Here is a 144,179-nt window from a genome sequence, read left to right on the forward strand (position 1 = left end):
GACCTACATCACATTTCCCTGTCGCACCATTTTGGGGGCCAGTGGACGTTCCAATGAGACAAAAAGCTCAATAGGCTTTGAAGTTTCAGGACTTATGAAAGGCAAGAGACCACAGTCTCAAAAGATGTGGCGGCCCGGAGGCCCCGGTTTAAAAGAAAAACAATTACTTTGAGCGCGAGGGGAACGCAATGCTCCTGTCTTGGCTTCCTGCGGCCTAAGTGGCGGCCGGGTGTTTGGGGGGGTCGATTTGAGGAGGTGGCGGATTTGATGGATGGGCTAGAGGGAAAGGCTATTCACATGGAGATGTTACATCATAAATATTTACACAGGGCTGCCGTTTCCATGTAGCCTCTTCTTGTTTTGACACACTGGAAAAAAATTCAAAGGCCAAAAAAATTGATAGGAAAATGAGAAAAAGTAAATAGGGGACGGCATACAAAAGAGGTGATGGCTTTTTTGTTATCACAGTTTGGACTGATATACCAAAGGAACAAAAGTAAGTGTGACAATTTAACCTGCTAACTCAGCAGATACATGCTCTCTTTTAGACATATAAAAGAGGGTTTAATATATCAAAGTCTGTAATTACTTAAATGAGAGAATGCTGTCTGCAATCCGTCTTTGCGCTACATTTGACCCAAGTGATCTCTGAAAACAGCCCAGTTCGGCGTCGAGAGGGAGCCTGCTTTTTGTTGTCTTAAAAACAGCTCATCCAATTCTTCACAGCAAGCGCAATTAAAAGCCTTCCAACTCCCTGCAGAAGGCCTGAACCAACAAAAACAAATTTGGCAGTTTAATTTTCTACCCACTGTTTGAGAGGGAATCCATTCTGGGAGGCTTCTGCGCTGCAGCCGCCTGGTCTCTGGGAGCTTTTCGGGAAGGGAAAAGGCATGCAAGGCCCCATGTTGGAGCCAGTTTGGCTGATTAGCCGAATTAAATATATCAAAACCCAATTAAGCTAACTATACTCCAGCCATTCAGTTTGCAATGAGGAGAGAATTGGGTCATGATGCTGGGGCTGCCTGGCTTGGCACACTGTCCTAGGTCTGAATGTGAAGAGGGACTCCTAAAGCATCTGGCTTATTAGGCCGAGACGCAGAAAAAACATTGCTTTAACTTGATAGCAGGCCTGGGTGTGACAGTGTATGCCATGCAAAGGAAGTAATGCGTCAATCGATAGAGATTTTAATTGACCTTTTAAATCTATGGCGCAAAATGCAGCAGGAGTTTCCAGTGTAGGCAGCTTGTTGATTATAACGAGAGTGAATTAATGTTGACTTACTAGTATAACTAGTATATCGCTTCAAACATGGATCTTCCAGTCATTTCTGCAATGTATTACTGTTTAAAGTGTTACGTATATGAACCTCTTTTTTAACTGAAGACTTAAAAATATATACATAGGCTATTTGTATAACTAATATAACTAAAAATAATTGCTAACTTGCTTTGCGTCCATCAACAACTTAAAAAAATATATAATTATATGAAGACATGTGGTTTAATTTCAATTTATTTTCATTCAAATCAAATTTCAAAAACGTTTCAATAAAAATATATCAATTGTTCAATAATAGAAATAAAAATTGCGATCTTTACTGCGTTTCTTACCGCCCACCCCTACCTGACAGCAAAGCCAAAACACTGTTACACATCTAAGGAGAAAAATGAGATTGAAAAAGGCTCTGAAGAACAAAGATGTCTAAATCGGAGAACATCTCATCCACATATCGCCTGACACAAAGAGCATGATCTGTGTTGTTCTCTCTCCATTCCCTGCCCAGCCATGCATGACTGCCGGTGGCTGCAGAGACATTGTTTAGACATAGTTTGCCCGTGATTTATGCTGCAAGTGTGTATTTCGCCCCTGCACTGAAAGACACTGGCAGGACAAAGGAGTGTTGGTTTCTCTGAGCCGCGTATCATGGTCAGGCCAGAACCCCCTGGACATGACGATGACCCTGAGACTGACACAAGACAACGCACAACATCACTCCTCTCCGCTGAGATTGCTGCTGACTCAGGAGCCACGGGCAAAGCCATAGAAAACATTGTCATTCATCCAGGGGAGCAAATTCTTACGCTCTTAACTTTGTCCGTAAACTTCCATGAGCTGTATTAATCATGCGTGGCATCTTATGCTTATTGAGATGGCAGCTGTCAAGCAGTAAATATGATGATAATGGAAAATCGCATGCTAAGCTGCATTCACATTTAACAAACACTGCAAATTCGGAGTAAGTTAGTTAGATAAATTACAGCATCGCCTTGAAACCCAAAGAAGAAAAATAAACGTTTTGCGATAATTTAATCACTAACATTGTGACTTTATTCTGTGTAATACTAAAGGAATGCACTGGCTGTCGATGTGAATGGGGAGCTTTCAAGTTTCCAAAGGATGCAAAGCACAATATAAGTATAGTTGACTTAGTATATTAGTCAATATTATTCATACACTACATTTCATATTCTTACTGATAATCTTTCTTTCCAGTGATCTTATAAACTAAACATCACTGAAACATCAGTCAGAAAACAGAAAATGAGTACCAAAAAAAACATATAATATACACTATATTCCAAAATCTATATTTATATCAGTGTTGTCAAAGATATTTATTTTTCATTACGTATCGACACTGTAATAGTATCTGAAATGGTTCTAATACTCCTTTTCAGCAGTAACATAAAATTATTCTTATTTTTTTTTAAATTACAAAATATTTTAATATTGGGGTAAAATATCCCTATTAACCTGTAAGGGATAAACTGCTCCTATAAATCATAGAATAAATAAAAACGTGGCAATCATCTGTGTATGTTTTGAAGGGGGGGGTTTGTTAACATGATTAAACATGAAGCTTCATGCATGCTTCCCTTACCTCTCTCTCTCTCTCTCTCTCTCTCTCTCTCTGATGGAAAAAGTCACTCCCCTCACAGGCTTACTTCATCTGCGAGACAGAGAGAAAAACACTTTAGAATAAATAGAATCCAAACATCTATTTATCAGGCATTACATAAAACACTCCATTAATACCCCCATATCAACACTGAGTGTTTATTGGCTGAGTTGTCTAAATGTGAAGATATGTCGTTCCCCTTAGCATTCTGGGTGCAGAAACTGAACAAAAGGCTCTCAAATGGCCCCCGTCGTGACCCATTGCGTACACACAGAATGCTACTGTATGGTGTCGCAGTTGGTGGGGACTGACAGGTGACAGAAACCCACTAGAAACCCCCATTACATTACTCATCCCAGCCCAGGAGAGCAGGTGTGCCATCAGTTAGCCAGTTTTTCCACAAATATTCTAACGCGGCTTGCCGATGATAATTTACTTTGAATCAGTAATCCTAAAATCTGATTGAGGGAGGATTTTATTAGCCACTATGACCTTGGCCAGCGTGCATTAACCAAGGCCAGCACAACACTCATATTACAGTGGGCAGTAAAGCCAAGCCAACTGTGACCACTTTCTTCTGATTCCTCTGTAAGCAAACATCCATGATGAGATGTGTGCTGATATATGTGGTTTGAACAGCAGAGCCTAACTGAGAACGCATGAGAAAGAGATAGGTATTGTTTAACGCCATGAGATGAGCACACAGCAGAGTAATTCTTAGTCATTCCAACGTCAGAAGTGTAATGAATTTGAACTGTGTAGCATAACTGTATCACTTCAGTTGATGTGTCATTTTTGTGCCACTAGTGACACCAATTGGAAGTGTTAAATTAGCTTTAATTAAATAATAATAGTTACACGTTCCCCGTCTGTCATTGGTCAAACATACCGATAGCTCTGCCTCAAACTCATGTGATTGGTTGAACCAGTGTTGCCATGTTGGGATGCTCAAACAAACAAAGGAATGTTTTTATCGCTTGTGTAAACTTGCTGTTGGTCCGATGAAGTATTATCTAAAAATACTTTTTAATAAGAAAACTCAACTAATCAACCAACTTTATTGTTGAGTGACGTAACTAAAGCCTATTGGAAAGACATTGATAAGGCCCGCCCAAACTTCCTGTTTCAATATGGATATGTTATATGCCATGGGGTCTTTAAGCCCAGCAAACACTTCAGCTATCACAGGACGAAAAAGTTAATACACACACACAAAAACAAACACCCAAATTAGAGACTGTGGCAACTGGTAAAGTTTTCTAACCTTGAGAGCCTGAGCAACCGAAAAAGTAATAATAATTCTAACCTGATCTTCCTACTTATTTTATATCTCCCCTCAGCAACCTAACTTCGACTCGGCAACAGTGCAGTTATTAATTCATGAAGCACTAATTAGTTCTTTGTTTAATTTTGTGTTAAACAGACTGACCGGAATGATAACGACTTGCGCTGTAGCGCTCTGGTCCCACGCCGCCCCTGTTTGCTACAACAAGGGAGCGTCGTGCGACTAGCATGATGAACCCAATTCCCTTCTAAGTTGCACTTCATTAAGTCAAAATGTGACAAGGAGCTTAGAGGAGGAACTGGCAGATCTGATCGTACATAACAATGCAGGCCCATAAGTTTGGGATGAGGGGGAGCCGTGCATTCCGGCATCCATGTTGCTAATTTTCTATTTTTAACCCGTAGGGGCTGTCTTTCATTTTCCTTTAATTGTTTTTGTTGGGAGCTGCAGTGTCCTCTCTTTAAATTGCCGCTCCTATCAACTCCCCAGATCAAACCCCTGTGCAACATCTCGGCAGCAGAGTAAACAACAGGCTTGCCCTTTTGCATGAAGTGGCGCAGGCGGAATGTGCCGGTAAATAGGTGACTTTAATAACACGTTTAGAGAGGCACATACGTACGACGATGACAGGGTGCACGTTACAACCAAACGCACAGAAAAGAAAACTTTGCATTTTGTGCCGTTGGATCTCAAGAAACCTGCTGAGAAGGAAACAGGACAAAAGCCGCCCTGAAAAGGCAAGGAATGTGACTGTTTTTCAACCTCCCCATATTTCACATTTTTCACCAATGCGATGAGAACACAAACATAATAGAAAGGCTAATCAAGTGCATGTTTGAGATTTATGATGATCCGTTGATATGTTTGCCAAGTTTTTTCTTTCTTTCTCACACACGAAAAGTGTGGTATTCCTCATTCTTGCAAATATAAGAGACACACCTATACCGCATTCGGTGCGGTTATGCAATATTTCACATAGGCTAATACATGTTCGATCCTATCATTCTGTCCAATTCCGCACACACAAACATTGGACACTTTTCACTATTTAACCGAATAAGTTCTCTCACCTTGTCCGCAATTTCAAATGTGTTTTTCCATCGCAGTGCATTCTGAGATTTGATACACGATGCTGCCTTAATATTTGGCTAAAACAAGGCACCATAATTAAGTTACCTACCCTTTGCAACCTCTCACAATGCCGCCTCCGTGGGCAGCTCGCTAGGTTTTGAAACAGAGCATAGATGAGATATTTACCCTCTCAAGGGTCTCCCCATTGGTTAAAGATACGATAAAAAACCAGACTTGTAATTACACTGTATAATAGGCAAGATTGGCATTTTCAAAATCATTTTCATGTGGATGGAAATGACATTGCTCTGACTATTCTGTATTCACTGGTGCAGATAAATAAACAAGGCATGAAGAAAGAGAGAGAGCGAGCGAGGGAGAGAGAGGGGGGGAAAAAACATGAAGAAAGAACGCAGAGTACAATGGCAAGCAGGTCAGTAATTAGAAAGTCTGTTTGCACAGTAATAATTTTAATATATTCATCAGGAAACAGGGCATGCTTCGCATGATAAAACGCCATCAAGGAAGATATCCCAGCACCCCCTTAACCTTTACTGAAGACTGACAGCAGATTGCAGAGGATCTCAAAGACAAACTAGCTCGACACATTCGACGACGGGGAAATTACGCAGCGGACAGTTGACACGAAAACATGACATTTAGATGCTACCGTTCACGGTTATCCGTGGTGGGTTAGTCTTATTAGTTAAGTAACTCAATCAAGAGAGCAGTGTACTTTTTAACAAACCCGCACTAGAGGCGCGACACCTGTTAAACCAACAGAAAGAGATGAGCGCGGCACTTCTCTCACCGCTAGAAACACTAAAACGCTCATGTACATGACACGGAGAGCTGAAGGGAAGCAGTAACCTTGTTTGTTATTTGCCTGGTGATGATTCTATGGAAATTATTGCAAATTGTTTAAAGTAGCCCTGACATGAACACACTTGAAAAAAACTTGACCTTATTAAGTCACAAACAGAAAAGCTTTGAAAGGTGAAAGCAGTCTCGGAAAAAAGGCATGAAATATACTTCTAGGCACAAACCAGGAGAGCAAGTTCTATTAATGTGCTTCTCACACCTTAAAGAAAACATTCATTAAAGATTTTTTTTTGTCTTCCATAGAACTTGATTTTCTTAAAACCCCCAGAGCCTGTGTGCATGACAAAACTCTTACATGACAGCTTCCTATCCTGAAAGCGAAGTTAGCTGCTCCCAGCAAATCCACAGAGGACCTGTAGGTTTAATAATTAAAAACAGGAACAGACACATTCAAAGTAGCATACAAAACAGCTTGAGATAACAATCCCGTGTCCTCTTAGTTAGGATTTACGGCCGATCCATTGTTTCCATTTCCCGGCTGTGTTTGTAACGTATAAAATTAGAAACTCGGTAACCCTTTCTGGTGGACGCAGGCTCGGCCCAAATAAAAGCTAATCGCTAATTACATGATTCAGATGACATACTTTGGGAGCCATTAAAGCGAGCAGCCTTTCCTCCCTGGCTCAGACCTTTTCATTCTTTACGCACTCCCCTCTGAGTCTCCATTCAACGGCTGTGGCACAATGAAAAATCGAACATTTACTTAATAGCGCTGCTTATGCGGAGCTGACAGAGGCGAGAAGGCCCCCCTTTTTGCTGTCACTCCACGGTGCTATTCTACGCTGCCTGCTGGAGAGGAGGACACTGGGCCGAGGGGCAGCTACCTCTGCACCCCACCCTGCCCTCCTGCCCTAATTTTTGTCGTCCATCTCTTTGAAATCCGGCGCTCACGTGGGAGCGAAGAATGGTGAGCGATGTGCAACAAGTGCCGGCACCATGGAAACCACTATTTTCCCCGCAAAATATTCCTTTCTGGACCTTTTGAGGAGCTGTCACCGAGCAAAGCGAGCATCACACGACCCCGGGCCCGGCCGTGACAAAGCCTATTTTCTGCCTCGTACTTGATTGATTAAAGAACTTTTTAGCAAAACCATGTAACGAGACAAAAAAGTGACACATGGAAGAAAGGGCCGGGGGTGAGCTTCTATCACGCTGTTTCCCCGGTAATACGAAAAAAAGAGAAGGGGGTCGGGAGGGGGAGTCGAGGTCAGCGAGAGCATGAAAACCGACCACAATTGCGATTAAGACGATCAGGAGATCCCAAAGACGTTTGGGAAGTGAGCTCATCTCGTAGCTGACATGAAATCGTAACTGACCTCATTCATTTTCTAAAAACACGCTCCTGGACTTAATTGTTCATTGTATACTACATTACATTATTTTCAGAAAAAGAATCTGGGAGTTTGGTTAAAATATATATATATTAGGGGTGTAACGATACACGTATTCGTATTGAACCGTTCGGTACGAGGATTTCGGTTCGGTTTTCGGTACACATTTTTGAACCGAATGGTTCGTTGGACCAGTTTTCCTGCCGACCAAAATTTTGTTATTTCAAAAGTAGGTGTGTCACGTGTGGCAAGCGCGCTCATAATGTAAGAGATGCTGGCGTGACAACATTTCCCAATAATAAATGGCAAATGTAATGTAAGCAGAACGAAACTGAGCTACTCGTTATTGTGTGGTTGACGGACCGTTTATCAGTTTGGACCAATGCAGCGCTAGCCGATCTTAAGCAGCACTGTTACTACACAGCCAAATCCAGTAAAGAAAACATTTGAATTCGCCACTGAAGTAATAACATCCCTGCAAGATCTAGAAAAATTCACATTTCTCTGTTGTGAGCGCTGACGTGGAAACCAGGAAGAAACATTGTGCCATGAATGAACTATTCAGTGTCCACAGATCAGCAACATTCACCATGGATTTACTGTAGTTACACTAACTGTAACCATGGAAGTTTGGCAGTATGGCTATAATGCTGTCAAGTAACATTTCGTCGGTTTTATTTTGACATTATGAATACAATTGCTGGCCTCAAATGTTAATCTGAACTAAAATAAATCTTTGTTTATAACTACTACAAAATTATATTTCATTTTGTCCAAGGAGCTGTTTTGTTTTATATGCTTCTAAGAAAGTATAGCTCCATCATTGCTCAAAGTTAAAAAAAAATTTCATACTTTATAATGTTAGTTTTAATAAAAATATAATAGAAAAAAATAAATCAAGGAAATTTCTCTGCCATTTCTTTCTTTTTGCTGTATCGGAAACGTACCGAACCGAACCATAACACAAGTGTATCGTATCGAACCGAACTGTGAATTTTGAAACTGTTACACCCCTAATATATACATATTTATATTTATTTTAAAATATTTTAATATTTTTAAAAATAAATGGTATATTTACATTATATGTAAAGATATATTTGTAAATATATAAATATATAAAATATATATTTATTATTTTATTTATATTTTATTTTATATTTGTTTTATTTTAAATATATCAATATTTAATATAATGCATTTGTAAAATAAATAAATAATGTAAATTATTTAATTAAATAATTTAAGCAGAAATTACAGCCCAGTCAACTAACGTCAAATAGTGCCGAGAAATATGCATTTCATGCATTTACCAGCAGGGGCTGACGAACTCAAATCCTTCACCCTCCAACCACACGCAATAAATAGATAAAATAGATAGATAAAATATCCTGTTTCACTAAGAAATACGCAAGTGGGAAAAAGGGGTTACAACCTGCATTTCATGTTGACTTTAATACGCTTCATAATATCACCAAGAGCAATTTGTTATACTTACGCCCTGAGAGTTCATGCATCATCCCGTTACTGAAGTTTTTTCATTTCCATCGAGAACCTCGCTGGCACATTTGATTAGCCATGTTACCATAACTACCCACCTTCACTCCGATTCATAATCACCATCAATGCCAGCACATAATCCCCACTAATTCCCAGTCTTGGTCAGAGAAATGCTTTTTGCATTAACTTTCATCTACACATCTGTATAACCTGCTTGTTTGAGGCGAGAAAAGCGAGAGATCAATATGCTACAAGAAGAACATTTCATGCATCTTGTTGGCCTAAGTGACAGGCCATTTAATATGAAGTGAGGCGGATCCAGCAGCCCAGGTCTGAGTCGGGCTGCAACATTTATTCATCTCCAGAAACAAGTCAATACAACCTGTTCATCAGCAGCACCCAATGGCTTTCATCCACTCACACATTTATTTTGTGGATCATTACAGTATGAAAAACAACAAAAGGTGGGGGGAAAAAACACAAATGTTTACCTTGAAAACATCCTGGATTGTAAATGGTCTTTATTAGCTGGTATGGAACAGATATGCACATGTAATGTTTCATCCAAGCCGCCTTTATTCGCATGAAAAAGGGGATATTTACCAAGCGTGTGGGAGGGGGTATGCTTTGGCATCATGAGTCTTGGCAGGAGAAAATTAGTATTCCAGATCTGGCCAATCTGGGCTCAAAAAAGAGCCTTAGCAAATCCCCACGGTGGAGGTGTCAGGCGCAAAATGACAAAAATCTGCTCCTTGACAGGGAGTCATTTATATTTTAGCTCCGTTCCATTATCTTAACGAATCCATCATCAGCCAATGCAATATTAACAGCAGAAAATCAACTCATTAGATCCAGGGGGATTTAATCAAGATTGCAATCATGTATGCGGTTCCTGGAGAGTTTGATTTTTCTTTTTTCTTTTTGGTCCTTTCCACATAATTGGCGCATCTCAGATCTTAATAAATTATTCTCTGTCTCAGACTGATGCCATTTTTTTTCACTCCCCCTCACGCCAGGCTCACTCCGGCTCTGACTATAATATTTACAATAAACATTATTATGTCATGGGCACACTGTTTAAATGGCCTTTAGCGAACTCTGAGAGGTAATTGGCTTTTCCATTTCTCTCTCGTTTTCTTCTTAATTGCCAGATGATATTGCTAACTGTCTCCCAAGGAAAGACGATAAGCGTTTTGGTGGGGCTGGGCTCTTTTGCCTTTGAAAGTCTTTAGCTTAAGATACTGAGCAACTCTTTGAATTCTTAATAAATACACTCTACAAATTGCTGGGTTGTTTTAACCCAACTTCAAATATGGACAAACCCAGCCATTGGGTTACATTTTTTAAATGACATTTGCAACCCAACGTTTGAGTTTGTCCATATTTGACCCAAAGTTGAGTTAAAATAACCCAGCATTTTTAGAGTGTACAAACATCAGAATGTCGGGTCACGGTTTAAAACGCCAGCACAGCGTTTTTCAGTGGTTTAAAGGTGGACTGAGCATTTAGTATTTGTATCTGTTTTGATGGCTGATTCAACAGGACTCTTGGACTTGATACTGGCAACAATCGGATCCATTTTAAAAATACATGTATTTGTCACCCATAAAATAATTTATCCAACAAATATGCCAGATAATAGAAAGGTTATCGAGATAAAGTGACAAGTATCAAAGTCTCACTCTGCGAATATCTTGGCAACGTCCCTGGGAAGCTGTTTTCTAGTCATGACAGTACAGAACCTATTTACAATAACATATCAAATCAACGATGACATCCATTTCTCTGCTTGAGCTTAAATCCTATTAAAAAGTGTATTTTTTATAAGCTAATGTGGTTGCCCAGTCATGAGTAAATGTTATTAGCTGATAGCTCAATCCCAAAGGCAATTGTTTCTTTTAACTACCGTTCAAGCCATTGCAATGTCTCTCATATAAATTAAAAACATGCAACTGTTACATTGCGTGATAAAAAGCCACAACTGTGAGATATAAAGTTATGTCTCAATTATGACAGTTACAGAAAATAGTCACAATTACAATATATGAAGCTAAAAGCTGTGTGTTTGTGTGTGAGTATAAAGTACTATTCACCTCTATGATTATATGAGACAGGACACCATACAATAATATAAGATTTGAACTACCGTCCATTCCAGATAATAAATGATCAAAACAAACAGTATAGTCAAACTCAAGTTAAAAAGGAGTCCTGTAACGTGCCTGGGCCTGGCCTGTTGCCACGGCTACACAAAGCCAACAAACACAAATATGGAAGCGTTCACATAAAAACAGTCAGAGGAAGGAAAGGAAATAACATGGATCACTCAACAAGAATATCAAACAAAGTTCATCCAGAACATCTATTCTACACGTATTCAAAAAAGTTGATTCATAATCAATTTATACTGTCAAAAATCGTCTATTCCCCACAGACCTCTCTACACTCCCCGCCAGCAGCGCTCTCCTGTCTGGATTAACACATTACATGTCCTACAAGATCCAAAAGTATAAAAACTGGGGAAGAGCCTTTTAATCTGCCTATGGAACAAAGCCTTTTTATACAAGCCTTACCCTGACCTTGTCACTAGCAGTTAAACTCACTGTCTATTCTGCAATATAAAGCCCTGGTCATCTCGCTGTGTCTCTCTCCACGCCCCCCGCCTGTAGAGAGCAGCACAGAAAGCCCGGCTAATCCCTGTGTCACTCCGAGATGGCCAGCGCTAAATCCTTCTCCTCAGTAAACCAATCTCTGTGTTTTTTTATCTAGATTTATTAGATTATAAGCCCTTCCTGGCTCTGCCTGAGTCAGTGCGACACATACTAATCCTAATCGGAATAGACAAGTATTAGCCCAGTTCAAGGGGAGCTAACCTGAGACGGATCTCAGATCGCTGTGACAGGAGCCAATAACACCTCAAGAGCTCCTTGCATCATTTTTGCACTATCTATTATATGCTGCATCAGCTCACACATTTTTAACTGATAAATAATAAAATAATTCTGCAACTTAATGTGTTTTAAGGATGTTAAATCTCTCTATCCGGCTCCATAATCACATCAGATGTGCGTCTTGTTAATCAATTAGATATTGCATCAATGGCTGTTATTTGTTTATAAGGCCTTATGCGTTTAAATAAATTTGCAAAATCCCAGCATCCAATAAAGTAGAGTTGCCCTATAAAGTAATCAGGGTTAAATGCCTCCCTGCTGGCCAGAGTTAAAAATAAAGTCTAATTCCAAGATACTTTTTCAGGCTGTTCAGTTGTTTGCATGTCTGCACATACAGCAAGATGCAGAAAATACTCGAAACAGTGGGAAATGCCAGTTTAACTCATCTAACTTTAGCCTTTTAGGGTGCATATAATCTCATTTTGCCAAATATTGTGAGAAACGAAGCAAATATTTTCGGAGCCTGCATTAGTTAATGTGAGCTGGCAGTGAGTACGCTGGCACCATATGACTTATGAGGACAGGACTGACTGGATCCAGAGGTGTCTCTCTCCCGCAGATGTTGCTGCCAGTGATATCAGGGCCAAAAGTGTGGGTTCCACTGCAGGATATCCTGAAATACTACTGAAATCAATTAAAATTTCCACACTCGTGTAAAGTTACACTACCGTTTGGCACTACTGAAGTCAATTAAAGTCTCTTTCTTTTAAATAAATATTTTTAAAAGCTGAGAATATGTATGAATATGTACAATAAGGTATGTATAAATATATTTATAAAAGACTAAAAGATAATACCAAAAGTTAAAAGTCACATGATTTGGAAGTCCAGTCAAGAAACTTCTATAAAAAATGTACTGAGGGAAAAACAAATAGTATACTTGCATATTGACTTACTATGCTAAACCTCGACCCTTTCCTACAGTACATACTGCATAAACACTAAGAGTAATACGATTTTCTAAAAATATAGTTCCCAGTGTGGGTGAACAACATAAGAGAAAGAAAAGATGCATATGAATTTTGCACTTCAGCACATGGAAACAAATGTGTGTGCCCATGTCTGTTTGTGTGTGAGAACAATAGCATCCAACACACACGGCAGGCTGACCGCGTGTAGCCGCTGGCTGACAGGAAGAGGTGAGGGAGATCTGACAGCAGTGTCTGCTCTCTGTACATGTTAGCTTGGCCCTGAAAGTGAGATCCTACTCTTGGGTCTTCCCCTCCAGGCAGGAAAGGGACCCTACATATCACTTCCTATTCCCCATCACTGCTTCAACCAGTTCAGATCATCCTTGCTAGAAAAACTAAACAAAACAGTGTAGCAACAGAATTCAACGTGCCACAACATAAACATAAATAACAACGCAAAAGTAAAGCAGCAGCTCCTCATGGACGACTGCCGCATAAACTAAAACAAAACAACAACAGAAATGGGACATCAGCTAGACCAGCTCAGCCTCAGGTCAGCAAACCCACCTTAGATGCACACCTACAAACCCCATGTTCATTTCCCATGTCCACAGTCAGTGTTTGGGATTGACAACTGTATTTACTAACAGGTGTGACCCAAAATTGGTCCAGTTCATACAACAGAAAGAATAACAAAGTCAAACTCCTTTTCTAAGTAAACTAAACTTTAACCAAAGTAAATATCAAAGATATTTTAATAACACTGTAAAGTGACACAACCTTATTTAATGACCTACCCAGAATGAGAGACAAGTTCATCCATCAAAACTGATGAATCGCTGAAAGACGGTGACTATTGACAGAATTTTAATGAGCTTTGTCATTTTTAGAATTGTTTCAATATAGTTATGGCCAGGATTGCATTTATGTCACCTCGAAAATTATTGTGAAAACTCAAGTCATTTAAAAGTCTGGATGAACACAATTATGAATTGTTGAAATACTCCAATCATTTGTATCAAATATTTTTTCCTTGAAACTAGTACTTAATGAATTGTCAATTGAACTGTTAAGAAACTGGAATTTTTGGAAAATTCTTTATAATTCCAACCGTGAGTTCTAATTTCAGGAAGTTTCAGGAAGTTTGAGAATGAAGTGAGTGTGAACAGACGCATACATTAGAACTCCAAACAGTGTATGTGTGAACAGCCATAAAGAACCAGGACCCCCTTTTGTTTACAATGATTCCTGCTTCACAAACACACACAGGCATCGGGATGGGTGACACCCACTGAATGTGCCTGGCATTGACTATTTATTTCCAAAGCACAACCTCGTCAGCTTTGTGAGAAAATCCATGTCTGTCCCGTCTGCACTTTTGTCTCTTATATGTAAGTGGGAGATATTTCAACCGGCTATCGGTTTACCTAATACGTGCTGGTATATGCAGGAAAGGTGCCCATGTAGGGTCAGTGGCTCTTCTCCGAACGTCCCTCTGAATCAACACTGCCTGTCTATGGCCATTTGTTTCCCTCCGTACCCTCTCATTCTCTCTCTCTCTGGATGGAAAATATGGCATGCTCTTCAGAGAGGAATGTAGTGCTGAGTTGCATGTCTGAGGAGGCTTGATAAAATGCCCACGAGTAACACAACCCTCGGTGGCACTTTGAGAATCAGCAGCGGTTGCCGTTAGTGAGAGATTTGGCTGAGCTTACGCATATTTTCAGAGCACAGCCATATCTACTGACAACAAAAATCAATCCGGTAGTAGACAGCCATCAGTTTAGTTGACCGTGAAAAGGTGCACCAAAACATCAACAAAACAGCTTTAAACACTTATTGCCTAGCCTTGTCTTGCCAGAGACAATAAGGGAGGGAAATTCCTTCATTTATTGCCTACACAGTAAAAAGCTGCATAGGGGATTTCAAATAGGTGAGTTGGATGACATTCCAGGATTTTTCTCCATATAATGGACTTCAATGGGAACCAAACGGTTCAAGGTCCAAAAGACAGTTTCAGTGCAAACTGTTCAAAGCGCTTTAACGATTTCAGATGATGAATAAGGGTCTTAGCAAGAAAAACGATTGCTCATTCAAAAAAATAATAACAAAGTTTACGTTTTATAAGCTCAAATGTTCGCCTTGCTCTTCACTGTGATGCGACTCTCAAACTTGTTCATCAAAATGAACGAATCTTTTTCAGAGTCAACTCGTTCATTTCGTTCATTGAATGAACCAAATGACACGAAAAAATTCGAATTATCATTTTGATAAACGAGTTTGAACAGGAGAGTCACGAACGCGCATCACAGAGCAGAGAGCAAGGCGACCATTTGAGCTTATAAAACTTAAACTTTGTTATTTTTTTTTTTAATTAAGTGATCGTTTCACTTGATAAGACCCTTATTCATCGTCTGGAATCGTTTAAAGCCCTTTGAACAGTTTGCACTGAAATTATCTTTGGACCTTGAACCGTTTGGTTCCCATTGAAGTCCATTATATGGAGAAAAATCCTGGAATGTTTTCATCAAAAAACTTAATTTCTTTTCGACTGAAGAAAGAATGACATGGATATCTTGGATGACATGGGGGTGAGTAAATTATCAGCAAAAGTTTTTTTTAAAGTGAACTACTCCTTTAATGCTAACGATTAATTGACCGTTAATTTAAACAATGATCGACAACGGGAATTTGTGAAAATTGACATCCCTAGATATTATTTTTTTACATTGGGGTGTGGTACGTCTGAAAGGGACTATCCCACAATAGTAGAATGGCATGGGTAAAAAAAAAAAAAACTAAGAATTTATTTCAAAAATATTTAGTAAAACTTTCCTGACCCCATTCATTTAAACATTACTGTATCTCATTCATAGTTAACGTTTTAGTGCCTCAAAATAAAACTTTATTTTACAAAGTTTTTCAAAGTGCTCACTGTGTCAGTCCGGTACACCTGGAAGTCAGATAAAGACAACCAAACAGATCGGAACAAGCTATTTTCAGAGTGCTTGACAGTTTTGTGTGCAATATGCATCAGAGAGTCCGTGAAGGGATTGTGGGTGTATGGTTTTTCCACTGAAGTGTTCCTCACATAAACAACGACTGAAATCAACACAGTACGCCCGAATGAAACATCGAGAGGCGACTTCTGAGGAAAACCGGAGCATTATCATCTCCAGCGAGGCGGGTGGGGAGGCAAACAGCTGTTTAAATGTGAGGGAGACAGAAGGAGGTTAAAAGGAGTCAATAGAGGCTAAAAAGACAGCAGGTCTAGCGATGACAAAAAACTGTGGCCAGGGACTGCAGATCAGGACTTCTGGAAACCACATCAAACAGGCCATGGAGAACAGCCAAGATGTACACACACCAACTGTTGCGGAGCGAGAGAGAATCAGGGAGGGAAAAAAAAATGACGGTAGAAGGAGGAAACGGAGAGGTGGCAGGCAGTAGTTAAGGGGAACACAAACGACTGATGCTTTACTGGCCCAATCAATCTGGCACACCGATCAATCGTTCAGCAGCCATTCACTCCAGCCCATCAGAAGCCGGCCACTCGCTCAGATGAGCACCTGACTAATACCCGCGACAATGTCACTTCTATATTTGTATGCCACTAATCTGCTCTCCGGGCTCCAATCTTTTCCACTTTCTTGCAAATTTATCACTAGACTGAAAGCCCGGTGCCAGATCCTAAGTGCCTCACCCCTTTAAATTAAACTGTGGCATTTCAGATAAAGCTCCTAAATTCCTTATCTCAGCGCTCTGAAGAGTCTGTAAAGGCAGAGTGTCACTTTTCCTAAAACAGAAGCTGTGACGCACCCAGCACTCCTGCCTCCCTTTCCACCATTTAGGAGAGCAAATCTTGACAAAAATAGAACAAAATTCAAGCAAGTTGCATTACGAAACAGACAGCTATATCCCCCCACAAGTGCGGCAATGAGAACTCCTGTAGGCTATGTGTGCCAGCAAAATACCAAACACACTCAACAAATGACTTTGGGCTCTAAGTTTGCTTTTCTTTTTTTTCAGCCACCGAAAATACAATATATTAAATTACAACCTGCCCGTTCTTTCCCAAAGGAAAAGTGCGGTGCTCAAAGATTGCTCTTTCTCGAGCAACATTGTTGAGATGTTATCTGAAAGTCTAGAGGAGTTACAACAGCAGGATACAAATCTGTGAAATCTAGAAACCATTGAGATATTAAATGCTTTTCACATTGGTTTAAATTTCTCTCTTAAACTCTCACAAAAACAGCTTCTGTTTTCAGTCCATTTCATGTCCAGGCTTTAGCACACTGTAATAGCCATAAGCAGACTCTGTTCTTGCTACAGGTCCACACAGTAACACCACCGTGTCAATATATTTCTCATTAACTTGCTTTCTGCTGGAGATGCATTACCTAATATGGGACCCAAAGCATTTTGAGATCTTTTCACTATGTGTGATAATGTGCACTCTTTCCCCTCTTTCTTTCTGCCTCCCACAGATCCCGGAATATTTTCCTGCAAAAAAGCAGCACACAGTGTTAAAATGCTGATATTGAACCCAGTAATGGAGTCTAAATATTTTACATCGCAAACTATGGGTTTGGCTTGCAAATTTGTTTTACAGTACAAAGAATATACATACAATTTTGCTTAATTTTTGCTTTTTTTGGCAGTGTAACATGTCTCTCGCAAAGGACACATTCTTTAATGCTTTTTTAAATCAATTTATTTCAATGTCAAAAGGTTTTCTAGGGTTTTATTTATCAAGGGTGGATTTTTAATAGTCGTTCTTTAGTTTCTAATCTCATTTTGATATGATGTGACTTCCTTCACCCACCCAGTCCATTGTTTTTTCCCCCTTTTTCATGAATGAGGTCAAAACTGACTGTTCCTTTTTAGAAGGTCAAAAAACATAATAGGCGAAAAGCACTCTGGACCAAAGGTAGTCCCGTGCAGCACTAACCAGAGAAACAAATTAACCCCTTAGACAGACCCGAGCACTTGACGCTACTACAAATCCCCCACGCTTTGAAGACCTGCATGGCCGCGCGTTCTTCTAGCGCGGTCTGTGTTTAGCTTCAGCCTCTGGTGTTTATTTATCAGTACTGTTATCTATGCTAGAGGACTGCCTGATTATTTAGACAAGTCACTAGAGTATTTTCAGGGCCAGAGGAGTGAGATCTCTAGTGCACAGCTCTAAGCAGGCAGTTTGCTTAATGCTTGACCTTTCACCTCTCGGGGGTAATAATACTTCTATATCTTCTCTCTCACACACACATAGACACATGGCTGCAAAGCATGAACAACTATCCAGGTGACTTCTAACAAGGATTACTTGTTATTATATACACACATACTCGCATGTGGTGACTGACTATGGAGAGAGATCTCAGCTAGGGCAGCAGGGTTTCCCATACATCAATTAATTTGTGGCGGCCCGCCATAATATCAACGCTGACCGCCATGGATTGATTTTCAGATTTTTTAACTATTTAATATGGTTAAACATTTTATTTTATTGTAGAACGATCAAAACATGAGCATCGTTGGAGGACGGATTGTTGCCGATGCACTACAACAATATAACTCCCAGAAGTTAGTCTATATTAAACGCTGTTGCGTTTCCATTACAAATTTTGCACTATTTTTTTTCTAAATACTGATTAAAAAACTATTGCGAAATGACGCGTTTCCATTAAACGATGTTATGCGACGACTAAAACGTCATTTTTTTCCTCTCGCAATTAGTCATTCCAAAAATCATGACAACGGACGTTGGTAGGTTTATATCACAGCCACCACACTAAACATTATTATTATTATTATTCATGTAATGAATAACGTAGGCCTAAGTGTGCAAGCATTAATGGCAAGGAAAGACCTTAATACTGTGAGCGACACATGTGAGGTGATTTCACACTTATTTCTGCTCCGAGGTCTTGATTGTGGCATTTCTTTGAGGTTTACAGTAGAAGCCAGTATTCCTGTATTTGGTCTTTTATGAATTTAATAAAGAACTCGAGTCTCATATTCTGTCCAAACACACATTTTGGCTATCTATACTTTAATCGAGTAATTATTTTTCAGCCGATTTTTTAATTGTACTCTTTACATTTTCATGCAATTATCTGTAGGCTACTTTCTACTCCTTGCATTTTAAAAATAGCCTCAGTACTGCCATTTAATTTTGGCTTGTCATTGTAAAAAAAAAAAAAAAAAAAAAAAAAAAAAACCTATCCAGATAAATCGTGCCATGCGGATAGAGTGCATTTGTTGCCATTAGCTATATCAGAGCTTTAAGTGTCACGCACTGACCGTCACGGTCACTCATTTCGGTCTTTTGTACAGTATTTCTCTCGCGGAAAAACTGATAATAGATTTAATATGCCGCAGCGCCTAAAATGTCTCTGGTCGCACTGCTCTCATGGAACCGGCAGGAATCAAGCGTGTCTCTCCTGGAGTTCTGCAGTCGAGCCTGCCACTTATCAGCTAATCAACAAAAAAAAAAAGAAAGAAAGAAAGGGGCTACACATTAGCCAATCAGAAAATAGCGCTACTGTATCTGGGTAAGATTTAACGCAACAACCAAAGAAAAAAAAAAAGCATATCCTGGAATTGTTCACGTTATTCTGTCACTCCTGCTGCCTGTCTTCAAAACTTGAGAGCCCTGCTTTATAATTGAGCATAGTACATACCAGGAAGGTATAAACCGGGATGAGTTATTTTAATTTTCTTAAATCACTTGGATTAATCATTCATTTTGACAGCACTAATGTTTAGTGTATATAGACAAGCCAACCATACAAGGGTATTTGTTACTAAGCCTGTAAAACTTACTTTTTGCACCATTACAATACATACTGTATAGGCCCTTGAGCCACCCCCTGTAAATGTAGTCATTTCTGGTTAAACTACTTCAATGCAGCAATTAAATTTGGTCTTTAAAGTTGAAAAGTTTGACATACTTACAGTGCATTGAGAACTGTCTAAACTGTCTAGCAGGCCTAAATAAAACATACAGCAACCATTACCAACCTCTCTATCAGTTATTTTCTTCCTCCAAAGGTTAGTTCCGTTCTTTTCCAATCAGAAGAAATGTTCTCTAACCCTTATTGAGAAATTTTGTTTTCCTTTCCATTTTTCCTTGAGATTTTGAAAAGGAAGCCGATAAATGTAGCCCTGTCTCCTGGTTACAATTTCCTGCTTTTTCCATTTTTTTCCCAGTTTTTAACAAAACAGCAAGTCCCCTCAGATTTCGCCCCTCCTATTTAAATCTCACACCCAGCGCACATTAATAACCCAAACGGCATACAGCAACTGCAAAATGAGCTCTCTTAGCAGAAAAATAGAATGAAAATAGAATAAAAATGCTGTTGTCCTCTTTAAATCACTCACGGCCACTTTGACCTCTTCAGCAGAGACCTCGCTTTTCTCAAGCACAACAACTGAGATATCCATAAGCAGAATGTGCTTTTTAAACTCTTTTCAGTATGCTCCCCCCTTCCTGCCGGAGCAATGACTTGTGCCGTACATTCCACAGCCGGTGCAAGGCCACCGACAGTATAGAGAGACCCTAAACCCAGATAAAAAAAAAAAAAAAAAAAAACTCAGAGAGAGTGTAAAACAGTCCCAGAATTCACGCGGCAGTGAGTGGGGCATACTCACGTACACATACAAGACACTCGTGAAAGACAGGGACAGACGGTGCGCTTGGCAACACAGAGAACATCGAGCTTAAGAGTTCTCGGGTTTTCTACTTTATGTAAAGTTAGACGCGTTTGAAGGTTTCAAATATAGCGTCTGCCAAAGCGATTACTTTTAACATTGGCAGGCCACAGCATAGTTTCTACGAAGCATTCTTTAACACTTCCCTTCTTAACAGCCATGTGCTTTAAAGCAAAGTGCAGCCCCGGCCACAGCACAGAGGGGAGCATAAATTATCACTGATATTTAACGTGCTGCCTGGGAGGAGCTGCGCTTGAAACCAGCTGCCAAAATTAGTGGCATTTAGCTGTTTGTGGGGCTGTGACAATAAAATATATGAGTGAATCTCACAAGAACCTTTCAGGAACAAGACCAGGCCACATCTTATCACATAAAAATAAGAAATTCGATTTTGTTGAAGAAAATGAAACGCACACACATACACAGTAGTCAAGTTCATCAAAAAGTTCATTAAAGTTGTCATAAGACAAGAGCAGGTATTGTTCAAAATTCATGTATAACTGATACTGATGAAAGGTTTATCCATTTCAAATGTTGATATACTTATATATAAAAAGTAATTTGGGGGGGGGCATGTGCTTAAAGGTACAATACGCAGGATTTTTGCAGTAAAATATCCCAAAATCACTAGGACAGTGTTATATATTTTGTTTAGTTGATTACTTACAATATTCAAAATGTTTAACTACTTGTAAATTGTGAGAAAATTGCGATTTTAACCAAGGAAACGGGGCGTGTGAGTCGGGGTGAGGAGTCGCCAGTCGATGGCGTCATATCCGCGTAACCCCCGGTTTCCGCCATGTTTGACCTCGAAAACTGGGTCGGTTATGCCCGTTATGCCTAGAAAGACGCTCACGCTGTTGTTGTTTTGTTCAAACATTTTGGACCATGGCAAGCAGACTTTGAGACAAACAGAGGATTAAAACGAAGATCAACATCTTTCGAGATGCCGAGAGCTCCACGTCCACGGCAAACTTCGACTTGACCAAGACGCGAGTGTTGCATGTTACTTTATTAGACAGGTGAGCAAATGTACATTAAACTAATCAATGTTATATAGTTCAACATGATGAAATGTTAGAATATGATCTGTATGTTATTCTGTAATGTTAATCTAGCTCAGTCTCATACAGCCAACAAACAACATTCAACACACTCAAATGCCGTTTAGTGTGATAGTGTAACTGTTGGAGCAAGTGAAGCAGCGCTGCGTTACCTCAAGTTTAATTCGTCTAATAAACTGACCTGTGTGAGTATTAATTCAGCACTCGCGTGTAGTTCGGTCGAATGAAATGTCCTCATTCCTTTATATCCGCGGTGAATGACTCGCGGTGCATGTGGTGCTGGTATACGTCTAGCAATCGCGCACTGCTTCCTACCACAGTCATGGTAAAAACTTCAATGTATTCACTCATCCATAAAAGATCCATCAGCTTGACGTCAAGATCCATAATTCCGCTTAATGCGCAATATACGTCATCAATATACGCCTTTGTTATTGTAAGAGGTCAGCGACCCCTGGTGGTGAAAAAAATCTTGCATATTGTACCTTTAATTAACATGAAAATATTTTACAACAATGTAATACGGGTCCCATTTTTTTTTATGCAAATATGTTTTTATTTGTCCCCTTTTGATTTTGGAACCAGAACACGTTCCTGTAAGATTCAACCTTGTATGAAAAATGTTTTCTGATCATCATAAACCAGACATATCAAATGCCTCGGCCTCTCAGGAATCAAATACATCAAATCCTAAGAAGGATATGGAGAAATTATTTAAAAAAAAAATGCTTTCTGCGTACGTGGCTTTAAAACACCTGCAAAATTTATAACATGTGTTGAATATTTTTTACATTCCTCATTCAAAAGAGCATCATTGTATGTATAATATAAATTAAGTCACAAACCAGTCTTGACACCGCATTTTTTTTTTCACCTCTCAAGATAAACATGGCCGGTTGCTGTGCATAGTAACTCCTCTAGCAACAATATAAACAGTCTAACACAAGAGCAAAAAATGTGCATTTCAGTTCAAGAAAGTTTCTTAATAAGGAAGAAAAGTGGATGAAGATGCATCCCAGGCGCTCACAATGTGCCTGAAGTAAATTTCTCTGTTCACAGTCATTCCTCTCCCAGAATCATCAACACGTATTCTCTTTAATCCTTAACTGGCCAAAATGTTCTTCCTGACAGTCATTCAGCAGACCAAGCAGCACACAGCCACAGGCACAACAGGAGACGGGGTAAGACTTACTCTGCAATAAATCCACTGGCAGGCAGGAGAGCAGGGCTGCTTTCTGAAAGGCCCACAATCAGGCACCAGATAAATTGCATTTTGTGCAAGCTGCATTGTCTCTGCTTCTGTGTTTTGCTAATCTAATGTGTTCAACATGGTCTTGGTCACCTTGACTTTGGTTGCCATAGTGCTCCATACAAACACATCCCCACCCAGAAATGCACCAAATAAGGCCAAGGGAAAAATCTCATAATCAAAGAGGTGAAACAAGAAAGAGAGTGGAAAATGCTTCTGAACATACAGTACACGCATTGCATTCAAGAGTATTAAAGCTGCAAATGCGCTAAGATGATGATGAAGACTAATTATTCTAGGACAATAAACGCATTAAAGCGGCATCTTTGCGGGGGAATGTTTACGCATTCGTAATCATCATTCATTTTTAATCGACAAAAGATAAATTTGAGTCGTTTAAGACGGAGGCCCTTTAAGCTGTATCAGGGCCAGCGTTGTTTGTTCTCAATATGACCTTTAAACACTTCGCTGAAACACAGAGGAATCAGCCAACGCGAAGGCGGCCGTCCTGTCTGGCAGGCGACCCCGGCAGATGCGACTTCTGAGGAGTTCAAAAGAATTCGGCATGGGGGCAAGGCTATTTACATAATCCTTCAGATATATTCCCCTGCAACCTAATCAAATTATTCACAAGTCTAGCCCCTAACCATGTAGACCCCGCGATACACAGCCCTTCCATTACCGTCCTCTCTCTTTTCCGTAATCATATCGAACCAAAACCAGTGTCGATTTTCCCTTTAGAATGGAAGGCAGTGGCAGAAAACAAAAGCTTTGCAATGTCTGACACACACAACACGCAAGATCCCTCCAGGTCCATTTCGCTTGCCATCTCAAATTAGTCCTCCATTATATTTGCTTTTCATCTGACGCATTCAAAGGGAGAGAATATCGGCTTGCCGAGCACTAGGGTTAAACAAACTACTCTGGCCAATACAAAGAAACAGATAATTTGCCATTCCATTGTGAGCCGAAGTTCATAAGTGTTATTTTTTTTTTCTTTCTGCACCGAATTAACTCATCTAATCGACTTACGTTGCGATGCCCTGTGCTTGATTGGCTTGATCTATTTTCATTCACCTCTCCTGACGTTAAAAACATGGACTAAAAACAACAGCATTTAAACCCGCACGCGATATGAAACTCGTCTCATTTGGTCCTCTACAATGCCTAATTCTGCACGTTGCAATTACATCTTTGTCTCAATAACAATAGGCCATCACCACGGTTACGTCTGGCACCTAAGGGGTTAAGCTGTCAGGCTCCATCAACAAAGTTTACATCATATGTGCGGTCAATTTTCAATGACTTCTTTTCCCACGTCGAAATAAACTATTTTATGTCTCCAAATATGCAGATCATTTTGCTTAATGAAAGATGCTTGACGTCTCCGATCCAATTAATATGCAAATGCAAGCGAGGATTTATTTGTGACATTCTGTATGGGTGAGAGAAAACAAAAAGGGCTCTTAACAGTTACACTAATTGCTGTGACTGATTGTCACATATCATCATTCACTCTGAATCTCCTAAATACCACATTTCAGATAAAATTCGCGCTTGCACTTTGTGAAGATTTATTTACAAAGGGGTCGAATAGATCAGAGCGGCCAGCACTGAGCGGAAAAGAGCTTCGGGATAAACAGTCCTCTCCCAGTTCTGCAACGCTCTCTGTTTCGAGCTGAATAGTACACCTTGCTGCAAATTAATGCTGTTTACTACAAGAAAGCTAATTCAAAATGGCTTGTTTCTTATAGCCGGCACAATATACATTGTATGTATTTGTGTTTCTTGTATCTTAATGGTCAATGCACTAATGCAGTTTGGCCTCTACTGGGAAAAAGCTTCAATAAGTGATGTATTTATTACTGTAAAAAAAAAAAAAAACATCTCTAATGCAGCATCCCTATTAAAAACATTTAATGGACAGTGCAAATCGAATCTGCTGTTTACATCACCCTATAGCTTTAATGTATGAAGCAATGCACAATATACAGTGATTGACTTAAGACATAAGATGTGGCCTCCCTACAAAGCCAGCTAAATAAAATAACTCGTCCGCTTTTAAAGCAACAGGACCCTATTTTCCATTTGCATTTGAGCACCACAGTCAAGGAAGGGGTTAATATGGTAATCCAACTGATAATATGTGTGTGCATTCAATGCAAACACCCTCGAGGTTTTTAAAGGACGTTGAGAGGAAAAAGTAACAAATTAGTTCAGAATGATCAATTTGCAGCTGTTTTAGCCTTGTTTTTTAAGCTAGCCTCAGTCTATAAAACTAACTAGCATGTAATTGGAAGATTGGAAATAATGGTCTTGAAAAAGACACTTTATCAATGGAGCAGCAGTGGCAGAGCTGTCAAGCTTCAGACATCGAATTGCCACTGACAAATGACTTAACGGCACAAGATTGAGTATATAACAACAACAAAAAAAATGAAGGAATCAGATAAGAATGACATAAGATTTTCTTATGAATGAAAACCTCAATTATATTAACTAAATACAGCAAGATAAACCCTAAAACAGGACTAAAACCACTTATTGTGCATGACGGGTGTGCTATAAAGATACCATCTTTCAGCTCACTATGTTCTTTCTCCTCTAAAGAGGTTAGAACAGACAGGGCAGCTATTTGAGGATGTAATCACTCGCTCTTCTCCTTGAAGCGGCCCATAATGCTCCGCTGCACACTGCTTAGCAGTTAGCGGCCAGAGCAGATTGTAAACAGATCTCTCATGAATTGCAGGTTTAGCAGTTTTGCGCATCTACAAACAAGGTGCTTCCGATAACGCCATTCTCTCTCCGACAAGGGCTAACAAAAATCAGTCACTTTGCTCCAAACATGTGATTTGAGAGCCGTCAGTCAACGTGATTGACAGATTTAATCCCCCCCAGGAGCAAATAGAAGGAGAAGACAAACCCAGCCCTGATATACAATGTTTGTTTGTAAATCCTATTAAATACACCTTTGCCTTTCTAAGTGCTCTATATAGAACAAGGTACGAATACAGAAAACTGCATGCTACTCATCTTTTAAAGCTCACATTCAGGCGATAAAACCAAAGATCCAGTGATAAATTACTGTATTTGACAATGTCTCAATAGTTATACAAATAAAAAGATTTTTAAAAATCTGAATTTTGACCCCTGGCTATTATTTAGCTCTGATATATGGAAGCCCATTTTCACTTCATATAAAAAATATTTTAATTTAATATATATATATATATATATATATATATATATATATATATATATTATTTCTGTTTTATATTATTATTATTATTATTATTATTATTAATTCCACAAAAATATTAAGAAAAACAACTTTTTTTAAATAATAATAATAATAATAGGAAATGCTTTTTGAGCACTAAATCAGCATATTAGAATGAAATATCATAAAGTAATGTCTGGAAATTCAGCCTTGCCATTAAAGGAATAAATTACATTTTAAAATATATTCAAACAGACATAGTTCATAATTCAAATTATTTCTAGGGATGCACGATATTGGATTTTGGCCGATATTCTATATTCTCAAACTAATTTTGCCCGACGCCAAAGTGCAAAAAGCTTATTAAAGCTTCGATTAAAGTTCTCAGTCAATAGCAATGAATGATTTCCTCTTTGTGTTTTGTTGTTTTATTAACATTGAAGGGATAGTTCTCCCAAAAATTTAAATTGTCATCATTTACTCTCTCAAGTTGTTTTAAACCCTAAATTTCTTTCTTCTGTTGAAAATAAAAGTTATTTGGAAGAATGTGGCTAACCAAACAGTTGCTGTACTCCAGTGACTTCCATAATACATTTAAGCACAATAAATAAATTAATAAAGGTTTGGAACAACATTAGAGTGAGTAAATAAAGACTGGGTACATTATCGCTTTAAGGACATGTGGCAGCATATTTCAGATACTGTCTCTTTAAGAGCTGCATCTAATTTACGCATCCAATATACATGCATTTGACAAGCAGATTGTTTGCTTTCACTTTAGACAAAACCAACTCTTCCTATCAAATAACTCTCATGACTTTATATCTCACTTCTTATATTAAACCTTTTTATTAAATTTTTCTGTCTTATTCCGAGGCGGAAACGTGTTTTCCCTAGATAATCAATCTAAGCAAACAGAAATTCTTGGAAGCACAACACATCACTGTGGAACATTCCAGAAGTTTCTGCAGCATCTATCTCACTTCCCGCTAATTCGTGGCCACTGGCTGTAATGAAGTTCTCATGCATTTTTACAGCAGTGTCAGGCTAAGCACTGTCATGTATAAATTAACCAGTGAGCTAAAAGCTTTGTTGTCCTGCAGGAAAATGCAAGTCATCAAGCACATATTAATTTTCAATGGACCAGCAATAATGGGACTGTTTTATGAACAGGAAATCACTGTGGTCTTACCCATCAACGACCCGCATCAAACAAGGTGCTATTGCGTGACGTCACCCCACACGCCCTGCAAGCGAATGCAAGCACGATGCAACTTTTGGACATGTCACAGAGCTACCTTGTGAAATATTCCCATGAAATGGTCTTCATTGGGATATTTGAATGGTGTTTGGGACTGTCTATGTAAGATTGAGGCAGCGGTTTGTGAGAAAGGCAGATTGCGATGGCTTTTATGGCTAACTGCAGTATTCTTACACCAGGTAGCAGGTTTTCATTCTCCAGGCTTTTATTATGCCACATATATAAAAAAGGTATTAGATGTGATGATGGGCACAGGCCTGAGCATTCTGCCAGGCCCTTAAAAGCTTTTTCAAAACAAATGCGGTAGGACGAGGTATTTTAATAACAAGTAGATCGGCCCAATTCCATTCTTTGCTAACTAATAGACTTGTGTGCATCATGAAAAAGCGGAAAATCCTACAGTAAATTTTAAGCACAAGTAATCCGGTGCATCGGAGGATACTCACCCTCCCTCTCTGACATCTCGGCCAGAGTTTATTTCACCTCAGACGGAGGTGAAAATGGCTTTTTTTTAATATAAAGCAGACTCAAAGGACAAGCAAAAGATTCTGGGGCCTAAAGCTGATGCCCCAGTGGCTCGGCCAGCCACTTTTCCAAGGCCTGCTACTTGATTAAATGCATAATCCACTACTCCCCATCCCAGATGATTTAGTGTGCCTTTAAATCAGCTTGCGCACACATAAAAACCTCAAATAAAAATCACCAAGAAAAACCATTGCACTCTAACTGTTCTATTAAAATGATACCCGGCCAGGCCTTTCTTCTGCGCAATACCGTTTATTCCACATGAATGCGTATCTTCATTTTTTTTTTTCTTCCTAGGTGTGCATATAAAATATTTAAAGTTTAAAATGTCAGCGTTGAAACATCAAATGCAGGAGTCTCTTATTAATAACCTGGGATGTAGGCTCCCTTTTAAGGTTATAACCCTTTGAAAGAGCAAAAATTACATTTCTGACCTTGAAGATGAGACAAACTCATAAAGGTAAAATAATTCATGCTTTAAAAGGAAGCAGTTATCTGCGCGCTCAAGTTGCTGCGCTGTGAGTTTCGGGGGAGACACCAAACAACCTTCATTTTCGTATTTACATCGAAGCTGTTCAGAGTAATTTGCAATCAAAATGAGAAAAAAGAAACAAAACTGTAGAAAACATCAAACAAAGCAACAGTGTAACTTTCAAATCCACAGGGCTCAGCTATCTGCACTGCATTGAATGTTGCTTTTTTTCATGGACTTTTATTAAATGGTGCATGACATTTCCATTACTCAAGGAAATTAAATTCGCTAATTTTCTTACAAGCCTGGTACGTCTGCTATTTTAGGGAGGTGCGCCGAACAGAACAATTGTTCCAACACCTACACACAGAAAAGGGATTGTGAATCTACCTTTTGAAAAGAAAAAGTGAATTAAAGCCATAAAGGCAATTTGCTCTTTAATAAAACAAGTCTTGATTTTGATCTTCAGTTAAACTGGCATTTGGCAAAGGTATTAAGCCTGAAGCCACTTGCATTTATAAACCCAGGTGCCATGTTCCCATTATGCAATTTACTTTCAAACTGCTTCTAATAACAATAAAAATAAACAAATGTGATCAGTTTCAGGGGTTTTCCCATAAAAGCAAGCAAAACATTTTCTAATCCATCTGCAAAACTGAAAAAAAATCTAGTTTTCAATTTCCAGACCTGTTTTCTCCTTAAAGGGGTCATATAATGGCACATGCACTTTTCAACTTGATTGTACTGAAATGTGCCTGTACACAACCATCCTATTATGATAAAAAAAAAATATTTTTTTTTTAAGCTCCTTATATGTTTTCCCGTCTCAAATCGAGCCGTTCGATTTTGTGACGTCACTAAATCGGACGCCCTTCCCACAATTGTTGATTGACAGCAGCGTTTCAACACTGAGCAGCGAGATGTCATCATAATCCGTCATTGTTGATACGCTGGAGAAAAATGGCGTCTAATCGATTGTGGTGTTCTGTTCTAGGGTGTAATAACGAAAACAGCAGTCATTTTGATGTTCCTAAATCCGAACTGCTGAAGAAACAGTGGCTGAATTTTGTTTTCGAAGGTAATATTCCCCACGAGCAACGTCAATGCTTTCGTGTTTGTCATCAGACTTCTTTATAAACGAAGGTCAGTATAAAGCTGGTTTTGCTAAGAAGAATCGGTACCAAGTATTCATGTTCCTGCTGCGCTTCCAAAAAAAGTGGGAGTAAAGTTTAATTAACCTTTATATTAATCTTTGCAAATCGCAAAAAAAAAAAAAAACGTTTTTCATGACCATTAACTGTAACATCAATCTGTCAACGAACTAACGTACACATCAGTAAACACTTAGCGTTCGTATCTCACTACTGTACCCTGCCAGTACATACAAAAATAGATCAAAGTGAGATTACGTTAATCAACCATTCAGAAACGTCCTGTTCGAGCCCTTCTTCAAGGCGTCATCTTGTTCCGAGTCCGACTCCGGATCAAACTGATACGGTTGAACAGATGTGTCCTCAGTGGCTCCCACTGCCGTTCTTACTCCAAAATATACCCTCAACTGTCGTCAAGGCAACATTACACGTGAGTTGTGTCAAAACGCACCAAAGAACAGAGGGGCGGAGTAAGCAAAGCTCATTATCATTTAAAGGCATATGCACTGAAACGGCGTGCAGAAAACAGAGCTGTTTTTGACCAGGTAAAATGAGTGTTTTCTTACAATACTAATGAGAATTTTTAATAAAAGTACATTACAAAGTTTTCATTTATACCCTATAGATTCATATTAACTTGTATAAAAATGGCATTATATGACCCCTTTAAAAATCTATGAAGCTACAAAAAGTGTGGTATATTCAGTCTATAACCCTCATGATTCAGAACCTAAAAACAAACAGATCCCTTAATGTGCTGCAGATCTGCAATATGCTGCTTTTAAATCGTTCCACATGTCAAAGTGGATCAGCCCATAAAACAAACATCACACCAAGACTTGGTGTTGTTTTAAATGTTAGTTTCTGGAGCCGGCAGTTTTTCTAAGGAGGACAGAGGAGCGTATGCGCAGACGAGTGAGTCTTGGCTGGGCCAGTGGAAGTGACAGCATCACACTGAACCTGGCTCTTCTCCTCTAGAGATGAAAAGGCTGATTACTCTGCCTCTCTCCTGGGGAACCAGCAACATGTCTGACAACATCATTGAAAAATAGACTGCTGAGCTCCTCTGGGTCTTATAAGGGCTCACATTTAATGTAGAAGAGATTCACACTAAAAAGGAGGTGACACTACAGTCTCCATGACTGCATCAGTGAATACATTAAAGAATGAAAGGAGAGCAGCTTCCACTAAAATGTTCAGTTTTAAAACTAATTCAGATAAGAATGAGCTGTACTGACCTTAAAGGTGTCAAAAGCCTCAACAAATGGTAGATTGGAGAGTGTTCAGGATACCTGTCTGAAAACAGTCTTTTTTTTTTTTGCAGTTTTAATAAAAAAATACAATAGTTAATGAGATAAAAACAGTTTTTATTGCAGTTCTGCTTTTTGTGTAACAGTAAAGTCACACTCCACCTAAAAGCGTAACATGTCTAACATGTCTCAATACGCTGTAACATTTGTGGCCCTGTAACTGTTTCTACAAGATCACGTTGTAGCAAATTTTTCCTAAAAAATCTAATTATATGGTTTTGTCACCATATAATTCAGGTTTTGCATCTGTAAATTTAAATAAATGTGATGTTCATTTCAACAATGACCAACAAATGTCTGTATTAGCAGATAAAATGAATGACTATTAAATATTACTTAATAATATTTCATTTATACATTGTATTGAATATTATTGATAATTTAGCGCTAGATTGATATTCGCATTATCAATTTATTCGCTAATAAAAAAATACATCATTTTAAATTGTATATATTAAATGTATAATATTACATTTAAATATTAAATGTGTAAAAAAAATTGTTTTTGAATGCTTTTTTCTCATATCCAAAAGGCTGGATAATATAAATATAAATCCAAAAAGAGGGTTGCTGTATTCAATTAGTTTAAGCATCATGAAAAATTAGCAAAGAAAGGTTGACAACATCACGGAGAAGAATCCACATAAAATGTATCTGCTGAGAAAAGAGAATAATTGGTGCTGTATGAATCTTTATCCAGAGGGGCGTCATTATTAAACTTAGACACGCATTTCAATTCAGCAGTCATATCAGGGAGAACAAGGAACAAGACAAGATCAAGAAATCCTAATTATAATTACAAAATTACATAGGGTGCAACAAGGGTGCCTAGTTTAATGGTAATAATTAGAGACATAAAATTTTAATAGGAAATATGGCATTGTGTGGGTTTTGAGGCTTAAGCCACTTTAAGGCCTAGTTGCATACATGTGTGTGTGTGTGATTGAATGTTCAATGATGAGCACCGTGATTAAGGCAGTTCACTTTGCACTACTGGCCCTTTAAAGGAGCTCAGCCAGTATCACTGCCCTGAAAGGAGAAGAAGAAAAAAAAAAAATCCCCATCCTGCACCCAAACCGCCACACGTGCCCTTTTCCTGTCTCTATTTATTACCCTGCCACGATCCTCTTAAGCAGACCTCTTCCCCAGTGCAATACCATATGTTTTCAGTTAAGCCTCATTTCTTTTTCTCTTCATTTAAGACATGGACTGGCTTAGCCAGAAGCATTACACGGCCCACTCTTCCACTCATTCATTCTCTTCTCGGTTTTTATCTTCTTTTCTAGACCTGTCTCTTTAAGGACTCTCCAAAGCTCCCTGTTGAAATGAATTTATGGCCACAACAAAAACAGCACAGGATTTTAAGATCATTGTAAGCAATTTTAAGTTAATTCGCTCCAGATTTCAACATTAGCCTTTCCAGCAGAGTTCAGTGTGTAACTGAGAAAGATGTACAAACAGGTCATTCACGGGGGAATTTCAGATCTTGTTTTACAGTCAGCAGGAAAACTCTAGAAACTGCTCACGTATATATTTAGCCATGCACTGGAAAAGAGTTTGATCATTAATTGAAATATTAATTTTATGAAAGATTGCATTTTTCAATGACAAATGCACAATAAGAGCAGAAACATGTTAAAAAATAAATAGGGTAAATTGACAAAGGCTACACCCAAAATTAATCCGGATTCATTGAAAAACGGCGTCTTCGTTTAAAAACGCTCTCAGTCCACACTAGCTTTTCCGACGTTTCAGCGTGGATGAGAAACTCCTAAATTCACCTCACTGCGCATGTGTGAAACCACACAAAAGCTCACTGAGATGATACAGATGGAAAAATAAATAAAATATCGCGCAGTTCTTCTAACAGGATCATTTTATTTAGCTAAATGTCTCACCATCACTATGGTTGGTCTAAAACGCAACTGCTCTCCTGTATTCCTGCGGGACAGCAAATGTGAATACACGTGAGTCATCTTTATATGACTCCAATAACGGAAAGCATGAATATCTATTGGTACAACATGGATCACATAACTAAACTTAAACCATCGTTTTCAAATACCTTTGGCTTCACAGTCCACTCTACAACCCAAAAACGGCGTTTTCAAATTTATCCGCTTTGGAGAGCGTATTCCAAAAGCTACGTTCATTGACTTTACACGCCGTCTCAGTGTGGACGGAAGGCCAAACCGGAGAGAAACATACACGTTTTCAAACGAAAACGAAAACGTATTAGTGTGGACATGGCCTAAATGCTTATTTTTGGCAGGCTTAATAAGTGATGATTTCAATAGTATGGTGATGGAATTGTTCTGAAACGTCCCTGTTAGGCGTCACACCTGGGTCTGAGGTCCCCGGAGAAACTCCTATGCTGACAAACATCTTCCTATGACAGTTTTCAGTCCTTGTTTAAGATATGCCACTCTCTGCATTTCCATGTCGCACAGCCCCTCCTGTGCTGAGACCGATGCTAATTGCATGTTTTTCTGCACTTCCCTGAGGTGCCACAGAAAAACATCAACATCACAAATCACACTGTAGTGTATGAGACTTGCCACTAATGTACTAATTGTTATACCGTATTCCTTTCTTATGGAACAGTGCATTATAAAGCACTAAATGTTCAACAAAATCACCAAGACAGGACAAATAGACTTGTATTTTCCTTACAAAAGGTTTCTTTTTTTTCAACATTTTAGTAAATCAGCTTTTTTTACTAATAAAAACCAGCTTGTGATCTAAATCTAATTTAATATTTATTTAGGTACATTAGGTCTGTAACTGACCTTATAAAAAAAGGTCTTGTGCATATTTTTGATCTACCTTTAACCTTTTGATCTACCTTTTGAACAAACAAATAAAAAAAAACTTACTTATTTAAAATAAATAGCTTATATTATATGCTGTAACTTACATTATAAATTCTGAGGCAGAATTCCAAATTCAAATTCCAAAAACAAAAAAGACTTTTTTTTTTCAATAATCAAACTAAATAAATAACTGCACGGCTCTATGGGACTGTAAATATTACCAAATTTAATAATGGCATATTTTGAATGAATGAATGCTAAAAATGACAAGATTTTTTAAAAATATGTAATACATTTCATTTTAATTTTTCAGATCATGAAAAAAATATATACAGTACTTTATGTAAAGTACTACAGAACACTACAATAACACTGCAGTTTAGTCTGTGCTTAACTCCTCTTTCACCAGCTCAACTGCTGTAAGTTAACAAGTTTCTCTGTGAAGACTGGAGCCTGTAAAATCTTCTTTGGTCCTAATCTATGAAAACAGGAGATAAGCCCACAACACAGTTCATATAATGAAGCTCACATCAAACACAAACAGACTGATGAACATCTGAACATCCCCACCCAAAACAGGCTCTGCTAAAATCATCTGTACATTACTGGGTTCAGACAGACCACATAAGACAGGTGGCTTTTTTCAACACGGAAGACCCTCATTTCCATGGTTTTTCTCTTAAAAAAAAAAAAAGCGCTTTATTGTGGTTTTTGGCGGATTGGACTCTCTGTGGACTCTCTCGTGGACTATTAATGTAGTCGCATTAATTTAAAAAAAAAGGCAAGTCTTGTAATGAATAAGTCACTTGAGAGACAGATTGGATGCTAGTGTGTAAATGGCTGCAACAGCAAGAATGCCATTAGATTCATAGTTTAAACACAAATGATCCAAAGACGGAATCGATCGAGGCCCGCTAAACCCTTACGAAATCATTACCGGCTTTAGGGTAGGAAGGAAAGCTGAGGTCTACAAATGAAGCTGTAAATTGTTAAATATCAGTAAAGGTGAGCTCTTCTTTCCAGCATAATTACTGCTGCCAATCCAGTGTGATTCTATAATTTCAAAATCCTGACACATCACAAAGACACTATAATTGCCTTGTGCTGGCCTTTCGCTCACTGCAAAGGTCCATTAATTAATTTTTCTCGGGATCTGTCCTGAAACGTATTTCTGCTTATGAAACGCAGCTCGTAGGGAGATGTGGAATTTTCCATGAAAATACAAAAAAAACCTGCCAGTCTTAGCAGTGGTCCGCTGCTAGCGCTTTCTGCTGGCTTTCAGAGGGGCCCAAGAATAGCCCCGTGATTTGGTGCTAAATACACATTGGACACGCAAGAATTCAAAACATGAGGCAGTAGATCTAACTTAGTCATCTAAAACAGAAACATTTCCCCACTCAGATTCATCAGTTTGATCAAAAGTGACTAAAGACTCTTAGATTGCTAATATAAAATAAATGCTGCTCTTTCGAACTTTCTATTTATCAAAGAATCCAGTTTTTTTATTACATTTTCTTGTTTCTTGAGCAAATCAGCATATTACAATGATTTTATGAAGGATCATGTGACACTGAAGACTGGGGTAATTTAGTTTTTTTTTTTTTTTTTTACTTAGCCATCACTGAAATAAATATATAGATTTTAAAGGAGTAGATCACTTTTTTAAAAAAACTTTTTGATAAAAACGTTCCAGGATTTTTCTCCAAATAATGGACTTCAATGGGAACCAAATGGTTCAAGGTCCAAAAGACCATTTCAGTGCAAACTGCAAACTGTTCAAAGGGCTTTAAACAATTTCAGACGATGAATAAGGGTCTTATCAAGCGAAACAATCACTTATTTAAAACAAAAAAATAACAAAGTTTAAGTTTTATAAGCTCAAATGGTCGCCTTTCTCTATTAGGTTTAGGGTTAGGGTATGATGCGCGTTCGTGACTCTCCTATTCGAAATTGTTCATCAAAATGAATGAATCTTTTCCTGAGTCAACTCGTTCATCTCGTTCGTTGAATGAACCAAATGACACGAAAAAAGATTCGTTCATTTTGATAAACGAGTTTGAACAGGAGAGTCACGAATGCGCATCACAGAACAGAGCAAGGCGACCATTTGAGCTTATAAAACTTAAACTTTGTTTTTTTTTTTTAATGAGCGATCGTTTTGTTGATAAGACCCTTATTCATCGTCTGAAATTGTTTAAAGCCCTTTGAAGCTGCACTGAAACTGTCTTTTGGACCTTGAACCGTTTGGTTCCCATTGAAGTGCATTATATGGAGAAAAATCCTGGAATGTTTATCAAAAACCTTAATTTCTTTTCGACTGAAGAACATCTTGGATGACATGGGGGTGAGTAAAATATCAGCAAAAGTTTTTTTGTTTTTTTTTAAAGTAAACTACTCCTTTAAAATGCATTAAATAGAAAGTGTTGTTTAATATATCTCAATATTACTGTTTTTACTGTATGCTTGATCAAATAAATGCAGCCTGGGGTAACATAAGAGACTTCTTTCAAAAACATTAGAAAAAAAAACTTTTTGTTTCTTGAAAATGTGATGTATCTGACGATCATTGTATATTTTATGGGGAAAAACACAGCTTGGAGATTTTGATGATGACCGGTCCCTTTAAATACAAAGAATAAATACAAAAATAAGTTTGGCATGTTGAGTGAAGAATATATTTCTGCATATTACGCACAAAGTTTAGGACTGCCTAATGGTAACGAGAGAAGGGGACGGAGCAGAGAGGGACACTTCACACATGAGAGCTGTATATTCACATCATGTGCCGTGAAAAACTTCAACTGTCCCGCTTCTGAGGACAGAGCGGCCCAAGAAAAAAAAACCTTGGCTGTGAGGAGACTTTCATCAAACAACACTGCCAATTACTGCGAAGATAGTCACATAAAATACAATTCAAGAAGATCCAAAAGTCCCTGTTAGAACACCCAAATCTCAGGGCTTAAAAACTCACTCGTGACTTCTTATCTTTATTCACTGCTGAGTGGGAAAATGAAGAAAATATATTCTAGCGACTGCCTGCAAATTCTGATCGAGCTCCAATTACGACCCGAAACAATTGGATTTTCGAGGATGCATGCACGCAGAGTTTTCAGAGCATTAGATGGATTTTACAAAGCATCCCTAGAAAAGCATTTCAATAAGTCCATCTTTCTTCCTTCCGCTTTTTGTTTTTTTGTCGTTGTTTTTATGCGTTTATATAAAGCAGTGCTATGTATAAATATCAGAGAATTAACGCAAATGCAGAGGCAGGAAGAGCAATGAGATGAAGGAAGGGTTGAAATGGCATCCTCTCTAAACTTAATGAAACAGCATTCTTTAATTTTTTTTTTAAGTAATTATAATAAAGATGGAAAAACATAATAAAGGCCTCCCAGCCCCCACCTGCTAACAGTAATTATAATAGACTCAACAATAAATGGTAAAGCAGCACAGAGCTGCATCTTGGGAATTCTCTGGGGTCTGTGGATTAGCTTGAAAAGCCTGAATGATTAAAATACACTAATTAAAATTTTGTGTTCCTTGGTAACTCGTCTTCCTGGGCCCCTTGCGCTGGTAAAATGGGAATAAATGTGACAAAAGCAAATACTGCTTCAGACTCCAGTAAGTAAACAAGTATAATCCAGTTTTCATAGGTGTGTTTCCATTACATATTTCACAAAAACTAACGTTCTTCAAACGCACATTATTTCTCAAAGCAATAGTTCAGACAAAAAAGAAAATTTAATCACCTTAATCACCCTACTCATGTCCATCGACTTCTGTTGAACGTACAAAGATATTAGGTAGAATGTCAAAACTGCTCTTTTCTATACATTGTACGATTTTTAAGTAAATAACTTAATTATTTCAGTCTAATCAGTGTGAATGGAATATAGCAAAAAGTCACATGGAACACTTTGTATGGTATTTTTTGGAGCTTGAACGCTCCCATTCACATTCACTTTCACTGTATGGAAAGGAGCAGCTTGGACAATGTGCTAAACTTCGTTGGTGTTTCACAGATTAAAGAGCCCCTATCATGGATTTTTGAAAATGACTGTTCATGTGGTGTGTATATATATGAGTTTCTAACATTTTCTAATGGATTTTTGAAAATGACTTCATGTGATGTATATATATGGGTTTCTAACATTTCTAAACTTCAAGAGTCCTTTGAAACAGTTCATAATCAGTGTTGTGCAAGTTACTTCCAAACTGTAATACATTAGGTATGACTTGTTACTGTTATTTAAAAGTAATTCATTACCTTACAATATTACTGTCCCAGAATTGTAATGCGTTACATTACTCATCTATTACTTTTGAGTTACTTTCACCAAAATAACTAAGTAGAACTTAACTTTTGGGCTGTAACGATATGCAATATGAAACCAAAATCGCGATTCGCCACATCCACGAACCTACAGAATCGCGACACACCTCTTCCAACTCCAGCGTTGTTCTCCTTACCGTCCAGATCCAATGCTGCCTTATCTTTAAATTAGGCTATTAGTATTATTTGAAGTTAACATTATAAAATACGTAGACCTACACCACAAAACTAGTTGAGGATAAATTATTTAAAATTGGGGAAGTCCAGCATTATGGACATGACATTTGCAGTCAAAACTTGAAATAAAAATTCTCAGAAAATTCATGTATTGAAACGTATATAGGCTACTTCCTTAAAGGACTCCAGACATTAGACAAATATCAGTCTATGTTTTATTTTTAATATTAGGGAAAAGACACACATTCATGCGTGACAAAAAAATAGGAGGCAAAATATATTTTTTGTAATTCTGTTAATTACACTGCGCAAATAGGATTAGAAAGGGTTGGCTCTCCAGTCTCCATAGAACTTAAAATATTCATTTTATTTTAGTTTTCGTGTTCGCATTTATGAGTAAAAAACAATGTTACAGACGCGACCGCTCTGAACTGGCACTAAAAGACTGCTTTAAAACTTTCACATAGTCTGTTGCCTTTAAGAAGTAAAAGCAGACAATACACTGTAATACAACTGTAATACAAGCCTCACTGAACATGTAACGAGTAAAATATTACTGAAAATTGATTAGTAATGCCTTACACTACTGCGTTACAGCAAAAAGTAATATGTTACTGTAATGTATTACTTTTGTAATGCGTTACTCCCAACACTGTTCATAATGAAATGAAAACTCTCATGAGTAATGTGCAGAAAGAGGCTTTTGCATGCCTTGACACATACGGAGAGAACATCAGGCATAAAGAACAACAGCATTTGATCAAAGAGCAAAACGTAGCAGTAGTAATTATGCTGTAGCCACTTCATTCAAACAAGAACAGATCTCCCCCATTCGCTTGTCTCTCTGTACTGGGCTTCAATGGTAAAGATACGGCATGAGATCGGTCACGGTTGAAATCTAACGTGTCACCGGTGTGGAGGGGAACACGCTTTTAAAGGGGCCGCGGTTTTTCAACGGAGGTCCTGGGAGGCCATAGCCTCTTTTCCTTTCGCAATTCACTGTCTCTGTGAATGATGCTAATCGCTTGTTTGCTGTCAGCAGGAACAATGGAGCAGGGGAAGATTTCTTTAACCCGCCCCCCCCCCCCTTCCCAATCCCCACTCACTTTGAGACATGGATACGGCAAGTCAATCCCTTGGTAAAATCACACGGAATCAAAAAGAACAGAAATATCAAGGGTGTTAAGCACATGCCTGGGTTACTCTTGACAGCTGCGTCCGAAGCTTCGGGAGTTTCAGTCAAAGGAAAATAAAGATCTTGTAAAGAAAATATGTTCTTGTGATCAGGTTAAAACCCAGCTAGAGGATGTGTGCTGTACACACAGGTTTAATGGGAAAATATGCTAACACCAATACAGTATTTATCCTTTATTAAAAAAACGTTAACTTTGGTTTAGCTGGATAAACAACGCTGACGGAGCTCGCTGGGAATGTGGAGAAGCAAGAGGAAAACCAAGGCTAATTATGAGGTTAAGAAAAGTGGAGTTGGTCTGGCTGTTGGTTCTCGGCCAGCATGGCTTCGGAGTCAAACTACAGTTGTCTGAGGAACAGAATACACTGCTAAAAATCAATATTTAAACAACAATAATACACCCTCAGAAGGTATATTATGATGGAACCCTTTCAAAAGGTACACCTTTGTGCTTAAATTATACATATTAGTTTCTACAATTAGAAATCTTTCAAAGGGTACCCCCTTAGGGACAGTACTTTTTTTTTTCCTGAGGGAGTAATTATTTAGTAATTCATTAATATGGAAAGACAAATTTGCTCTTGCTTATTTTTCTTTATATAAGAGAATTATTTTAATGCAAGAAAATTAGCCAGTGGTCTCTGAAAACATGTTGATCACATTTGTCAAGTAAATCCATCTAGATTTAAAGATAATTTTGGTAGAGAAAAAGATTTTTTTGCAGAGCGATATCTGCTTGTGTAACAATTGATGCTAAAAAGTGCTAACAAATTGAATTACCTTTTCAGTTAAGCAGAGTTTAAGAGCCAATGCCCTGGTATTTCCTCTCTACCGAGCGCCGGGGGAGGGGGGTTAGAGGCTGCAGGCATGAGTGGGCATAGGAGACGGGCCCGCCTGGCACGAGACTCGTGCCCATTTACTCCTCACCACTGGGCATGCTTCGCGTGAGGCGCGCTGGTGGCCTCAGTCTTGAGAGCAAATTAGATCCACTTCATTAAAATATTCCAGCCAGGAACAAAAGGATGAGGGGTGGAGAAGATGTGCTAGAGATATGTGCCTGATATACATGCAGGCCAGCGAGATCTATGCACATCTGACAAACAGATTGCCTCACTTGGAGAAAAAGAGACACAGCCCAAGGGGGAAAACTTAATCAGATATAGATGTAAAGTCAACGCATTGGATTATACGCTGCGTGTGAGTGAGCGACAGAGAGAAAGAGCAGGGAGAAAAATGGCAGAGGGCATATTTGTTGCACCACATCCCTTTTGTAGAGGTGCTATAATGTGTATGTGCCCTTTGTTGGATAAAAACCTCAACATGACTCTTGGTTATAAAAACTTCTGCCTCATTGCAATTATACAAAAGAAAATGAAGACTTTTGGGTTGCACTGGTAACCTAATTGCATCAGTACATTGCACACAGGAGCCAAAGTAACTGAATTTTGATGAAAAGGCGGTGATAATTTACGGCATTGAGAAATTAGTTGCCGTGGCGACGCGTTAATTACATCTCAAATTAACAATGCAAGTGTAGTGAAATTAAATATAAATCATATTTTTTTGCATAAATTACAGGGGTTGATTAGTGCGAGGTGCCAGGAGAGAGAGGTTGGGATTCCACAGGCCTGTCACATCAACCCTCCCAACACCCCCATCTCATTGAGCTCCTCTTAAAAGAGAAATGCCGTAAGCTCCTTTACATGCCAGCGCTGCGCCTGTGTTTGTGTGCCCGTGTGCGTGTCTTCTAATTAGCATTTTGATCTTTTTCAGGTTGATGAACCTCTACTTCTGTCACTCCTGGAAAAGCATAAAGATGTCTTTTTTTCCTCTCTTCTAAATGATCGCTAATGGATGTTAACATACGGTATAAAAACATATCAGTCGTGTACAGTGGGCTCTAAAACATCTGACACCACTAGTAAACTTATTTTTTGCATTTGTCTAATAATTATGCATTTTATAAATAATACATATATATAATGCGATCTGGGAAAACCCACCACATGGTGAAATTTGACATATTACAGGTTTTGAGGCCATATTAAAGCTGGGTTCAAGCCCTTTCCAAATCTGTTTTTATTTCTTTTATCGTTTGTCTGTATCAAAAGTTATGGTAAGCTTAAGTCGGCTGATCGCTGTGATTTTCAGAAATGGAATTTTGAGAAAAACAGGTTTAATTAACGGTCGGGACGACTGGCGCTCCCTTTTTTATTGCCTTTTTTCATATCACATATTTTAGTAATCATCATAGATAAGGTATCATTCGAAAGCTTACAAACTCAAAATTCAACCGTTTTGAAATTGGACGATCGAGAGGCGAGCAAGGTCTTTTAAACGAGCAGCTTCAAACTCTGTTGATCTCTTGTGCTCCGCATCACACCACACGATAACGCTGGATAAATATAAATAAATAAAAACTTGCGTGTTAAAGAGAAACACAGTCTTTTCAGATGGACATTATAAATTGCTATTTTTCTGCACTAAACAAGTGAATTTTCCCAAGATATATTCATGATGATAAACAAGATAATAAAAACCTAATTTTGACAAAAAAACAAAAAAAAAAGACATTCAATCTATATTTAGACTTTACTGAAAAAGTACCAGCACGACATCCGTGTTTACGGATACAAGTACCAGCGCGTTTTCCCAGATCACATCACATATAAATAATAATAAAAAGTATTTAGTGTAATGATGATAATTATTATTACTTAGAACCATTATATATTTAGTTTTAATACAGTTATAATAAATGTATTACATTTAAAATAAATTCCCTACATTTCTTTTACATTTTACATTGTAATGTTTCTTTGTTTTAATTTTTTTTGGAGCTTTTGAATTTTTAATGTGGTCATTTCCACCACAGCTTTTCAGGAAGAAAGAAAACACAACATGTGATCTCAAACAAATCGGGTAAGACGAGGCAAATCAAAATGTTAAGAATTGGGCCTGACACTCCTGAGAGAAAAAATTCCATGTGGCCGATTTTTTGTATGAAGGCTTGTGTTGTTTAGTCTCTCAATCCAAGACGTACAGTGGCATGTGTAACCTCAGAGCATCAAGAACAAGCCTCCGGAGTCATGTCGGCTGGGGGGGTGTCTGTAGAGGAGGAGGAGGAGGAGAGAAAGAGAGAGAGCACAAACACAACAGCAACAGGAACCAACTTGAGCCATCTAAATTATTCATCATCCAGATGGATTCCTTTCTCCTTGAATTTTCAACTCAAATAGACCTATTCACCTACAATTTTCATTGCCGCCTGTTGTGTCCGATGTCGCTCAAACCACAAAAACAACACACACAGCCGGGAGAAAAAAACAACAACAGTGAACACACACTCTTTCTTTCTTTCTTATTTACTTTCTTTCTTTCACGAGGAGTGACATTGGGGGAAGGATATAAAAAAGCCTGCAGCCCCCAGAGACAGTAACTATCTGCCATTTAGCCGCTAAAATGTCAGCAAAATTTAATGAACTCCACGTGTCTCTCTCTCTCTCTGTCAGTCCTTGAAAAGTATTTTATGTCTTCCGAAGCATCCCAAACAACATTAAAATTAAAAGTCTATACAGGATTTGCATTTAATGGATTGCATCTGAAAATCCCTAAGAAAAAAAAAATGTCATCAAATTATTAAAATAAAGTTAAGATAGTTTGAAGATTTTGTAGGGTAAAGCACAAGAAATGATGTGTGAAAGATGTCATGAACTCAAAGGAAGATAACCAAACCAAATACATAATTGGAGCCAGCCATGTGGATGAAAAATGTCAAAAATTAAACTTCAAACCATCTGAGAGACTGCAGTCATTTACATTAGATTAGATAGTTAAAAATGGATTAGATCTTATTTTGATTTTTTTTAAAAGAAATATATAACTATTATTAAAGAAAATTGAAAACTGTTGATTTTATCTGATTTTAACAGTATTTGCATGCATTTTAGTCCCTCTTTCTTAGTCACTTTCTGAGGAAACATTTGCAAAAGCCACAGAAGACATGCCATAATAAAGCGCTTTTGAAAATGACCAAAGCAGGATTATGATTCTGTGGGACACTCCCATGAAAATTATTTTGCCAGACTGCATTATGAAACATTTCCATCAAAATACGCTTGCACAACACTGCACACGGCTCTCCATCTCTATTGTGTTAGCCTGACGCTCTCTTCTTTATCTCACCTCAGTCATTACAGCTCATGTGCCAGGATACAGATGGACAGCCTACATTACCAATATGACCAACCTCCGCTGGCAGAGGTCCATTCACGCAAACTTACTTCCTGGCCTTGGACAAGGAGGTAGAGATGACCTCAGCCTCCAGGGGCAACTCTTCCCTTGTACATATCCACTTATAAATGTGCCTGATGACTTTTAAAAGGACAAAGAATCATTAGGAGAATAAGTAGCCTTTCACATATTCCTTCTGCAACGCCCCCTGAAAGTAATTCCAATGCATTTACACAAAAGAGAATTGCTTTACTGGGAGAGGCAGTGGTTTAATGGTCCAATACGCTTTTGGCCCAAGTACAATTATCTTCATAGGATGGTGCAAAAAAAGGGAGAAAAAAAAAAAACTAAGGCTTTGAAGGAAAAGTGGGTTCAGTGAAATGTCAGTGTCTGTGCACACAAACATTTGGCCTTTTATGAGTAAATAAATCATACAAATGAAAAAAAAAACCCCAACAGTTATTACTCTTTGCACAAACAAACTGGAGTTGATCAAGGCATAAAGAAAACATCTTTAGTGCGAAACAAAAAGCAAGCACAGTAAATCATACAGAGAGAATCCAAATGCAGCTCTTCGTACTGATACAGCATTACTTGGTTTATTTTGGATCGATTATATAATAATGGACTTGACAAGAAAGGCAAGTAATGGTCAGAAGGTAGAGAAGCCCATCCTAAGACACTCTATCTAGTGCATATTTGATCTACAAACCTCTGTGCGGTCGACTGAGTACTGCAATATGTAATAAGTCAGTTGAGTAAGTACAAAACCTGTTAAAAGAGTCAAAGTCTCAACACGCCTCTGTGTACAGGGGCTAAAACTGGCATGACCTGCCATACAGATTATATTAAGCAGATGTTTGAAGTTTAAATAAATATACCCTTTCATTTTGCCTGCAATATGCCTCACTCCATAAAAAAAAAAAAAAAAAATCCAGACCCTCCCAACAAGATTAAATAAAAAAACCAAAATAATACAGACTCCCACAGGGCAACCAAAGGGAAATAGCTTTATTAGCAGGAGTTGGTTTGGAGGACGGCCTGCATCTCCTGAGCTTGTTTTATTGAAAGAACATTTCTATACTCATGTTTTTCCTACTTATGGTGCTTTTCCACTGTATAGTACGGCTCGGTACAGCTCACTTTTTTCACTGCATGGTCGGGCTGTCGCGATAACTGCAATATTGTAGTACCGCGCTACTGACAAGTCAACCCCAGGGAATTTCAAGTAACTGCAGCAACCGCGATATTCATGTTTTTTATAAGGCTATATCTGGTTTTGAACTTCATGCATGTGTATTGAATGTTAAACAAGTTCATAATGATAACAAGACTGTTTATCGTGGTGATGTGTAGCCTACAGAGGCTTAACAGACAGTGAATGAGAGAGATCGGCAGAGGGTGTGCGATTACCTGTGTCTGTCTTTAAAATCATATATATTCGCGAAAAGGTTGCCGTATCAAAGGAAAGCGAAATATTTGTCATATCATCCTTTTAACGACTCATCCCTTTAATGACTCAAAGTCCATGTGTGCGCTGAGTGAAAGCCTTTCAATGCGGATATAGACGCTGTTTAGTTTCGGTTACATTGGTTATTAAAAATGTCCTCGTTTTTGTCCATGCTGCCCACATCGTAAACTTTATTTATATAGCAACAAATACATACAAATTAAAAAGATAAATAAATGGCGGTAATACCGCATATCGCATTATGGGCTATATGCACGCATAAGTTCCGCATTTGACGCAAGGATGCTCGTCCATTTCCGGTTGTGGAGATTAAAGCGGAGGAAAACCGAGGAAAACGGGATTATGGCAGAGTCTTCAAAATTTACTGTCCTCCCGTCTTTGAAACGAAATGTACATACGTTTAGATGTAATTTTATATATAGTTATGTTTATTTCATATAATTTTAAAAAGAAGCATAAACAGAACAAGGGGTGTCTGTTTTATCTGTTTTTGTAACTAACATTTATTTAGTATAACCATGGAGTATAAAATTCAATATAAATTCTCGGTATTGCATTGGACTCTGTGATCGGCGGAAGTTATCGAGCGTCCTTAAACCTTCACCGGAAATACCGCCGTGCATAGAGCCCATTGAGCCACTCAACATTACCGCAAGGGAAATTCCTTAACCGCGACAGCTCTACTGCATAGTACAGCTCCTTTAAATAATGCCACCTCGGTTAGGTTCCAAGCGAGCCCAACAAATACTAAGACGTGACCTGTAAACACTGCAGATTACTGATTGGTCAAAAAATCGTCACTAACACCGTCATTGGATTTGCGACACTAGACACCAAACTTAAACAAACAAACTTCTTCGTCTTGCAGTGAAAAACATCCACATGCCAAGAGTAAAGAACACCATTCCATCGAAATCGATACTTTTGTGTTTGTGTCGCATGTTTGTTTGTGTCGCGTTAACGATTATGTCACAGCCGTAGAGACGGCGAGTAATTTTAGCCCCATGAAAGTCACAAGAAACTTTAACTGTGTGGTAACTGATTTTTGTGTGTGAAGAGTCGAGATTTTTAAACAAGTCTAAGTATCTGAAGGAAATTATTTCTAGTCATCAGCACAGTACACTGTACACGTATAAATTACACACACAAGACAAGAAGCGAATCCAGCAGACAGTCTGTCTTAGCAAAAATACTCCCTTTCCAGAATGAATTGATATGGGCGTTTAAACATCCCATTTTGTGCTTGAAGTGCTTTCACTCAGTGCTAAAGTTCTTGCGGTGGGAAAGAAATCAGTTAAAATTGAGACCTGCTCTTTGGCTGTTGACAGGTAGAAATTTGAAACAACCATATAGCTGGTAATGGGAGGGAAAGAGGAAGGAGAGCCCACTAGAACCTGACACTCCCATTAGGACCCTCCTGAAAAGTGAAATATTTGATCACGGGAGGGAAATTGAGCAAAAATGAACTGAAACTAGATATAGTCGACTTACTTTCCCGTTCAAGCCCGATATAGATGTCACTCAGAACTTAATAAGCTTTTGAATTTCCATTTTATCACAGAAAATAGAGTGTGAGAAATAAAATCAGCCAGTTTCACCCTAATGGACAAAGTAATGGAGAGGTGGAACTGACAACACATTTTGTCTGTGGTAATGCCATCAAAATGAAAGCAAATTCACTGCTGGAGTTTTCAGGGAATCAATTCAAACCAAATAGTGGCCCTTTTTCCTCTAGGTTTTTATTTCATAATGGCTCCAACAAATACAGCACTTTGCCTTTCGGGCAATGGGGTGTCACTCAGGGCGATAGCAACAGAGTCACTTATCCAATAGAGTCGAGTCCTGAAGCCAGTGAGCAGATCATGTATTTTCGATTCACTCTCTCTCCCTCTATTTCAGCACATACGCTACATTGGTCCCACAGGAAAGGATTAGCTCACTTTTAGACCAAAGTGTTACATATGAGGTCAGGTCATATCAGATGACCTCTGTGGCTCGCTGCTTGGACTGAAACTGGTTAGCTAAAACGTGACCGGCCGATCCGACTCGCAGCTCGCTTCAAAAGAGACCAGCCTCAGGCCGTCACTGCAAACAGCACTGAGAGAGCTGGACTCAAAGCCAGATGGACCTCAGCCAATCCTGTTCAAACACCAAGGACCGTGTTCAGAGAGAACGGGTGTGGTAGCAGCCTCAACAAACCGCATTACTTAAAACAGTTAAAGCCATCATTGGTTTATTTGAATCCTTCTGTTCTACAGGGACTGATGCCCAGTTTTTTTTAACACAGCGTTTTAAAATGAAAACGATCCTTGTCCAATGGCGTTTCCATTGCGTTTTTGTGTAGTGTGGACAAAACTTTGTCCAAACTTTATCACATGGGCATGCGCGTTTAACTTTCTCACCTGAAAAATCCAATAACATCAGCAATTGTCATTCAAGCAGCTGATTTCTGTAAATGAATGCAAAACTAAATGTATATTGCAGCATAGGGCGAAGTCAGGATACATTAGCAACGATTCGAGACAAAAATAATTGAAATTTTATATAAAACTTTGTAAATGGCGCTCTGTGGCGCAGCAGGATTTTGAACACCGTCCTGAGCTGTTGCTGGGCGCCGCGGACAGACTGCGAATGGCACCGCCAGTGTGTGTACACTCATAGACAATAATGTGTTCGAATTTTAAAGATGTGGCTCTGCGCGACGCGGCGCTGAGCTTTTCGTCCGGTGTGTGACCCCCTTTAGGTCTGTTATTGTCGTGTTCTGGTAGCGTAATGTGGGCAGCCACACCTTCGTTTTTAAAAGTCTCTGTTTTTGTCCGTTTACACTGAAATGCAACCCTGGAGTTTTAAAACTAAATCGGGGTCTGCAACTCATCCAAAAATCTTTGTTTTCGAGGGTTGAAAACTCTGGAGTGGTGTAGACACCAGGCGTAACCATAGGAAAAGTTATGCCTCTTAAAAACGAAAACACACTAGCGTAAACAGGGCCTGACTGTACTCTTTTATGTTTGGGATCTCAGAAAAACAACCCTTATTTACTCAATTTTATATTGTAGGTCACAAAGATATGTGCTAAATATAAGTAATATATTTAAAAATTGTAATTAATATTATAACAATATTACGGATATTACAATCTCTCTCTCCATATACAGTATATATTATCCCACTTATACCATGTCAGCGCAATAATAAATAGATGGTCGTGGTATAAGTGGAATAATGCATAGAATAAATACATATAATAATAATGTTTCAATAATAATAAAGGTAAAAAATTAATTTCATTTTGTACTTCTAATGCACACCTAGCCATGAATATACAATGTCTACATGTATTAACTGACATGGAATAAGTGGGGTAATTCATATGATGGATGGACAGATGGGTGGTCCATAAAATATTGATTTATATCAAAAATAAGTAATAAGTAAAAATTCTTTAATTGTTATTTTCAAGTTATTAAATTAACCTCAAACTCAACTTGAGGGTTAAAATAGAATAAAACAGTTGGTTGAAACAAAAGTTCCACATCGAGTACAACTGTAAATCGCTTCTTTCGAAGTTGTTTTGTTAGCCAAGAGAACAGAGAGTTGACTGCAAGATGCAAATCTAGGCTTGCTTTGTTTTTGACAATAATTACAGAAAGTGAACAAGAAGAAGAGTCCTCAGTCCCCAGTGTTCTGCTGCTCTATTAATTATTCTGAGGAAGACAGATGTTAAATTGCGTATGCCCATCAGCACGAAGACTTTCACAAGATTTATCATTCATGTAAATCATGAATAAAATATTTCCATGCCAAGAGAAAATGTTACATCTGTTTGGTGCATCACAGTCACCATGATGCAAGAACAATCCGAAACTGGAAGACTTCGGTGACCACCTATACGAACACAAACCGGACAGAGTTTATGGAACTAAGATGGTACTTTTTTTTCTACACAGCATGAAATTAGATTAAACAGATGTTGAATTCATTAATATGAATAAAGCTGTTTTAATTTAGTTTTTACTGCACATTTGCATAAGCCTTTAGTTATGTACCAAATAATTGAGACGTTTGCCTCTTGACTTTGGAGTACAATTTTGCTGTCCAGCTTTATGTTGATACTTCATTATCCTCATGAATATTCACAAGCCAAAGCCACTTTAATACAGTGTTGTGAAAACACGAACAATATTTGTATCTCTTTTCACTTCGCATCCGCCCACAAGCTCCAGAGGAATAACAGTTGTTGTTGTTTTTTTTTTTTCATCTCTTTCGTCTCATACCACCATGCATATAAAAACTTAGTGGCCAGAGGCCATAAATAATATTTAATGGAATCTGTAATTTGCGTTAGTTTTATTAAAACGATTTTTTGTTACAATGGCATCATCACATATGAGGTAAAATTGTCCCCGTCTCTCAGTGAAAAGCCACCATCAAAACTTTTAGGTGCTCAAATTAAAATACATTACACATATATGGAGCAAAATGCCCAGGTTTAATAAAATACATGCAAGATGCTTTGCCTTCCTCCAGACGCATAAATAAGTAAGCAGTGACAGACAGAGTGTCATCTATGAGAAAGGAGAGAGGGAGGGAGAGAGAGAAAGGGAGCATCAATGTTCCAGGAGGAGGAGGACGAGGTCGGGACACGAGTCTCGGGGACGCGGGCCTTTCGCATCGCCCCCGGCCACCATCACGTCGGCCTGCCCCCGGAACAGACAGCCAGGCTCTCACAACAGATGGAACTAATGATGCGCAACAAAAGAGATCATTTCACTGTGGTCCTGGGGAAGCCACAAAGAGCGCTGGGACGTTTGAATGATAGGGCCAGCAAGTCACTAGGGGTTAGATATGGGAAGCTTTTATGGAGGTGGAAAAGTGAATAGAGGCTCCCCAGCCCTCCTTCAGCCCCTTTGATGTCTCTTACAGAACCAGTGCGCCACTTTTTAAAAGGGAAATATGAAAAGTGGAAGACTAGGGCCTCTGCCAATCTCTTTTTCATCCTTCTTTATGGGGCTTGTCAGCAGGAAATCCCCTGTTTTTTGAAGACGCATGAGTTCATGGCGAATGTACAGTTTGATGTTCATGTAGGAGCACTGAGGAGTAAAAGACTGGAAGACAGTAAAGCGCTCATTGAAAATTTCAAAAAGCTTTCAAATAAACTCAATACAATCGAGGCACTGGCTCAATAATAAGGATTCTTTCTGCTCGTCCTTCCAACACAGCTCCCATCACAAAGAAGTTTATTTGAATAAAATTAAATAATTATATATATATATATATATATATATATATAACAGAAACAATATTTACTATTTATAAACGAGTTCAGCTTTTCTTTTTAATAGTATATATATATATATATATATATATATATATATATATATATATATATATATATATATATATATATTCATTTATTTATTTATTTATTTGGCCTGTTCAAAGATTAATTGTGATTAATCGCATCCAAAATAAAAGTTTGTGTTTACATATTATATTTGCTGTGTACAATTATTTTGTATATATAAATGCACACACATGCATACAAATATTTAAGAAAATGTTCTATTCATATAGAAAATATGTATATTTATATATAATATAGATTATGTATTAATACATATCCAGTATTTACGTGCAAATAATTCTTAAATATATACATGCATGCATATATATTTACATATACAAAATAATTATACACAGCACACACACACATATATTATGTAAACAAAAACTTTTATTTTGGATGCGATTAATCACAATTAATCTTTGCACAGCCCTAATACATATATATAATTTATTAATAAATAATAATACTATTATATTTATTGTTTTTTTTGTTAATTAATTAATTAATTATTTTATTTATTTAAATAAACTTCTTTGTTAAAATGGGACCTGTGTTGGAAGGACAAGCAGAAAACATCTGTATATTTGAACTATTAAAGTTTATTTAAAGGTTTACAAATAATATATATTGTTAAAATTATTACTGCCTTTAGTAATTATTTTGGAATAAATACAAAGACATGCCCCAAAACACTAACTTGATCAAACTGAGATATTTGTATATATTATAAGTTCTGTACTCTACATTAAAACTCACAGTTACCTTGTGCCTTTGTAATTGTTGAATCCTACTCTATAAAAATTCCAATCCAACCTGATCTGACCCTTAAAAATTACATTCATTGGTATATGCTTTAGTCAAGTTGATTCAATAATATTATACAAGATATTAGACTGTTTTTTATTATTATTTATATAGTACTGCATGAAGCATGTTTTGTTACGGAAAAAGTAGATGAAACATTGTTAACGAAACATTTCTTCAGTGTAGATCAATTAAATAAAATGACTGCACTGAAAAGAACATATGTAAATGTACATTGCTGAATAAAAACATATCTGCATAAGATCAAAGGCTTGTACTTCAAGAGCATATGAGTTAAGTGCACAAAGAGCATTCTGATATCTATACAGCCTAGATTTCAATAACAAAAGAAATCCCATATATCATTCACCTAGGGGTCCATTCAGACCATGATACCACACTGTGGGACACCATCATTTAACTTCAGTTAGAACATTGCGGAGGGGGAAAAGGGCAAAGGTACCCTCACTTTCGAGAGAAGGCTATTATTTAATGGCTTATTCTACATGGTTCAGACACATTCTGAACAAAAATGTTCTAAAAAAAAAAAACACACACCCTCATGCTGTTTCCAACCCTGTAACGTAAAGTAAAGGAGTAGATTTTTCATTTCAAGATGAACTACTCCAATAAGTGCACATCAAGCAGACTAGGCACGTTCCTTCTGCTGCTTAGAAATAAACAGAGGGAGGAAAACAGCGAACCTTCAAACACCTAGGGAGGGGATTTAAGTAAGATGTGAAGCGTTCAGTAGCTCAATCCGCTTCCCTACTTCCAGACTGTAGATATCAGTGAAAGTTCAGACCGACGCAGACAAGAACAGAGGAGCGTGTCGTTATTAGCGGCAGGTTAGTTCTGATAACACTATCAGCCTCCTCCCCCCAGGCCAGCGGTGCTGGGCCTAACTCTCAAATAAAGCCGAAGTGTCTCGACTCCCTGGCACATTAGCTCTGATTACAATGACCTTCATTATATCAGCTACCCTTATTATACACATAGAGCACAGCGCTCCCTTGGGCTGCACACTGCAGTATAATGGAGAGGAGGTGGGGTGACCCGCTACAGAAGGATGCGTGCGTGGCATGTGACTGACCACGACCACGGTGGTCCTACACAATAACGTTGGCCGAAAAACAGGATATCGGCCCATTGTGCAGAAGTAAGGGAATTGTTCACAAAAGAACAATGCTTGGAAGAAGTGTGTTTAATGAATTTCAATTGGTCCATATTAAAAGATATCTTTTACACTACCTATTATTCATTGTCACTGTCAAAATACACTAAAAAAGTGTTTGGAAACCAACAGGATTTTTTTTTAATCTTTTTTTTTCAATTGGATTCAATTGTGATTTCAATTATTATGGGTATATTTTAGCAATAATATCCATTTTCCATACATTTGGAAGAAATGCTACTTTATTCTGCTACCGTTTTTTAACTATTCATCAAAAAACTCTAGCTTATAAGAATCATTATATTTTGATTCACTCACTGATTTATAAGAGTCATTTGTTTGTGAATCAGACAACACTGGTTGCGCCAGATTGATTCACTAAAAATAATGTGCAGTCAGATCGGTGTATGATGTCAAAGTACAGCGAGAGCGATGCAAAAGCATACGTCAGTCTCTAATTGCTCTCACAGTACTTTGATGTTGTACCGATCGGTCTGCGCAGTGCCGCTTCAATCCGAACACACCTAATGGTTTGTGAGAGTCATTTGTTCCTGAATCGGCCAAGCTAATTGTTTTGATTCAGTAAAAACAATTGATTCATTCAAACTTTGGTCATCAATCGAACTACACTGGCCACGCTGTATGTTTTGATTCGCTAAAATGAACTGGTTCCTAAGAGTTCATTTGGTCCTGAATCGGTCTACACTGGTCACACTGATTATTTTGATTCACTAAAAACAACCGATTTTTAAGAGACATTTGGTCATCAATGGAACTACACTGGCCATGCTGTATGTTTTGATTCACCAAAAACAGTAATTTGCTTGTGAATCAGACTACATTGTCTGTACCATATGTTTTTAAATCACTAAAAACTAAAAACAGTTATTTGTTTGTCAATCAGCCAACATTGGTCATACTGAAGGTTTTTAATTCTCTAAAAAGGGTTCATTCATTCATGAATCGGACTACAAATGGTCTTTTTTGAGTAATGCAACTAACTACAAGCACTTACTACAGAGTTACAGGGTAAGTTACATGTAATTATGCATAACTTAATGTCCTTACTCTAGTAAGTACATGTAGTAACTACGCCACAATTTGCTGTGGCGCTAAAGAATCAAAGGCAGCAGCAACAAAGACATAAGCTAATGCTAAAACTAATACACAACAACACAAATCCACCTTTATATTCATATGAATCCCAGGAGTCTTGTAGCTTGGAGATCATGATGTCTTAATTTGCCTACAGACGCATAATACTGGTCACCTCCAGCCTGCAGTCAGAGCCAATGGATGCTGGCAGCAGCTCTAAGAGGAGAATGGAAGCTGGACCGGGGCCCTAACGGAAAGCTTGGGGACTCTCGTCACCACTTAGCATACGGCATGCTTGTTAACTTCAATTTTCTGCTCATTCTCGCTCACAGGGCCGCAGGGCTAACATTCTTCAGTTCTTGGCAGACGCACCCTCTGGCGGGGGTGACCACCCCTTTCACGGCAGGGGAGCGGGATAAAGACGGCAGAACGCGGCCCCTAAATCTCCCCGCTCATCTGTGCGCGCCTGCTGGCTCTCGCAGCATCCTTCTCGCTCTCCTGCCAGGTGCCTCCATGGTAGCCGTTACCCATGGAGACCTGCCTCTCCCTATTCACTTAGCCTGGCTAACCGAGCATCGGTAGGGGTGCGAAGGGAGGGAGGAGGGCATCGGTGCAGTCTGCAGGGGGCCGGTGTGTTTGTTTTGTGAAAAGCGGTCTAGAGAGCTGGCTAAATCTGCTTGTTTTGGATTAGAGGGAATTGGGAGGCTGTAAGCACTGGTTTAGGTGATGACTCCTCAATGGCTAGTTAAGGAGTACAACACCTGCCGGACCAGTGAGATGCCCGGAAGGACATAAAAACTGTCAAATAAAGTCCTTGTATGCTTTCTTTTTTCCTGGCATGCTAATCTCATTAACAAAAGGACTGGCTAAAATGGATTCATACATTGCTCAGCTTCAGCTCATGTATCTGAATCCCAGATATCGACTATTATTGAATTATTTGAAACAATCACATTCTTTCTAGATTCGTCTTCATAAAAAAAAAAAAAAAAAACTTTAGCATCATGATAAAAAAGATATTAACAATGATGACAGCGGCTAGAATATGATCGTTTCAAATAATCCAGTCATTTTCAATAATGGTTTAATGAAATGCTTCGCAAGTGGGCTAATTAAGGCCACGTCCACATGAAGCCGGTGCGTTCCCTATGTTTTTTTTTCCTCGTTCTAAAAAAAAAATCCGTAAACACACGGCGTTGTCTCTATAAATATCTGTATACACACGAAACCACTGAAAACGGTGTAGTATATATGCCAGACCAGTATGGGGCGCTGTAATTCTGCCACAGAGATGCACTATACACGCAGAAGAAGACTTTGAGCATGTGCATAACCTTGCGCGCTGCATACGAACCAAGAAGAAGAAGACGAAGATGGCGTGTGACGCAGCCGACACGTGATGTGATGACATCATCGTTTCACAAAATATATGGATTGGCTATAAACACAAAACTGCAAGGGTGTCGTTTTCAGATTTATCCACTTTGGGACCCGGTTTCAAAAAATAGCGGTTTCACTCTCCCAAAACGCCGGATCCGTGTGGACGAAACGGCAATACGATAAAAAATGTATACGTATACAGCGAAACGCGTCTTCGTGTGGACGGGCCCTAAGTCAACAACAAAATCACAAAAGTGAACTTGGAGCAAGCAAAATGCTAGTCAGAATGTGCCAATCAAGCTATAAATAAAATGCACAAACAATGAATAAATAAACTAAAATAAATATTACAACAATGTACTCATTATAATGTTATTTCAGGATCGCAGAACAATTTCTGTTTTGACTAAATTGAAATAATATTTTCACCAAAACACAAAAACTATCACTAAAGCAACTTAATTGAATACAAATGAATTCAAAAACAATCTCTGATGATTCACGCCAGTTCCTACATGTGTTCTTACCATGTGAAGTTGCATTTATGTCTCAGAATTGTATTATTTTGGAGTGAGAAGCGGAACTAGTGGCAGATGAACAGGCACCTGGTGAACATTGAACGCTCCTGAGCTTTTAGGGCTTAATTAATCAAGGCCTCTGGGTATTATGACATGGCTGGTCTTCTCCGTGTGTGTGACTCAATTAAGTTGTTTCGTGAACCAGAGGTGTGACTTCAATATTGCTTAGAGTCTCTGCTATCACACAAGCTGTGGTTAGCATTAACGCTTTGAGGCCAACCGAGCCAATTGCAAACAGTCTCGTCTTCATCTGCTTCACTGACAAAACACAGTAAGGCGAATGAAGGTACGCTACTTAACATGATGTACTTCGGTTCCAAAACCTGCTTCCTATTGACTGATCACATGCAATCCAGCTTAGCTAGCCACTATCTGTGCTGGTATAAGGAAATGAAGCCATAAATTTATAAATCAAGACATTGTTTATCAGCAGAAGTTGCATGAAAAACAAAACACCAGTACACTAGTACAAAACAAACTACGGATACAAGTACACTCAAAAAAATGTCAAATGGAGTGGAAAACTCATTTTATGCTTACTGATATGACTATTTGTCAAGTAATTGGTCACTTAAGCAGTCATGAAAAATGTATTATGGTACATCGTGACACTGACCTTCAACATCTATTGAGTGCTCCAGTTCGACTCGGTCACTGTCAATTTGTCAAAACTCAGCTTGCACGTTCACACCAGACTCTTACATAGCTGTGTGTTGAAGCCTGTGAGGACACAGAAAACAGTAATGGGTACATATTTTACTACCAAACCATAAACCAAATGCAAACAAAGATTTCGATGAACTTTTAAAAAAACGCCTCCCCTTTGCCACTTACACAAATCAACATTCAGTTTGTGTGACTGTTTTTAATGCAGCTTTTTATACCAGTACCGTCAGTGGCTTGTATCGCTCACAGAATTTTATAAACACCACTGTTTCCGCAGCACAATAACTACTTTCATTTCATTGTAAAACCCGTCAAAACTCCAATTAGAAAAAAATACGACGTTCAATTTGCCCAAACAAACCACTCCGTAAGTTAATAAAAAGGCATCATCATCCATCTTGGGCTCTTATTAGATTGTGTATTTACGCATGCTATCCTTTCAAGAGAAACAAGGGTTTGTGGGTAAAACACAAGGGGAGTGTGTGCAGTCACTGAAAAAGAGAGTGAGTGATAAAATGGAAATAAATAGATTTATTTTGACATCTCACATGTTAAATACCTCTTTCTTTTCAGGTTCTTACTGTCTTCATACACGTATCAATGTAACCCTGATATCACATACCGAGTTATTTTTATAATGCTGATGCACTATAATATGCTTTTTGTGTTAGACAAGGGTTAAAAACAACAAAGGCTTTAAATTCCAAATTAAAGAACAGACTTATAACTGGATTTCTTTTTTAGACCAGATAAATACCCTAAAAACATAATAAATAAAAGTAATTATTGCAGCTGGTAATTACAATGCTAATTATATTGCTAATTAGCTTATTGTGATGTATACTGTGGATGGGGCCTTCACTACGCCTCGGATCACACAGGAACAAAGTCAAAACGGACTTCAGCCTAAATGATAAGAGCACTACTGACGACATTATGTTTGTTTTAATATTATCAACTGATTGCGTATTAACATTCAAATGTCCTATCGGCAACAATTTACAAGGTCCGTGTGACCGTTGGAGAATGACATCATTATAAAGACTTTTGCTCTTACAGACTGAAGAGGTTGATTAGTTGGGTCCTCAAACCATTCCTTTCTAAAACCATCTTGGAAGAGAGCCCGAATAGAGAATAATCTTGATTTAGAGTGCCAGGAAAGGGTGGATAGATTATAGTCTCTATATAATCTCCTGATCCTGGCGTCTGAGGTAAATGTACAGTAGTCTTCGAAACATTTAACACACAAATACATACTTGTACGAATTTAACAGGGGGACCTCAAACACAGACAGAAATTATATATACTGTATGCATACTAAACCTACTGTACTCATATACTGTCGAAATCAATAGTATTACGTCAAACGTCCTACTAACACATATAAATATTACATGATATAACATTATTGATGCATTTCTCCCTCTCAAATTTCTGTCTGGAAAAATATATATATATTGAGCATAATGCAATGACGTACATTACAGTTCAAAACTTTTTTTTTTTTTAATTTAGCAAAGATGCGTTAAATTGATCAAAAGCAACAGTAAAGACATTTATAATATTTCCAAAAAAATCTTTTAAACTTTTTATGTATCATCTTAAAACAAACTGTACATATCACAGTTTTAAGTATCACAACTGTTTTCATTATGTATAATAATAAGAAATATTTCTTGAGCACCAAATCAAAAATCAGCATATTAGAATGATTTTTTTATGGATCATGTGACACTGAAGACTGCAGCAATAATGCTGAAAAGTCAGCTTTGCCATCAAGGGAATAAATTATATTTTCAAATATATTCAAATGCAAAAAAAAAAAAAAATGTTTTAAATTATAATAATGTTTCACAATATTAAAGTTATTAATGTATTTTTAGTAGTGTACACTGCAGCCTTGGTGAGCATGAGAAACTTTGAATATTGTTGTGTTGAATATTGATTTTTAACATCCTTTAAAAAAGGAAAACACAATTAATTAAAAATATAGCACGTTTTGTCAAAGAAAACGTTTAATTCTTGTTCCTGTAAATCCAGAAAGCAGAAACAAGGACAAAAACTAACAATGACACAACAGGAAAGCATATTGCATGTTTTGAGAGTGCAATGTTTGACATAAAATATTCACTTCATAATGCTTGAAGACGGGATGACCTGTCGTGACACGAAATGTTTTTCACTACATTTTTCAAGCATGATCTCACAAACAAAACAAAAAAAAAAAGAAAAGAAAAGAAAAAAGCACACACCCAAAAAAGGCACAAGAGAAACCAATCGTTCTTACTGATGCCTCGATATTAAATAATGAACTATGATTCATTTACGCATATGCTTGTTACTGTAAGTATGATTCACAGAGATTTACACTGAATAAATTCTGTCATTGCACAGATCTGGATATTTATCTACGGATGGGGGGGGTCAAGTACATAATATTGTGATATGAACTTCAGGGTAAATGAAGGCCCAGGTATATGAAAGGAATAAAGTGTGTATGTTTGCATTGCCAGGTAACCGTCGTGTGTAGATCCGTGGTCACCTGTTAGACAGGAAAACCTTATCTGGGTTTTTCACTGTTCAATAAAACAATGAAACAATGTTTATTCTTTATAGAGGTTAACGAAAAGGAGTGGCAAAAAACAACCAAAAAACAGGGATTTTAGTTCAATAAGGAAAGAGTTAGAAGCACACCCACTGATAAGACCGATAAGATACCGCGTCAGGAATAACAAAAGTTAATGACGGAGTCTGTTCATCTCTCAAAATGAAAGAATGAATTTTTGGGGATATCTGCTGATCTGTGCACGCAAATAACAACCTGTGACTACAGCTGCATGGCTTAATCACAGCAATACAGGGAGGGAATATGTAACATGCCAACTTCTCATTATCAAATCCAAATTAATAATTTTCCTAACAATACACCACCTGTCTCCACCTGTGCAATTTTCGGCACATTGCGGAAAGGTTTAAACACACTGATACATAAAAAGATCTGAACTGTTGCGTAAAATCTCCCTCCATTTCCTTGTCTTTCTATAAAACCACACAGCAACAAACATTTCCAAAATTCAGGGTTAGGTCACAAGCATTCAAATCGTAGTATGAACTAGAAGAGCGGGATTTTTCCCCAAACCACACTTTTAATACCTGGTACCTCCCTGACGTAAAATCATTTTTTGACGTCAGACATTTTATGAACATTCTCCAATGTTGATTGAGTTATTCGCCCCCATCGAACATCACAACGCAACAAACAAGTTGGTTTCAAATAAATCTTTTCTGAACAGTGGATCTGAGGGGAGAAGGGATCCAGCTTTTATTCTTGCTCCAGATGTAACGTGATCATTCATTCTTTTTATCTATTAATGATTTCAAAGGCTTCCAACCATTATTGCTTTTATTCTCTGGAATAAAACCCAGCTGCTCTCTTTGTAGTGAGTTTGTGTGGGTGTATGTGCTTTTGGTGCTACATGGAGGGGGTTGGGAGGGAGAAGAAGAGAAAGAGGGAACAAAAAAAAACGACGAATATCTCAATATTTTGTTTTTTCAACAAAAATATTCACATTTTACACTCTACAGCAAATTACCAACAAGTGTTTTACAAGCTACCCAAGTGGTAAAACTAATTAGCGTGTAATCCTGACCAAGAGCCTTACAAACAAACTACATAAACAAGATACGACAGTTTCCACAGAAGGCTTACAATTTGGTATTTGGATTTTAAAGCATTTTAAAGCATTAGAAGCACAAATCCCATGTTTCATAAACTATTATCCAACATAAAATTTGCCTAGCCTGAAAATTAAGATCAAACAACATTGGCATAAACCACTGAACAGCTGTTTTATGTAATTATTGACTCATTTCAATCACCAAAAATGCCATATAATGCTATTTTTTTTCCTTTTTAACTTTCCTTAAAATGAAAATAACAAGTAACATCACTTGGACCTTCTCTAGAGCATGAAAAGTACAAAAAAAGTAGTAATTTGTCCACAAAATGTAGTGTTGACTGCATTTGAAGAACTCAAACATGCAACTCTGTGATTTTTATTATTATATTTTTATTTATATTAAATTATTGTTTTTTAATTACTTTTTTATTGATTGTATTTTTTTTAATTGTTTTTATTATAGTTTTATTTATATTTAATTATTGTTTAATGACTTTTTATTGATTGTATTTTTAATTGTTTTTATTATAGTTTTATTTATATTTAATTATTGTTTTTTAATTACTTTTTTATTGATTGTATTTTTAAATTGTTTTTATTTTAGTTTTATTTATATTTAAATATTGTTTTTTTAAATTACATTTTCTTATTCATTGTATTTTTTTAATTGTTTTTATTTTAAAACATATTAAAACAAATTTATTTGGACACAGGTCATTTTTATTAATTGTATTTTTTTAATTGTTTTTACTTTAAAACATATTAAAAAAAATTATTTGGACACAGGTAATGTTTATCAACACAAATAAAGTTTTTAGATTGCATTCAATTATGTCCCAAACTTTGGTAAAAGTGTTGCAAAAAAAAAAAGCCAAAATCATCTATAAATGAATAGACAAATACACTGGTAATATTAGTAACAATATGACCCACTGGAGATGACAATCATCCTTATAGGGGATTTTTTTGTGTGTGTGTGTACATGCGTGTATTTTGTACCCTATTTGCAGAAAGTGCATTTTAAAGTTTTGTAGATTTTTCAAACATTCTACCCGAAAAGACAAATGTGTCCAGAATGGGTGTGAATGTGCTTATGGACTTGTTGATTACGCATGCGAGGAGTGCCGCTGTATTGTATTGGGAAATTTACACCCTTGGTGTGATTTATAGAAAACAGTAGTGCCCACAAAGCAGTAAAACTCTAATTGTTTCCTCCATTTTTAAAGTCTATCCTCCATTAAGGAATCGGTGAGTAATAAAGAGCTTTTTTAATCAACCCTCTCTAGCTGATGGGTTGACGTTTGAACAGTCTCGCCTACCTTACAATGCAAGCTTTTACTGCTGAGAACAATGAGGCTAAAATATTAGGACATCTCATAAGTGACTGGGGGCTTGCAACACTTAGCTCTATTTCTCCACTCTTCAACTATGACTTTCTAACCGTGTGAATCTACTATAAAGCTCATAATGTATCTTTTTTTTTGGGTCATGCTGTATTGTGTAAAATAAAGATGTTCGTCAGCTAATCCTGGTATCATTGGGAAACTCGTGACTCATTGTATACTTCAAATCCATCTCTACCTATTTCTTAAAGGAAACTAAAGTCAAAATATCATGGGAAGAAGTTACACCCAAAGCACCAGCAAATATCTAAACAGAATTCAGTCTAGAAAAAAAAAACATGAAATATATACATGGGCAAGAAATGGTAACCCAGTTCAAATGACTGAATAATTCAAATGAATAATTGAGTCAAACTTAATTCTTAAATAGTTTTATAATTATGGAAAATACGGTTTCGACCTCAAATGGTTTCAAAAAGAAATGGTTTCAGAAAGTATAAGTCAAAAATGTATATATATATATACTGTATATATAAATATATATATATATAGAGAGAGAGAGAGAGAGAGAGAGAGAGAGAGAGAGAGAGAGAGAGGAGAATGGGCCGACTGATTCAAGCTGATAGAAGAGCAACTTTGACTGAAATAACCACTCGTTACAACCGAGGTATGCAGCAAAGCATTTGTGAAGCCACAACACGCGCAACCTTGAGGCGGATGGGCTACAACAGCAGAAGACCCCACAGGGTACCACTCATCTCCACTACAAATAGGAAAAAGAGGCTACAATTTCCAGGAGCTCTCCAACATTTGAAGACTGGAAAAATGTTTTCTGGTCTGATAAGTCTCGATTTCTGTTGAGACATTCAGATGGTAGAGTCAGAATTTGGCGTAAACTGAATGAGAACACGGATCCATCATGCCTTGTTACCACTGTGCAGGCTGGTGGTGGTGGTGTAATGGTGTGGGGGGTGTTTTCTTGGCACACTTTAGGCTCCTTAGTGCCAATTGGGCATCGTTTAAATGCCACGGACTACCTGAGCATTGTTTCTGACCCTGTCCATCGCTTTATAGTACCCATCCTCTGATGGCTACTTCCAGCAGGATAATGCACCATGACACAAAGCTCGAATCATTTCAAATTTGTTTCTTGAACATGACAATGAGTTGACTGTACTAAAATGGCGCCCACAGTCACCAGATCTCAACCCAATAGAGCATGTTCGGGATGTGGTGGAACGGGATCTTCGTGCCCTGGATGTGCATCCCACAAATCTCCATCAACTTTAAGATGCAATCCTATCAATATGGGACAACATTTCTAAAGAATGATTTCAGCACCTTGTTGAATCAATGCCACATAGAATTAAGGCAGTTCTAAAGGCGAAAGGGGGTTAAACACAGTATTAGTATGGTGTTCCTAATAATCCTTTAGGTGAGTGTATATATATACATGTAAAACTTTACTTTCATATACATGCACAGACTCATCTCTTACTTGCTCTTATTATCAAGCCCAGGGATATAAGCATGATGGCTGCTCAAAAGTGTCATTTCAATGTAGCTGTTATCTCCTTCATCCAGCAGAATCTGTCCTGCATTATAAACACATTAAAAGGGAGCATGAGCGAGTGGAAACGCCCTTCCCCTACTACACCACAGTCCCAAACAGGTTCAGATCCGGTCACCGCAGGATTCCACCTGGCCCACCTTTGCCCACCGGCTGGCAGTGCCACTGTAAATCCTGGAGCTATAGCTGGAGCCTGGGCTTGAGTAATTAATAAAAGCTCCATTACATGCCTTGTGGCCGTTGTTTGCTATTTCAACACCCCATTTGTGCCACGATTACAGTCATTATCAGTCAGCGCCATTAATTCAGCCACTGATGCCGGAACTGCATACTAATAAATTGGGCTCTAAAATTTTGTACCTTTCAAGGAGTTGGTGCTGGAGTGGAGCCAGGAAGTGCCACTCCTGATTAGGAGTCTTCTGCTGACTCTGAAAGGCCCCTTTGAATAAAGGGCTGCTGCATCTTTGGAGATAGTTCACATTCCCCCCCTTTTGATTATTCCCTTCCCCTCCAAAATGAATCTTTATTAAGCTTAAATCCTAAATAAAATGAAATTAGCAGACTGCAAAATATTGCTTTCTTTTCTGCACATATTCCCTGGTGCCTCCATGCAAATTATAATGCTTATTTATGTAAATGAGGTGTCGTCTTTAATTAGTTTTGCTTGAAGGCATTAAAATACATGTATTCTTTCCCCAAAATATTATTTGTTTTGTTGCTCTCTTCAGTTGAGTTCAAAATGACTTATTATGCTGACTAAAAAGCTTTATTAATTTCAGCAGGGTTTTTTTTTTCTCCCCTGACTTTCAGAGTATTATCTTCTCCTCCCACTGTGTGGGAGCAGCGCTTAGCGTTTAGCTTTTAGCAGTGTAATGGAGAGGTTTCCTCGCTCTCGCAGCTGTGAAGTGGATACGAGACTCTCTGAGTGTCCCTGCAGACAACAGACGGCCCTCTCATGGGTCAGCACGCTTATCCTTAACCTATACAGTATTGTGTGTGAGTGAGCGCATACAAGTACACACTGTTATTCATTCATTCAAAAAAAAAAAAAAATCTATTCCATGTAACACATCACAGTTACAGAATCATAAACCTGCATCGCCTGCATGAGCGCCACGGCTAAACGCGTTACGCTTGCAACCACTAGGCCACGGATCCCAAATGTGCTGTCTATCACTACTACTCTGCCCCCTGATGACGTTGTCTATTTGCATGCGCTGTCTGCATTGTTTTAACCTCTAATTCATTAAAAGAATTATGCAAATGAGGTAATGGCACAAACACAACCAAAAATGAGTGCTGAGCACAATTTGCACACCACATTTCCTCATCTTGCAGCCCAGTTCGATATGTTAGCTTAAGAAAGATGACTTCCTTAAACATGCCAATACGATATAGCAGGTTTTTGCACTGAAAAGTGAATTTGCCCCTTGTCAAACCGCTAAGAATGACTTCCGTTGGCTCTGTATGTTGCAGGCCGCCCTCCCCCCCCATCCCCCCATTCACTTAATGAAAGCCGCATGCATGCATCGTGTCATCAATCAAATGCTAATACCAATGTAAATTCACATGCATTGTCAGCTCTCACCGCACGCCTCTAAACTGAGGTGCAATGACCTCTTAAACGACTTTCAGACAGCTTTTTGCCTTATTTTAATATTTGTTTAAAAGGATTTTCAGTGTTACAGTAAATCTCTCTCTTGACGCGGTTTTTATGCATTTGCAGTTGATTTACAACACGATGTTGAGTGGCTATCGAGCAGAAACCCGCCGTGAGTCACGGCCAAAAGGTGCCGGAACCGATGCAGTCAAACAGAAATACACGCTGTCATACACTCCGCTCAGCTGACACAAAAGGTTAAAAAGAAACATGAGCCGCAAACAACGAGCATTGGTCAATATCCTTTGAGGCCTCAATGGAGTGAAATGACTGAAATGGCATTTTTTACGAAGTTAATACCCCTCAATACCCAATTCACACACGTAGAAACACAAGCACGCACAAACACACACAGAATGATTTATAGTAAGGAAGCTGAGGCCATTATAACGTTTTTATTATTACTGTTCTTTCAAGGCTAATGCTACAATAGATTTTTGCATGATTGATGCGTCCCAGTAAACATTAGGAAGATTCCATTAACTTAGCAGAGAGGAGCAAATGGCGTCACTTTGATTATAGCTGCATTCCTTTCAATGCTTTTTGATTAAAAATAGAATATCAATATCACATTTTTAAAACCAATTCATGATGTTAGGATCTGACTTCAAAAAAAAAAGTCAAAACTTCTGGCAACTCATGCAACTGATTGTAATTGAGGTCACCATATAAATCATTAAGTTTCTGGATGTTATTCTGAAACAATCCTGGGGTTAAATCATGACAGAAACGGTCCTTCCAGTAAATCATGTAACTTTGAAGTTCTGGTCTGACATCTAATGAAGTACAGTTACTGATATACAGTACACACTCTTAAAGAGACAGTTCACCCAAAAATAAAAAATAAAATTCTCATTATTTACATTCTTTTTCTCAATGGAAGTGAATTTCTGAAGAATATCCTTACAACTCTTTTCAATATAACATTCCAAGTCTTTAGAAGTTGAAGATTTGTGTGATGAAAATAATGAAAAAAAGTAGTCTCGTCGTTTGATAAACTTAAGGTTGAGCCACTGAAGTCACTTGGACTAATTTAACGATGTCTTTAATAACTTTTCTGGGCCGGCAAGTTTTAAATTACAATAGAAGACTATGGAGGAGTGAAACAGATCTCATATTTAATCAAATATATCTTAATTTGTGTTCTTAAGATTAACGAAAGTCTTACGAGGTTGGAACAACATAAGGTTAAGTAATTACTGACAGAATTTTCATTTCTGGGTGAACTAACCCAAGTTATTTTTACATTGATAACCTTAAAACCGCCATTAAACATAGTTCTTTTCTTCCCTATTGCGATGATTGGATCGTTGTGGTTTGCTACTGCTGTGATCTCATTTGAGTGACAGGTCGTCCCGCCCTAGCACTGAAAAACACATCATCAGAGAAGAGAAGAGAAGAGAGCCCGCTGCAAGTGGGAGGGGAAATTTTGATTAAAGATTACAAGGGCACATGAATAAAATAATAATGTGCATGGATAAATAATTTATAATGAATATAGCAAAATTCCATTACAAAAAAGAATTGTCAATTTTGATTTCATGGTGACTTTAATCCAGAGCTGAGCTGAACTCGAGAACTTGACTCATTAAATGACTCATTGAAACATTTTAATTCAACATAACAATGTGTTCACAAAAATTAGCTACTTTCACGAACGTGCTATAAGCACAAAAATTAAGAGAAAAACAACTTAAATCATGCCTTTTTCCTGCAAAAATCAATCGAATAACTTCAGAACACTTGGAATATAGCGCATGAGTCAAATGGACTAGTTATATGATATATTTTGATGCTTTTGAAAGCTTGAAACCCTGTGTATTGTAACTTCAAAACTTGAACAGAACAGAATTAAAAAACAGAATTGTCATTTTTATGTGAACTTATCCATTTAAACTAAACTAGCATTTCAGTCTGAAAGAACGTAGTAGCAATATGCTAAAAAACGTCAATCAGTTTAGAGGAAATTCCACTATTGAAATTTTGAACTGTTGTCCTCCAGTTGAGCTAGTGCTGTTATCACAGCCCAGAGCCTCAACATCCATTTCACTCTCCCAACAAATCTGTGAGCAAAATGCTCCTGGCATGGAGCTGATTGGCTAATTGATATCTTATGTGTGGCCCTCATGGGAACAGTGGCAGCGATGACCTGGATGAGCGCGGATCTGTTTTCTCTCTCTCTCTCTACGCCTGTTGGCCTTTGCAGGAAACGAGTTCACAGTGAACAGTGTGGAGTAACACCCCTAACACCTTTTGCCAATTATTCACTGTGTGACCCACAACAGCGAGAACAAGAGATCCATCTCCCAATACGTGGTCACAAACATGCACGCCCTGCCTTAAAATTGTACACGTGTTTGTGTGTTTCTGCCTCTCATGCGATACACTGGTGCTTACGGAAAACTGAGCCAACTGATCTTTTGCCCAAAGTGCTAATTTGTGTCACAGCTGTGAGAGCAGAACTATTATTAACTGAAATGTAAACTAGAAGCTATGTCTCTCAACAACAAGATTCTGCAATAAAACCATGTTTTAAGGCTTGATCTGGCAAAAAACTCAAGAGATATATTTATAGGTTCTTACATTTTTCCATTTGATCTGTGGAAAAACCAACCGGAGCAAAACACCTGGTCTAGGCTTATCATAATAAAATAATACTAATAAAACTATGTGCAAGTCTACGAAGTATGCGTATTTTAAACACAAAATGTATAAAATAAAAGTAAAAATAATCCAATGGCGATTTTACAGACTATAAAACATTGTAAAATCACAAATTCATTGGTAACAAAAAGAGGTGCAATACAAATTAACACCAAACTTACATAAGGTACTCCAAAAAGTGTGAGAACACTAGAAAAATGCTTTTTCAGTTTTCTAATTTTATTGAAATTAGGATAAAAATTTGAGGGGGAAAATGACTTCAGGTTTTTAATTTGGTGGGTTCAAATATCTTTAAAAAATGTCATTTATTTTAGGTTTAGGTTTTTTAGACACTTTTCTTTACCTACTGCTTATCTTGGCTTGACAACTGCTCCGACTGCATGTATTCAGTCTTTTATCTTTTTGTTGTGATTTACCTAGAAAAACAAGTCGTGCAGGAAACTGTAAGTTTCAAGTGTTATGTTCAGAATTCATTATGGTTTATAAATAAAAGCATCTCGATGCGTGAAGGAATGTGCATCAAATTAAAGGTGCGTCCAGTGAAAGGGCAGAAAAGGATCTGGAATGTGCACTTTTAAATCGATTTTCAAGAGTCTGTCGACATGAAATGCTGAAAATGAAAGCCAAAACAGAGATCGAGGGTTTATTTCATGTAGGCTGCGTGGTTAGGCAGCACTATTGGATGTGAAATGTTATCTCTGAAACCTCATGTTTCAAAGCCTGCAGGGCCCATCTCCCCTTGCCGAATACACGGACACGCAAGAAACGCTTTCTGTCCCAGAATTTCACAAATGTCCAGTTGAATCCTCATCACTTGTTTGTGCGCACTGAGGCCAATCAATCTAGATGAGAGAATTAAATAAATGAACTCAGTTCAGGTCACGCCAGGAAAGGCCCATGTAATCCACTGGTTTTTTTTTTTTCTTTTTCAACAACACTTTCTGACATGACAGATATAATTATTCTAATAAAACTGTGCCTGAGACAAACACTGCTATATTCCCTAGGTACACAGCAAAGTTAGGATGCATGCCAGGTTTTTTTTTTTTCTCTGTTGGCTAAATACGTCAGCTCAGCTATGACACAATTTCTTGACATACTCACAATTTGTTTAAGAAACAGCAACTGTGATATTTTGTGATTTCAAATTGTCAGTTCACCCAAAAATGTACATTCTATCATCATTTACAAACCCTCATGTTATATATATATATATATATATAAATATATAAATATATATATATATATATATATATATAAATAAATTGTATTATCTTTGGGTGTTTTAATTGGGTGAACTGAGCGCCACCAAATGGAATTTGAACAATAGTGACTGTTGTCAAACAGGCTGCAGTCATTAGTCAGTAAAAAGATAGTCCAACCCAAAACTCATGCCATTAGTTAAATTTCATTGTGTGGGATTGGTTTAGATGCTCAAACGTAGTAATATTTTACATGTACATATGTAAAAAAAATAAAAAATAAAAAATAATTTAAATTCTCAATATATTACAAAACATCCATGTACATTTATCACTGTGTAATTTTAGAATACAGTTGTTTGTCAGTCTCATTTCAAGCAGCAGGAAGGATAAAGATCTTTGATAACCGCACGCCTTTCATCTTTCTAGAAATCCCTGAGTTGCCACACCTTGGCGTTTATACTTTAAACATCCCCCTTATAGGTCCAAACTGCACTACATGGAATCTGATACACCTACAGAGGGAAATAAAAATAGAGAAAAGTGAACTCCAGGCTAAATTTTAAAAGGAATAGAATATCATGCTCTTTGATGACAAAGTAAAAACAAAAGACTAGAGGATATGTCCTGAAGCACGCTGAACATGAATCCACACAGAGACATCTCCAAAATTTGACAGTCTTCAACGAGTCTCTTTTAAGGCTTTCCTTTTCCCTTTACTGGTACATCTTTTAGCAAACAAGAGCGTCAACCAAGGACATACTCATTTCCCATCAGTATGTGAAGCTCACAGTGCAGAGATGGGAAAATTCAGAGGTTAAAATGGCATTTTAAAGGTGGGAGAGCTCTAAAATTGGTGGAGATTCTGGTGGGCAAGGCAAGAAAAGACAAAATAGCATAATTACCTAATTGCATAGTCAGTTGGTATTACGTTACTATATTGAAGGTTAAAATGAACTGATTTGCCAAAAACACTTAAACTACACACAAGGAAGTTTTTATAATGAAAAAGTTATAATACTTAAAACTTAATTACATGATTATGTTTTTACTCCAATTCAGGTTTAATTAATATTTAAATGGTGGCTGTCATAAAAACTTGAAACAAGTTCAAACAACATTTTGAAGAAGAGTAAAAATATAATGAACATGGTGCATATAATTAACAAAACGAGTTTAATATTTCTAGCTGACTAATGAGTTTGTGTTCACTGAATGGCTTATCTAATGTACTAGTACGTTTTGTTGACGTCTTTCATGTTACAAAAATGATATTTCGTTAACTTGTACTGAATATTTCAACATACCTTCTGATGTTCATTCATGTTTATTTCTAGTAACTAGTAGTAAAGTGGAAGAAATGATCAGCTCACATGCGCTTCGCGTCGGCGCTTCGCTTGAGGTGGCAACAGCGATCTGTCACAAGTCACATATTAAAGAAAGGTATTTATTGTTTGAATTTCATAATAAAATGAACAGAAACCTCAGACTTTGTTTCCTATTAAAAGTAACAAAGCACGAAAGCTTATTGAGATTTATTCGATGGGAGATGCGCTACAATGTTCTGTTCATTCATCAACTGAAAAAAGCAAAAACTGAAATAAACTATTCTTAGTATTAAAAATCTCAATATAGGTTCATAAAAAAAATCTATACAAGCTACTGCCATTATTATTATTTTTTATTTAATAAATTACCCCATATAACCTCTGGGTAAGCTCAATGATAATTGTGTCATTTCCTTTTATTTGTGGTGGGCGCATAAGAGAGGAAATGAATGGTGCAAACTCTTACCACTCATTCAAAAACGAAAAAGAAAAAGCCACAACAATTTGATAGAAAACAAAACGCCTGTCGGGCTGGCGAGTGAGAAGCGTGCTAGTTCTGGAATGGCCTGTGAAAAGTCATAAAAATATTTTCCTTTTTATTTAATGTCGCCCATAACTCATTGCAAGGAAAAGCTAATCAATAGCACCTTAATGAAAACTTGAGCCATATTTTATTTTGCTGCAGAGAAGGCAGGGATCAGCATTTGTTGCCTTGTTGTGTGCTGGGTCTGGCCCCGGGGCTGTTAGACAGATGTCACGCTCGCAGATACCTTAAATATTTGCTGCCTTCTCCTAGAAATGCTTTATCAACATGCCAAGTGAGAATTTCTATGCAGAGAGCGCCATTAGAAAAACAACAGCCACAACAGTGAGTCTATATTTCATCATTTCAGCTCCGTCATTGCCACAGTCAGTGATTTAATATGTGAGAGGAAGGAAGAGTGAAAGGTTATGACTTCTACACTTTAAAATATTCCACCTACATTGAATCCCACAAACCCTTTTGTTTCATCCCAAATCAGCATAAATGCCAATATCTCTCATATCTAATATATATTCATGGCTCAAAGCCATTCACCTCACATTTAGCGGGAAAAAAGCATCAACATGCAGCCAAGATCCCATATGCTTCCCTTTTCTTTCCATGTGGCGATAAACACAATTACACATGCGATTATCACAAATTATAAGACATGCTGCATTTGCTCAAATCAAACAAATAAGTAGACCAAAGCTCCACTTTGCCAGTAAATATGCATGATTGACATCTAGAATCCCCAGGTTTCCATTTGACATATTCAAAAACATTTTTTTTTTAAGAATTAGGCTATAGATAATTTTCCACAAAACAAAACACCGTCCATACTACTGTTGACCTTCTCAAAACTTTCCTCTAAAGAAATCAAATCATAAATTTTCACACTGTAAAATTTTTTTCAAAAAATAAAATATGCTGAAATAGTCTTTGAAAAAACTACTCTGAAGTTTTACCAACTTTAAAGGAACAAAAGGATTGCATGAAGATTTACACAGCAAACCAACTAAAATAATACTATTTTATATCAAATATATCAAAACTCTGGAAAAGGTTTTGCCTTTCACCACTTCCCAGCATGCAATGGGACATTACTTATTAATATGGCTGCATTGTTTGACCATTTGCTGGTTTTGACTTGAAAAAAAAACATTAAATGAATCTCATAATATTGAGCCATTTAAAACTATTTTTATTATTATTAGCAAGAACAGGTGGTGTACATACAAAGAGTATACAAAACACAAATAGTTACAAACAAAGACTATATAGGCTAAAATGAAAGTTTCAGTTGGAAGTGTTTTGGGGTAGTGAGTTTTTTTTATATTTATTATTTTTTTTTTTTACAGATTTTCCTTTTTAAAACCACTTAAAGGAATACGCCACTTTTTTGGATATTGGCTCATTTTACAACTCCCCCAGAGTTAAACTGTTGAGTTTTACCATTTTCAAATCCATTCAACCGATTTTAGAAGAATATCAGTAACCAGACAGTTTCTGGTCTCATTGACTTCCATGCTATATATTTTTTTTCTACTATGGAATTCAATGAGACCAGAAACTGTCTGGTTACTGATATTATTTAAAATATCAGAAAATCGGCTGAATGGATTTAAAAAAAAAACCGGTAAACCCCAACTGTTTAACTCTGGGAGAGGTGTAAAATGAGCCTATTTCCCCCAAAAAAAGTGGAGTATCCCTTTAAACAGAGGGAAAATTGCATTGGAGTTGATTAAACTTTAAAAAAAACTACAAAAATCAAGTAAATTAATTAAAGTGCATTGCAAATTATTTCCTTCTTCGTGCATGGTCTCGTACTTGCAAAGCTACAAAAACAATCTTGACAGCATTTGACAAGCATCCACACAGAACAATGCCGATCAGCTCATTTGTTGAGACCGAGACGACAATTTTTCATCAAAGGGGAAAATAATAACTCAAAGGTCAAGTCATAAAAAAACAATATCAGGCCCGTCTCAACGCTCTGTGCAAGAGTCGCATTATGTTAACCAAAAGAGAGCTCTCTCAACACGAAGAGATAAACGAACTGTGGAAGGTATGCCAAAGTCCCTTCTCATCGTATCAGTAGACGCCACGAGTACCTCTGTGTAACCGTGTCCCGTTAAGTGTAACCGTGAGATCCCACCTGAATTTCGAACAGCAAATGTATCAAATTTATATCCTCGTAACGGTACCTGAGAGATTACGAGGCAATGCGCTATGGTACTATATTCTTTTCTTTCATTTAAATCATCAGCACCATTTAGAAGTAGTTTTCTTTCAAAATGAGTAACCCATTCATGCAGTGTGGGCCTGCAGAGAACTGTCCAACAGTGAGACGTCATTTGCATAGATTTGCATTGTCAGGATGCAATGAGGGAGGGAGAGCTGACAAGCCAGTGACTGCTCTGTGATGCTAAAAGAGCTGACATGCTCTCCTAAACGTCAACCCCATCCCAAACACACACACACACACACAGTGTTGCCTCAGAGCGAGTGGAGGACTCATCAACCAGCGAGAGAAGTGGCATTACAAAATGTTTAATGTAAGTAAACAGATGTCTGTTCGTATTGTGAAAGAGAGAATACGTTTTCAGTACTTGTGAAAATGCTAGTTAATTATCCGCTACATTTATAAGGGCACTGTGCCTGTAAAATCATAAAAAAACAAACGATTGCAAAACTGACATAATGGTTCTGTTAGGGTATTTCATCCAAACTAATCATATAGTTTCACATATATTCACACCTCATATTGCTACTTTCACTTATCTATTTTCTTATATGCTACACATCCTATACTGAATAAAAAAATGTTTAAAAGAAATTTAGTGCATTGTGAAATATTTCTTTTTATATTTGTTATAAATTAAACACCAAACGTCATGTAATTTAGTGTATTTTTTATGTAAGAAAATAGAGTAGTCAAGGCAAGTCGGCTCAGGTTTTAAATGCATTTCAATAATTGCAATATTTATTGGCCAAAATAAATCAATTGATATTAATTAACAAGAATTGTTTTGCATTTCATAATAATTTCAATTTTTATTGATTCTTTAATAGCAGTTTCTATTGTGACAACTTACTCCATATTGTGTGACAATTTCCCCTGCTAAAGGTCACAAAAGGTCAGTGTATCCAACATGAGAGAGACATGACATAATTTATGCCGAGTTCAGATTACACCTACACATTATCAGGCTGATTTTGGCAGAGTCCCTTTGACGTAGGTTGTCGTGGTGATTCATAAATGACAATGGGCCTTATTCATGAAACACGAGCATACCATTTTTTTGTGTGTGTACAAATTGTTCACAAATCCATTCTGATGTAAATTCCCCGATTCATGAAAATCTTTAAAAAAAATTGTTAATGTACTCCCACTCCCTAACACTTGTAAATATTGTGTAAAATATTTGAATGTTCTGTGTTCCCAGAAGACATTCTGATGCACAATGTTAGGGGAGGGAGGAAGAATCCACAGCGTTCCTGGACACTAAATTTACGTAGATGTAATTCATTCATAGGCGGGCATTATGCTAATTGTGAATGAGCATGCATGTGCGCCCTATTGGAATGTATTAAAATTCACACGTTTAACCATCAAATCTGATGTTTGTAAACCGTTTGTGAATCCGAAATTGAGTTTTCGGGAAGGTCCGATTTTCACGCAAATTACTCTGAATTTACTCCTATATTTACAAAAGTTTCATGAATGAGGCCCAATGGGCGTCGGGACGCACTTTATTTTTATAGTTCACTTTTTACATTCTACTAACGATAGCCTGAGTGCCTAAAAATAGTGGATAAAATGTATGCTCCCAAGAGATATTCCACTGACTATAAGTAACTTTTTTAATAAGTTAATAAGTAATAATAAATAATAAATAAGTAATAAACTTTTTTAATAAGTTAATAAGTAATTAACTCTCGTTAGATTAATAGTAGACTGGTTAGGGTAAGTAGATTACTGCAAGTTGACATGTACTTGCAAAGTTACTTATAGTCAGTAGAATGTCTGTTGGGGGAGCATCAAAATAAAGTGCTTGCAGATTTTAAACAGACAGTCTACTAGTGACTGCTAGTTGACATGTGGTTCCAAACTTACTTGTTAGCAGAATGTCTAAAATGGACTATAATGATAAAACATTACCAAATATAAAATTATAAGGTGGTCGAAGTTAACACAAATTAACAACAATGATCTTTTAACTGGCTTCTACTGTATATAAATCCGATAAACTATAACATTCTACGGATAAAAACACCACGTTAAACTAAGAAACAATTATTCCTAAGTGCAAAAGTGCAGAATACTCACACATCCAGAAAAGAGTCTAAAAACAACATCCATGTGCTTGAATGTCCCAGTTGGCACTGGTAGTTCAATGTGAAAGTTACATCAAACCAGAAGCTAACAAAAAAAAAAAAAAAAAAAAAAAAAGGGTTTCCCTTAAAAAGTGTGAGAACTGAGAAGTCAAAAATGGTCTGGTCTGATGAGACCAAGAGTTTGAAAATGAGAGAATATCTAAACTTTAAAGTTTTTTTTATGCACAAATATAATGCAAGAAAACCTCACCTAACACCAACCTGCAATGTACTGGAGTTACAGCAGAGACTGAGATGACTGAGAACAATGGATATTGCCAAATACAACAGAAGCCGTTTCAGTCTGCTAAAAAATTTACGTTCGGGAGAACGTTCATATTTCAACAGGACAATGATATCAGACACGAGGGCAAAGTAACACTAAAATGATTCAAGAACAGAACGGTGTATGACCTTAAATAGTTCAGTCAAAGAGTTTTTGAGTTTGAGTGCTCTAAAATAAAGCATCAGAGAGAAAAAATGTGGAATGGAGGATTTGTAATTTAGTAAAATGAGATAATTGGTTAAGGTCTGATTATTGAATGCAGGCATTTAGTGTGACCATTGATATTCAAATAGATTGTCAAGCCAAAATATCACAGCAGTGCCCCCTTTAACACTAAAGCCCTGCCCTGGAGGAGCTCGGCCAGAGGTCTGTACTGTAACGTATGATTGCCGAGCACAAAAAGAATGATGTTTTGTTTTCTTGGTTTCTCCGTCTCTCCGCCAGTTTTTGCTCTAGAGGCAGCTCCTGTTTATGCACATCCCTCTGGCCATTTGTTTGTAGCACTTCCTGGTCCCGGAGTGGCATGCATAATGCAGGAATGAAAATGTTAACAGTGGCAAATAAAATCGGCAAGGTGCCCCCACAAATCAGGGCAGTTTAGGAGCACATTTAATCATTCGTGCATAGGGAGGCGCTGAAATTTATTGTGGCATTTCTGAGAAGATCAGGACCCCATTTTTCCAGGGCCTTCTCGAGCCATTCGCCTTCGTCCCCCTCCCATTGGATTCACATCGAGGGAGATCTTCTGCACTCACTCAACCAAAGGTGCAAAATTTATGTCACTCTTTGTAAATGTATATGTGGTTGCTCTTTTGTGTTCTATATTAAAGCAATAAGCTGCTTGAATCCATGCAATGTGATTTTACCACAGGTAATGGGTGTTCTATATGCCTGCATCTGTGGTAAAAACACTGTAATGCATAGCCTTAAAGGAGTAGTTCACTTTTAAAAAACTTTTGCTGATAATTTACTCACCCCCATGTCATCCATGTCATTCTTTCTTCAGTTGAAACGAAATTAAGGTTTTTGATGAAAACATTCCAGGATTTTTCTCCATATAATGCACTTTACTGGTAACCAAACGGTTAAAGGTCCAAAAGACAGTTTCAGTGCAAACTGTTCAAAGGGCTTTAAACGATTCCAGACGATGAATAAGGGTCTTATCAAGCGAAATGAACGTTCGAACTGTTCGAACTCGTTTATCAAAATGAACGAATCATTTTTCGTGTCAAAAAGTCAGTAAACTGATCTACTCCTTTAAAGCTTTATTTAAAAATTGCAGCAACAGCAAAACTATAAAAAACACAAACGTTTAATAAATATCTAAATGTATTACTATAAATCAACAGAATACATTTTTCTTCAACCAAGTTTTAAATTATCCTAACCGCAATTTACGGTTGCATTGAATATTAACATGATTAATATTCAATGAACGATCACATGGAAATGAATAGTAATATATTAAATTCATAACAAAATCATATTTTAGTAAAAGATATCATTGAATATATTTTAAAAAAAAATAACTAAATATTAATAAAATAATAATAATAATAATAATTAAAATTAGATGGAAAAACCTCAACTTCAACTACTTAAATTAAAATTAGACATCTGGCCTTGGAAAATAACAGAAATGCAAAATAATATGATGAAATAAATAAATACAAATAAATTAAAATAAATTAAAATTAGTTACAACAAAATTAAATAATTAATATCATTTAAAACTAATATAAAAATGTATGTAAAAAAACTCATTCAAAACAATTAATAAATACTAGAATAATATATCCATGACACTAAAAATAAATAAATAAATAAATAAATAAATAATACTAAAATAAACCTTTTTTTTCTTCAGAACAAATGCAATCAAGCTTTTCAGTCAAAATATTGTTCAAGTCCACAAAGTGCTTAATGTAAAAACAGAGAATCTGTAACATGATCAACGCTCCATATTTCTAGTGCAACTGAAACTGAAGACACACAAGTTGCAGCACCATATGGTGGTGTCAGGAAAATAAATGGTTTAAAAAATTCATGTGCAGAACACACGAGCGATCACAGAAATACCAACACAAGGCGCCTCATGCTTAACCCTGCTAATCAGGACCTAAGGGGGAGTTTGTGGAGAGATACGGCAGCGCGGCTCTAACTGAATTCAAGACCACTTTGGCATTTGGACGGAAGGACCGGCAGCTGTCTCCAGATCTACGGACAGCGGCGTTCGTAGCGATACAATCGCCAGCGCCTTTCAGCACTTCCTGTGCAAGAGACAGGCTAATCAAATGAGTCGAGGCGAGAGCTTCCCAAGCTTTCAGTCCAGCGTCCCAAAGCCCACCCTCAAACAACATTAAATCCATCCTCCCTCCCCCCTCATTTCTTATCGTCTACCCCCGAGGTGCACTTGGTGTGGCTTGAGTCATCACTGTTCAAGTGTGTAGACCATGCAGGGACACAAGCTGGTGGCAAGGTTACAGTCAGGAAGACGAGGGACACTCGTATTCTGCCAAGCCGGCAAAAAACTTGAAGAGGGCTTGGAGTGAGAAGATGCGCTCTGCTGACAAGGCAGCCGTCACCTCACTGCAAGTGGAAAGACTGATGTGCCTGGACAGCGCTGGAGAGATGCGCTCATAGAGGGGGTCAGCACAGGAAATACAGCTGCCCCCCTATGGGACCAACCAGTCAAACAACCACTGTTAATGCCATGGAATCGGCTTTACATCAATGTCACATGGGAAAATATTGGCAAAACAAATGATCTCTGCTGGAAAGGGATGGTCACATTATGTAGATGTTGATGAAATCCAGTGGGGCCAAAAAGCCTGACACCACTAGTGAAAATATGCTTCTATTTTGTGTATATTTTAGTATTAATAGACATTTGTTCATTGTAATTTAGCTAATCTAAGTGCAGAAATAGTGCAGAATTTCATATTCTCAAAAATAACTTGTTTCAATTTCATCTGTTGAATCCCACTGAATGTTCCATAAAAACAAGTGTATATTTTCAGTAAATCACAAAGTTGTTTTTAAATTTGGGTTCAATTCAAAGAGAAGGAAACCTAAACCATTCTCCAACAAAACACTGGACCACTTAAGCACTATAGCAGCTACAAGACCCACTTAATGCCTCCTCTCCCAGTTTCCAGCTTGTAATGTTTAGTAATGACCACAAACCATGCACCCACTTCCATTATTGTGTCATCATCTAAGCTATTTTAAGAATCTGGAAGCTTATTGGACTTTTTAATAAGACAAATTAGTGGCATGATGTGACGATTAAGTAAAGGCCCCAGAGCTGCAGCCGTAAGGAGGCCCTGACTGTACATGTGGACAAGAATATTTCAAGTTCAATTTCAAAGAATAACTAACTAACAATATCCAACTTCCCTTCAAAGCTGCATAATGTTACAAAATGATGTGTTGATTATTTTCCCAGTAAAACATTGCAGGCTTTTATTATTAAACAATAAATTATATCATTTATACACTTATAAACAATGTATATGTATAGTGACAGAACGGCTGCCTCCCCCATATTATCATCGCCACACCGTCACTTAAATTGCGGCCCTTCGTCAAGTTCCCTGCACGTGCCCCAAATATCGATTATGATAAATACATGTATACATAATTGTAATAGAAAATATACACTCGTACGGACTTTTCTCAGCCAGAACGGACTACCTCTGATTTATCTGACTGCTATTCGTGACAGACATCTGAAGAGTACCACAGTAAACATTAACTACTACAGCAACTAATCTTGTCCCAAAATCACATAGTTCAGCATTAGACATGTTGATGAGAAAGCCATGAAAATTCCATGGCAAGACTTAAAAATTTGTTACAGAGGACATATAACTAAACCACATCCCTCTAATCTCAGGCAGCACTCCATTATATTAAAGTGATTTCATACTGGTAATCATAACAGAACACTCACAGTCATAACAAACACGTAAACATACAATGGCGTCTTCAACAACTCTCATCATTCATGTTGGACAGCACCACAAAATTTAAAGCATTTCACAGTAAACGATAAAAGGCACTTCAAAAGATGTTAAAAGTGTGTTCGGCACGCCATCAGTGTGATTGTCTTACTGATGGGCTGCCCCTCTCATCTCCCACCCCAATGTCCCATGACTTATATAAATGGCTGGGTTTTAAACAATGCTTAGCCGTTTACTGAGCGCATCAGGACAAACAAGGAAAAGGGGATAAGCGCAACGGGGGGGAAAAATGAGTGTCCTAAGTTGCTCCACTATTGCCATAAATCACATCTGGTTTATTGCCTCTAATAAGTTGATGCAAGGCCATTTTTCTTGCTGCCCATCGTTCAAACATTTAAGACATATTTACAAGGAACTTGTTAAAATATTTAATAATATTTAGTGGCAATTTCAGAGCAGCCCGTCAACTGCAAATTTACGTCCCTTAAGTGTTTAAAAAGGCGATGACATGAATAACAAACTGTCAAAACTGCCTCATTTGCATAGACAGGCCATAACTCTGACACCTTGAATAAAAAAAAAACAAAACAGGATTTTAACAAAACAAGCCATAAAGACAACACTCAGTGTGAATGATGATGCGCAACTTCTCCGCAAAGTCGCTCGCGTCCCGCTACAGATGCTGCCGAGATCATGTCAGCTAATAAAGGGACATATATCCTCCTCCCCGAGTTATTTATCCAGTGACTACGAGTGCAAGATGGAACGTCTCCTACGGAGTCTTTTAATTAATTGCTATAAAAAGCTAATTCCGAGACGCGCGAGCCAAACAATCGTTTCTGCTGCAAATCTTGTCAAATATTTAATGCATCGTTTTCAGCCTTAAAGTCAGGGAATGCTGTTGACTAAGCTTGGCCAGCTTTAGAGCTCCATTATCGATTTAAAGCTACCTGGCGTACCGTCCCATCCGTGACGCTCTGCCTGTCTGGCCTTGTTGGCTTGCGCTCCGAGAGTCTGATATCAAGTCGTTTGACCTGGCGATGGCCTGGCTAGTGTGTAGAGAGAAGGGCCCCGTTGACACTGATTGCAGGGCTATGAGTAGTCTCTCCCCTGTGCCCTCTCTGCGCAACTCTAATTAATAGCCTATTCATCTTCTCTGATCTGAGTCTGCACACGCAGTAATATATGGTTAGTTTGGCGAGCAAGCCATTAAAGTGTAATAACCAAGTGCAGGCACTCGATTTGGGAGAGTAGCACCTTCTTACCATCGAGGGGAAACAATTAATTTCTTTGATGATCCTATGTAGCCAATCGCCTCTCTGTGTGCTCCAGAGAAAAGGATCAAAGCCCATGGTGCTTTGGAAGCTGGACACACTTTGGGCACCAAAGACGCTGACTCTGTTACGCAATCCTTCTCTAATCTATACAGTCACCCCAGGCAAGAGAAATATCACTCAAGTGTCTCAAAGGCAAGGTGGTTGCCATCTCTGGTTACCTTTTTATCATTTAAGGCACCCACAGCCAAGCTGAAGGTTAAATGTATTTAATTCCCAGAGAGGCCCTAGGCTGACGCCATTTGCAAAAAAATACATCATGGTAAAGACCTCAAATCAGGTCTAGAATATAAAAAGCATCCCTCCTCCCCTGCCCCCAGATTTCCAGACTTTGCAGGTGAGGAACCGTGCCAACAGGATTACCTGGTGCCTGACTTTGGGGGCAGCTGATGGAGAGAGGGTAAATATCCTGAAAGTGCATCCAAAGGTGTGGTTGATGTATGTAGCTATCGTGCAGGGAAGACAATTATTTTGGAATTACACTTCAATAATATCCCATCTCAGAAGGATTCCCAAACCTTAAATAGACTGGCAGCTAACCAACAAAGTACACAAAAGGTTGCACAAACATTGACAGACAATGGTCAAACTGTCTTCAATCCTGCGTGGCAGTTAAGTAGTTACTTGGGAGTTATTCTGTTTCTCACTGCAAAAATCCATAAACTTCAAAGCCAACATATTGCGAAGGTATCCGACTGAATGATTACTTGAGCACCCATTATGGAACTTTTATTTGGTGTCTGTTAACCATGACAGGCCTTCTTCCCAACTGCCTTTTATTGGAGAGGGGAAAAAAACAGACTCGCATGCATAATAATCTGCTTGGTATTTCACGATTATGTGAAAATGAAAAAATATGAATACTAAAGATTCAGCTTGGGGTTTTGCCTGCCTCTCAAGCAAAACCTTCTAAACCCATTATTCTTTTTGCTAGAACTAATAACGTTTTTGTCTCTGCAGCTTAAGAGACTAATTGACTAGTTTTTTTGGAGGATAGCCCAGATGGAAAAAATAAGTACCCCTTAAAGACCCTATTCCCTCCTCTTCCCACAGATTTAAGCCCCTTATTAATTAAACTTTCACCAAGTCAGTTTTTTTTTTATTAAAACGATAAAGTCTACCGCCTTTTAAACAATTCTTTTGTATAGTTTTAAAGGGTGAAGAACGATTTGCATGACCAGAAGGAAGTTTTCTTTTGAAATACAAAACTCATTTACTGTACTTTAAGAAAAAGTATACCCAATGACTACGTTTACATGCAGCCAATAACTGGTTCAAAACCGGGATATTAGCAATAGCCCGGTCACGACCGGCCATGTAAATACCGGCAAAAACCTGAATAAGCTCATATCCCGGATTTTAAAAACCGTGATATTACACCTGGGGTACCCCTTTTCTAACCCGAATTTTTGGTCATGTAAACGCGTATCGGCATATCCCCATAGTGATTTGTGTTCTGCGCATGTTCTATTCGCAAGGAATCTTGGTCTTTTGAGTAGAGAAACTTCTCGGCGCATACAAAAATCCGCGTTTAGTATACCGGAAGTAAACATGGCGAGACGACACAGCACAGCATACTTTTGGAGCGAGGTCAGTAATGTTACCAGCATCAAAGCGCAAACAAAGGCGATCGCTATCTGCCCCGAACTATTCATTATACGTGTGCTGCTGTTGTTGTCTTTGGATACAGGAAGAAGAATCGGAAATGACGCATATTGCGTCTTAAGGTTGTCTGTACGTCTAGGACGCTAACAGTGCGTCGCCGTTTACATCGGGAAATTGCAATTCCATGTATACAGGAGAAACTCTCTCTGCTCACGCATGTAAACGGGTTATTCCTAATGTTTCAGAAACCCGAATAGTGACCTTAACCCGACCATAACCCGAAAATTGGCTGCATGTGTGAACGTAGTCATTGGAATGACTTGAGAGTGAGTAAATTATAACAAACATGTATGTCATTCTTGCATCTTCGGAAAACACAAAAAGGAGACATGTTGACAAATGTTCACACTGCTATCCTCCATAAAATGAAAGTGGATGGTGACCAGGAGTATCAGAAAGCATCCTAAAAACATAATAAAAGTAGTCCCAACAAGTCATTCAAAACATTCTAAATCTTATGACAATATAGGATCATTTATGTAAGAAAAATGCTGTAATTTTTAGCCATTATTGATCAAAAAATCTTTGGTCACTATTCACTTTCACTGTATGAAAAAGAGCAGTGTGGACATTCCACAAATCATTTTTTGTATGTGTGTGTGTGTTCCGCACAAAATAGAAAGTCATACAGGTTTGGAATTACATAAGAGTGAATAAACTGATATTTTTTGTGAGAACTACTCAAGTTGATGCAATTGGCTTAATACTCAAATAACAAGTATTGTGTGAGTATCACCACAGTTAAACTGCTGTGATGTGAACAAACAACATGCCGTGTGGATCTGAACTTGAGTCAGTGAGCTCTGGTTGACAGGATGTTTACCATGGGGTGTGTCTTTACGTTATCACGCTATTGATCAGTCATCATCTTGATCAATTCATTAATTTACATAGCACTATAAGCCTTGAAACAATATTTGCAAATCGAAGTCATGTGGTTCAGTTCTTGCTACTGCTGCTCAAAACATATTTTGTTCAACTACGAAGTTAGAAAAAACGACCACAAATAAAGCCGAGCTATGCCACTGATATCGAGTCCAAAAGCAGCCAATGAATTCTCAGGGCCGGTGGGAGGTGCAGCCGGCTGAAACTGAACTACACATTTTCGAGCACGGCCAAACACGTGTCCATACATACAGTATTGCTCTATCACAAGACCCGAAATAGATCAGCTAAAGAGCAAGATGACCCATGGAGTGTCTGGAATGTGGATTTAGAAGAGACTGACAGCAGAGGCTGCTTCTGATGTTCAAACCCCAATAAAACTCACGCACGTCTTCTGTAGCGAAAAGCTAATGGATTAATCTAAAGCCAACAATAACCAGGATATTTTTTAACCTTATCTGTTCATTTTTATTAGTTGATGAGCCTATTATGTTGGCAAAACTCACTTCCCCACCCATATTTTTCTCCACCCTAGATCAATAGTACAGAATGCTGAGGTGTGGTGTGTAAAAATAAACAGCAAAAATGTTTGTACATTCTTTTTTTTACATTTTCCCATAATGATCACACAGCAGAGTGAAAAAGTAGCTGGCACTCTTAAGGTGATGTCTTACCGACACTATGAGAAAGTTTTTAACTGCTGTTTATAGTCTCTTTTACACAGGTGCATAACAGGTTTCTAGCTTGAAGCTGAATTGCAGTTTATTACGCTCAAATTGGTCAGTTTCTACAATATCTCTTTAAAATCTCAATTGTTCCTCCTTGTCCACAATAGATATGGAGTAAATAGAAACTTTAGCTACCAGCTCCTTCTCATTGTCAAATTTATATTATATAGCCTAGGTCATTTTCACTTTTTGAATGACAAATTAGATTGCTTTATCACAAATGAAATTTTAAATACTCAAATGGAAACTTTATTATAGTTTTAAAAATGACAAGGGGCTGGTATTTATACAGGTCACATTACTGAACCCATAGAAAAGAAAAATGAAAAACGAAATCTCTATATCTCAGTTGTTTCAACAGCGTCTCAAACTGGGATCTCGCATTTGCCAAGACACTAAATCATACGTTTAAAGCAAACTTTATGTAGATGGAGCACAAAAACTACTGTAACGTTTACGCAGTTAAGGGTTTCCTGGACAGAAACCACATCAACAATGCAAGATTAATGTGACTGTTAGGAAACAAGTCAATCAAACAAATCTACCCATCCATTTTATTCCATACAAAGTGCATTACACTAGAAAAAAACCTTCATTGTACTAAATAAAAAGGCTTCATTTGTATGCTCTTTGCTTTCATTCAGTTGTAACTACAAAATGCTGATGTGAAAAAAACATTGAGTTAAATAAGGAAAGACAAATGACAAACATTTTATAAAGAAAAAAGCTTCTCTTTAACAAAATGTAATAGACCGAAAGACCGGTACAAATATCCCATTTCATGAGAATTGCTCTTTCCAGTCATTCCACTTGAAAAGAAAAACAATTGAAGCCTGCTTGGTAATTTTTCCCTCGGATATCTTTTTTTCAGCTAACGAGATGTCACTAATATGTTCTGGAATGCTGGGTGAATGGGCAATATGATTGGCTACAAGGAACTTAATGATGTATACTAAATGTGTGAGGACAGCTTCTTCGTTGATTTTTTTTTTTTTATGCACAAACACATTTGTTGACAAGCTTTTCCACAAGAGTTTGCCATTTCACCAAGGCTTTACTCACAAATTAGAAGTGATGAATCGTTTCTACGGTGCCAAATCCTTTTACCAATCAAGCAGCCTTACTGTTGGTTAGATTGTGCATTTTCCCTCAATTACATAAATTGTGAGGACAAGACGGAATAACGTAACAGGCAGAATAATTAAAAGAATTGCGGTTTTCCTGTCTCCATTTACAAAAAAAAAAAAAACAGCTGATTGTTTACCTGTTCCTTTCAAATAATTAAATGAGAAAAGCAAATAGTGTAAGACGTCTGTTGACGTAAATGCATAAGACAATTGTGATGTGGATTTCGCTTTATTGTTTCTCTCTCCAAACAGCATGCTATTCTGACTTAATTTGCACTAGTGTGCCATCCTGAGAGCATCTAAAGCCATCTTTAAACAGTCCCATTTAAAATTCAATGTGATTAGCTGCCAAATTGCTACCAAGTCTGCAGCTTCTGCAGCGTAGGGATGGGGTAAAAATTTAATTAGGATTCGTACATAAAAGAGAGGTCTTTGTCACATTTTGCAGAATGCATCCCAGAATGACCACAACGTTCAAAGCTCCTTTGCTCTTTTGAATCAAAACTAATCGATCTAAAGGGAGCAGAGAAGAGAAAGTAGAGGAAAAAAAAAACACAAACACACGTAAATGCTCAGGGAGGACCTCGGTGGCACCGCAAAAACCCACAGGACGCAGCATGTTTAAATAATACAAAACTTTTCTTTAATCACAGTTTAGAAAATTGGCTAGGATCTTCAACAGGAGACAGCTGCAGAGCCCCACAGCCATTAATGAGATTCGCTGAGGGTTTCCCCTTAAAATATTTACACCGTCCCATGGCACTGCAATACTGTCCTAGAATGAGGAGATAAGAACCAAGGAGGTGTGCTGAAGTTCTCCTAATCAATTTGCTAATTACTGGAGTGGCTACAGGAGAAGGGAGGAATTCCTCCTGGCAACACGGCGTACTAATAAATGCTTAAAAAATGTATTTACTCACACAGCCAAGTGGAATTCTGAAGTGGAATTACCACACAAGCCGATTGAGACGGCAACCGCCGAGGTCTCTGTCAAAAGGAGCGGACAAATAAGCGGTCAATAAGGTTGTTCCGTAACATAGGAGGCCAAGTATCCAATTGCTGAAGGTGAGAGTAAAAACAGAGGCGTCAGTGCTGACACTACACTTTCTCTTTTGAGAAAGAAGAAGCTTTAAAATCATTGTGTCCTTAAGAAGAAATAAATATAGCTGTTTTAAAATATTTAATTAGTAATAGTTTCATATATATTTTTATATCATTTTGTTTAAATGAATGTATTATCTAATCATTGTTTTGAATTATTATTCATTTAAATTCAATATTTCAAGCCTATTATAAGTATTTATATTTTAGACCTAGCGGGATAGTTTTTACGGGAAATTGCATACATGTGTACATCTTTCCGCATTCATGCATGGCCCATGCCGCATCTCATCATATCCGTAAATCAAGAAAAGTTACTCCGGTTACTTTGGCGCGCGTCTTAAATGCATTTTGTTGTATAATTGAAGTGTTTATAAGTGAAGAAAAGATGAAATTATTCTCTTCAGGTGCTTCGTTTATATCTTTATATTCTGCTTTGGTCATATTTTTCAACCTGTTCAGATTTTTCTGTTCTCTAATACGTATTTTGAACAATTACGTCACAGTATTTGCAGCGGAACTGCCAAATAAGGATAATGACTACCGGCCCAACACTTCGAGCAATCCGCCATTATTATTTCTCACTCCACTGCATCCATATAAAGACGTTGTTCTGCAGGCTCGTCATCATCTTTTTCAACTCGCTCGCTCTGGCTCGAACATGTAAGGCTTGATCAAGTCTTCCGTTGCTGACATTTTGTTAAAGTGTGAATAAAAATGTTCTTTGAAGCTTATAATCGTATATCGGTAATCAAACTACAAAAATGGGCGAACAGGGTGGATTTGAACCGAGTGTGAAGTCAGCGACCTGGATAGCGGGCGGGGTATGACACATCTCCTTTTTATTTAAAGGAGCCGCTTCAAAACGGGTTGCTCACAGACGCACATCAGAAAAGGGGTGGAATAGGGGTCTGTGGAGCTATAATAAATGAGGAATTCAGACCCAAGCATTGCAGTTATGCTTTATATAGACCACAAATATATGATTTATATGTAAAAATAAATGATTTAAAAGCATATGTACCCTTTAAAAAAACAACAAAGGGAATCAAGGAGAATCTGCCTTTCATAAAAGAGAACGCGACAGAGCTTGTAATAAAACTAGAATCAACATAGGCTTTTCGGAGGTGGCGAGAACTGAAGGATTTGAAAAGTTGTAAAAGCAATGGGGAGATGCTGTTTTTATTATATTATCGAACAGATAAATTGCCATATACAGCTCTCTAACAGAGTGAAGCATTATCTACTGTGAAGGGTCGTAATTCATCCGCAGTCACGCAGAGCTGAAGCTCAACTAAACCAATGATCTCCCGCAAAATGCATGCAGTTTTGTTTTTTTTAACCGCCAGAAGGCCAAAAGTTAAATAGTGTACCTTTAAGACATGTGATTTTATGCTATTTCAAGTAACGAAAATGTTCCCTCATATGTACATCACAATATAAAAGATCTGTCAATACATGGTGACTTTAAAAAACAAACACCACTATAGAGTAACACTATACACCACTTCAGATAGTGGTTTTAAGCTTCAGCACACCAATGTGAGCTAATGCCAATTAATTAACTGCAAGAGATTCAATGCATTAGAGTTTGCAGTTTAGTTTAATGTTAGTGTATGAAACCAATGTCCACAAAAGAAGTTCAATTCAATATTTTTCAAGATACATGGCAACAAATGCAACAGGAGAAGAACAGAGTGGCTCAGCGCAGCACGAGTCAGAGGTGTGGTAGACTTTGGAGCCCCTCCGCACCTCAGGAGAGCAGCAGTCCCTTCCCACCCCAGAGGCCAGACTCAACACTGAACCGGTCACTGAATGCAACCCACATCCTCCTCGAGGTTACAAGAGGAGAAACAGGCGCCTTCCTCCCGCTCAGATGCGCTGATTGCAGCCCCTTTTTCTGACCTGTCCCTCGGCCACGGCCTTCCCGCCCCGCCTGTCACAGCACACCGTATGTCTGCTACTGCACGTGCATCAATTAACATAAACTAAAAGCCCCAACAGCAAATGATAAACAACACCACAGAGGAAGATGAACAAACATCTTCTTTAACAAGAGTGCAGAAGCTCTTAGAGCACGTGCCCCTCTCATTTCCAGTCAAGTTGATTTTCAGTGCAATAACTATATATATATATATATATATACACACACACTGTAAAAAAAAGGTTGTTGGTTTAACTTAAAAAAGTAAGTAAAAAAAATAAGTAACCTGGTTGCCTTAAAATTTTAAGTTCATTGAAATGGAAAATTTAGTTAATACAATGAAGGAGATTAATTGAAACACTAGAAACTCAAAATATTATGTTATCTGAACTACATAAATTATCTAAGTTGATTTGACAAAAGAAAAAATGTTGTGATTACAAATCATGAAAATATTTGTTTACAGTATATATATATATATATATATATATATATATATATATATATATATATAAACTCTGAACCTATCCCTAAATCCTTACATTATTACCAGTACCTTTCTTGGGTAACTTCACTATAAATACACGACACGTATACCCTCATGTTTTTTTTTTTCATGGAAAAAAAGTGACGTTTTTCCAACAAAAAAAATAAATAAAATTCCACGATCTTTGGTGCTAAAATATATTAATTTTTAAATGCATGTTTTTTAAATACTACACAGAAATATATTTCCTTGGTTAAACAAAGTTAGCCATGACCTCCAGTATGCCATACCCCTGCAAAAATCAGGAATAAAAAAGGGAATGGATATTGAAACTTCTGTCATCATCTACTCACCCTCACATGGTTCCAAACTTAATTACATGCAAATAATAACAATAAATGTCAATTTTCATTTTTTGGCATATTATCCCTTTAAATAAGAACAGAAGTCTTAGATCGGTTCAGCTTGAGATAAATCTCAGTGGTACTTTAGGTTTTACAAAATAAGTTTGAGCTTTTTCTCTCCAGTAATTGAAAGACTTTAGTGTTCTGCGAGGGGCTCTCAGCTTCAGCCTACAGCAGGATTTAATTTGTTCTTGCTGCCTCTAGTGGAGAACAACCGATCTCATATGCTCAGAGCAACAACAAAAAGAGACCTTTTCAACATCCATTCGCAAGAAGATTAAAGCGGGGAGTTCAAGTAAAATTAATCAACCTGTAGTTTTGCTAGAATCTAACTCAAGTTTGCTTGTGAGAGCTGGGAATTCACTTATAAGATGCATACTTGACTAAAACCCCTGAATACTTGAGGCTGAGACTGAAAAAAAAAAAAATTATTCACCTACAATAAAAAAGTTTTGTACAAAAAAAAACAAAAAACAAACCATCTCATGATAATACCTATGCTTCTCTCATCCCTCTGGATTGTTGACCTGCAAACTCAGTTTTCATTTGTTTTCACTTCCTCCCGTTCCCTTCTACCGTGCACCAAAACGGATGACTTAAAAGAGGCAATTAACAGATATCACAAACAACTCGTTTAGCAGACGGCAGCACAGATGAATCAAAGGCTAAACAAACCCCTACGGGCATTAAAGGCAAAAACAACAAAAAGAAAAAAAACCTGTTGCTGTGACATTTTGTTCCTCTCACCTCAACGCGCGCCAGTCACAATGGACTGCCTTGCGGAGGTTCTGTGCTCTGATCACCATGGCGATGGCTCTCTGCCTCCCAGGATGCCCCAGGGGGCGATGAGAGCAGGTTGCCATACAAACCCTAACCAGGACCAGGGAGGGGTTGAGACTACAGGGAGCGCTGTAACAGGAATCAAGCTCCGACAGGACTGGACCGACGCTGTATCGCCAACCAGTGCAAAGCCGAGGCGCTCCCAGAGGTTCAGTGCTCTGCTCTCTCAACATTTTCCATCTCTGAGCCTCAAGATAACAGTGGCACAAACACGGGCAATTACGGGCCGAGGGCACCGCCGCTGAGGCTTTGCATTTCACTCATAACTTTTGAAAGTGCAGGAAATAGAACAAGCGGTGAGACTCAAAACATCTGTTCGGGGGTAAATCATCTTAAAGTGACACAGGGAAGCTGAAGAAACAGACAAAGGCCAGCAGCTCTGCTTAACAGATCTGACTGTGTTGTGTTCGTTCATTTAGCTGCTGCATATTCACACTGAGCGTTGCAGTCAATCGAGACCTGCTTTTATACTGCCATTCATTGTGATATTTATGCACTGCATGATGTGTATAATATTCTGAGGGCATGCAATAGGCCTACAAATAGATCAGGGAGACCTCCAAACTAGGGGCATTCAAAACAAGACAGCCAGATGATGCACTAAACTCAACAGTAAGCTAAACACAGCTTTGTCCATGCAATCATTTAATCCTCTCAGAACTGTAATAAATACCTGACAGCAAACAAGTACACACTGCAAACATAAGTGCTGGTTTAATACTGTGGAGTGCAGCGTTAACAGACTGCTCTTATGCGAAATAAAACTTTAATTCAACTTGATCTGAATAACATTTAATCAAAAGGTGCGTATTTGAGATTTTAAATCATATCATTGATTTTTCAATAATTAATTACTCTTATCAGCGTCAGAAAATACCTTATTTATAAATTTGCAATATTTAAATAAATCATATAAATATTGTTCTTCATTTTAAACAAATAAAAGTGCAAGTACCAAGTGCAATGCCTTAATTTAAATCAATTAATTGAAATACATACAATAATTAACTACAATAATTAACTAGAATATATATATATATATTTTTTAACACCATTTAGTTCTGACCCTGATCGCAATATTATTAAAGTTAATTTAATTGAATTTAAATAAAAAAAAAAATCTGTTGGACATACGTTGACATTGCTATAACATCAATATAATATAATATAATGTAAAAAAGCTGCTGCCTTAAATTTTTGCAAGTACACTCAACTTGGATGTTTAAGTCATTTCACCTTAAATTACATTCATCTGACTTAAAAACATGAGTTGATTTTTTTTAACTTGCATAAAAAAAGTTGCTAATTGTTAAAAAAAAAGTTAAAACAAAGTGTATAATAATATAACATCATATCATTTATTTATATTTTATTATATCATAATGCATATTTTTATAACCAGTTCCTTTAATGGTTAATATACCGAAAGTTCAAGTTAGCAGACAAAACATTTTTACAGAAAGCATCAGTTCATGCACTTCTAGCAGGGTTCTGCAACTGCTGCTGGGGGTTCGGCTCATTCTGTGTCCCAGTGCAACCAGCAGGGAGGGGTGTGCATGTGCCTTTGTCCCCAGTAACCTTGGCCAGTGTTAGGATTACCTTGCATTTACACTCACTGCTCCTTCTTTCCTTAAGACTTATTAAGAATGATAATGAGCTCGGAAAGGGGCAGTATGTCCCTTTCTCTGTCTTGTTGGCTCTCTCTCTCTCTTTCCCCCCACCCCCCCAACCGTTTCTCTTGCTCGCCTCCTCCAGCATTGAAAGGACCCAGGACAAATTACCAAAAAGGCCATTTTCATCTATGAAGTGAAGGCTTAAATCGATACTTATTCCATGCCTTCAAAATCAAGCCTATATTACTGATGTCAGTGTGATTTGTTTATTTTTGCTCAAGTATATGCATGCTCTTTCTGTCAAGGGGAAATGCTCAGGACGCAATTCACCTTGAACCTCAATTATATTAGATTTCCCCACTGGTTGATCAACCATGCAAAGAGGACATTTCCAGCGCACTAAAACAAAAATAATAATGACTATTAAACAAACATGTGGCCTATGCATTGCCTGCGTGTTGAGAACGGAAGATTTTACAAGGGTTCACAATAGTGTGAATACAGATACCAAATCATTACAGCGAGCAATTTACAAAGTGGTGGTGTAAAAAAAGCAATTGCATTACATCTCGTGAGCTGTCAAGCATAGCGCAGAATCATGAATGTGCATTTGAACACAAGGGTTATGCGGGTTCAAAGCCAAGGTCAGAGAAACAAAGGAAGCAGGTCTTAGGTAGCACCGGCTACTTGACACTTGCAGTAATTCAGCGAAACCTCCTTGATTTTGACTGAAGCAAGTTAAAGAAACATCAAAAAACAGTTTGAATGACATGAAAAGGATTTCACCACTACTTTACTATAGAAAGCATTTAGTGTTACTGTTAAAACCACCATTTATCAACCTTCAGCACTTTATAGCAATCAAATGCAACTTCTTAAAGTATGAATGGAGAGGTAAGGAACGGAATATTCAACGCAGTTGGACGCTGAGACTGATCAACACCTGTAAAAGTTGATGGCTGTCCAGATTGAAGTGCGTCTCTGGGCACGAGCCACATGCCACCACGTTCCACAGACACGTTACAGATCAACACCGTGGGACTCGGCCCCAAACAAAGCTCGTCCCTGATAACGCCCACATTAATAACCAATTACAAGCAACCTGTGATGGTTTCGAATGCATAACGGATTTCAATGAGCTTTAATAATTTGACATTTTTTATAATATGCTGAATTCATTCATTATTCTATTGATTAGACACAAAGGCTTGTCATTTGTATGAGACTAGGACACACAAAAAAAATGTCCTCACACATAATTACTTATTAAATATGTATAATTTTGCATAACGATCAAAACCATAACATATGATATGTAGACTCACACCACAGACAGTGGTCACACATCGCACACCAAACGCTCGGGGGACACGAACACTTAAATTCTAAACATCAAGGTTTCTGTTTACCTTCTCTTGGATATCAAAGGCATTTTAAACACGAGATGTTTCCCCTCAACTGATTGGCTTACTGGAGACAGGGAGAGAGAAAAGAGAGTAATTAATTACTTATGTGAACCATTGCATGAGAAAGACAATAAACCTGCCTGGTCGCCATGGATATGACATATTTGCTCAGAAAACAACACAATAATTAGCAAAGCAGAAAGATCCAGCGAGAATATGCGAACTCTGGGGTTTAAAGTGGCAGTGATCTTTTTACACGGTATTGCTTTCAGACACAACACAAACACACACAATGAAAGGAAACGCAGCTCGCAAACTAATACCACTAAAATAGTTTGAAAACACAAGCTGTAAATAAGTAAATACTTATTATTAGTCAATCTAAAAGGGAGGGTGGCAAAAGGAGGAAATGTTGTTTTGAAATATTGAAATATTGTATAATAATGATCATGTTTTCTTGAAAGAACTGGATCCCACATAACATTAGTCTTCATGATACTATGTATTTAAAAAGATGAGTAATACTAATTATGTACTTAATGCACAATTATTTTGTGGAGATCACTATAAAAATGTCGCTGCAATTAGTTATAACAACTTAAAAATTGAGATTAATCAAATATTCAACTTAAGTAAAGTTAACTACGTAGCTTTTTAAATTGAAACAACACATTATTTCGTATAATGTTGAATTTTAAGTTGTGATAAATAATTTTTAGCTAATGTTATTGCTAGTAATTAAATCAATATGTGTAACATGAACAGTGGAGTGTTATAATAAATGAACATTTTGTCAAAGACAAACTGACTAAACAGTCACCTTCCTTACTGCTGTCCTCTAATGACCTATTGACTTCATAAGAAGCAATGGAACATAGGTTATTGCTCAGAATAAAAATAATACAATTCATTTATGATTGAGAGCATATGGCACTGAGAGCATTATAATGGCTTAATTATATTGTGCCAATATATATATATATATATATATATATATATATATATACACACACACACACACAACCAATTAAGATTTGAACCCCTCCAAAGGAAACAAAAACAAAAAAGTTGAGTGGTCTGTAAAAAAAAATAACTTAATTAAGTACATTTATTTGTCTTTTAACAGATTAATCAAAAGTTTTACGAACTACAAGTTAAGAGTGCGCTAAAGTTGTGTCAAGTTCGCTTATTGAGGTAACCATAACAACAGTTTGTATAGCCTACTATCAACAAAACTAAAAGGACTGTAAACCCTGTACTGGCATTATCACTTTCTTTGTAGATTTACAGAACCACAAAATATCAAAAATATCTCGAAAAAGTGACTAAATTACAGACAGAAATCCTATACATACACAAAAACAAACGACGTAAGTTACGTTCGCAATGCTTTTACTTTGCACTCGCGTGGCTTACACCTGTTAGGTGCCTGATCACGTTGTGGCTATTAAGCTTTCATAAAACCTCCAATGTCAAACTCTCTTTCGTCTTACACTGATACTTACATTACGTAAAATAGCATCAAAGAGGAAAAAAGCACGACTTGTATGTACTGTAGGCTATATAATGTTGATATTACAGTGTGTGTTAGGCTACAAATGTGTTAGGTTAAGTTACATCTCTCATTGTTAAATAACTGTAGATCGAGCGGACAGGTAAGGACAGGCAAGTCACTGGTTATCGGAGGCGATCAAAAAGTTGTGAACTACTTTTAGACTAATGTATAGAAAACAGCGCGCGGTTTCCCTGAACCAGTCCGCGACTGTCCCGCATGTACAGTAACGTTAGGTGATTGTAGGTGCGCAGAGTTTCAGTTCTCACGTTCTGCACTAAGTGACGCGTTCTATTCAAAACAGAAGCTTTATAAACGCAATAACTGAATTACACACAATGAATCCTTTCAATCACAAATGCCTGATCATATCAAACTCACTGGAGTCATAAACAAATTGTTACATTTGACTAGTGAGGTGCAGCTCATCCAAACACAAAACTCTTACCTGTAAGGTTACTTCCTGGCTTTTCCGCGACTTTCCAACTAAGAACAAATGTTGTGTATAAGGTGGATGACAAGGGAGCATGCGTGATCAAAGTTGCCTCATTTTTTCATTTTTTTTCCTTGTGTTGTTATTATTGGATTTTCCTATTTCTAACATAGGGCGGGTCGCTCGGAAGATCTGCCCTGGAGAGCCGCTTCAGAGAGGGAAGAGGAATCTTTAATTGAATGTCTCAGTTAGCACAGTAAGCGAGGTGGAAAACACGGAATGGATTCCACCGCCTCTGTCAAGTTAATTGCACCGTGGTATTGATCTGAGCTGCACTGCACTGAATGATATGGGACTTTTTATTCAGTTCATTCATATGACATTGTTGGGGTGTCTTGTGGTCACATTCTGAATTCACAATCATGATGACAGTTGTTTTAATAAAGTCTATGAAAAAATGCTCTCCTCTGCTGTTTAAATACCATTATAAACCATTTTGAATGTTTCAGTGCACACAATTTAACTGTTCTACCTTTGAACAAGGAATAAAAAGTGAAATTTCAAATTATTAACATGTTGTTGTTTTTTTAAACATGCAGAGATTGTACATAATTGAAAAAAAAATGACCTTTAATCACATTTTTAATGAAGCTATTTTTTGTTTCATAATACAGAATCATGAAGGTTATATAACAAAATACCCTCAAAGGACAAAAAGAGCTGTAATAATGTATTTCAAACCTGAACTTCTCCTTATCTAAATTCTGCACTCTTGTGAATTATTGACAAACAGATTATTGCTAATTAGCAGTTTTGTGATGTGCCCTGCTCAACATAAAAAAAGAATAAGGGGTAATCAATAGCATAGTCAAATAACAAGGTAATGCCATAATCTTGTGAAATCAACTTTTGAAAACGTTTTAAAACCGAATCAACATCAATTGAAATGATTGTATATATTTCAATGTATAGATAGAGAGAGTGGGGGGGAGAGAGAAAATTTAAAAAACTAAAAATATCAGCTTATAGGTTGCTTATTAGGTGCCTTTACATAAAATCATTTTTAAAAGACGACATAAGGATAACCTTTGACATTATCTAAATGTGGGATAAAATTATATTTCAAATCTGCTGTTTGATAAATATTGAAAGACATGTTCATAGTTTAAATCCCCATCCTATTATTGCCTGTGGGATCCAGTTACAAACGGTACATATTTAATGATGAAATAGCCCCACAAGCCCACAATGTTCAGAGGTAAAGCTCATGTTCTGCGGTTCAGACTGTTGGGTTCATCACTTTTAAATGGTTTGTTTGAACATCATGTTACACAAAAGAACTTATCTGAGGTAAGGCAAGAACTGAAAGAGAGAAAAAAAACGGCACACACATAGAATAGCGCAACTTCTTCTAATGTCAAGCTTGTTTTTAAAAAAAGTGTTAATTTCTCTGTCATATACGAACAAAACAGATCCAAAACTCCAAAAGAGATTCTATTTGCCCTTCAGTTGATTCCCCTGATAGTGCAATACTGTGATACAGAATAATTATGTAGTAAGAAAGAGCAAAAATCAATACATTATTCTGCAGATCACTTGATTCAGTAATGACTAGTACAATTATTGCCATCCATTGATTCATTAGAGCGGCTCTCAAGGGCAGACCCAACAAACCCTTAGCCTTCTGACTTCTTCTCCAGTGCCATCACTAATTATGAAACATTAAAAGCTAATCGCAATGTAGGACAAGGTTAGAAGAGCCATACTGCTAGGTGGAACCACTTAAAGCAATTAGTTTCCTTCTGTCCACATATTTGGTTGAATTTTTCACTGGTCATTGCTGCTAAAAGAAGGAGGAAAACAACACAGCTGGTATAACCGGGAACTTCCAGCAGCAACATTATCCTTAGTGTGACATAAACAAGAATATTTTGTCATCAAAAAGGGCAGGTAAAATGTGTCTTTTGCTGCCTAACTGGAATGGGAGGGGTGTACGAATAATTGGAACAGCGACAATACTTATGTACATTCCATGCAAACTTAACTACACACACAATTGCACAAACCGTTGAGAACAATAGAAATTGACAAACTGATGAATATCACTCCTAACGTCTGCATTGACAAAGTGATAAAGCACTGTCCATATGGCCCTGCTGACATGTAAGCATTTTTAATGCGAGGACACCTTTGCCCTACGCAAGCAGAAAGCCTTGACACCGGATTCAGTGAGCATAATCACCTCTAACATAATGGGCTTTAACACGTTGTCTCCTCTCAATCGCACTGCATGAATAATACACCAAAAGAAGACACTTAGCGTAAAATATTAGGTGTTTAGTTTGTTGCAACAAAAGGGAGTGACAGAAATGAATGTCGCAAGCAAATCTCCGTCACCATCCACAAACTAAACCGGACTGAGGTAGTGAAAGGTTTCATTTTGACCACAAATTAAGATGGGGGTTTAAAAACCATACGGGTCGTTCTACAAAATGGGTGTCGTGTGTAAAAATGTAAAAATAAATAAATAAAATGAATGTGTATATATATATATATATATATATATATATATATATATATATATATATATATATAGGGCTTTCAAACAATTAATCGCGATTAATCGCATCCAAAATAAAAGTTTGTGTTTGCATAATATATGTGGGTGCACTGTGTATAATTATTTACACACACACATGCTTGTATATATTTAAGAAATATTTTTATGTATATACTGTATATAGATTTATATACAATTTATATTATATATAAATATAAATATTTTATATATAAATAAAACATTTTCTTAAATATACATGCATGTGTGTATATATATATATATATATATATATATATTCACACACATAACATAAAATTAATGAATATACAGCATCAATGTCTATGAACACATGGGTTTTTGTGTGTGTGTGCGCACGTTTATATATATATATAGCATACAAAATTAATATAAAATTATTGAATATACAACACAAATCAAAAAGTGCATAGTTGATTTTTTATGAATTAATTAACATTTTATTTGTAATATTTATATCTATTCAGTTATTATAACTTAAGTTAGTATTAATTTAGTTCTGTTCAGTAAGTTCTTAAACACTAGTTGTTAAGCTGTTATATGAACCCTGTTGGCTTTATGAAGACATAATTATTATTTTTGAAGACAAAATTTTAATTTTACTTCTGCTTGATGGTACAGTACACTCCAATTTATTACATTACAATATATAATGTTTAAATTACAAAAATGTGCTTTAAAACCACTTTATCAAGGACAAAGCATTGACTTCACCTTACATGATGGAATACAACTGTCAGAGGAAAAAGTTTCATTTCTCTCTCTTCTGATACCTGTCCTCAGACAGATCCCTGTTAGAGTAATTAAGGTTGACTGTGAAACTCACTTGCATATCGTGGAAGGGCAGGCAACTGGCATTTACCTTAATTAGATAAAGATATGTACAAGCAATGTCCTCTGGAAGAAGGAGCCTGTCTTCTAACCGGAAGTTAAGAGTGCTGGCAGCTGCCTGTGCTCGGTAAATAAGGAGCAGCTTTGTGAGTTGATGGGCGAATAGAGGGAGGGAGAGAATTAGGTGGAGATGGAGAAGTTTAACCGACTGGGCAGCTGTTATAATTTTATCCCCTCTTTGCTGACTTTAGTTAATGCTCTCTTCAGCCTTCAGTTTTTTTATATCACTAGTCTGCAGTATACCTTACATATGTACCTGCAAAAATAAGCATGAAGGGCTTTTAACAGGTGTTTAAGTAACCAAGCTTATAAGAACACGGATCACTGCCACTAATGTTTGGGAACCCCCCTAGTAACAATGTGTTCTCCATGTTCATTTATTTGTCCCACTCACACACAATAACAGGTAGGTGGTCACTTCCTTAATCACTTACTCAGGAAATGAAAGTGTGGAGCCTTGTCTGCACATTATATCAAATCAAAACAAAAACAATGGCATGTGTGCATAGGAGAACGCTTTATCCAATTTTAAGCTCTCTAAACATGCTTATTAAAGGTAAACGTAAATCAAAATCTTAGCACACGTATTCAGAACCCAGAGTGTTTGCAGTCGTTCACCTACAGTATAATACAAATACCTGGTTCTCAAATGGTTGGTCATGACCTAATAAAAGAGAGGATAAAACATGTCCCATACCTTTTGTAATTGACGTCAATGGCTGTGCATCCAATCAAGCTATACAGGAGAGGTTCAACTGGAACATGGCAGCCCAAATGTGTGTTGCAGATCTGTTCTGACAGGGTCATGGGCAGCAGGCGAAATGTAAATAATAAACTGCAACAAAGCATATAATAGTGCATAGTTAGGAATAGGATAGCAAAATAAACCGGCTTATTAATTTTAAAAGGGCGGTGAAAATGCTTCCTGTTTCTTTTATTGTTAACAAGCTTCCAATCAAATTCTACAGTATTTTGGTCCACATGTGTCATTTTGTAGAAGCTAGCCAAATTAGGCAGATGTGGGAAAAAATATAAACCCACATTATTACCCACACCACATAAAATACAAAGTGTGCCACTAGTGTTAAACAGAAATGCTAAAATAAAGACCCAAACTCCGTCCCAGCCTGTCATTGGTCAGCCAAACCCCGCCCTAACAGCAATTAAAATGTATCTAAATTCTACAAGTGAACATAGGCATGACAACATTATATTGTACAGTTTGAAAAAAATATCTATTCATTTTTAAAAGATAAAATCTAAGATCGTTATTGAATTATAATTTTTTTGTTAGACGAGAGCATAATCTTCATGTAAAAATTAGCGTGCACTATTAAATATCCAGTACCCTATGTCTCTGATATTGATTTTTTTTTTTTTTTTTAAGTCTAATATAGGCAAATATCCAATATGGTACCAATATATTGTGCAAGCTTAATTCATAGTCATCCATTTATTATATGTTGTAACAAAAGTGCTCAATAAACATAACAAAGGTAATCTAATTGTAAAAATAAGGGAAATAAGAATGCACTATTCCATTTTTAGCGTCAGCCAATATATATATATATATATATATATATATATATGTGTGTGTGTGTGTATGTATTTATATATACACATATATATGCATGTATTTATTTATACACACACACACACACACACACACACACACACACACACACACATACATACATACATACACACATATATGTATGTATGTATGTATGTATGTATGTATGTATGTATGTATGTATGTATGTGTATATGTATATATATACACATAGTGGGGCCAAAAAGTATTTAGTCAGCCACTGATTGTGCAAGTTCTCCTTCTTAGAATAATGAGAGATGTCTGTAATTTTCATCATAGATACACTTTCAACTATGAAAGACAAAATGAGGAAAAAAAAAAAAATCCAGGAAATCACATTGTAGGATTTTTAAAGCATTTATTTGTAAATTATGGTGGAAAATAAGTATCACCCACAAACCAGCAAGATTTCTGGCTCTCACAGACCTGTAACTTCTTCTTTTAGAAGCTCTTCTGTCCTCTACTCGTTACCTGTATTATTGGTACCTGTTTGAACCCATTATCTGTATAAAGGACACCTGTCCACAGCCTCAAACAGTCACACTCCAAACTCAACCATGGCCAAGACCAAAGAGCTGTAGAAGGAAACCAGGAAGAAAATTGCAGACCTGCACCAGGCTGGGAAGAGTGAATCTACAATATGAAAAAAAATCAACTGTGGGAGCAATTGTAAGAAAATGGAAGACATACAAGACCACTGATAATCTCCCTCGATCTGGGGCTCCACGCAAGATCTCATCCCGTGGGGTCAAAATGATCATGTGAACGGTGAGCAAAAATCCCAGAACTACACCAAAGTAACAAAGGCTACCATTAGTAACACACTACACCGAGAGGGACTCAAATCCTCCATTGCCAGACGTGTCCCCCTGTTTAAGCCAGTACATGTCCAGGCCCGTCTGAAGTTTGCCAGAGAGCATATGGATGATCCAGAAGAGGATTGGGAAAATACCATGTGGTCAGATGAAATCAAAATAGAACTTTTTGGTAAAAACAACTCGTCGTGTTTGGAGGAAGAAGAATGCAGAGTTGCCCTTCCACAATATGCAAGCATGAGGGAGGAAACATCATGCTTTGGGGCTGTTTTTCTGCAAAGGGGACAGGAAAACTGATCCGTGTTGAGGGAAGAATAAACCGTGTATCGTGAGATTTTAAGCCAAAACCTCATTCCATCAGAAAGAGCCTTGAAGATGAAACGTGACAATGATCCCAAACACACCACCCGGACAACGAAGTTGAAGTTGAGAACGAAGTCGCTCCGTAAAAAGTGGCCTAGCCAGTCTCCAGACCTCAAACCCATAGAAAATTTGTGGAGGGAGTTGAAAGCCCGTGTTGCCCAGCGACAGCCCCGAAACATCACTGCTCTAGGGGAGATCTGCAGGGAGGAATGGGCCAAAATACCAGCTAGAGTGTGTGCAAACCTGGTGAAGACTAACAGGAAACTTAGGTTATGTTACATAGTATTGAGTTGAACTTTTGTTATTGACCAAATACTTATTTTCCACCATAATTTACAAATAAATTATTTAAAAATGCTACAATGCGATTTCCTGGATTTATTTTTGTCTCTCATAGTTAAACTGTACCTATGATGAAAATTACAGACCTCTCTCATCATTCCAATTAGGATAACTTGCACAATCAGTGGCTGACTAAATACTTTTTGGCCCCACTGTGTGTGTATATATATATATATATATATACTGTATATAAATAAACTAAAAAGAAATCTATATATGCTGATTTACCTACAAATGGCTGAGCAAATTCAAATATGTACATATACATTCAAAATATGACACTTTGCCTTTAAGGACACTTTTGTCTAACAAACAACTGTGCAACTGTGTTGAAAGTGCAGCATAAAATCTGGGTCCTAAAGCAAAACCAGCAGAGAACCAGTGATATAAATAGTGGCACAATTTGAAAAGGGCACACAGTGGAGGAAGGCCAGTCCTGTGTTTATTAACGCTGTCTACCAACAATACTCGTCATGCAGCCATATGGTGCTGATAAGATATCTGGGGCTGGGCGGAGAGTTAAAATCTAATTTTAATAAATTCTTAATCAGCTTGCAGGATACTGAAACAACATAGTTAATGGAAATGTGTGGAGTCAGCGAGGTCTTTTGCAGTCGTGGTCTTTAATAAGATTTGAGAGGCATTACAACAACACAGCAGTCAATGTCACGTTGAGCTGCTCTTTCTGTCTGTAACTCAAATGCGGGGAAAAAAAGGAAGAGGAGAGCGTGGAGCGTGGAGCGTGGGGAGGAAAACATGGTCATCTGTTTCAAAAGAGAAGAAATGCGATCTCTGGGGGAGAGAGTTGCAGCCGCTGTATATCACATATCATCTTCTCTGATCATTCACGCTTTCTAATTACTGAAGGTGAGGAGGGCCATAATTTTATCGTATTTGTTTTGCATCACTGCAAAAATAGAAAATGAGGGCTTGCAGAGCTGTACCAATTTACTTCATTTCGACCTTGATTAAAAGAAAATTAATTGCCACATCTCTCATTATGTTGCAAGCGGCATTTGATGACTGGAATGGAAAAAAAAAAAAAAAACGAAACAAAATACAAGACGCACAGCCTCACTGGGAGTGCAAGCTCGACCCTCGTGTTCAGGAGACAACACATTCTTTTAATGATGAAAATAAACAGGCCTTTTAACACAAGCATCACAAGACAATGTCAAAGATATTAGTCGTAATATCACAACGGTTTTCTTCATGGTGCTTAACAGCAGAAGAGACCTTGTAACTTTGCCATTTTGTCTAGCACATCCTTTGCAAAACACAATTAAATCTTTGAACCGAGTTGCACTGAGCTTTGTTGAGTTAAGGAGACAAGCCACTGAGCAGAACTTTATGTTGACTGGCAAAACAAGACAAGATGAGACAGGATCTAAACAGATCACCATATGAAGACTATGTAACAAGACAAGCTCTGCAAGATACAGAGTGCAATGTCGGCAAGCACATTCGAAATTTGTGAGGTCTTCAATTAAACCAATAACTGAGCATTTCAGGATTTGAAAAAGAATATATAAAAGCCAATAATAATAATTTGTGTCATGGAAGATAATTCATTTTAAATATTAAATGTTCATTAAGTGTTTAAAAGCTACTTAATGTCCCAACTGAACTAAGGCCTAGTCCTGGCTTATTCTAAGCCCGGTCTGTGAAACCGGGCCAACATGCACAGCTAGCCGTGGATTATTCCGCTTATTCCATGGTCATTTGCCAGCAGAGAGAAGTTAAAGCAGTCATTGATGCTTGCAGCACTAAATTTGAATGGAAATTATGGATATTTTCATAAGCTACCACTCGTTAGATCTCGCATTCTGTCCATTTTAACTCCGATATAAAGAAGTGTGGTAAGGTAACATTTATTTGATTGAATTAAAACTATAAGCCTATCGAAAGAGAGAGAGAGAGACGTGTGCGTGAATTACCAGCGTTAGTGCAGCGTCTCTACTAGCAATCAAGCCGAGTTAAATTACTTCAAAAACAGCCTTACAACCTCCTTACTGAGAAATATAAAGTAGATTCAGTCATGAAGTTAATTAATAATCAAGTCACAGGGCAGCACTGACAAGTTACAACACTAATTTTAAGTGAGTGAATAGCTTTTGTTCAAGCTAATTAAAGTAAGAGTTTTTCCAACAACGGAATTATTATTATTATTATTATGTAAAAGTATGGTATAAAAAGCGCACCTGATATTTGGGGTGAAAGGTACAATATTAACATGATAATAAATAGTTGGCTGAGTTTTACAGTCATGGTCAAAATTGATGGCACCCCTGGTAAATATGATCAAAGTTAAGTTAAGCGTGTAAACTATAAACCATTTTCCATACTTCAGATTCAACTACTTTATAAGCCACTTTCTGTGCAGTTTGAGTGTCCTTTTTTCTTTGTCTGAATATATAAATCCCTCCTCACTCCCTTTCCTGCCATCCTCTCTTTTGGATAAGCCACCATATGTCTCAGAGGATCAACTTTGAAAGTTTTCTGAGAGCGCGGTGTATGATTACATGAGAATTTCTCACAGACAGGGATCTCCACAGAAGAAGGAAAATGCTAAATACTATTTTAGAAATGAAATCCTCTTTCATGCATCTGCACCTGTCTCCCTCTGAGAACCCAGAGAGCAGATGCCTGATGGGGGGGCGTTTCGCCCGTGCGCACACCTCATTCTGAAATATTTATCCGCTTTTGACACTCTCCGATAGGGGGTGAGACAAAGGGTGCTCTGTGCCCCGTGCATTTGGTCTTGTACACTAATCTCTCATTTGACGTGGAGCTGTTTCAGCTGTTTATCTCTTCACTGAATCATTAGCCACATTCAGAGTTTTGTCCAATCAAACTCCCATCGAGCTCCCAATGTAATAATTCATAACACACTTCAATCAAATAATATTATGCACCCTTAAATTAATTCAATGCAAACTTCATTTATTTACTGGCTGCTAATATTACTGTATAAAGGAAGTACCACGATTAGACAGACATGGCTCTGATCCGTTTCCTGATGGAAGCGAGCTAGCAAAACACATTGAGCGCACTAGCAACTCCAAGGTCATGGGTTCATTTTCCAGGAAATGCATGCACTGCTAAAATGTATAGCTTGAGCCTAAATGCAATGCATACATGCTCACAGATTTTTCACAAGCTATAGTTGTGTGCTCACAACTTTACATACCCCATGTTTACCCGATGTTAAAAACAACTTTAAACTGCACAAATGTCTACGTACCCTTGATTCTTAATATCCTTCCTGTTGCTTCCTGGGATCTTAGGGTCATTGAACCACTGTGAGGTGAAAACCATGCTGGGAACCAAAGATCTGACAGGACTTGGAAACTCAAGAGCAGCTCAGGACAAACCAGGGACTTCAAAACTAAAAGGCAATACAAAATGTAATAATTAATCATTGAGGATGCAGCACACATACACACTGTATTAATGCATGTAAACTTATAAGCAGAGCTATATCCTTACAACAAAGTTTCCTGGAATTGCTCGCTGGTTGTGTAAATGTATCATGTGGGCTGTAGTTGTTCAAGTTCATGCCAGTCATTCAGGGTAAGTTATGAAAGCTCATTGGTTCTGACCATAGCATACAGAGTCATTACGGGCAGAATGGGAGGCATCTGAATAATTAATCAAAATAATGTAAAATAATCCAACAACCTTCCCTCTCTCGCTCACCTGTTTGCTGTCCTCAGACTGCTGTGAGGGGTAAAGGAACTGCCCTTCAGGTTAAATATGTTTAAAAAAGAGGAAAAAAAATCCCTGTGTACTTGGGACAAGCACCTCTTTACTGTCTGCAGGGGTTACCGCTACCCAGCTTTTGTTAACCTAACAGATGATGTACCAAACTCTGCTGAACAGCAAAAAAAGAAACTTGAAAACTGCTCGTGGAAATATTGAATGATTTCTTGCTACGTAAAATGGAAAAATGTAATCAGAATGCAGAGAAATCATGTGCTTTGAGCGTACACCGCATAAAAGCATATGTGCCTGTTCTGTAAATGATGCAAACATCATAATGTGGTCAGTGGTGAGCTTTAAAGGAGCTGCTCGTAGCACTTACTGTCCATCTGCCATGGGCATTAGACTCCTATTGAACAGTCAACGAGTCTGTTAAGAGAAAAGGCGATCATTTTCTTCTAGTCCGTAGATGGGAATGTATATGAGTGCTCGTAGGGTGGAGGTTTGCATTTCGTCATGGAACATATGGTTTAAGCGCAAGTGTGTATCCGCTACAAGAGAAGGTCTTCACTGATCCCAGAGCTTTTCTCTGGCAGAATCTGCAAATTCTGTTTATTAATCATGGCTACAGTTGCCGCACTCGACACCGTGCCCAACTTTAATGGGCCGATTAGAAGCGTGATGTGCGAGTAAGAAGCAGCAAGGGCAAGCGTGTTTTGTGTAAAACAAACTAAGGCCAGGAGTCATGCACCGCTTTGGAAGGTAATAGTCAGTGGTTGATGAAGGTCTCTATTTTAGATAGCAGTAAATCCCTACTCTTCTGCTCCCAACCCCCTCTTTTCAGATATCAGCCCTTGAAAGTGTTCAGTTTTAGGACACAGGGAGGTCACACCTGTTGTGGAACTTGATAGAAGGCTTATTTATAAACTTTCAGCCCTCCAGATTCTTCCTACAGCGAAAATGCTGACATACACAGGGGAGGCCGGAGGGGGTGTGTGGGGTGAAAAGCGTGTTTATGAAAAGTGCACCAACTGGAAAATCCATAAAACTTTGAAATGATGAAATTAACGAGCAATCTGATCGGGTTTCCTCAGGACTGGCGAGGGAAAGTGTGGCTTTTTAGTCTCCCGTTGAAAGGGGAACGACCGAGAGAATACTGGAAGTTCCTCTTCGTTTTAATTCAGTTAAGACATCGGATTACGATTAACCTTTTTAAAAGAACATACAGAGTTATACAAGGGACGCCTCATAACCGTCGGTCGAATAAAGTCGGTCAGTAAAAGCCATGACTTTCCGATACAAATTCACTATTCAGGTCCTTATAAAGAAGAACTTCAATAGAAGCAGCTAATTTGCCCATTTCTTTGCCAGTGTTAAATGACCCAGGCAAACAAAAAAGCAAAGCCAGTTGGGGCCAGTTAAAGGTTCTCCTAATATATTGCCTAAATTTAGGCTCTGAGTTATGTCCTATGGGGCATTTGGGTGGGATCGTTTGACGTATGAAAAGTTCTGCAAATGCGGAGTGGATTTGCAGTATAAGGGGTAATATTATGGCGGTGGAGAAGACCTCCAACCCGTGACAGATAGCATGACAGGTGTTAGACGAGGCAACACAGTGTCAAATGAACCTCTCATTTAGAAATGTGAAAGTTGCTGACTTTTTTTAATCCTCAAGTAACACGTTTTCTATCCGAGCAAGATCCAATAGTGACTAAAATCGGCAACCTTTTTCTGGATCCGTTACCCCCGAAGAAAGAAAGATGGAAACACTTCCAGACATGCAATCACAAAGTTTTCTTTTTCCTTCCCATTTGAGACAGAAAAAGAGGCATAGATGTCTGACATTGATACATCCAACTGCGTAATCAAGCTCGGTTGGAGCTGATCTGATTGCACCTGTGCAGCCATTTTTAACCAGCTTGATCGACTTTAGTGGATTAGTGTCTGATTGACTTGCAATATGTTGCGATCACATTCATGGAAAAAAGCAGACTCTCAGAATTTTAAAGAGCCCCTATCATGGATATTTGAAAATGACTGTTCATATGGTGTGGAATATAGCTCTAAGGGAATGAAAACATCCTGCAAAGATTTATATCTAAAAAAGTGCACCGTATGTAAAGTTATTGTCTTTCAAAAGTGAGAGTCGACTCCGAGGCTATGAAATGAATTGTTTTTGAAACGAGTCGTTAGCTGGTTCGTCGTGACGTAGATACATATTGGCCGCGCCCAGTTACTGCGCGCGCAGACGGAAGTGTAAACTTGTACTTCACCATAGCATCATGTCGAGAAGACACTGTGTTCGACAATGCAAAGATAGTTCAGCCACTTTGTTTTCATTTACCAGGGACGAGCATGTGAAGAATCGGTGCTTAGCGTTCATATTTGCAAAAATACCACAACAGTATAGCCCAATTGTGTTCTCATTTTAATTACGAATCGTTTAAAAACATAAATGAATTCAAATGTGGATTCGCAAGCGGTTGTTCCTGAAGGAGGGCTCAGTAACTTACTTACCCAGTGTATATGGATCAGCTTCCTCCTATGAATCACAACCTGTAAGTATTATTAATAATTGTTGCTTTTATGGGTTTTGAACGGTTTTGTAGCGTCGGGGCGCGAGGCAGTATGTGTGTGCGCGTCTATGTGTAAGTTATCCTCAGCGCAGCTTCTAGGTCTCCAATGTCAAATTTTTTTTTTAAATATGTGAAATGTTTGTCGCTGTTATTGGAGTTGTCATAAAGAATAGAGCGTCTTGTAGTACTGCAGTGCTTTATTATCAATATGTTTATGCGTTATGCTAACAAACAATAACTGACTGGGTCTGTCGTCTGACCAATCACCACCGATTAGCGTCACGCAAAGGAGTGGTTTGGAAAAAGAGTTTTTGGGAACTCCTAAAACAAAAATAGGAACATTTCAAATGCTATGATAGGGGCTCTTTAAATTACACAATTGCAACTTTCACATTTCGCAATTGGACAAAAAGCATCTCAGATATGCTCTCTGTTCTGCTATGCAATGTAAATGTTAGAAAACTTCCAATCAGTTAAACGAAGCACAAAATAAAGCACAAGTAAGAAGACAGCCGGACTTTATTATGGACATCTGGATATAAAACTACACACCTATGCCAATACCACTCAATAAAATAGATATTCCACACGACAGGACATGATGCTACACAAATTGATGGCGAAAAACCCGACTGCATTGCAAAGATTTCTCTGCTGACAGCGTGCAGGATAGTTTTGGCTTTAAAAAATGGTGGCACCATTTAAGGTGACCCCCCAGAATGCATCTTATGAAATTACAACAGACAGAAATCCATTTGCAACTGTGCTCTAACACCAAGATTACATTGTTACTATAGAGTCTTCCTGCAAATTAATTTGGAGGTTCATTTCATATATTATTCGAATGGAGAGTGGTAGGAAAATTAAATTTCTGTACATCAAACATTCCTGTGTATGTTATGCTATTTCTGCAGGGGCTTCTGGGAAGAAAACCATCGTTGTTCGCTTATACTGCAAACTTGAGCCAGTTATGACTACTTTTGAATTGCGGTTGCCTGGCATTCAAGAACAGTGATTGCAGCACGATTCAAAATTATTTCTCACAAGATCCTAATGTTTCATTCCAGTGGATGTGCAATCTCACAGCCGGGGATCACTCAAATGATGTGATGACATTACGTGATAGGTGAGCGTGTACTAGTAGTACACATTGCACGTGAAGAAAACAGCTCATTTGCCTCAAGAGCTATTTGACCTTGGATAAAAGTGCTATCATTTTTACATGAACCTTAATTACTCTTTCATCGACCAGCATCTCCTTTTCATCACCAGATTTGAATGTCAAAGAGAAAAGTTAAATTAAAAGTTAAAGAGAAAAGGTAAAACGATTTTACACATTAACAAAAAGAAGAGAGAGCGAGAATGTTAACACATTAATGGTCATCTGGCATATTTATGGAATATCATAAAGGTAAACTGTAAAAAATGATTGTTGGTTGAACTAAAAACAAGTAACCAGGGTGCCTTTAAGAAAAATTTTAAGTTCATTGAAATAAATAAAAAAAATGTTAATAAAATGGAGACTGGTTTAATCAACAGAAACTCAAAAAATGTTATCTGAACCACATAAATTAAGTTGATTTGACAAAGGAAAAAATATATAATGCTATCAAATCAAATATAAAATAAAAAGTGCAGAAAGATGAAATCTCCAGTATCAGAATATGGTCCTGATTCAAAAAAGTTAGATAGACATATATTGTTTAACCATTAGCCCAGATTGTAAAGTCTGGCTCATTTGAACATAAAAATATTACATCATTTATGTGCCATATTATAATTTGTTTGAGATCATTGGCAACACTAAACCATAATGTTCAATTCAATAACTTTAGTTAAACGTTACAAACTAACCATTTTTGATTAGATAATCTAGGTTACTGTTCATTTATAAATATTCTATTGTTTTTGGCTAATTCACATTATAATTACTTTAATGTTCATTTGTACATCTTTAAAATGTTAAATCGATATACACAACTATTCAAAAGTGTGTGGTCAATAAGTTATCATTAGTGGCAGTAAAGACATTTAAAAACCATAGATTTCTGTCTGAAATCAAATGTTCTGCTTTTGAACCTTCTACTCAAAGAATCCTGAAAAAATATTTTTTCCCCACTAAAATATTAAGAAATCTTTCTTGAGCAGCAAATCAGCATATTAGAATGATTTCCGAATAACCATATGACCCTGAAGACGAGAGTAATTCAGCTTTGCATCAATGAAAAAAAAAATCCATTTTAAACTATATTAACAGTTCATTTAAATTACAATATTACTGTTTTAACATTTTTTTTTTATATCGAATAAACATCCTTGGTGAGAATAAGAGACTTTTTTTCAAAAACATATCTAACTGACCCCAAACGTTTGAACAATAGTCCAATAGTAGTAAAACTTACATTATGATACCCAGTTCATTAACTAATATCAACAAATTGAACCTTAGCAAAACATGCTAGCCATTCATTAATGAATTAAGTACAGCCAAAGAAAATATCTCTATATAATCAAACTTCTTGAGCCCCCTCTGACGCAGACTGTGGAGGCACTCTATACCCTGTGGGGGGACTTGGGAGCCATGTGTCGACATGCACCATACTGCTCACTACATTGCCTGGTCTTACCGGGAACAGGGAAAAAGGGGCGGAACAGAGGCTCTCCAGATGTTCTCCATCACAGGGCCACGGGGGAGAACTGCACCGAGCTGTAACACCTGCTTCTGCGAAAACCACCACAATCGGGCCAAACACATACAGCGGTGCTGCGGGTGACAGGAAAACACACACTAATGTCAGAACGGCTTTCCTGGCTGCAATTCTACCGTCCTAAGCTTCAGAACACATATCTGCCGTTTTACATGACCACATGACCTATGCCAGACATTAAAACTTGGTCACCAACCACGTTCAGCTGAGATCCGAGTAGGTCGTGAGGGGGTAAAAGCGAAGGGCATTTTTGTGGGCTAGGGGCTGCTGTTGGATAGCATAATCTTTTATTTCTTAAAATAGTAAGTTCATTTGTGGGCAACGCAGCACTGCGTCCCATGTACCCATAAAAGGATGTTTTGCAGACTGGCTGCTTCAAAGACTTTTGGTTTATGCATACAATGAATGGGTGGATAAATGACACCAGGATTATGATTTAAATATGTGGGGAGACAAAAAAAAAAAAAAAAAGTTGAGAGGAAAGTGATAAATAATATCATAGTTTCCAACTAAAAACACAGGCTTGAAAAGTCCTCAAGAGGTGTAGGCTAAGTCCATGATTACTTAGAGTCTCAAATCGCATTCCGGTAATCTGTTCGTCGTGCACGCACATAAAATGCAAATGAGCAGAAACAAAAGGGAGCACAAGAACCGCGGCAGGTGAGCGCGCGGCGCTCAATAACACCAATGTTAAATTCTCCTTGACCTGAGGGTCACCAAACACCGACCCCAAATCGTTTAATATTTTCCCTTCGAGATCAATGGCGGCATAAATTTGGATTCAATGACAAGAATAATTTAAAACAGATCTATAAATGATAAGATGCAATTCCCAGAAGTGCTGCATGCATACTATTAAACTGACAGTATTGTTTTGGAAGCTTTAAACAGAAACCAAGTTTGTGCAACGGATAAAAGTGTTTTCATAGGTATGAAAACAGTTAAACGAGCCATCAAAATATGAAACATTTGATTTACAGTATTTGATTACAGAGTGCAATAAACACACTTTCACGTGTAATTTACTCAATGAAACTTGGCAGATAACAGTGTTTTGCGTGGGTACCAAGGACGCATATTGCAATAGACATCTTTTGTGTTCTCCAGCAACGTGCATCCACCACATGTGGTCTCGGGGACACAGGTTAAAAATATCCTTTCATCCGAAGGTAATCTACAATAACTGCGATCTCACCACGTGTTTAATTTGAGTTCAGTGCTAATACTGTTTTGCAAATCATAAAAAAGGCTCTCGCTGATAAATATTAATTTGAGCCTTCATGATGTATTTGAAAAATCCAGCTAAAATGTCACCACATGGAACATTAATGTAATATTTCAAGGCCTGAGAGCAATGCTCATATTGATTGCATTTATTTGACTCAAGGGATGAGAAATAATTCTTCAGCCTGGGACACATCTGGCAGCCAAAGATGCGAGGCAGGGAATGAGAAAATGCAAAATAACAATAAAAATAATAGGGCTCGGATTTAAATATATCACCTCGACATTGTTTTAATGTGAATGGCTTAATACAGAGGAGATGCACCTCCTGCAGTTATACATCTATTTCTGAAAGGCTTATTTCTGCATAGTACATGATAGGCTACAGATTAGAAACTAAGAAGCGTTTTCATCTCCTCGCGGGGAAAAGCAATTGCACTCTTCTAGATGACACAGGTAAACGGTGCGAGTCCTTGAAACCTCACCTTTTCCTTATATCGACAGTGCTCTTCAGTTGCAAATCGGGAGACCGTTCTTGAAAATAAAGCCTGTCTCCTTCTGGCAAGTTTAAGCGGAGACAGACGAGTTTGAGTATGCCTATGTCCTAAAAGTCATTCATAATATTGACTATCATTAGGGAAGGGCGTCTCTCTGTCCTAGTGCAAATGAAACGAAATTTGAGACACAACTTGACCCACAACTGAACTACTAGGAAATTTATCAAGTATATCTGGACGAGAACACAACAACAGAATGTTGTAAACATCCATTCAGTGAAGTATTAGGAAACATTTCAATTCATAAATAAGTTTATGTACTCGTATTCAAATCATTTTATTCAGCAATATCAATACAATACTTAATACTTTATTTAAATAGTAAACTACTTAACTTAAATAGAAAGTATTTGCAATTGTATTGTAAAATTATAAATGATGTGTGAATTAAAATATTGAAAATAATCATATTAAATTATCGGGGGTTTATAGTACTTCTGAAATTATTTGATGCAAGCCTAAAATTAGTCAATGAGCTTAAACATGCTATTTCTATATTGAAAGAAAAATACATCTTTTTGAAATTTTATCCATTTATGGTCCAACGAAAATCATTTTTTTTTTACTTTAAAAAAAGGTTAAACACTTTCTCTCCTATCCAGTTTAGGACAGTATAGACTTGCCAAAGTATTGTGATGACTCGGACAAGATCCGTTTGGTACAAGTTTCCTTTCTGGAATTAGAGGACATTCCTCTCTGCTGAATGGAATATCAATTATGTATAGCAAAAGCGCCACCTACTGGCAGGAATAATTCAGTCAACACAGCATGCAGCCTTCGCAGTGTGATAACCTCACTGAACTGCTCCATTTTACCAGATACTACACACTAAAGTATACATTTCAGTATTGGACACTTGTGTGTATAGTAACAGTAACACTATTGCATTGTATTATTACTGATGATAAATTTGTTTGGAAAAAATAGCCAAAATAATCACCATTTATATAAAATATGCTATACATATATGTAAATAAAAAAGAAATACTTTTTTTTGAGAAATTCAAAAAGTAATAAAAATTTCCTTTGAAAAATGTGTTAACTCTTTTCTTTAAAAAAAAAAATCATATGTGTGTGTGTACACTGTCATATAAATATCTAACGTAATTAATGAAATATAAACTATGGACGTTTTTTAAAAAAAAAATAGATAAGGCCGGGTGACATGAAATAGGCCTGCAGTCAGCATCTGTGACAAGTTTTTGGCTGGTGATCTTAGCACACAGTCTAGGCGGACTTGACTGTCATAAACAATATACTTGAGGCTAACATAAAACAACAATATGTTTTTTTTTTCCCCCACCACAAAACGTTGCACACATGTGCACACAAACTCGCATGCAAAAATTCAAGACAAATAGCTACGGCATGATATTGATAATGCACTCTATAAATATGGACAAACCTAAATGTTGGATTAAAAACTGCAATTAATAAATTTAATCTAACAGCTGGGTTTGTCCATATTTGACCCAAAATTGGGTTAAAACAACCCAGCATTTTTTTAGAGTGTGTATATGATAAGATGAGCTAAAGAGATTTTAAAACAGTCTTGTAACAAATATTTAAGAATATATATATAAAAAAAACAAACATTTTTATCTCAGAAATATATAACGCAATCCATTTAATTCTACACTGTCTAATGTCTATGTTACCCATTAAGCCACTTCAAAACTTTTCATGTCTGAATATTGAAGTTGAAGGCAAACAGAACGTTTTGAAATGTACTACATCACTCAGCTCTAAAAAAATGGATATTGAGCTTATCATATTTCAGCTCTGATGCCATTGCTTGTTCACCACAGTGTCATTAAAATTGACGAACCACAAAAAAGAGAGTCAATGATTTCACAATTACTTAGTCTCTTGGCCATCCATCCACCCAAGCTTTGAAGTATCCTGTGAACTGGTGGAGGCCCTCTCCACTTCATTAGACAGCGTCAAGACCACATGATGTAACTCAATCCATTGAGCAGTCTCAATTACAATGTGGTCCATTACGTTGCTGGAAGCCGACTCAAAACCTATCAAAATCTGAAAGACTCATTTAGTCTGGGGGTCTCTCGCGGTCCTGGATGTCCGACTGCAACGTGCCCGACACGTACACCCCCCTGTCTATATTGCTTGTTCAACTTGACACGTAATTACAGAGGAAATATTTGTGTATTTTGTACGGGTGCCACAAAACTGCAGTCGACTCGCTGCCAAGGGTTCACAGCTCTCGAAGCTGCTGCTGCCGCTCCAGCCAGAATCCCTGATTAAAACAAGATGCTTTCATTTGGGCCAGCTTTGCAAGGAATCACTCCCAGAGATCTGGTGCGCGCTGCCAAATCTACTACCGCGAGGAGCGTGAGACGCTGCAGTGAGAGTACCGCGTATTAAAACACTACAGGGTTCTGGCTTCTCATTCGGTGCACTTGCAAACACACACACGGCCACACTGACTGTCTGTGATATTCAATATCTAGATAAACGCCTAGCATTGCTTCATTGAAATCTGACTCTATTTCTGAGGTGAGGAGACATTTAACACCTGAACAAACATAAAAAAAATAATAATAATGAGATTATTAATGATAATTTTTTTTGTTTTCTTGTTTTAAGCGGTGTTATAGCACACAGTGCTGTATCAAAATCAATAATTTATGGCAACATAATGTTTTTAAATTGCTTTAACTCAAATTTCTACTTATTTATGTTATAAGCAACTCATATTCTAAAGGCAGTTTAATGTTAGATTAAACGACTTGTATTTAAAAATGTAAAATGCATTAAATGCAAAGAAATATTTTATTGTGTGTCCACAAGTTATAGAAAGAAGAACTTATTTTGTCTAAAATAAACCTGAAAGTACCAGGATATTGTACAGAGATTTTCATGAATATAAAGAGACCAGATGCATGTACAACGGCTCACCAAACCACAAAAGAATCTCCAAGGACGCATGAATATTAACATAATGCGGAGTAAAGAATCTACCCTGTTCCATTATATATGTTAAAATTAATTAATGTCTCAGATTATACTCGGGAAATCTATGGAGGATAGATGTTAATAGCATTGTGCAACTTTGAAGTGCTCAGTGAGTTTTCATGCTTCAAACATTGCATTTATGATATGAAATGTATATCTACAGAATATAATTATGCTCCATATATAATTGTTATATCAAGTGTTAATTGATTGTGGAAAGAAAAAAAAAATCCCAAGTAAAGTTATATCAAAGAGTGTATTTCACTGCGCACTCAAAGATGGCAAAAATCTATGAGCAGCAGTTCCCTAAAAGCAGCACAGTCTTTTTTAAAATCATAATATTGATTGTGAAGGACTGTAGACAACCTTCTGTCAATAAACTGTGCCATAATGCAATGCTCGCACATAAACGTAATAATGATAATAATTATGAAATTAAATCTCAATTACATCGATATGACCTAGTTTCTATAAACTTCTTGGACACTGTCGAACTCATTAAGCTGTCAAGGTGAAGTTTATGAGATGAGGAAAGAACAATGCTAGCCGGTCCAGTCAAAATATTCCTGGAGGACTATTTCATGGTGTAAATATTAACTTCACCATTACCCCATCTATAATCGCATAACTGTAAATTCGTAACATACCTCTTAAAATTAATAAGCATACAAATCATTAGGCACACTTATCGGCTTCACGCTGAATATTAAGTCTCGTTGAGGATGCAAAACTATGAAGATGTTATTCTTGGAGAGCGCGGTGTTAAACACAGCACTGAGAAGACCCAATATCGAGATAAGCTGTCAGACGGCTCTGTGTGAAGGAAAGCGCCCTGTCTAATCTAACCACTCGGCTCCCAGCACTTAGGGTAACGTGCCATACTGGAAATCCTCAGACAAATAAAACAAAGTGGGGCCACATTGATGCTCTGTCTTGTTTTATATGATGGCTTGAAATAAATGAACTTTAAATGGAACCTTGGCAGCAACGTGCGCTATTGATCGATCTGGACAGAAGCTGAAGTTTAAGGGCATAGCTTTCCCCGAGCTGGGCTGTAACTGGAGTAATGAAATTGATTGGGCACAGAGAGGTGACAAGCCAGTAGAGTCAAGCCCTTGATGTAGGGAAACAAGAGTGGCATCTAATTGGGGTGTAATATAGGTCTTTAGAGGACATTAAGCACTCAAGTGGAGGGAACCAAAAGGCTCCTTAGCAAGCTTAAGAGTGAAGACTTTAAGCCCTTTCTATCACGCCGGCAGTTTCTTAGTGCGAGAACACCCACGAGATGTTAATTCACCGATTCGACAATAGACAAAAACCCAAAACATCTCCACACCGCTGCAAGGGGGAGTATTCCTTCAATTAAAAATCAAAAGGAATTTTGACTTCCTTTTTTTTAAAGGTCCCGTTCTTCACGATTCCATTTTTCAAACTTTAGTTAGTGTGTAATGTTGCTGTTAGAGCATAAATAATACCTGTACAATTATAAAGCTCAAAGTATTTAACAGAAGTCCCCTTTCAAAGCATACAGCGAACAGCCTGTTTGGACTACATCCCTCTATTTCCTTTTTTAATGACACAACTAGAACAGTTTTTTGACTAATCTCCACCCAGAGGAATACACTAAATAGGGGGCGTGGTCTTGTTGCGCTCCCACTGAGAAAAAGCACTTCAGATGCGCATGCATCTCCAATTTATGGTAAGAGGCCATAGACAGTAAAAGAAGTGGACAGAGCCATCTCATTGGAGCTCCATTGACACAAGTGAAGCCCATTTTTAGCGATTTTTTAGGACTTCCGTTCCTGACGCGCAGACTCAAACAGAGCTTGACGACGTAGATGTGACGTGAGCAACCCGTCTGTCTTCTAGTGGCTGTGGCATGAGAAATCTGAATCATTCCCTTCCGAAACTCGAGCGCGAGTAGGAGCTGTCCATGAGCTAGGAGCAGGAGAAACTTTTGCTAGGTATTCTGATTAATTATTTTGTCATTTTTCCTCAACGTTTCCCCGATTGCCCGCGAGCTTCTCCTCCTGTCCATACGGTAATCTCTCTACTGTGCGACAGAGAGTCGCGTGGTTATGATGCAGTCGTTAGCCTACTTTTACAAAAAACTGCTTCTATGGGGCCATAACATAAGCTACAAGGTAATGGAGCATTTTATACATTTTCGTGCTTATTTATAAATAAATAATGGACAAATGGAGTCTTCAAACGCCTCAGATGTAAAGTTATTCGCTGTCAAAGTGACGCCAAAATGAATGGGAGTCAATGGAAATGCTAACGCAAGTGAAGTTCTGCTACAAGATGGCAGCTCACGCGAGGCTTCAACTTCCGTTTGATGGATTACCCCCTTGTAAGAGGCGTGACCTTTCCAGGCAACGTGCGATAAGCTGCTGTCCAATCACAATACAGGTAAGAACTCGTTACGTTTTTCTTAAGGAGGGACTTCGTAGAACAAGGAAGTCATCGGGACGTTTTTTGGACAGTGAAAGTAAATTATGTGAAAAATACTGTTTTTTTACATGCGAAACATGAACACGTTATATTGCACACTGTAAACACGATCAAAGCTTCAAAAAAAGTACGGGACCTTTAAAGAAGGCAAAAACCTGAGTCACACAACGAGGCACTTTACAGCGGAAGTAAATGTGGCCATATAACTTGAAAGCTGAACATTAGAAATCTCACTGTTTCAATAGTGCTGTATAGTAAATAAAAAAAAATGACCCCATCTTCTTCCATCGCACGTTTTTTCAGAAAACCGAATAATAGAAATATTCATTTAACACACAATATGGAAGAAAAAAGGGTTTGCACAGCTTTTTTGTACCTCCACTGCAACGGCGAACTAAAGGAAAAGACATTTGTCACCTATGCAAAATGGCCACACTGAGGAAAAAAGTTACAGCACATTACAAGCACTTAGTGCAGTGATATCAAGGTTCACCTCTGAATTCCAATCTTAGGCCAGGAAGGGGGTGGGGAGAGGGTCATTAAAACGCCATTACAAGCCCATATTTCATATTCCAGCCTTGCGTATGTTTCAAAGTGTTAAAAGCTCAATGTATATTCCACTATATTTAAGCACCGGGACAGCAAAGCCGCGCAGACACCTCACTGACAGCCATTGACCTTGGCCTATCCAGCCTTCATTAGCTTTTAGACACTTATCACTCATAACTGGGTTTGTCCTCGTTGCCACACTTCCTCCTTCACTTCACTTAGGCCAGCAAATAATGGCTGGAATCCATTTATCTGCCATTTCCAACAAGTGCGTGACATTAACGAATTATCTGCTTTTCTCTAAGTATGGCCAAGGTACCCTCCGAAGAATTCCCTCGCTCCTGGGTCAGCCTTTTAGAACTGCCTTTCTTCATTAATGCCATTTTCTTTCCGCCGTCTTTAAATATTCATTCTGGTTTTTTCGGTTTATGAGCACTTTTGGGCGCAAGCTCTTTTTTTTTTTTTTTCCCAAACACATATTTATTTAGTTATGAGTTTTTAATGCTCTCCTACTTTAGAACCGTCATCCTCAGGAAAACATTGATCGGAGTTGCAAATGAATCTAATTATGGCTTTCCATTCTCTGTGTGAGATATTGACTTCTGGTTAACAGTGTTCCTCTTGCAATGCAGTGATCTGCAAACTGTTGGCATAAAAAGTATGTAATCTTTATCAGACTAATTGCAAAGAGCAGATGCATCTCTAAAATGCTTAACAGATTTTTTTAGCAGAATGTACAATTGTTTTGAGCACGCTTAACGCTGTTATGATCATACAACCACTGTATTCAGAGGGCAGGAACAAGCAATGTGCTTTTGTTCAGTCTTTATCTATTAAGGTTAAATGCCAAACTAACTACAAAGCCCCTGAAAGTGATGTGCCATTAGGAAGATAACTCAAGCAAGAAAAAAAAATCATGGAAAAAATCCCTGTTTTGTCTCCACCGGTGAGGATGCATGTGTCATTTTGCATTTGTTTAAAGCGTGCAGTACCGGCCTTTGGTGCAAAGCCTCGACTTTCAACCATTTCCAACCAAGCCGATTTTAAATATTCCATTGCATCGCATGTCGTCGATCTCTGTGTAAAATGGTCATGATTATTTTATTTTGTAACATTAATGGAAGAACATGGGCGGGTGGGGGGGCGGCTCGTGCATTTGCAATTCATATTCCCTTGCATGATTACATTAAGAGAGTGTTCTGTCATATTTGATTAATGTATCTTGTTTTTCTTAAAACCAGATTAAAATATGAAAACTGACAGAAATGAGGCCATTACAAAGAATTATCAATTTTTAATAATCTACTCAAGAGAGGAAAAATGAAGTGCCGTACACAAAGGAGCTGCTCAGAAATTCAGTAATCAGGATTTTGCTACATTCGCAATCAGTGTTATGTGGCAGATGGGGACTAGGCGTCTGTGTTTTAAGGGCCTTAGCTGGAACACAGACACAATTAACATGAAAGGTTCCCGCGCTAAGTGTGTTCATGTGTCAGAGCGCGAATGAAAAGTGTTATTGACTGTGTAAAAGCACCAGAAGAGAATTTCATATTTCCATTTAACAGAGGGTGACAAGAATGGACTTGAAAATATGAAAAGGACAGTTCGCCTAAAAATGAAAGTCTTCTGTCATCATTTACTCGCACTACGTCTTTTATCACTTTTCCGTGCATCAGGACTGGGGCTTTCAAGCTTCAAAAACTATCGCAAACCAATGCAGGGCTTGTTTATAACACATGAATTAAAATTTTACACACATGCCAGCATGACAAAATTAAGTGTATTTACTAATTGCCATATCAACACTATATAGAGAAAAAAAAAATGCACCAAAACTAAAACATCTTTGGAAGATATCTCTAAAAGCTTATTTAACCACAGCAAAAGTAAATTTCTAAGTGAAGTTCAACTTTCATCTGTTTTTTTGTGTTTATTTAAAGTTACTTCTGCATCTATTTGTTCATTTTTTGTTCATCAAAATTAGACAAATCTGATATTCTTTTAATCATATATCTGTTAACAGTTGAGATAGTTTTTTAATGCTGATCTAAACAGCAGAAGACCCTAGCCAGGTTTAAATCCCAGTTGCGCAGGTGGGGCATGTTGTCAGACTGCGTAACAATATGCCCCTATTAGAACTATGCTATTACATTATATACTTTTATGAATTATATTGAGAAACCATAAGAAAAAGGTGAATAAAGACTGAGAGTCAATGTTCGAACTATGCTGTGAACTTTTGGTTTTGTCCAACTCAAAAAAGTCCTTTATTTTATTTGAAAAAGGTTATATTTTAGTTTGTCTTGTATATATTTTTTAGAAGATCATATAACATTTTTAGCTGTCATATGGTGATGTTACAATGTCCCAACCAATGGGGCATATTGTCACATTTCACTTCCATTCTTTCGGGGTATATCGAGAAAAAAGGTATATTGAATTAATTAAAGCCACTTAATTGTACAAGACGTGGGAAATGAATGTGGGAAAAAAATGATTATCTGAACCCCAAGTGGATTTACACAAACTAAGAAAGTCAAAAAATCTTGTGCCACAACTCTCCCTAAAAAGTATTCTAGTATCAGATGTTAGATTAAATTTATATTTGAATTCACTTATAATCTTACTATCAAGTGAACCGAATCATTGAGTCAGTGAGGCGGGGACAGAAATTAATTTAAAGGTATAGTTCACCCAAAAATGAAAATTCTGTCATCATTTATTCACCCTAAATTTGTTCCAAACCTGTATGAGTTTCTTTCTTCTCTTGAACACAAAAATATGTAGTTTGAAGAGAGTTGACAGTGGCCATCGACTTTAGTACATTTATTTTTTTCCCCTACTATGGACATCAATGGCTACCGTCAACTATCTGGTTACCAGGGTGAGGGTGAGTAAATGATGACAATTTTCATTTTTGGGTGAACTATCCCTTTAAGAATAATTCATTCTAATGGATGATTCAAATGAACACATAAAACCCCCAACAACCATATTTATCGGACAGCTATCATATGACTTTAGAAGACATGGAATATAGTGCATGTTTGAGTCCTTTTTTTCCCTTGAAAGCCCCAGTACTCAGTTTAACAGCTGCAACACAAAAGGATAGATTTTAAAGCATTTCCATGTGATGCAAAGCAAATAATTACAGCTTTACATGTATTGTGTTCATTTACACAATTTTTTATAAAAGTGGTATATTCATAAGGCACAGACTAGAGCCGACATAGAAAATGTTTAACCTTGTGAAACGAAGAGGGTAGAAAATGTGCCTCTTTTCGGCCATCAAAGTTAATGGCTATATTTGGAACAAAGAGTGTGTGTATGGGTATAAACTAGGATTTCAATTCCAGTCTCAGCCATTTAGCATGACCGTGGGTGACTGTGAATTAAAAAGGTGGTCCTTTATGTGCGACCCCTCTGCTCAAAAGGGTACATCCATAAGTTATGTAGACAGCCAGGCCATTAGCCACCAGAGCCGGGCCACCTTTACATAATACACTCTATACTAATCACTGACCACCCCAGTCACACAGCTAATACATCACACAGACCCCAGAACATATATTTTAGGATAAACGCAGTATATCATGCTCCTTTAAATAAAGTCACCAGTTATATGATCCCAAATGTGAAAACTGTATGAAATCAAAAGCACCAGAAATACTATACTGACATTTTCAATTATGTTGTAGCAGAACTACAGCATTAAAGGGAAAGTTAGAATAAAAATTTAAATCTATCATGATTTATGTGTCATTCCAAACCTGATGATTTATTATTATTATAAGATATTTTCAAAGTGGCAGAAATGCACAAGTTCAAGATGATATGACTGCATGCTGAAAATATGACAGCTGCCATTCATTCTCGTTTGATGTCCTTATTTCACATTGACACTGATAATGTAAATATGTTGGCAAAATGTCTCTCAGCAGTGCTGAGGCAGTCAGCACAGGGTTACATGGGTTACAAATGTACACAAAGGCTTTTTCCAAAACTGAAGCAGAATCAGCTGTTTCAACTGAGATGGTGTAAAACACAGCCGTCGAGGTCTGGATGGAGCCAGCGGTAGGACTGCACATACTGAACTGTTTAAAATCCTGTAGTGTTTGGTGCACTAAACAGCATTTGGTTCACATAAAGGCTGCATGTGCTTAAAGGATGCACTGAGGCTTATTTACATCAACATGTGGTGACATTACAGACAAGTGAACAAATGAGGATGCTTTCCTTAAGCTGACCTTTTGAAAGTGTCATCTAAGATTGTTACTTGAGCAATTGTGTGAGCCGTTCCTTTGACTCAATACTCACTGATGAAGCATTCAAACCACTCATTAGTTTCACCTCATCCTCAATCGTATCCACTAGACACCACAACATCTCTCAAGACACCCAGCTCGACAATATTACAAAACATTTTAGAGACTACACTCACCTAAAGGATTATTAGGAACACCTGTTTAATTTCTCATTAATGCAATTATCTAATCCACCAATCACATGGCAGTTGCTTCAGTGTATTTAGGGGTGTGGTCCTGGTCAATACAATCTCCTGAACTCCAAACTGAATGTCAGAATGGGAAAGAAAGGTGATTTAAGCAATTTTGAGCATGGCATGGTTGTTGGTGTCTGAGTATTTCACAATCTGCTCAGTTACTGGGTTTTTCACATACATCCATTTTTAGGGTTTACAAAAAAATGGTGTGAAAAGGGAAAAACATCCAGTATGCAGCAGTCCGGTGGGTGAAAATGCCTTGTTGATGCTAGAGGTCAGAGGAGAATGGGGCGACTGATTCAAGCTGATAAAAGAGCAACTTTGACTGAAATAACCACTCGTTACAACCGAGGTATTCAGCAAAGCATTTGTGAAGCCACAACACGCACAACCTTGAGGCGGATGGGCTACAACAGCAGAAGACCCCACCGGGTAACACTCATCTCCACTACAAATAGGAAAAAAGGCTACAATTTCCAGGAGCTCACCAAAATTGGACAGTTGAGGACTGGAAAAATGTTGCCTGGTCTGATGAGTCTCGAAATCTGTTGAGACATTCAGATGGTAGAGTCAGAATTTGGCGTAAACGGAATGAGAACATGGATCCATCATGCCTTGTTACCACTGTGCAGGCTGGTGTCGGTGGTGTAATGGTGTGGGGGATGTTTTCTTGGCACACTTTAGGCCCCTTAGTGCCAATTGGGCATCGTTTAAATGCCTACCTGAGCATTGTTTCTGACCATGTGCCCATCCTCTGATGGCTACTTCCAGCAGGATAATGCACCATGTCACAAAGCTCGAATCATTTCAAATTGGTTTCTTGAACATGACATGAGTTCACTGTACTAAAATGACCCCCACAGTCCCCAGATCTCAACCCAATTGAGGATCTTTGGGGTGTGGTAGAACGGAATCTTCGTGCTCTGGATGTGCATCCCACAAATCTCCATCAACTGCAAGATGCTATCCTATCAATATGGGCCAACATTTCTAAAGAACCAATGCCACGTAGAATTAAGGCAGTTCTGAAGGAGAAAGGGGGTCAAACACGGTATTAGTATGCTGTTCCTAATAACCCTTTAGGTGAGTGTATGTGGGAGAAAGATTCTAATTAAGTACTAAATGGACATATTCTGACAACAAGGCAGCTTGTGAAAATTTGACAATTTTTGGATGGATTGACTGATGTTTTCTTATTTAAAATAACTATCCAACTAAATAACAATTCTCAACAAGATACTATAAAATAAAACTAACACTGAAATTAATGAATCCTTAAAACAAGATACATTTACTTGAGAAATGTTAAATAAATAAATAGTAATAAATATGAGGTTTATAAATATGGTTTATGCTTAATCCTAAAGAACTTACAAAAATAAACATTAACTGATGCTCTCCGTTTTATTATTTTACTGTTTTGCAATCATTTTTTATAGAAAACCAGCAAAAATACAATAATTAAGAAAATGATTTTGCTCATGGAAATACCATTTTCTCTCCAGAAACGCACACAGGCACAATTGACTATATCCTCCCCCCTCAACTCTCTTGCCTCTCCTTACATTTTTTTAATACCAGACCATTGTGTTGTTTCTATAAGCTAAATGCTTTAAAAGGTATAGAAGTCCCTTGAAATGAGAGCAGGAGGATAATTGAGCAGCTTAAAAACAGGAATCTAATTGTGCGGGCCCCTCTGGGGGCCAATATTGAACTACCTTATAATAGGCCTGAGATATTCTCTTCATGATTTATTGCCAAATCCCTGTATTTTTCAATACATTATAGTTTCTAAATTGTGTTTAAATTGAGTGTGGAAGAGCTCGGGCCATTAGGAGATGCAGAAATGAAGATCATATTTAAATATTCATGCACCCTTTACCTTATTACTGAATCTGAACACTAACAAAATCAATATTAAGTGCAGTTTGTCATAAATTTATTTATGAATTTCGACTTTCTAAGTAGTGTATTTTTGCGCTCAAAAATTGCCAGTATAATGTAGTAATAATATCAAAACAGAGTGTCAGGGTGCATTAGGCCACCAGACTCATGAAGAGCCACATAAAATCTCCAGAGCATCCACGTAAATTTGCTTACTGGGCACAACTGTCCCGTTTTACAAACATCACTCATTTTACTGCCCCGTATCACACGCCGCCGCTTTGCTGGATGTGAAACTGAGGTAAAGATACAGTTGTCTTGTTTGTTCAAACGATAAGCTCGCGTTAGGCCCGGTTGTATTAGAGCCTTAATGCGATGCGTGGCGTAACAACCGATCAAAACGAATGCCCTTCCGTTGCTTCACCTGTCCTTATAACTCACCTTCCTTTGCTCTCAGACAGCATTCTCATTTACATAGCAATACCATGAATTAAAATGAACCCAGAGGAAGAGGGGGGGAGGCACGTCTCACAAATGCAAACTGCACAATAGCTTTTACATCTCATACTTGCTTACATTCTAAGATTTCATTTGTGAACGCTTCTCGCACATACGTACTCTGGACAACAACAAATGTTCTTTAACTAAAGCGAAATTGGATATTTTATAGTTTTTCTTTGGTCCTTAACATTGAGTATTGAACATTAAACAGGCCTTTACTGGGCTGATGCCATGTCTCTGAATACAAGATGCTGTAAAAGCAAAAAGGGCCGGAAAAAGCTCAGCATCAATCCAGAGAAAGACAGCGAAGCCATAAATCTCAGAGTCGTAGCATTCCCAGTCCTTTTAAAATCATCTAAACGGATTCAAAGAGCTTGATTCTGTTTGAGGCCGTCTATGAGAATCTCTTATAAAATCTTGGAGCATTGGAAACACAAGGAGTAAAAGACAAAAATAACCTCATTCAAAGGTTTCATCACTCTGTGCATGAAAAAAAAGACTGTTCAAAGTCTGTGATTCAAGCGGGTCCTTTTCCTCGTAGAATCTTTCCACTCCAAAGCCATCCTAAACAATTACTAAAAAAAGTTAACTGCAAATTTGCTTATGTCTGGTAACAGACTGCCACATCCGACAGCTTGTCAAGATTACAGCTTCTCTGGGCCTGCTTCTATCCTCTCGTGTGTACAGTAATGTTGAGGTCAGGACTGTGATGTGATCAGCCTTGTCAGCTGAGACAGTAACTCACAAGGTGAGGTGGACGAAGACCGAGACAGGTCACAGACACTCAAGATCCAACTGAAGACCAAGACGGACAACAAAAACAAACTGTATCTGCTATTGTCCACTCAGTTCAGGTCCAAGTTGCCATTAGTTGACCATATAAAATGACCTGCCTTAATGAAATATGAAGAAAGGACTTAAAGCATTAGTAAATGTCTTATAACGCTTTTTTCATTAAGCTTTTCTTTTCGATTACATTGTTTACACTGTTACAGTATAATTATACATTGAAGTACTGAGTAATATTAAAAGTACTTGCTAGGGTTAGTTAGAATAAAATGTTACCTTTTTTTACAGAAATGTGTTGGAATGTTGCAATTTTATTGACTTGCTATCAATCACATATTCCCCCTTTTTTAAAATCTTCAAAAAGAATACAAATTAATGTAATACAATTGCTCCCATCCAAAAAATGGTTGCTAATGTTTGTTTTTGTTTTTTTGGTGAAATATAATTTGTGATATTCACCCTGTAATACACATTTTTATAATACTGAGGTAACTGACGTCATTTCCAATATACGGGGGGAAAAAAACAACAGTATGGAGTTTTGCATTAGCATGTCTCCTCAGTATTGTGTGAAAAGTATTAATTTTTCATACCAAACTCAATTTATTTTTACAACATAAAAAAAATCTACAAAATATTTTGCATAATATTGAGACATCACATTTTCTCCCCTGTTAATTTTGATTCATAGACATATATTTTTTTTTATTACAAAAGACTAAAATATTTTAAAAAGTACAAATAATAGAGTAATTATTTGGCTAATGCTACCTTAATGTTGTAAAAATAAGATTCCTAAACAGTAAATATGATTCCTTTTAAAAAACAATATATGGACGTTTCTTGTATATATATATATATATATATATATATATATATATATATATACACACACACACACACAACAGTATGGAGTCTTCCTTTTGTTCCGCCCAGTTAGTTTGTTTTGTATTTATTTTCTCATGAATACAACAATTGCATAAAAGGTGTGCCAGCCCGATGAAATAGTAACATCATAAAGCTAAAGCCATTATAGAAAGATTACCCTCCCCATTCCGAAATATCAAGATAGAACCAGCTCCCTTTTCATCATGTTGCTGCCTTTTCCCCCCCTCGTTGCTTTATACGCATTAGAGAGAGGAGCCATATGTCATTACTGTAATACAAGATAAAAGTCAAAAGTTGGACTCTTTAAAGCTGCTTGCTGGGATTAGCAATAAAGAACTGTATATAAGTCTCAGAAGAGCTTAGCGAGCAGAAACCAGCCCTCTAAACATCAGTCAATTTATATTAGAATTTCCATACATGCATTTGCTTGTTACTGTCAATATGCAAAAATGGTGCTTACCAACAAATAAAGCATAATGTACTCAAGCCAGCGCATCAATAACTGCATCTGAGCTTTAAAAGAAAATGCAAAAAGGGGAGAGAGCACAAAGATGGCTCGTATGAAATATATATCGCATTAAACACGAAAACGTCAGAAAAATAAAGCTGGCTCTTCGCTCGCACGACAGTCCCTCCATTCATCTTAGTGGAGACTGTGGCTCAACAGGAAATAAATAGCATCCTGTCACCTCCCGTATTTCATTGAGTTACACAGTCAGGTTTTCGTGTTATGGACGACTCTCATAGCAGAGACCTCCAAGAAGACGCATAAGCGCAAGAGGCCTGTGAGAGAGAGTGCATTATGAAAAATGGAGTCGAAGACTACAAGAACAGAGCATTTCAAGCTTCATGCAAGATCAATGAAATCAGACTGCGGGCAAACAGAAACTGGTGAAAAGCGACAGTCTCTGACTTTATCATGATTTTACATGGTCATATATAATGCATGAAATGAAAGTAGGCAAGACCGATGTGGCGTGTTAACCACAAGGGAGAGGCTGGAACTGAAAGATGATTGACCGCTATCCTGGACACGGACTACTGGAAAACAGAGGTCAGCTGACCGAGCTGAGTTCAAGAAGTGATGTCAGAGGAACGGTCAGCCGTGTGCATCATGTTGTGACTGGCAAGAAAATGAGAAGAATGCTGCAATCATTCATTAATAATGCCAATGCTCATGTAAAAACACATAAATCCTAAAAGCAAACCGAAAACGAATAACTTCCCATTTGAAATAAGGATACATTAAATCGATCAACAAAGAAACTGTAAAGTTATTCATAATGTTACACAATATTTCTATTTCTTTAAAGAAATAATCAATCCTGAAAAAAGTATCAAGGTAATAATATTTCATATAACTGTTTTTACTGTGTATTTGCCTTGGTGAACCTCAATTATTTTTTTATTTTTTTTACCAACCAAAAACAATGGCTTTTCAAAATGTTATGGGGAAAAAAAATAGTAAATAGAATTTAATAAATGTGGTAACACTTTACAATAAGGTTTTAGTCATGTATTAACTGACATGAACTAACCATGAGCAATATATTTGTTACTGTATTTGTTAATCTTTGTTATGTTAATAAAGCTGTTAAATGCATGTTCATGTTAGTTCACAGTGCATTAACTAATATAAACACAGAGAACTTTCGTTTTTAATAAAGTATTAGTAAATATTAATATGAACTAAGATAAATAAATGCTTTGGAATACAGTTCATTATTACTTCATGTTAACTAATGTAGTTAAAGGGATACTACACTTTTTTTGGAAATAGGCTCATTTTACCACTCCCCCAGAGTTAAACAGTTGGGGTTTACCGTTTTCGAATGCATTCAGCCATTTTTGTTTTTTTTATATATATATTTAGAATGTTACCATAAATGTAAATGAGACAAATAGTTTACTTTAGTAAATAAAATGTGAATGTTAACATTTTACAATACTACCATTTCATTCCATACCAGGTCGAAACTATCATGACAATAATCAATCAGTCTTTATCTTGCTCACTGAGGGTTTTTTAGCAACATTTCCTCAAAATTTCATTTGAAGTCATAGTTTTGAAACCATCAAAACTTTTATCCGCACAGTAAATCGACAATGGATGGTCAAAGGGCATTTATACAATATGACTGCTAAGTGTATTTACATAATCGATAAAAACTATTTCAATTGAATCTTTGAGCAATAAATTTTTCCTTTTATAAGCAAAAGAATAAGGCAATAATGAACAAACATGCCTTGTGTTTTGAGATAGCATATAGCTCATCCATGACATATGTCCCTCCAGTACAGATATTCAGTGTGCAGCGGTTGCCACGCGCCTGACGTCTGTGAACTCCAATGCTTTTTCCGGCATTTGCTCCCGCAGGTCTGACATTCAAGATCTCTCAATTATGTATGAACAGCAAGCAATATCCTTTACCATCATGCCCACACAACATATTTCATCTTCCTGGGCACAGATGCCCAATCAAATCCTCCACGTAATTATGATGACTTATTAAAAAATGAGCCCAAACACATTATTAGTAAGACTGCAGTTAGTCTCAGTGGCCAAAAGTATTTCATTCATTAAAACAGCCTCTATTTTTAAGCTGTCCACAATAGACAAGACCTCACTGGAAACCCAGGGCAAACAGGTCAAATCCTGAGAGACTTGGGGCAACTTCTCTGGAAGACCGGAAAACAAGGCAAAGTGACTAGATAACAGCAAATACTGCTTAGGGCATCTTAAGCTTTGTTCCTGTGATATGAAGTGATACATTTCACGTCTTTTTTCAGACGTGACTCACAGAAACTCACTGAAAATGTCTTTTTTTTTTTATTGGTCGTATAAACGGCCTTTTTGTGGCTGCGGTTTCCCGGTGTATAGAGCATAGCCACATCTTGGGAATACACAGCTCAGCGGAGAGAAAACATCTCAAACACCATGTTTATCTGCCACACAACATGCAGCCATTAAAAATACATGAGGCCACCATCCATTATTCCGTCTCCGAATGGAAAAAAAATCTACATTAAGCTTGAAGAATCCGTCTGTTTTAGGATAAATAAATAAAACAGGCACTTAGAGATTCATCTTGCTTTATTATAGAAAGAGGAAATGCATGTGTTTGCAGAGGAGCAGGAAATGCGCTGCACTTTCTAAACACGAATGAATAAATCAAAACGTTTGCAATTAGGGCCTCACGTCTTTTCTGTTAATTCAAAAGATTTTGCCACTATTCCGAGAAAGTGCATTTAATATTTAAAAGACTTGTTACTTTTCAATGCCCAGGTGATTTCTGCAGTAATGTGCCGGCCAAGTCTTGTCAGTTGTGATTCGGGTGTGAATTCTGTAATCAGAAGTGGCATCAATCTGAGAAAAAAAACTTAAAAATTTAGCAACTCGAACCAAATGGACAAATGCATGCCGAAACAACGAAAAGCAGTACCACGTACACAGTTGTTAAGTCAATAATTCATATCTCTCACATCGAACAACTTCTGTCCTGTTTTCCAGCCTCTCTTGTGTAATTTATGGCTCTCAACATGGTTCGTCTTCATTTTCTTTGCGAGATTTTAGTTGTTTTGATCACAAATACAGAAAATGCCATCAAGACTTGCTAAGCAGGCAGTCATAAGTACATATTCCAGGAATATTCCAGGTTTAGTACAAGTTAAACTAAAATAATAATAATAAAACACTTTCAGTGTTATATCCCATTTTTTTATTTTGCCATGACAGCAGTCTCATAAAACCTAAAACCCTAAAAGGACTGTAAAAAAAATTTATTTAAACTGCCACACCAAAGACGAAAACTACAGTATATAATGATAAGTTTTAATAATGTTTCTATGAGAATCCACCGATAACAATCACAGAAGAACGATCCTGCTTTAACTACTTTCAGAAAGGTTTTTTTCTAGCTGATGAAAGATAAAAACATTGACAGCCAATCAGAATCCACTCAACTTTCAAAAGCATTTAAACAGCAGAAGACATAACTATGATGAGTGCTTATGACAAACAGAATGTTATCGTGTGTTGGATGCTATATCACTATAGTTATCGTTCTTAAAGCTGAAAGTTTTAAAATAAGAATTAAGAGTAGTTCACTTTAAAAAAAAAAAACTTTTGCTGATAATTTACTCACCCCCATGTCATCCAAGATGTTCGTGTCTTTCTTTCTTCAGTCGAAAAGAAATTAAGGTTTTTGATGAAAACATTCCAGGATTTTCCTCCATATAGATTCAAATGGGAACCAAACAGTTCAAGGTCCAAAAGACAGTTTCAGTGCAAACTGCAAACTGTTCAAAGGGCTTTAAACGATTCCAGATGATGAATAAGGGTCTTCAAGTTTAAATGGTCACCTTGCTCTGTTCTGTGATGCGCGTTCGTGACTCTCGTGTTCGAACTCGTTCATCAAAATGAACAAATCTTTTTTCAAGTCATTTGGTTCATTCAACAAACGATATGAACGAATTGACTCGAAAAAAGATTTGTTCATTTTGATGAACGAGTTTGAAAAGGAGAGTCACACAGAACATAGCAAGGTGAGCATTTGAGCTTATAAAACTTAAACTTTGTTAATTTTTTTTTTTAAATTAGTGATCGTTTTGCTTGATAAGACCCTTATTCATCATCTGGAATCGTTTAAAGCCCTTTGAACAGTTTGCAGTTTGCACTGAAACTGTCTTTTGGACCTTGAACCGTTTGGTTCCCATTGAATGTTTATCAAAAACCTTAATTTCTTTTCGACTGAAGAAAGAAAGACATGGACATCTTGGATGATGATGATGACATCATGATGACATTTTTTTTTTTTTCAGTGAACTACTCGTTTAAATGTAAGAACTTTAAAAAATGCTCCAAAAATTCCACTTCCATTGTAAGTTCCTCACCATGGCATTTTGGAAAACAAGCGAAGAGTCCAAATTTTTGTGATAAATCAACATAAAGCCACAAATTCTGACATTTAGTCCTGACATTAAACCCATCATTTTCCTTTATTGTTATTAATTTTACTATTAAAACTGCAAATCATTTCTAGACATCCTGATCCTCAAAAAAGCATTTGTTATGAAAATTTCAGACAGACTCAACAAAGCTGTACAGGATGCAAAATATTGCATTAGTGAGATCATGGGTGCTGCTTAGATTAATGGTAAAACTTTAAGCATCCTAACAAGCATACTTCAAATGATTAGCTTGCCCAATCTGAATCAGAAATGAGGGTCTTCCTCTTTGACACGGCTGACCTGCTCTTGTCATTACTGAGCACACTATAACCCACAAACAACAACTTTCCATCCACTGTAATTGCTACATAATTCAACAGATGCAGTGGAATGACCTCCAGGTAAACTTATATTTACTTTGCAGCTGTTAATGACTAAAGCTTTGATTAGCTCCTCTTTTAGAGGATGAGGATCCCAGACCTCACGCTTTGTTTTGTTTTCGAGTCAAAGGAGAGATTCATACCCATTGATGCAAAAATGTTAAAAAATAAATAAAAAATTAGACGATCTTCTAATTAGGATGGGCCATTTAACAGTTTATAATCAAAGTGAAGAAATTCACTGAAATAGTGCCTTCAAAATAACTGTTTGTCTCTCTGTCCTCTAGCTTGTTTAAATGGCTTTGACAAGGTTTCTGTATTCAGTGCATTAGCACAGAAATGTGCAGTAACATTGAAATACATATGTGAATAAACATAGAATGTAGTAAATTAATGGGCCGTTTTGCCTTAGGGCAAAATGGAGGACGGACCCCCCATGAGTTCATTTCTCACAGCTTTGGTTATGCTTTTAACACTCTAATTGAATTTCAATGTACATTTTTTTAAGTCGTATTAAAGTGACTTTTGATGTAAATTGTACATGATCTATTGGGGGACTTTTACCCATTAAGTACATTCATGACATGCTCTTCTGGTTTTATCTTGTCTGTGTCATTATAAATTTAGCTCATCATGAAGAAAAATATTATCATGTGAATTAGGAACAGAATAATTATGACTATATATATGTTCTAATATTTAAATTAATATTAAATATCTGAGCACATTGAAAAAAGTTTATATGTTTATAAAATGTTTATTTTCCTGTTTCTTCATGTAATCCCAGATGGACTCGATGATGGTGAGATCAGATGATACCGGCTATTGTCAGATTCCTTGTGCATACAAAAATCTCAATGAATTATTACAATTAATGACAAAATTAATGTTTCCTACTGACACACTACAGCAAAAGATACACTCTTAGAAGAAAAGGTTCTATCAACGCTACATATTTGGAACCCCTAAAAGGTTATATACAGGACCCTTTTAAGGGTTCAATAATAAGAACCCTTTAGGGTTCTTTGTAACCAGGAAAAAGGTTCTATATGGAACCTTTTGGGTTCATTCATTATCATTTGTTTTGTCCTTTCCGGATTAAATATTTCATATTATTGACAAACATCAAGACCCTAAAATGCATTTATGAATGCATTGTGAATGATCACAATATTCAAGATATGGGGTTTAGAAACGGTATACATTTTATATCATTTTATGTAGTTAATCAAGATCACACAAAGAGTGGCATTTCCGTTTTTCTCCTCCAAAAATCAACATGATTAAAATGTGATATTAAGTTACTACAACAGTTTAATTAAAATATTGCAGAATAATGTAATATATGAATTTATAATAGCCTATAAAGAACCTTTGTGTCTTGTCATTATACCTTTTTTAGCATAACCCTATGCTTCATATATAGAATCCCAATGAAATTTTTTCTAAGGGTGTATAAAAAAATGTTTTGTGTGTGCGTGAAAAACACTCACGTGCCCAAGATTTTTGCACGGTACTATTTATAAAGTGTGGGTTTTTTTTTACTGTATATATATAATTATATAAAATTCAAATTAATTTTCAATAGTGGTCTCAGACCTATTGTATGTATTCGCACACAGTATGTGACACTAAGAAGCAAGCTAATCATCTTTTCCAGACCTCACTAAGATTTAGACAGCAAACATCACTCAGTATTTACAAGATCACCTAGTAGTGCTTTCACTGGTATCGAAACTCTTCAGGCACTGATCTGTCTAAAGAAACAAAACAATTTTCCGTTTGCTCTGAATCTCCGCTCCTGAGGCTACAGGACCCTTTGGGTGGCTGTCAGACGTCCACGCGGCATCACACAGACTCGTCTCATGTCAGAGAGGGGGATCTCCAGCCATTAGAATTTTTTAGCACATACTGTCCCCTGAAACATCATGCCCATCCCCCATAAGCCCACAAAACAACCAGCCTGCCTCTTGGTCACCATGCCACATCTATTCAAATCAGCCCTTCATACACAAGACTGCAGCGGAAATTGGTCTTTTGTCACTCAAGATTAACAATCTCTTCCCAAATCCCCATGGAAAATTCCACAGTCCCAATCACTGACAACTAACTGACTCATTGTGACGCAAATGTGTGCCTCATGTCCTGATTTGGAAGTAGAGTGTACTTTTAAATAGAAGTGTTTTAGTAAAATCTATATAAACCGTTTCCACTAAACTCCAGAAGGTGGGCAAAACAGGATGGCTGCTCAGATAGGTTCAAGAGTTTCATCAGCTCATGCTCAAAAATAGACCTCAAATGCATCATTATCGGGGTTTGTGTATAAACACTGAAAGTGACACAGAATCTGCCAGATGAAGTTAGCAGGGAGACGCCTGAACCGATATTTCCTTTGTTGTTTAGTCAGGAAAGGGAAGGTTATATTGTAAACCGACTCGAGGGTAAATAATACCTACGTTTCCATAGCAAAGTCACAAACAGCCTGCAGAAACAAAGGATGAAAAGACAATAAATCTAATGATGGACAATTTTGTTTAGTTTCCAAAGTGTTTTGAGGGAAATTCTATTTCAAAACAAAGGGGCAACTATATTTTTCCATGGAGAACGGGAAATCAGATTGCTTCTTTTCTTATTTCTTCAAGTGAATAGCCAGTATATTTTGTCTGTGTTGTGACGGATATATACGGACACTGTTTTGTTATTCTTTCGAGACACTTCCAGTATAGCAAAACCTGTTTTTAGGCCTCTGTAGCAAGGAAGTTTCAAAGTTCAAGATGTTTGGCCCATGCTCAAAATGTGAGAACCATTCAGAGCAGTTCATTTGCGATCTATAGGACAATGGTTGAAGCACCATGTTGAAATTTTGAATTTCAAACGCACTACATTTAAACAGTAACACAGACAAAAAAAAGCAACTAATCCTAGACCTGATGGAAAAGTGTAATAAATAAATGAAAGACATTCGACTTTACATTAATACATTGCTGAGTTTGTTTGTGCCTGACACATGAAGCAAGTTAAACGAAATCAGATACAAAATTGGTTTCGTCTTGACACAAGCTTATTTGTATTATATAATATTTAAATGGTTCAACCATTATTTAAATCAAAAGTTTAATATCGATTGTCAAAACATCTGTAATTGCAGGTAATGCATTAAAGTGAACTAACCAAGTTAAAAAAATAAATAAATACATAAAAAATAAAAAAAAAACACATTCAAAGCAAAAAAGATAAAAATATAATTAAAAAAATTACATGATCAATAAGTCATGGCAACACGTTTTCATCATTGTTGATGAAAGTTGATTATACTTAAAGGGCCAGTTTCAGAGACAGGGCTTAGATTAAACCAGGATTAGGTCTGAGTTAAACTAAGACATTTAAGTAGCTTTTAAAAATGTGCCTTAAATTACTGGTGTGCATCTTGAGACAAAACAATGCCACTGACATATTTTAAGATATACAAGTGCATGTTGTTTTCAGTTAAAACATGCATTTTAGTCTGGGACTAACTTGAGCCTTGTCTGTGAAACCAGCCAAATAGGCAGCAACTGAACTTTTTTTTTTTTTTTTTTTTTTTTTTTTTTGCAGTGTGTTTTCTATTTGAACATATTTATATATTTTAAAATGCAATGTATTCCTGTGATGTCCAATCAGAATTTTCAGTAGCCTTTATAGTCTTCAGCGTCACACCTGATTTGCTGCTCAAGAAACATTTCTTTTTATCAGCAATGTTAAAAACAGTGGCTGTTTAACATTTTTGTGGAACCCGTAATCATTTTTTTTTAGGAATTTATGATATTTTGTACAAATATAAATGTATTTACAGTCAATTTGTATTATTTTATGTATATTTGAAGAGTTCAGATGCAAAAGCCTCTAAATGCCATTTGAAATTTTCTTCTTTAATGATGAACAATTAATAGGTAATTATCATTGCCATTTAAGTGAAATCACTGAACTTAAATATACAAGTACAAGCTTGATAAAAATTATCATTCTAGAAGAAAATTTCAAATGGCACTTAGAGGCTTTTGCATCTGAACTCTTCATTTGCTCTATAAAAGTAATAATTTCAGTAAAATAAAATCTTACCGACTCACACTTTTGAACGCTAGTGTATATATAAAATTCAGTTTGCTGACGCTAATGGCTCAGAAATCACACGGTCCACCTTTAACCTCTTTTCCAGGAAGAGACGGCTAGTAAAACGCATCAAGACCGTCATATCGCTCTAATACATGAGCAAACAGACGTGTCTTTGCCAGCGTGTCGTATGTGCGCCGCTGTACAGCTTACGTGGCTTTTGGTAGCTGAGAGACATGATTATTCTGAGGTAATATTTTATCTTAGCAGTTTGCAGAGCTTTGTTTGCCATTCTTTCAAGCAGGGGATAAAAGAGCAGCCTTGGCGTGCTGGCTCTGATTATGATCTAATTGTTAACATTCAGTGTGCCTTATTATCAATCTGGTGCCTTACAATGAGCAGTTAGAGCTTTGTTAGTGTTGGCAGAAGGCTCTGAGAGAGCGGTTCTGCTACCGGTGGTGCATTACAGAAGTACTAGTTAGCACTAAGGTGGCATGAGAGGAGCCCCTGCCGCCAACGACAACAACAACAACAAACAAACAGGAATTGATGGCAAGCGTTTATTATCTGGTTTAATTGCTCATCATCTGGAGGATCTGACAGTTGTGGTTAATGAGAGAGAGAGGAAAGGCGCAGGCTGTTGGCAGAGGGCTTCACAGCAAAAGAGGATGCTGGGAGAAGGGGAGGGAGAGTGGGGGACTTTGACACCGAGATCTGGAGCAACTCATTCCAGTCGAACAGAAGCAGTGGATGCAAGCGAAATCATTTTCTAATCAAAATACCAGTCAGAAAAAGCATTCGCTTTATTTCCGCTGAGCTCTTTGCGAGTCTATTTAACCTGGATGTCATTAACACACACTCGAAAGGGGGAATTAGGCCCCGTGTGTAATCAGATGGTGAACACACACAGGATATCACAAAAACTCAACCCCTTCCTAAAGATCTCATCTGGGCTACAGGCCTGGACACGGTTCAAAAGGGGACCTCCCAGAGGCTGCAGCATCAGGCACGTACCCAACCGGTTCAAACTGACAATCCAGAACAAGGCCTTGGTGAGATGTAACGCTGCAGCTAATGCAAACATCAACTGCTTAATGGACTTTAGCTTACAAGATCAGGACAAGACAGTTTATTATGTGTCACAATTCAATCTTAATCTCCAAACTAAACCTGTCAGGTTGGTAAGTCTGTCTATACCGCTTACTGATGAACAGATGTCATAGTTGCTGAAGAATAGATCATGAAAAACTGTGAATAGATGAAGAATACGTTTCACAGGATATTTAGAACTATATTGTCACTGAATTACACCAAAGACTGCATTGCACGAATATAACATTTGACCTTTGGATAAATCAATAAAGCTGCATTTGAAAAACATTTTATTTTGCTGTTGTGTTTACGGTGCTTATACTGAGAAAAGCAGCTTATGTATAAAACATTAATAAATAAATAAATAAATAAATAAAAAGGTTATGCGACACTGAAGACAGGAGTAATGATGCTGAACATCCAGCTTTGCCATCACAGGAATATATTAAATTAAAAAAATATAATAAAAACAGTTATTTTAAAATCTAATAATTATTCAAAATATGACAGTTTTTAATGCATTTTTCATCAAAAAAAATGCAGACTTGTTGAGCCGAAGATCTTCTGTCAAAATCAAAAACATTACAAAAATTAAGTTAAAAATTAAATTAATGTATATATATATATATATATATTTTTTTTTTTTTTTTTTTTCATGGTTTAAATTTGATTTGTAATCCCAAATGTTCAATGTGGTCTCAAATTTTTAGGGCCCCACAACGATGTGATAAAATAATATGTCATGAAGTATTGTGAAGACTATTTTTGAAATAGCTTTGTATAATCCACAAATGGGCCTAATGCACAATTGCAAACAGTAATCTTCATTACACTATGATAAAAGGAAAATATGTGAAAGCAAATATACCACTCATGAGGCACACTAATAATAATAAAAGGCTTTTCCATTCATTTGCAAACATTATAATCAATGGTAAATTGAAGTCATGAAGAAAACTGCTTCATCAGCTTTAACTTACAAGGAGGGGCACAATGCCAATGGGAAACACCCTCCCAAAAACCACGGCTGCTAAACTCATTCACAAATCTCCCATTGAGAAACTCTAGCACTGCTGAAACACTGCATCCTGCCCACTGCTGCAGATATGCAACCACACACATGGGAATCATTAGGGCACGCAAGTTGGCAAGTGTCCCTAGCAACCAGCTGCATCTGTTTATGTTTACCTTCACGCTCCTACCAGCTAATGCCATGAGTACATCTGCTACTGTGCAACGAAGCTGTGGTTACATGCATGGTTGACCCATGATTCTGTAATTGCCCAGCAAGTAAGATAAAGAGTCAGAGCGTAACCACCAAAGCCTTCCCTTCCCTTCCAAGAGCCTCTTTCCTCTGCCAGCTTTTGTCCTGTAGTGGAAAGCCCATCGCTGAATCGGTTCAAGCCGCAATTGTAAGCCTGCTATTACAAACCTGAGCAAGAAATACGAACACTAACGGATGATATATAGTAGGTTCCAAGTCAATTGAACCACATTTAAAAATATTATTTTTATATACACATGGTTTCAAACATTTCATTTAAATGTAGTTCAAATGTCTATTTTACATTTTTATTAAAATCACTTGAGACAAAATACATGTTTTTACTATATATATATTAGTTATTATAAAAACATCTTTATCATTATAAATTTTTACATTTATAATATTTTTAGAATAAAGTAAACCATTTTCACTAGCGGACTAAGACTTTTGGATCCCACTGTACAATATGAAAATATATATGATCAAGTTATGTCAACAGATGTTTTTATGTTGCTTTAACTCTGCAAAATAAGTTGTTAACTACAATATATACAAGATTAATGAACTAATTTTTAAATTCAGTTTAATGTAATATAACATTTAACAATTTAAGGCAGCAACTTTTTTTACAGTGCATATATGTTTTAACACTGATGTTTTTTCACTGATGTGATTTTGATTATTAGTATTTCTTTTAAATTAACAAACTGTGATACACATTTTAACCAAAGGATGGCTGCAATAAATGTTCAATAAAAAAATACGAGAACAAAGTTTTGGTAATGTGTGACTGTTTAACTCACATCGTTATCAATTATGACAATTAAAAACATCTCTGAAACCACACACTGGTTAAATTCTGTATTACTCTCAAACATCTCACAGATGTGCAACTCATATGAAAAAGAAAAGGAGGGGGACATGAAAGGAATTTTTAAGCCTACACTAATAACATAATGGCTCAAAACAGCCACATGAAAGACTTGAGATGTTGGTGTACTTTGAGCTGTTATTGTGTTTCCTGTTCACAAGTTCATGCAACAGATGCCAAAGAAAACCCTGGTAGCGTGGCCCCCCTCTGACCCCCTGGGTGAGAATTACACCCTGCCGGAGTGCAAAGCTCTAGAGGACACATTAACCAACGCATACAAATGTGCTCTTGTTTTGTCATTTAATATAGAGCACATATTTTCAGACACAAACACAATTAGGATGAGAAAGGGTGTTCTTTGGTTTGCTCAAATATCAAGACTGTAATCACAATAAATTTCATGAGTCTCAGTGGTCTTTTTTTTTTTTCCTCCAGATGCTCAGAATTAAGAAGAATATCTTGCCTGGGTTACATTAAAATGGCCTGCCCTTTCAAAAGTCTAATTGAATTCATTCAAGCGTGGGAAATTGCGTAGTAAAGGCAAATTAACCAACCTCACATTTAAGGTTGTTTTTCCACTGGATCTGAGTATGTACATCAATGTCTTATGAGTAAAATAAATTACGGCCATAAAGCTTCATTCATGCATATGAAAAAATATATATATGCATTTTAGAGCAACTGACACTGACCACAACATTTAACACATTTTTACACAGTGATGATCGGAATGTTTTGCAAAAGCCAAACACTAAACAACACTGACCTCTTCTGGCTGTTCAACATACTGCCACTAAGAGCTTGCTAGCCAGAATCAAAGTGTAACTAAAGGGACAAAATAGTTCAGTGAAATGACAGTTTTACAACAGAGACCACACCCTTGAAGGAAAACACTGAACCAGGCTTCAGCAAGAAAACATCTCTGGTGGTTGTCCACATCATCGGTTTTAGTCAAAAACACAACATGTACTAATCCAGATCATGTGTCAGTCATAAGATTATATGTTATTCGTTGTATTTTCCAATACATACCTTCTGTAAGGTATAATGCACATAAAATGATGTACTAAATTAATACAGAAGACATCTGAGGTCATTTTTACTAGAATCAATAGTTTTATTGTTTAATAAAAGTTTATCAAAGAAAGAAATTCCATTGTCCAATTTCTTTAATTACACAGCATATCGTATATGTACATACTTTAAATGAATGGGGCTTTTGTGTACGTAGAACTATTGATTGAAAACCGATTTCGAGGGAGGACCCAAGTTCTCACGACACTGGTTTCAGAAACCCAGATAATCAGAGTGATAGGTAGCAATATATGGCCCTCCGTGAGTATTTTAGACCGATGAATGCTGCGAGTATTCAAGTGAGCCACGTTATAAATAAACAAGCTATATAGATCTCTAAATACACCTAAATGATCATATAATATAACAAAAAAACATTACAGAAACTACATTATGGCAATTTCTAAACTGTCAGGCACTTTCTGTCTTTCAGGAAAGCGACTGGGATAGTTAGTGAACAACTTGAGAATTTTTGCTAGATACAAAATGTATTACTGTTCCACATTTACTCCCGAGAGGAAACGCACAGCTGAGAGAGTTCTAAGACAGTAGCTTGTTTTTAACTGGCATGACCAACACAGTCTTAGATGTAATCATTCCCTGCATGTGATTCCAATGGCACTTTGCTTGTCAACGGAAAAGATGCATGGGTCCACTTGACTGTTGTGTTGTAAATCCCAGTCTGAGTGAAAATGGCGCTTAAATGTGTAGCTGTATTTCAAATTGTGATTACATCTGCTGTGATTAATGGACTACCAATTGTAATAGTGTAGTATGGAAAATCACTGACACGTGCAGTTGGTACCTGCATTTCCATCCGTTGTGCATTACGGCCCCTCACAGTTAATGATGCACAGATTAACTTCTGGAGGGATCTCTGTTGTTCTTTAGGACGTAAAGTATAGACTGCAGTCACTTTTTCCCCCATGTTCTCAGAGCCTCGGTTGTTTGGATTTGTTGGGTTGGTACCAATGTGATGCTGGTTGCTGTCTGTGATGCTGTAGACGTAGTCTTTAGCAGCACGGATAGAGTAAACTCTTTGTTGGATTCAACGGAAGCTTCTGGCTCACCCGTCATCCCCTCAGGAGAATGCGTTGTGAAATTGGCTTCTTTTGGTTCATCATGCATCTCTGAAATACATTTGTATAATTTTTTTTTAATTTTGAATACCTGATTGAGTGACTAAGGGACTTTTTGAGCCAACACTAACCTGAGCATGGTGAGGTGTTTTCCATGGTCCAGTGCATTTTGTGATTTGACTCTTTAAAGGTGAGAACCGCATCTATCTTGTAGAAATTTTGCTGAAGCGTCTCACCTTCCTGACCACGGCACTCCTAAAAATACATAAATGACAGTACAAATGATAAATAAACAATAGAATTCAAATAGATTAAATCAAAATGTACAGATCCTTATTTCAAAGCTTCAAAACTCTTTTAATTTTAAATTTGTATGTATTTTAAAATGTCATTTATTCTTGTGATGGCAAAGCTGAATTTTCAGCAACATTACGTCTTCAGAAATCATTCTAATGTGCTGATTTGCTACTCAATAAACATTTCTAATTATTATCAGAGTTGAAAACAAGTGTTTTGCTTAAAGGTTCCATCTACAAAGACGCAGTTTTTTGACGGCCTGCTTATATGACGGGCAGCGGATCGTTAGGAAAGATTAGATCAGGGTTCCTCAATCTCGGCCCTGGAGGGTCACTATCCTGCAGAATTAAGCTCCAACCCTGATCAAACAGTGGCCGTCCAGGCCCAAGATTGAGGAACCCTGAATTAGATGAAAGTCATCATTTATGTTTGGGCCTTTTTTGGGCCTGAAATCGCTGATACAACCTTTAATAACCTGTAAATCATATAAAGTTTAAAAGAACACAATTTATTTGAAATAGATTTTTTTTTTTGTGAAATTTGCGATATCTTAATATACAGTACTTTGTTAATCAACTTAATGCAACATTGCTGAAAAGAAGTATTCCTTTCTTTCAAAAAAAAAATGAATGGTAGTGTATGTATAAAGTTATTCACTGCTGACCTTTTTCTGTTGAATATGGGATGTGGGAATGACAAGCTGCACAAAGTCACTCGTCTCTGACCAGGTGAATGTGTCAGTCTGTTCCACAATCACATTGCTAACTGACAGGGTCTCATTTTGATATCCACCTCTCTTGGTCAAGCCCATGCGCCGTTTATAGACATGCAGCACCGTGTCCTCAGATGGCAACTGGTTCACTGAAAGAAACATGCAGAATGGCTGTTCAAATATGCAAGTGATAGAAATATTGCAAAATAAAGAAGTTAAATGCTAGTAACAAGACATAGAAACAAACCATTTGGGCAGGTTGCCTCCATGCTGTAGGCATACTGGCCACTGACCAGTTTGAGAGGTAAGAAATGTCCTTCAGATTTGGAAACCTAAAAGATTAGAATTCTTTTAATGCAAACAAACCTGCCGTTGAATTGTTTGAAGCACGCTGTGAATTAAATAAGTGGTTTCTAGTCAATTCTTTAGCCAGTTTGGCTATTTTTGACCAGGCAGTGGATGAAATGATGAAAATCACACTATATTTATGAATGAACTTTGCATAGCATTTTTGCTATTATGTGGATAATAGACATTTTGAACTTTGGATTTAAGTCCCCCTTGAAATTCACTCCCACTTTCATTTCTAGCCCTGCTTTTGACTCAATTAAAGCACAAAGGATCAAAATAACTAAGCATTCAAGTACCAAAAATATGCTATTCACTTACAAACCACTAGGTGGTACACTTTAGTAAATAACTAGTTCAAGCAAGGTCGGTAAGTTACAAGGGCTGGGGGCAACAACACAAAAAAGCAAACGAAAAATACTCCTCAAATTGAAAATAATGTAATTCTTGGAATGCCTAATATTACACAAATGTTCAAAACTTTTTTTTATTCAGTAAGGACATTTAAATTTAAAAAAAATATATTAAAAACAGAATATATACAGTTTTCAACATTGATTTTAAAAATAATGTTAAAAATAATATTAATCTGACAATTAAAATATTAGAATGATTTCTGAAGGATCATGCGACACTGAAGACTGAAGTAATGATGCTGAATATTCAGCTTTGCATCACAGGAATAAATTACATTTTAAAAATATTCAAATAGAAATAAATAAAAGTTTTTTTACACTGTGATAATATTTTCACTATTTGACTGTATTTTGATCATTGACATGTGAGCATAAAAGACTTATTAAAAAAAACTTGTGCATGGTAGTGTATACAGGCCTAGTTATATTATGACATAAAATTGATAATAAAGAATTTATTCAAATGAATTGATTAAATTTCACCAATTGCCAAAAACAAACACATTAGACACAGTATCAGTTTATATTAGAATATACACTCGTCTCACACTAAGATTTTTTAAAAAAAAAATCAACTTTATTGTTACTTAAAGGAAAAAATATAAAATATTTACTATAAATTGTATTTTAAAAATATTGCTTCACTACTAAGCTATTACAAATTCTCAGAGCCACAATCTGACAGCACAGTCTTACCTGCACAGGGCTTAAGACGGTGCCCCTCCTCCCTTGAACTGTTATATTTGGTTTGTGCATTTCAACGTTTACTTGAATAAGACTGGAATCCTCCAAAGCCACCACCAGACTCCCTCTCAAGGCCAGAGACCAGTCAAGCTGAGTGAAAAAAATCACATCAGAAATATTTCACATTAGATCCATTCGTCGCTTCATGACACCACATATATACAGTCATTATAAATTACCTCATTAGTCCAGTTATCCACAGGGATCTCTCTGGTAACCTTGAACAGACAAAAAAGAGCTTTTAAAACGTGAAAAGAGAGAGAGAAAGAGAGGAAATCACATATTCTTACCTGAATGAAGTCTGAATCACACTGGATGTACTCTCTGTTAGGAGGCTCTAACACTGCTGGACACTTCATCATAAACTTTTGAGTCCTGCCTCCAAAACGACTTACTCTCTTCAGCAGGTTCAGCACAATCACATAACTGCCATGCTGAAAAAAAAAAAAAAAAAATTCACCACTAAAAGTCTGTGATGCAGTGATAAATAAGGGACAGATTCGTTTCTACAACAATATGTTTTAGAAAACAAACAGGGACATTTTCGGACCTCTAACTGGACAAAACATCCACTGTACATGACTCTGAAGATATAGTTCTTGTCGAGATCTCGGTGTAGGGCAAAACCACATGAAGACAGCTGATGGTTTAGATGTTCCATGGACACCAGACCCACTGGAAAGAGCAAGAGATTTATAAAACTACACAGAACAGATTTTGAAATACATTCAGAGAAAATGCAATTTCCTCTTTTATATTTATGTATGGAAGAGAGAGGCCGCACTTTGCA

General features: G+C 37.2%; 1 protein-coding gene and 1 long non-coding RNA gene across 5 annotated transcripts in view; both read right to left on the reverse strand.

Annotated features, from left to right (window-relative positions):
- Window positions 1-2,825: 2,825 nt before the first annotated feature.
- Window positions 2,826-94,286, reverse strand: LOC148970645 (uncharacterized). The gene is made up of 4 exons (XR_016148291.1): window positions 94,176-94,286; window positions 92,179-92,239; window positions 56,010-56,113; window positions 2,826-2,951 (listed from the first exon to the last, which is right to left on the reverse strand). It is a non-coding gene; the product is annotated as an uncharacterized LOC148970645 (long non-coding RNA).
- A 45,527-nt stretch (window positions 94,287-139,813) lies between these two features.
- Window positions 139,814-144,179, reverse strand: part of ciroz (ciliated left-right organizer protein containing ZP-N domains) — an 8,410-nt gene continuing 4,044 nt past the window's right edge. For 2 of the 4 annotated variants that reach the window (XM_039653013.2, XM_089124106.1), the window contains exons 4-11: window positions 143,940-144,064; window positions 143,680-143,823; window positions 143,569-143,607; window positions 143,342-143,479; window positions 142,129-142,213; window positions 141,834-142,030; window positions 141,004-141,127; window positions 139,815-140,923 (exon numbers count right to left, since the gene is read on the reverse strand). In XM_039653013.2, coding sequence (XP_039508947.2) covers window positions 140,706-140,923; window positions 141,004-141,127; window positions 141,834-142,030; window positions 142,129-142,213; window positions 143,342-143,479; window positions 143,569-143,607; window positions 143,680-143,823; window positions 143,940-144,064 — 1,070 coding nt within the window. In that variant the 3' untranslated portion in view covers window positions 139,815-140,705. Of the gene's footprint in view, window positions 140,924-141,003; window positions 141,128-141,833; window positions 142,031-142,128; window positions 142,214-143,341; window positions 143,480-143,568; window positions 143,608-143,679; window positions 143,824-143,939; window positions 144,065-144,173 lie in introns of all 4 variants that reach the window. The other 2 variants (XM_089124107.1, XM_039653012.2) reach the window with 2 other exon arrangements.

This window comes from Pimephales promelas, chromosome 20, assembly GCF_988280905.1.
Source record: "Pimephales promelas chromosome 20, fPimPro1.hap1.1, whole genome shotgun sequence".
Lineage (NCBI taxonomy): Eukaryota > Metazoa > Chordata > Actinopteri > Cypriniformes > Leuciscidae > Pimephales > Pimephales promelas.